The 103705-nt window shown below is 36.8% G+C and overlaps 1 pseudogene; it reads left to right on the plus strand.

Annotated features, from left to right (window-relative positions):
- The first annotated feature begins 15947 nt into the window (after window positions 1-15947).
- On the plus strand, window positions 15948-99603 carry LOC110670542 (bifunctional riboflavin biosynthesis protein RIBA 1, chloroplastic-like; annotated as a pseudogene).
- Window positions 99604-103705: the final 4102 nt, after the last annotated feature.

The raw sequence follows: 103705 nt of genomic DNA on the forward strand, positions 1-103705 counted from the left end.
AATGTAATATTTTATCCACCAAGTTATCAATATGAGAATAATTAAAATAATTTAATAAATTAGCACATGCATCCACATATTTACACTTCATAGTTGATAGCATAATTCTAAATTCCCAATTTTAAAAAGATGTAAATACAAATAATATAAATATTTATGAATAATATATAGAAATAGATCATATTTATGATAATAACAATATAACAAAAGTTGCTAAAAAATAATATAAAAAATTACAATAAATGCATGATAGTTGTAGTAGCATAAATAATAGTTATTTCGATACATAAAAACTTTTTTTTTTTAAATCTAGAAACAGTACTAAAATAATTAAACAAATAACCATGATGAATTTTAAAATTTCAAATTTCAAACATATAAAATTGTAGAATTGTGAACTAGAAAAATCATATTATTTTCAAATTCGATTTCACTTATTTAAAACACAATTTATCTTGATTTTCATTTTTCATACGTTTTAACTTATTTTAGTGATTGTAATTCGTAAGTCAACTCATGATTTCAACAATCATGATTGTAATTATAAGTCAAATTTTAATAACTTCACTATATAGATAAGAAAAAAAAGGAAGAGAAAAGAAAATTATTGCAAGACAAAAACATCAAACCATAAGCACATAAAAATTAAAACATACTACACTTCTAAAATTTAGCACTCTAGAGTGAAATTTAGTACTCTAAAAATTATTGCAAGATCTTGAAAGATCAAAAGAACATATATCTAAGCTAACAAAGCTTTCAACATTTAATCATTTCTAGATAAAGACAAATCAATAAAGGCCCCAACAAGCCATCCAATTGATTAACATCTGATTAATCAGAAACATTCTTTCCAAGTGTTAATGTAAATCCAATGACATTATTTAATGTAACTCTTGTATTTGAAGTCGAATTCGAAGGTCCTTCTGCATTTCGCTTCCTTAGCGTCTGTATTATAGGATTTCTACAAATTCTTGCTCACTCCAATAACATTATGTTCATATTCTTATCATGATGGGTAAATTCTAGGGTTAATGCCTTCAAAAACAAGATAATTGACTCGGTGCGCAAATCAAGACTAGATCCGATACCTGCATTTTCAATATTTTACAACGACTTTTAGTTGTAGTTAGATTCTTTATTTTCTTAAATAGGTTTTATTTATATTTTATACTTTATTTAGGATTTTAAATTTTGTTCCTAATTAGTTTAGAAATTTTAAATTGTTTCCTACTTAGATTAAGATTTAAAACTCTATAAATAACCATTTTATTCTTATTGTGTACATGTTTTTTATATTTATTTAATAAAGTTTTATTTTTCGTAAAACTATGTTTGTTTTATTTTATCCTTAAATTCTGGATTGAATCTTGTGTTTCTTAAATTTTTAGATTAGATCTTATTTTATTTTCAAGGGTTTGATTTTGTGTTGATAATTTTTCGCACTATAGTTTGCGTCACTAATACTTTTGCTTTTCATTCTCTTATCCATAGTATGCATAATAAAATCTACTTGAAAAGCAAATATTCTTGCTTGAAGATGAAAAAAAGATTAAAAAAAATTTAAATGACAAAATTTTCAGCTCATTATTGAGGAAATATCATTCAAATGGCAACCATATATAAATATTTAAATGAATAGATGCAAAAGATACAGATCGAAGATGAAAATGGCAACCATATTTCATATCCTATTGCTTTTCTTACTTGGAGATGAAAGAAATAATAAGAATATACAAATATCATATATACTTTTTTCTTTACTCAAATAAATGGCAATTATATTTTTCTTCCACAGAGGATGAAGCTATTTTCTGTTGCTCAAGTGACAGCCATAAAGAGGATATTTAAAAAGAGTAAAAAGAAATTAATGAGAGCAATTGAAATTGAAATTTCAAATTGTTTACATTATTATGAAAATTATTTAAGGAGTAATATTGTAAAAGCACTTAATAGTTTACTGTAAATTTTTACATTGCTAAAGGATCAAGTTGAAATTTTTGCTAAGTTGACAACAAACAAGAAACGCACATAACATGCTTGATTTAATTACGATTTCTTTTTCCTTTCTTTATGACCTTATTAACAGAGGTAGAACATTCTTTGTATTGTTGCTCAGAAAAATTTTCACTTCTTTTCCAGTAAATTTTCTTGAAATGCAGTTGTATCATTAAAGCCAGTAAGACGTCTAGCTAGGCCCAACGTCAAAGGCCCACTACATATATATATATATATATATATATATATATATATATAGATAGACAGTTTCAAATTGGACTCAACGAGTTGTTTGACTCAGAAGCTATAGTTGGCTGTGAAAAATTGGTAACCAATGGTTAAAATTGATTATGATCGCTCAACTAAATACACAGTTAATTAAATTAGCCAAAAGCTAAAATCCCAATCTGGAGCCATTTACACCTCCAATTAATGCCCAAAAATAAAGTTGTTCAGTAGAGTTCATTTTGGATGAAAGACATTTATAGATGAGGCAGACCCAGCTAGCAGCTGTATAATACTAGTGGTGATGAAGAAACCCATATATGGGAACTATATGACTATATGTCATTGCAATTAGCTCATGTATGGTCATTTTCAATGAGTCTATTCTCTTTCTCAATGGTGCCTTAACTAAGCAAAATTTCCCAACCTGTGACCAGCAGGTGCAAGTGGGATTTGTAGCTGTAATATGGTCGCAATGTAATTCGATTCATTGTCGTAAGTCCGATACACAATATATGTTGTGAGACTCGCATGTAATATATATAACTTAGAATCCACCTTAATTTTCTTCTTAATTTTGACAACAAAACGTGTGAGTTGGGTCATGTAAGGCTCTCAAGTCTATGAACATAACCCCACTGAACAGGGAACTGATGAGTTGTGTGCATGTGGGATTTTTGTACTTCTCTCATAAAGTGTCAAAATTGAACTCCTATTGCATTCAAGATGAGAGAAACTTTGTCCTTCAACTATTACGTGAAGATGGTCCACAGGATATAAGCACAGTATAGCTTCATCACTCAATAAGCTCTCTCAATTCTCAAGCAAATTAAACACACGAACTTGTTGTGTTTTATAATTGAGAATCAAATAGTTATTTTCAGAAATTTTAAATAGAGAAGAAGCTTGTCAAATTTTGAATTCATTCATGTTCTTATTTGATCCATTTAACCCTAAAATAGATCATTGAGTAGAATTGAGGATGAATAATTGTAGAATTTTTTTTTTTAAAAAAATTTTATAACTCACTGAATGTCACATGTTTGATACACATCATAATATGTACTCTCTTTGTCTACTTGTATTTGTTTTTTTAATAATTATTTTATTCATAATTATTTATTGTTTGGAGAAAATAAAAAAGTATTAATTATTTTTTTTTTAATTATATCCTTATTTCTACTAAACACAATAATTAATATTTGTATAACTTCCTAAAACTCATTTTAACACCTCCCATCTTTTTCTCTTAATTAGGTGAAATAAAGGTTAATCTAGTTAAATTAAAGAGTATTTTATTTTAATTTAGATGATTTAATTATTTCCTTCATCACTTTGTAAAAACAATAAACGATTGATAGAAGTATAAAAAAGTATTATATAAGAAAATCTGTTAAATTAGATATACAAAACTTTCTGATTATGTATAATAGCCAATGAAGAAGAGATATCCAATTAAGCATGTTAATTGAGAATTTTTATTTAGTAAAGTTGTTGTATATATAACGATTTTATTGTACCTGTTAATAATGTCAGAATTCACCATAATTAACGATTATAATGAAATCGATATATATATATATATATATATATATATCAGTTTTATTATAATATATATATTAATTTTATTATATAATTTTTTATTAAAAATTTTTATTTAATAAAATTAATTTTATTTTAATTATTAATTATGGTGATACCCACCATAATTAACTGTTTGCATAATTTTTCGTTAATCGAAGGAAACTTAAAGTAAAGCTTTCAAAGACAGGGAGGAAACAAAGGTGTGCACTAGATATGAAAGTAAACAGAGGGCAGTCAATTTCGACATTCGGCTAAAGTTTAAGCATGTCGGGAATCAAACTTTTAATGGGCCAATCAATACTATGATTTTTCAACTTTTTTCCTCGAGGCAGCCAGCTGTGGTAGGGCCCCACTACTCCAAACGAGGTCACAATTGCCGTCTGATGCCATGCAATTAAGTACGTTAATTGTATTTATTATGATTGGTGGTGATTGGTGAATACAATGACTCCCATAAAAAGACTCCCATCACCACTAATAATGAGGCAATGACCGACCCAATGAAAGGAAAATTATATAATACAATGGTTATTTCATCTAGAATAGTTTAATATAGAAAACAATAGAAGATATCATAGAAGGAGACCAATTAGGAAGGAGCAGGATAGGAGGAGGATCAGGGTTGGTACTTGGAATGTTGGATCACTTACAGGAAAATTGATGGAGCTTGTGGATACCTTGGAAAGGAGAAGGGTGAATATTGCTTGCATTCAGGAGACTAAATGGGTAGGAGAAAAAAGTAAGGAAGTGGGTAATTCAGGGTACAAACTGTAGTTTACCGGAAAGGAGAGAAATAAGAACGGAGTGGGTATAATCATAGACAGAACATTGAAAGACGCAGTAGTAGCTGTGAAAAGAGTAGGAGATAGAATTATACTAGTAAAGCTAGTACTAGAAGGAGAAACAATAAATATAGTTAGTGTTTATGCCCCACAAATAGGACTAGACAGTGAGAGTAAACAAAGGTTTTGGGAAGATATGGATGATTTAATGCAAAGCATACCGAATGAAGAGAATGTTTTCATTGGTGGAGATTTGAATGGACATGTAGGAAGTGATAGGCAAGGTTATGAGAATGTTCATGGAGGTTTTGGTTTTGGCAGTCGAAATGAGGAGGGAAAAAGCATCCTGGATTTTGCTATGGCATACGACCTAATACTAGCAAATACCTACTTTATAAAAAGAGAGTCACATTTAGTGACTTTCAAAAGTGGGCAACATAGAAGCCAAATTGACTTCCTCTTAACCATGAAGACAAATAGAGCTCTATGCAAGGATTGCAAGGTCATTCCAGGAGAGGCTTTAACAAGTCAACATAGGTTGGTGGTCTTGGATGTCAAGTTTAGAAACAATTCAAGTAAGGTTAGAAGAAATAGTGTAGCTCAAACAAAGTGGTGGGAGTTCAAAGGAGTAAAGCAAGTGAAGTTCAAAAATGAGCTTCTCGAGTCCGAAGTATGGAAGCTAGATATGGAGGCCAATGATATGTGGATACAGATGGCATCAAAGATTAGAGAAGTAGCTAGAAAAGTACTTGGAGAGTCTAAAGGGCATGGACCACCCTCAAAAGAGAGATGGTGGTGGAATGAGGAAGTACAAAAGGCAGTGAAGAGAAAAAGGGAATGGTATAAGAAATTACCTAAATGTGATAATAATGAGGCATATGAACAGTACAAGATAGCAAAGAAAGAGGCAAAAAGCGATTAGCCAAGCAAGAGCATGTGCCTTTGAAAAGTTATATGAGAAACTTGGAACTAAAGAAGGGAGAAAGATATTTATAGATTAGCAAGGAGTAGAAAGGAAATGTCAAGATCTCAATCAAGTTAGGTGCATTAAGGATAAAGAAGGAAAAGTGTTGGTAAAAGATGAGGACATTAAAGAAAGATGGAGAAATTATTTTAATGATCTCTTTAATAATAGTCAAAATGGTAATAGCGTGAATATAGATTATAGAACAATAGAAAAGAATGTAAATTATACTAGAAGGATTCGATCTTTAAAAGTAAAGGAAGCACTTAAGAGAATGAAAGTGGGTAAAGCCTGTGGACCCGATGAAATACCAATTGAAGTGTGGAAGTATTTGGGAGATATGGGAGTGGCATGGTTAACTAAATTATTTAATAAGATTCTAAACTCAAAGAAAATGCCTGATGAATGGAGGAAGAGTATTTTAGTACCTATTTTTAAAAATAACGGAGACATACAGAGTTGCTCAAACTATAGGGGAATTAAACTCATGAGCCATACTATGAAGTTGTGGGAGAGAGTTGTGGAGCATCGACTACGTCATGATACTTCTATCTCTCTCAATCAATTTGGTTTCATGCCCGGTCGTTCAACAATGGAAGCGATCTTTCTCATTAGAAGCTTGATAGAGAAATATAGAGATGTGAAGAAAGATCTACACATGGTTTTTATCGATTTGGAGAAGGCTTATGATAGTGTTCCAAGAGAGGTCTTATGGAATGTGTTAGAATAAAAGAAGGTATCTATTAGGTACATACAAGTATTGAAAGATATGTATGAAGGAGCAACTACTATTGTGCGCACAGTGGGAGGGGACACAAGTGATTTTCCGATCTCAATTGGATTACACCAAGGATCAGCCATAAGCCCTTACCTTTTTACATTAGTTTTAGATGAACTGACGAAACATATACAAGAGAGTATTCCTTGGTGCATGATGTTTGCGGATGATATTGTTCTGATAGATGAGACACGAGAAGGAGTCAATAGGAAGCTAGAACTTTGGAGAAGTACTCTAAAGTCAAAGGGTTTTAAGTTAAGTAGAACGAAGACAGAATACATGCATTGCAAGTTCAGTGAAGGCCAAACTGGTGATAGGGAAGGAGTTAGTTTGAATGGAGTGGTACTGTCCCAAAGTAATCACTTTAAATATCTAGGCTCAATCCTTCAAGTAGATGGGTGATGTGAGGAGGATGTTAGTCATAGAATTAAAGCCGAATGGTTGAAGTGGAGACGTGCCACGGGAGTTTTATGTGATCGTAAGATTCCCAATAAGTTGAAAGGAAAATTTTACCGTCTGACCATACGAGGCTATGTTATACGTTAGTGAGTGTTGGGCACTGAAAGAGTCGTATGCATCTAAGATAAGAGTTGCAGAGATGAGAATGTTAAGGTGGATGAGTGGCCATACTAGACTAGATAAAGTCCGTAATGAGAGTATTAGAGAAAAGGTAGGAGTGGTGCCAATTGAAGATAAGTTGAGAGAAGGGAGATTGAGGTGGTTTGGTCATGTGAAGCGTAGACATACGGAGGCTCCAGTTAGACAAGTAGAGCACATTAGGTTAGAGGATAGAAAGAAAAAAAGGGGTAGACCTAAATTAACTTGGAGGAGAGTAGTACAACATGACTTAGAAGCATTAAACATTTCTGAGGATTTAACCCAAAATCGTTCAGAGTGAAAAAAGCGAATCCATATAGCCGACCCCAAATTTTTGGGATAAAGGTTTAGTTGAGTTGAGTTGAGTTTAGTAACTTTATTTATATATATTTATTATTTTCTATTGCTATGCAATTTTATATAATTTGTTGACATGGTATAACCACTTCACTGTATAATTTCTTCACAATGAATGGCTGTCAACACTAAAATTTTATTTTTTGATATGAGTATATTTTTAGTAGACTCCCATGTCTTGTCTTTTGAAAAGAAGATTTTTAATAAAAAAAATTAAAATATTAATATTTATTTACTTAATTAAATAAAAAAATAATGACCTCATATTTTATAAATTTCAAAGTTATATTTTTTATTGACTGAATTAAAATAAAAAAAAATTAATAGCTTATATTTTTTAGAAATCTTTAATAATAAAAAATAAATTTAAAAAAAAATTCAAATTGCAAGTTAAACACATTAAAAGATATTTAAGTTTAAATGTTAAGCCTGTCTTTGATATCTTAAATTTAAATGCAAGATAATTACGTCCATCGCTGCTCCCTTGTATTTAAGTGCTACTAGTAGGTATGTAGCTAGCTAATCTTGAAATGTTGAAGGAGAGTAAATGAGTTTTGTGGAGTTGATAAGAATTAAGAACATGCATGAAGGTTTTTGTAGGATGGTTTACTTTGATATGGTAATCCAATATATTAGGGACAAAGAGACAATTTATTTTGCAGTTACAGAACCCATTGAATAATTAATTCAACAATGGCAAAGCAAAGGACTTGATAGCCAAAACTCAAATCTAATTAACCAGATTGATTGACAAATGGGATCTACTCATCAAATGTGCTTTGCTGAGAAAGAGTCTTGTTTAAGTTTATTTCCTGAATTGAGAAGAGATGGAAACTCAAAGCATGAAGAAAAAGAAGAAGAAGTTTTCAAACACATGATGAAGTATTTTTCTTCATTACTTCTTCTCTTATTTACTTTATTAGAGAGATGGAAAGAGATGTGTCTTTTCGTAATGGAATAGATGGGTCCTAGCAGAGGGCCTAAATATGAACAAGCGTGTGCATAGAATCTTGCATTGGGTGCACTACAAAATCAAAGAGAAGAATTGAAAGAAAACAAAATTAAACAGGGAAAAGAAAAGATTTTGGTTAGGTGAGATGGGTTTTGAGGGGGGTAGACCCTTCGTGGTAGGCAGCCTTTCCTTTCTATTTTGTGAGTGCTGTCTAAAGTCTGTTTTTTAAAAAAGTTAGGGAAAGTAGAGAATCTTGCCAAAGACCTTCTTTTCTTCACCTCTCTTTAATCACATCAAACTCCATTTGTTTAGCTAAAAATAATTTCTATAAAAAATATATATATATTTTTAAAAATATTTTTTATAAAAATATTTTCATTAATTTAATTATAATATTAAATTAATTATATGTGTTTATATATGTATAATTATTTTACATTTTAATAAGATTAAAAATCTAAAAAATAGAAAATAACTTCTTTTGAAGTTTTTTTTAAATAATTTAATTTTCTCTTTAATCACAAAAATATTTTCTATTAATTTTTTTTAAATATAAATATATTTTTTTAAAAATTATTTTTCGTAAAATAAATAAGCTTTTAATCTATTGTTATTCTCAATTTTAATGATGTAAGCTTATTTTATGTACAAAAAATTGAGCTTTTTTTTATAATTAATTTTGATTGATACTCAAATTTAGATCTCACAATCTTAAAAATGATTTCAATATCACTAAATTATAAAAATTGAGCTTTAGGCTCTGTTTTTTTTCAGAAAATATTTTTACAAGAGAAAATCATTTTCCTAACTTTGATTGTACATGTATAATATAAATTTATATTATTATTTTAATATTGTAACTAAATAGTCTAAAATATTTTTATAAAAATATTATTTAAAAAATAAATTTTATAAAAAATAATTTATATATATAAATTAACTTTAAAAAACAATCAGAACCGTAATATCACTATACTTCCCAAAATTATTCACACAACCTTATATTTTTTTTGTTTCCATTTTGTTTCTTCTAATTAACTGTCTGCTAGCATGTCCATAGATATGTTTTTTTCCATCAATTTCTTCAATCGAAATAGCTCTCCAATATTCATTATTGGCATCAGTCTGAAAAATCATTTTTCCTGTATGAGGAATCTTTAAAGGAAATAAATTCTAAGTTATCTGTTTGAGTGTTTTGGATTATAATCCCAATTAGTCTTATTTGACAATGCTGCTTCTAATTATGAAGTATCCTCTTGTAAAGGATTGAAGGATAATCTTTGTGAATTCTTTATGCTTTCTCAACTTCTTTTTTTGGTTTAGTATATTTTATAAATTTTTACTTAATAAAAAATCTACATTCTTATTCATTTCAAATGCATATACATTCGATTGATATTTAATTATTTTTTATTTAATTAATTTATATTTATATTTCGTGAAATTTAAGTTCATTTAAAAAATTAATTTGAGAATTTAATTTAAAAATAAAAAATAGATATCTATATTTTAAGAAAAATTTTTATTTAGTCCCTCTATTTGAAAGATAAACACACAAAATGGTGTAAAATTAGCAATAAATGGTGCAAAATTAGTAATTTTAATTTTTTCATTTGTAATGTTTTGTGCAACATACAAACTTTTTATTCTATTGCAAAACACATATTTTGATTACAATAAATTGTAACTTAATTGCTAACAATCGTAATTGTCATTAGAAACTAAAATCTTAAAATAAACAAGTTAAAATTTAAGGATTTTACCCTAAATGAGCATAATCAAATTTTAACACCTAATCTGGGTAGAGTAGACCATTAAATGTTGATCCTCTAGTTTGTCTATACAAATAACTTGATCAAAATTTCTTTGAATGAACCAAAACACCTTTCTTGTGCTCCCTCTAGATTTGGCCAACCTTGCACAAAGTAAAGTTTAGATTTTTTCTAGGTTTTAGCTTTATGAAAGTGCATAGAAACTATTTCTATATTTTTAACTCAGGAATTGTAACTTCTAATTTCTCTTAAATTAAGCATAAAAAATAAGAAGATGGAAAAATTTTACTTGAGAGAGAGAGAAAGAGTATTTGGCCAAGAGGAAGAAGAAGAAGAATAATATTTCTCTTTTCTAACTCTTAAATATTTTAATTTCCCTAATTATAATTAATTGTACAAGTGTCCACATCTAATTCTATAAGTAAATGTGTTTTTTAATTCTTAGTAGGCCACTTGTTAAGTTAAGTTAATTAGGAAATTAACATTTTAATTAATTAGTATTATGAAAAATACTAATTAACTATTACTTTCTCTCTCTTTTGACTCAAGTCACATTAATCAAATTAATTTTTTACCTTATGAATAATTAATCAAGTTTATATTTAAACAATTTAAATATTAACTTGAATACTTCCATTGATGAATTTAGTTTCAAGTCATTCTAGGGATCTTGCAATCTAATTGCAAACCAAAAAAATATTAATTTGATTAATTAATCAACCATTTAATTAATTAATCAAATTAATTTTGGTTTGATCATGTTGTTCTTTTGTGTGTGACTACCTAGGATCATTATTAATTGGTAATGAGAATAATATTGACTCTTTAATATTATTAGAATTATTCCATACTTAAAATGAAATTCTCTTTTCATTTTTAGTTCTCATAAATCATGGTTGACATCTAGCATAGTGTACCATGACTACCCAAATAGTTATGAATAAATCTTAACTTATGAACCTTGATCATACATACCATGTACTAAAATCTCTCCATTACAAAATCCCAATTCTAGTTAGAGTCATGGTTTATGTTAAACCCTTATTGTTTAGAATCATATGTCCTCATTTTAATTCTAATTCTTGATTAATAAGAATTTCCAGTCAGAAATACTTTTCTGACTAAATCTATCTGCCCTGGTCAGAAACTTAATCTATCAAAAAAAATTTAAATTGAGATAGGATTTTATTCCTATTTACTTAGAGTAACAGATCCAATATTGCCTAAACACCTATCTCCATATGTAACTAGTTGGAGCTAACACTTGCCCGTATACTCATACTTAGTACAAGCATGAAAGCAGTATCAAACTCAAACCACTTATATACAAAAAAACTATGTTATCTTAGGTTAAGGGATTATATGCACTACTATGATCTAGATGATTATATATTAACAAGAGTAAACGCCATGTACGTATCATCTTACATCCTTGGTTTGACCTACTTATTTTATAAGTGCCCATTTTGTTTATTATATGGCATGAGACTCACCATTCTATATTATTAATATCTCATACTGATCGACAAGAACAAACAAAATGGCAGTCTATATGGATAAATCTTATCCTCTGAAGTATCCAAAACTGTAAACCGTAATTTATAATACTTGTACCAGAACGTTCTGTCACTCATATTCTTAACACTTTAAGAATGAAATATCTAACAAGTTACTAATGGATATATTTTCAATTAAATTTAAACCATTTAAAGTTTAAAGAAAATGATATATGCCATTAAAGGGAATAAATATTTACAAGATACAAATTTCAAGATATCTCTAAGGCATACTTCTAATACTATTTTAATAAAACTAATTATTTGATCCTTTATTTTAAAAATATATTAATTCATCTTTATATTTTTGTTTCATTTACTCTTTAGTCTCTCCGTCTAATTTAAATCAATTATTCTATAAGTCATTGTATTTAAAGAAGAGAGAAATTATCTTTCTAAGGATTAAATAGTATTTTTTTTTTTAATTAGGAGGTGTATTCCAGCTGTTAGTCAACCAGACTAATCACCTCCCTAAGCCATCGCAATAGCCTAAAAATTACAAGAGCCAGATAGCGAGCTGTAATGTCACACCTTACCCCTCTGTAAGGCATAACATGATCCCGTAGAATACATAATGAACCACCAAACTTCACCTACCGATAACTCATTAAGTACCCTACAAGGGATTTTAAAATAAATTTCTTACTTTTATAAGTGGTGAGCATTTCTAAATAGATATTAAAATCATTTATTCAAAGTTTTAAAACTAGAAAAATTTTAGTTTCATTTTATTTTTCCGCAAATTTTATTGAAATTTCGGCAGAGTGCCGTTTGTATTTTGAGAAAACAGTTCTTCAAATTCTTGTAAAAAGCACTTTCAATAATTTGTCTCAACAACTTCTTCAATTTCACAACCATCCCAATCAATTTCAACATCATTTATCAATTTTCAAAATTCAACAATCATCCATTTCATTCAAATTAATATAAAATACTTCCATTCATATTTCGTTAAAGATAAAACAATTTATATACATCATTACAAAAATTTACATTAAGAAAAATTCAAACCAAAATTTATTACAAGTTTTATACAACTGCTCATAACCAATTTTACATGTCCATACAGTTACATATATCAAAATAGTTTTTACAATCAGGGTATAAAATATACCCGATATAACTTCAAGGTAGGTCACTCCACAATCCTCAGCAGCTCACTCTGCTGCTCCCCTAATCTCTATATCTGCGACAACAATAACAGCTATCGCTGAGTACTAGTACTCAGTGGTACACAACATACTAAAAATAATCTTTATGCGGAATTTAAATCATATTTATTCAAAAATTAAACTGAACATGCGATATCAATACAAAACATGATTTACAAAATTTTAGTTCAAACAATTTTATTTCAAAAGTCTCAAACCATTTACATAAAAACACATAGTTATATCATGCCATTCGAAACGAATATAATCTCAATAACCAGAGGCTAAGGAGAAGTCACAATACAAGGCCAGCTAGCTCAAATATATGGAACCCATTCTTTTTCTTCTTCTACTGGCACACGCCTCAACACTTCACCCAGAGAAGGAATCAAAATTCGAAACTGATTTCTCCCACTAGTCATGCTAGTGAGGTATTCAAATATATGGTCATGACACTGTGGTTTCAAAACTTATCTTAACAATTTACTAAACATTTATTGCCATTTCAAACATACACAAATAAACTTGCAACAATTCAAAGCAAAAGCATAATACACAATTCATGTACTTTGTAAATGAATTTTAAAGCATATTGATGTTGTGCACAAACCTTAAGCGAGTCGCCTCTTGGCCTTGACTCGATCCATCGGGTTCTTTCTTGGTATTCTTTTCTACTGAAACACACAGTTTTATAGTGTTTCAGTATCATAACTCATGATAAATCCAAAAATAAATTCAAATTCACTTATACCTAGCTTTAATATGCTAAACTTGACGTTATTTAAAATTTGTGTTTCGGGGTTACTATTCACTACACTATTCAAGTCAATTTGTTGACTTTCTAAGGCTTAATAGGTATGGGAATTCCAACTATACTCACATACCATATTTTGGTCACCAATTTTGTTGGTTTTAGTTGTTTTCTCAAATTTTAAGTCTTTTAGGCAAATTTGCAAATTTTCAGTTTTGGTGACTTATATTGCACTGTTCTATTGGTCATGTTACTGTTAGAATTTGGCTAAGTTTTCTTCATAGACATTGTTCTTTAATGTCTTAACTTTATTCTCCTTTTTGAATCACTCAAATTGGAGTTTTTTAGCTCAAGTTATAGCTATTTGAATCATGGCTACCGGATTAGACTTACCCAGATTTTCTAGGCACCAAATTGGTTCTAGCAGTTTTAGGTCACCAACTTTGGGTGGCTAAATGACTTGGTTAAAGGCATAATTTGGGTTTGTATTCTTCATAAAAGTTTTAGGTCTATGTCTCAGCTTTCTACTGGTAAAAGTTCAGGTCATTTAGACCTACCTAGCCCAAGTTATGGCCACATTGTTCATTTGGTCATTTTTATACAGGTCAGATTGCCTAATTTGGATTTGGTCAATTTGTTCACTAGGTTTTAGTAACTTTTTGGGCATGATTCCTAAATGAAAAATGTGTCATTTTGTGTCTAGTTTCATTCCCAATTGGCCTCACACCAATTAAGCTTGTAAATTTTCAGTTTTGGTCCCTGAAAGGGACTTTAGTCATGCTGCCTGCATACTGCCCCCATTCAATCCGAATCTCCACTCACTTCCAACACTTCCAACATACACCAATTGGTCACAAATGACCAATTCTCACCTCAAACAAACTCAAACACACCATTTAACACATTTTCACATTTTTCCTCCTAAAACCATAGGTGCCAAACCCTAATTACCCTAATTGTTACATTTTACTAAATCTAAGCATACCAACATCATTCCTCAACTCCATTAAGCTTCCATACATATTGAATTCAATCAAAACACAAGCATATCCATAGCAAACCCTACATGGCCAAATTTACTTCTAGTCCTTCAACAATTATTTTCATTTCATTTTAAGCATAATTCTAAGTTAGTTAAGCTACAAACACAATAATTAAACAAAAAAAATGTCAAGTTTACTTGCTAACCTTATGCAGAATTTCTTTCCCTTGCAATTCCTTCCTTTCTTTTTTCTTTCTTCTTCAAGCTTCTCTTCTAGTTGAGATAGCAAGTTTTCTTTAGGTTTAGTGTTAAACTTATGGGGCAAAACTAAGTTTTTCAAGCTCAACAATGAGCTTCAATGGAGTTTAGTGAGGGAGAGGGTGAGAGAGATGGCAGACGGCTTGGGAGAAGATGAAGTCCCTTTTTTTTTTTTTTTTCTTTTCTTTTGTGTTTTTAGTCTTATGGAAGACCATAAAATTAAATTAATTAAATTTATTAATTATACATTTATTGCATCATGCATGATGTCATCATCTTTCACTTTTACTTTTTTTTTTCTATTTATTTTTCCATTAGTTCTTTAATTTAATTCCCGATTCTAAAATTTTCTTTTCTCCGATTTTATTTGACAGTTAGGTCAAGAGTCAGTTCTCGGGGTTAATTAACCAAACTATCCCTCGCCGGTTCGATCCAGTTTACAAATAATTCAATATTTCTTCCGGATCTCTGACCTAATTATTTGACCGGCTTAACATTTCTTTTTCATGATTTTCTATTTTCCACTGTGTTCGCAATAGTCCTAAAGACCGTAGCGTCATATTTTACAGTTCGAAATTTGAGTTTAAATTGACTTTGCATTCCTTCCCGAGAAGGTCACCCATCGCTGTGACTCTAGGCTCATTTAACCTCTTATGTTCTATTTTTCTTATTTATACTTAACTAATTGACAATTACTAATTATTTGTGTTCATGACTTATCTTAAGTGTGGTTCTAATCCCCTAAATTATCCGGACCGACACCGATCACCGAAATAGTGAAATATACAAGGCTATACAAATAGGAGTGTTACATGTAAGATTCTGGATTAAATGGTACACTTACAGCTTTCAGGCTCGAACCTGAGATCTCTCCTAAGTGTTCCTCATCATTAACCACGAGGCCAATAAATTATTGGTTAAGAATTAAATAGTTCAAAGTTAGAAAATAGGATAATTGTATAATTGTATTTTTCAAATTATAGAGATTGAATGAAATTCAAGGTAGAGCTTAAAATGATTAGAGAGACTAAAAAGTAAATAAAATAAAAATATAAAAATCAATTAATCTATTTTTTAAAATAGAACTATAAAAAGATTAAATAATTAATTTTACTGAAATAAATGAATTTAATAGTAATTTTTTCAATTTTTTTAGCTCTTAAATTTTAATCATAAAGTTAAATAAATAAAAAAAAAAATTTATTTAATCTTTAAAATTTAGAAGTTGAGATTTAGATTTAGATTCAGGGACGTTGATAGACTTAGAGCCTCACTGATGTCTGGAGAAGGTGATCTTCTGTCTTGTTCCGAAAACAATAAAGTTTCAGCACAAGATACCTTATTAGGCAAAGGATTGAACCAACAATCTGGCATTGAGTTACAACCTGATGCAATACGTTTTGGAACACTTTGTGCTGAAATAACTCCCACTACAACTGCTTTCTTTCCTAATGATGATGAGTATGAACTGGATTGTCCTATTGATGGATTTGCTTCCATACCAGAGGCCATTGAAGATATTCATCAAGGCAAGGTTTGTCGTCTTGTTGCATATATAATTGTGGAATCCAGCAAGTATGTTTAGGAACTACATTCTCTTGAAGAATTATACATTACTGATTGGGGATAATGTTGCAGTTAGTAATTGTTGTTGACGGTGAAGATAGAGAAAATGAGGGAGACCTAACAATGGCAGCATCAAAGGTGACACCGGAAGCTATGGCATTTATTGTCAAGCATGGAACTGGAGTAGTATGTGTGAGCATGGAAGGAGAAGACTTGGAGAGATTGGAACTTCCTCTATTGGTAACACAGAAGGAGAATGAGGAAAAACTTTGCATGGCATTCACTGTATCTGTGGTATATACCTATAACTTTGTTCTTGTGAAGTTCAAAAACTATTGTTTTTATGTTCGCTAAATGGGCAAGAACATCTGTGAAAGAATTGAAACCTTTTCACTTGTTATATGGAAAAAGGTATATTTTTGTATCTCTTCAGTAGACACTTATTTAAAGTTTGACATATGCATTGCAGCTAACAAGTGCATCTGTTTCATAATTAACATGTTTAGGCATTTAACTTCCGTATATTCCTTTTCCACTTTGTTTTCTTTGTAAATATATAACAGTTCATAGCTGTCTTTTTCAACATCTATGGTGCATAGTTCAAATGCAATATTAGAAATATAGCCATAAATCTGGTAGCTTACATTTCTCCTTAAAGAAAAGTAGTTGAAGGTTTCTATGCCCAAGGAATTTGTGCAAACTACTGTTGCAGGCTTTTTGATAGGTTTTGTGGAGTAATCTCAACCATGTTTTTGGTGGCTCCTATTAGAATAACCAAATCATTGCAGTGGATTTGACGATCCGTGCATATTTCATGCCAATATGGATAATTAATCTTTGAGCATTTGAGAAAGGTTTTGGATGTTCCATTCCAAAATAATTTAGATTTCTTCTCAAGGGGATATAGGGAGAGCAACAAACAATTTGGTTAGTATTGATAGATACATAAATCAAAAGTTAGAATTATGAAAGAATTTCCTGGATTCCTATGTTTTTAGGTTAAGCAAAACTAAAATGATAACTTTTAGCAATATGAGGATTAGAAGAAGTGTTGTTAGATTGAATGGAACAGAAATATTTCAGTTGTCATCATAGTTGGGACATGTGTTCCATCATATTGAAAGGAGAAGATTTTGTTGATACGGTATGGGCATAAAGGATCCATGAAACTCACCACAACCAGTTTGAGAAGGCACTTGATGGAGTTGAGGAATAGAATTCTAGTGGTCATTAAAGTTAATATGAAATATCTTTTAGTTAATTGGAATATTTTTCAATGACGATCAATTGTAAGTCTTCAATTATCCTTTATTCAGGAGAGGAAACACTAGAATACTCTTTTAAGTTATTGGGTAGTTTTGAAATTACTTATCTTTTTTACTTTTCTGTCTTTTTTGATTTGAGGTAATTTACATCCTTTCAATCATTGCTGGTGCCTATGTCAGTTAAGGACCAACTCAAATGTTCACTTATGGTTGCATATGAAAATAGCCCTTAACTCTTTCCATCTCCTATGCAAATCTTCCAGCCCTTCTCTATAATAGACAAGACTTTACCAGCTAATATTAAACTAAAAGCCATTAAGTGAAACGATCTTTTCTTATGTCTAGAAATTGCTTACTTTCTTTAGCTAATATCGACTTCATGTCCAACAAGCATTCTGTTTATATAGGATGCAAAACATGGCACAACCACTGGTGTCTCAGCTCGTGACAGGGCAACAACAGTGTTGCTTTTGCCTCTAGAGATTCAAAACCTGAAGATTTCAATCGTCCAGGTCATATTTTCCCACTTAACTACAGGAAAGGAGGGGTTTTAAAAAGAGCTGGACATACAAAAGCTTCTGTCGATCTTGCAATGCTAGCTGGATTAGAGCCTGTTGCCATTTTATGTGAGATTGTAGATGTTGATGGTTCTATGGCAAGATTACCAAGGCTTCAGCAATTTGCGCAAGCAGAAAAAAAATAATTTCTATAGCAGATCTAATCAGGTAAACTAATTAACGTTCATGCTTCACTGCTTCTGTTATCAGATTCAGGGACTTATTGTCACTTCTTATCATATTTACTCGATTGTTGAGATAAATATTCTTAGCTGTTGTAATTAGGAAAAGTTACTACAAGCATCTGAAAAGTGGGTAACTAGCGTTTATGGTATATCTGCACTGCATATCATGCATAAAGAGAAGAAGAAAATGTACATTCTTGTGAATTAGTATATCTGCTGAAGGAACCGTCTTCTACAACTGCTATAATTTTATCATACTTTTAAATATGCTTCAGTTGGGCTAATAATTTGTATCACATTTTTAGTTACTTCTTGGATAAAGAGAACTTAATCAGAGTATACTCATCAGATTTTGTTTATTGGAATTGATATTAGGGTAATTGCTAATTTAATCTTTATATTCCTGTTATTTTGAGTTAATGAAAGTGATACTTGTCTCTATAATGTTTGTATAATTGACAAATATAGGGGAAAAAGAGATAGACTGGTGGAGCTGGCTGCTGCTTCTCCAATACCAACAATGTGGGGACCTTTCAAAGCCTACTGTTACAGGTCATTGCTGGATGGGATAAGAGCATATAGCAATGGCTAAAGTAAGCTAGCAATAGGGCTAAATTCTTTTTGCCACCGCCTTTCTCTAATTCTATGCCTTTTACATTTGCGAACAATTTGTTATAAGAAAAGGATTCAATTTAGGAGTTGGGATGATTAAACCTTCACACATGGTTTTAAATGAAAGCTGTTACGTTTTGTAATGGTCGTTGTTTATAGGTTTTTTGGCCCTCCTGTTACTTTGGCACCTGTTATTTAAAGACATAAAAAATTTTATTCCTATAACGGTCATTACGTCCGTTACTTAACGATAACGGCCATTATTTACTGTTGAGCAATGGTAACGGTCCATTACATTGTTTATTGTTTTAGACTAGATGGGAGGAACAACTATTGCTCATTTTTTTAGTCTGGAGTGTTTTTTACTGTTGTCTCTCACTCTCTCAAATTTCTATATAAACTTTTCTATCTTTCTACAAATCTTTCGCTCCTCTCTTGAGCTAGGATCATTAACAACCTTTCTAGTTCTACACATTTATTTCTTGCATAAAGTGAGTTATTTAATTTTGTTTTTGCTTATTTGTTAAAAGAAATTATGTTTGATGCTAGGTTATTTGTTAAATTTATGGTATGAAGTATTAGTTTGCTTGATCTACATATTTATAAGCTTTGCTCTTTACCATCTACTTCGTTATTTAAACTTTAAATTGATCAATACTAATGATGTCTAAGAACGATGGATTTAATGCCATTATTTGATGTATTTATGCTTATTATTTAGTTGTATATCTTAGTTTTACTCGTGTCTTTAAATCTATGTTAATTTCATGCAAATTTACAAAAAAATTTGTGTAGCAATTAGCCTTTATTGTTACATTACAAGTTGTTAGAAGCCTATTTCTATTACCCACGACTATGACAGCGAATGCGATTTAAATCCATGCCTTCACATGTCTAAAGAAAAGAAAGTGAAATTTTCAATAATTCTTTTCAAGAAATTGCTTTCAGAGAGAATAGAGAATAAGAAAAAGAAGAGATATGTGGAATAATTGGCTTGATGATTTCTCTCAAGCTATGACTATATATATATACACTTATAGAGTCCTTATGAGGGAAGGAATACACAGTTTCAGTAATCAAGGGATTCCTTGATTATAGGGATTTACATCAATCTATACATTCCTATTCTAACACTCCCCCTCAAGCTGGATCTTACATATTGCATGCTCCTAGCTTGATACAAATATACTCAATTTGGAGATGTGAATAAAGATTTATACATGGTTTTTATCGATTTGGAGAAGGCTTATGATAGTGTTTTAAGAGATATCTTATGGAGAGTGTTAGAACAAAAGAGGGTATCTATTAGGTACATACAAGTGTTGAAAGATATGTATGAAGGAGCAACTACTATTATGCGCACAGTGGGAGGGGACACAAGAGATTTTCCTATCTTAGTTGGATTACACTAAGGTTCAGCTGTAAGCCCTTACCTTTTTACATTAGTTTTAGATGAATTGACGAAACATATACAAGAGAGTATCTCTTGGTGCTTGATGTTTGTGGATGATATAGTTCTGATAGATGAGACACGAAAATGAGTCAATAGAAATCTAGAGCTTTAGAGAAGCACTCTAGAGTCAAAGGGCTTTAAGTTAAATAGAACGAAGACAAAATACATGCATTACAAGTTTTGTGAAGCCCGAACTAGTGACAGGGAAGGAGTTAGTTTGGATGGAGTAGTACTGCCCCAAAGTAATCACTTTAAATATCTCGGCTTAATCCTTCAAGTAGATGGAGGATGTGAGGAGGATGTTAGTCATAGGATTAAAGCTGGATGGTTGAAGTGGAGACGTGCTACAGGAGTTTTATGTGATCGCAGAATTAAAGAAAAATTTTACCGTACAGCCATACGACCGGCCATGTTATATGGTAGTGAGTGTTGGGCGCTGAAGGAGTCGTATGTGTCTAAGATAAGAGTCGCGGAGATGAGAATGTTAAGGTGGATGAGTGGCCATACTAGACTAGATAAAGTCCGTAATGAGAGTATTAAAGAAAAGGTAGGAGTTGTGTCAATTGAGGATAAGTTGAGAGAAGGGAGATTGAGGTGGTTTGGTCATGTGAAGTGTAGACATACAGAGGCTCCAGTTAGACAAGTAGAGCACATTAGGTTAGAGGATAGAAAGAAAAGTAGGGATAGACTTGAACTGACTTGGATGAGAGTAGTACAACATGAGTTAGAAGCATTACACATTTTCGAGAATTTAACCCAAAATCGTTTAGAGTGGAGAAAGAGAATCTATATAGTCGACCCCAAATTTTTGGGATAAAGGCTTAGTTGAGTTGAGTTGAGTTGAGCTTGCTAACTGATAATTTGAACTGAAAAAACTAATAGCAATACATCTATATTCGAACTTTTGTTTAATAAAATGACAATATATGTGTTTCATCCTCTCATGAAATATAAGATTAGAAGCAATATGTAATGCTGCTTGATTGTCACAAATCAACTTTATTTGTTTATCATCTCCACATTTTAACGCTTAAAGAAGCTGCTTTAACTATATAAGCTCACATGTAGCCAAAGTTATAGCTCAATACTTTGCTTTTGCACTTGACCTAGCCATCACGTCTTGCTTCTTACTTTTTTAGGATATTAGATTCCTTCGATTAGAATGCAATATCTTGAAGTTGACCTTCTGTTTGAAGGGGATTTGCCCAGTCTGCATCAGAATACCCTACAATCTGTATATGTCCCCTGTCCTCATATAACAGATCCTAACTCGAGGCTCCTTTAATATACCTGAAAAATTCAAACTATTGCACTCCAGTGACCATCACAAGGATTTTGTAGGAACTGCCTAATATCACTTACTACGAAAGAGATTTCTGGTTGTATGATTATGAGGTAATTTAACTTACTAACAACTCTTCGCAACTAACCAGGATCTTTCAGAGGCTCCCTTTGTCTAGGAACAAGCTTAGCATATGGGTCCATGGGAGTATCAACAGGTTTGCAATTTAACATGCTAGTTTCTTTCAATATATCCGATGCATGTTTCCTTTGTGAAATAAAAATATCATTGCTAGATTGAGCAACCTCAATGCCTAGGAAATATTTCAACTTCCTCAAATCTTTGATTTGGAAATGACCTGTCAGATGTTGTTTAAGTTAGGCAATGCCTTCATGATCATTACCTTTTATGACAATATTATCAATATAAACTATCAAATAAATATACCTGTTGTTGAAATTAGAGGATTGAAAAATTTTGTGTATATTTTATACCAATCAATTGATTTATAATGATTTTAATTTATACACAAAGGCTAGAACCTAAATAGGAAAACAATAAAAGCTAATAAATACAAATATCCCTAATTTATAATCTAATTTATAGCTAATGCACTAATTAAGGGATTCTAACACTCCCCCTCAAGTTGGTTCATGTATGTTGCATATGCCCAACTTGCAAACTAGGGTATGAAACACTTTGAAACTTAATCCTTTAGTGAATACATTAACTAATTGGTCTTTCGAACCTACAAAAGAGACACTTAATGAACTATCCACAATTTTTTCTTTTATGAAGTGTCTGTCAATCTCTATATGTTTGGTTCGAGCATACTGAACTGAATTATGAATATATTGATGACAGCTTTGTTATCACAAAACAAGGACAAACCACTAGCTTCCAGCAGCTTAATTCCTCCATCAACTTCCATAACCACAATAACTCACAGATACCTTGAGCCATTGCTCTGAATTCAGCCTCTGCACTGGATCTAGTTGTCACATTTTGCTTCTTGCTTCTCTAGGTGACAAAATTACCACCAACAAACGTATAGTAACCTGATGTTGATCTTTTATCATCAAGAGATCCAACCCAATTTGCATCTGTAAATGCCTTAATCTGAAGATGACCATGCTTTGAGAAAAGAAGTCCTTTTCCAAGTACAAATTTTAAGTATCGCAAGATGCTATGTGGAACAGAACACAAGATAGACATAGAAAACAATAGAAGATATCATAAAAGGAGACCAATTAGGAAGGAGCAGGATAGGAGGAGGATCAGGGTTGATACTTGAAATGTTGGATCACTTACAGGAAATTAAATGGAGCTTGTGGATACCTTGGAAAGGAGAAAAGTGAATATTGCTTGCATTTAGGAGACTAAATAGGTAGGAGAGAAAAGTAAGGAAATGGGTAATTCAGGGTACAAACTGTGATTTACCGGAAAGGAGAGAAACAAGAACGGAGTGGGCATAATCATAGATAGGACATTGAATGATGCAGTAATAGCTGTGAAAAGAGTAGGAGATAAAATTATACTAGTAAAGCTAGTACTAGAAGGAGAAACAATAAATATAGTTAGTGCTTATGCCCCACAAATAGGACTAGACAGTGAGAGTAAACAAAGGTTTTGGGAAGATGTGGATGATTTAATGCAAAGCATACCAAATGAAGAGAATGTTTTTATTGGTGGAGATTTGAATGGACATGTCGGAAGTGATAGACAAGGTTATGAGAATGTTCATGGAGGTTTTGGTTTTGGCAGTCGAAATGAGGAGGGAAAAAGCATCCTGGATTTTGCTATGGCATACGACCTAATACTAGTAAATACCTACTTTATAAAAAGAGAGTCACATTTAGTGACTTTCAAAAGTGGGCAACATAGAAGCCAAATCGACTTCCTCTTAACCAGGAAGACAAATAGAGCTATATGCAAGGATTGCAAGGTCATTCCAGGAGAGGCTTTAACAAGTCAACATCGGTTGGTGATCTTGGATGTCAAGTTTAGGAACAATTCAAGTGAGATAAGAAGAAATAGTGTAGCTCGAACAAAGTGGTGGGATTTCAAAGGAGTAAAGCAAGTGAAGTTCAAAAATGAGTGTAACACCCCTATTTGTATAGCCTGGTATATTTCACTGTTCTGGTGACCGGTGTTGGTCCGGACAATTAAGGAGATTAGAACCATACTTAAGACAACTAGAGAAACCATAAACACAAATAATTAGTAATGTTCAATTAGTTAAGTATAAATAAGAAAAACAGAACATAAGAAGTTAAACGAGCCGAGAGTCACAGCGATGGGTGACTTCCTCGGGAACGACTGCGAAGTCGTTTTAAACTCAAATTTCGAACCGTAAAATGTGACACTGCAGTCCTTAGGACCCTTATGAAAACAGTGGAAAAGAGAAAATCACGAAAAAGAACTGTTAAGTCAGTCAAATAATTAGGTCAGGGAGCCGAAAGAAATATGAAATTATTTCCAAACCGGGATGAACCGGCGAGGGGCAATTTGGTCAATTAACCTCGAGAGCTGACTCCTGACCTAACTGTCAAATAAAATCGGAGAAAAGAAAATTTCGGAATCGAGAATTAAATTAAAGAACTAATAGAAAAATAGGAAAAAAAAAAGAGAGGAAAATGAAAAAGTAAAAAGGTGATGACATCATGCATGACTTCATGCATGATGTCATAAACAAATTAATTAAATTGTTTATTAAATTGGATTTTTGGTCTTCTAAAAGGGATAAAGATAAAAGAAAATAAAAAGAAAAAAAAATTAGAATTGTCTTCTTCCTTCTCATCTTGCCGCCCCACCTTCTCCCTCTCATCTCCATGAAAATCCTCCATTAAAGCTTGCACTCAAGCTTTAATTCTTCCACTCAATCTTCATAACTCCCCTAAAAACCCTACTAGAGCTTGTTATTGCAACTTAGGAAGAAGAGTATAAGAAGAAAGAAGGGCTAAAGCTAGAGATTTGAAGCTTTAAGTTAAGGTTAGTATGTTAACTTCTTATTTTTCCATTTAAATGCATAATTAGTGCTTGAAATGAGCTTAGAATTAATGAAATGAAATAAAAATATGGGGGAAGGACCATTGCTGAAATTTCGGCCTGGTTGATGGGAGTATGATTTTGTATGGTTTGATGTGTTTAAAGGGAATTAAAGGTGTTAGTAAACTTACATGAGTATGGTAGTAAGATGGAAATGCATAAATGTGATTAAATGCATGAGATGGATGACTTAGGGTTTGAATGTTAGGGTTTGTGAACCAAAATTTGAAGAAATGAGTAAATGGCATGTTTGACCTATTGTGAAGTGAAAAATGGTCAATTATGACCAAATGAGTTGTGTTTGAATTGTTTAAAGTGAAGCCAAATTCGGAGGTTAAATGCAGCATGACCAAGTCAACTTTGAAGGACCAAAACGGAAATTTTATAAGTCCAATTGATATGGCACCAATTGGAGATGAAAATAGACATAAAATGACACAATTTTCATTAAGGAACTATGCCCAAAAACTAACTAAAATGTGGTATGTGGGTGAAGTTAGAGTTCCCATACCTATTAAGCCTTAAAAAGTCAATAATTTGACTTGAATAGTGTAGTGAATAGTAACCCGAAACACAAAAACTTCGAGAACGTCGAAATTAGTACATTAAAGCTAGGTAAAAAATGAAGTGAAATTTATTTTTGGATTTATGCTAAGTTATGATACTGAAACACTGTGAAACTGTGTGTTTCAGCTGAAAAAGACTTGGAAATTCGAAGAGACTGAGTCAAGGCTTCAAGGAGACTCAAGTCAGGTTTGTGCACAATAATAATTGTTTAAATATTTTAATCTCAAAAATTTGACTTCTTTGATTAATTATGTACTGTGTTGCCATTTTATAATCGTAAATGTGACTTTAGAAATTGATCAAATTTCTCATAAATTGTTGTATAAATTGTTTTGAATTGATTTTATGTTCACACTTAGCATGATAGTACCACATTATTCCTCCTCCATTTATGGGGTTGAGATTGTTTATTTTCCTCCCTCTCTGGCTTGCCAGTTGAGGTTGTAGATCGGATGAGTACTCATTAGCTAGCTAGCTAGCCACCTCCCTCATTGATTTCGATTAATGGGGTTGAGATTGCTTTGTCGTGGTGTACAACGCGGCATTGATTGGAAATTTTGTGTCATGGCTTAAGTTGTGTATGACTTTGGCAACACTGTATTTATGAAATTATTTGACTAAACTGTGTTTAATCGATTATTTGACAAAATGGTGGTATTATGAACTTTGATAATTGTGAAATGTGATTGACAAATATTTAAATTGTGTTTGGCAATGAATGATTTATTTATTGTATTTTAAATTTTTATTGTGCACCACTGAGTATTTTTATACTCAACGATAGCTTATTTTGCTGTCGCAGATAAGAGCAAGGAGAAAGCAGCAGAGTGAGCTGCTGTTAAATCGAGGACTACTCTGACCATTTTGTACGGGTATTATTTTATACCCTTGTAGATAATCGTGATGTAAATATAAAAATGTTGTATGTATCAATGTAGTTGAGCAGTTGTAAATAAATTGTAATAATATTATTTTGGATTTTCTTCTGTAAATTTAATATTTGTACATATGAATTTTCTGCTTTATGCTTTTGTCGACACCATATTTTGGCCGATCCCCAGAATCAATAAACCTTGAAACCGATCCCCAGAATTAATAAACTTTGAAACCGATCCCCAGCACTAAATTTTCCTTTGCCAGCCAACTACATTTCCGACCTCTCTTTGCCATATTACCGATCTCTCTTCACAGAGAATCGAATAAATGCTAAGCCCTCGTATCATCTAAAGTCTTGCCAAGTCGCTCACCGATCTCTCAAGCAAATTGTTAAATTTCCTGACCGGCTGATTACATTCCCGATCTCCCCTGCCAAACAAAATTGAATCAATACTAGATCTTTATGTCACTGGTCTTATTGCCGATCTCTCATTTTAAGTTTAGGAATAATTAAGATTCCAATCCGATGTAATGATGATCTTGATTTTAAGTGGGTTCACCAAATTTCCAAGTCCCGATTAACGTTGATTCCCTATCGATCTCATGCTCATTATGTTTTCCGATCTCTCACACTTAGGTTAATAATCTCTTTCAGTTACTTCGATGTACTCAGACAATCAAGTATTAAGTAATTTAGAGATTTTTCGATCACAATCATTCATTGAACAAAAGAGGCATTCCATTTCATTTCAAAAAATTGTACAAGTCATTCAGCTGGAGGATCACCCCCAGTCTGATCTACATTTTGTCCGTTTTCTCCCTCACCCTCCTCCTCACTATCCTCACCCTCGCCTCAGGAGCAGTCGGCCATCCAAGAGAAGTCCTCCTGCAGGTAACGCTCGAGCTCGGCTAAGAGATCCTTGTGAGCATTCACGTAAGCACTGGCTATTCCTGTCACCATCTCTTCATCTTTTGCCTTAAGCTCCTCGGTAAGATGAGCGACCTGAGCAGCTTCGTTGGCCTGGAGCGCCTGGGCTTCTCCAAGAGCATGATCCCTCTCAGCCAGAACATGAGTCTGTTCGGCCAGCTTATCCTCATAGTACTTCATCCTCCCCTCAATTTGAGATATGTAATCTTGAGCGGATGAGAGTTGGGATCAGAGGGATGCCACTTCTTGACTCTTCCTTTCGACTTCTCGACTCTTCTTCTCGACCTCCTTACCCAGGCGGTAAGCCTTTTCCCGAACTATGTGCTGGTTCACCAGGCACTCTACATTCAGACTCATGGAGCGGGTTAGGATGTCGTCAAGATTGTCCGGAGACAGTCTGTCCCGATCCTCCCGAAGGCAGATGGAAGACCCCAAGACTTTGGCAAAATCGGGGTTCTCCCGAACAGTCCGGTTGTTCTCTAGAGAAGTGATCAGCACTTGGGCGCCACGAGAAGAGGGCCTCGCAGGAGGTCGAGAACGACCCCCTTCTGTGCTTGGAGCAACTGGAGGAGGTGGAGCCGGCTCTTCCCGTTGAGGAGGAGATCGGACAGCTTCTGTGATCGGCGGTCCCGAAGGTCGGGGCGGGCCTCCTTGCGTCTCCCCAGGTTCATGGCCGGGTGTTTGAAGTAGTGCCGAACGCTTCATCTCCTTTATTTTCCGGGAAATCTCTCTTTCTTTCTTCCGCTTCCTGGAACCCTCACCACCCGCCATACCTGCACAAAAAAGAGGTCAGTGAGATCGCTAAGGTCCAAAGATCTGAGAAATAGAAAATACCGATGCCAAGATCAGAGAGCTGAAGCCCGCGACTTTCGCCCGTGATCAACTCCATCGTCCAATGATGCAGCTCGGCAGTCACCGCATCTAAACAGGAGTACTTTTGAGTGGCAGCTTGATTCTTCAGTTCCATCACTATTAGGTTTTCCTCCTTATTTAGGGTAATACGCTTCGGAATCAAGGGCCCCTGGTGCCACCAGCTACGGGGGAAGTCCTCAAAGCAGGTCGGATTTTTGCTCCTCAGAATGAAGAAGCGGTTCTTCCAATTCTTAAGGGAGGAGGGCAGATCGGTGAAGAGCCCACAATGAGGCTTCGCCTGAAAGAACCAGTGCTCATTGTCCTTTCAGCGAGTCAGCCTGTGCAGTTCGGCGAACACCTTAGCCATAGGTCTGATTCCCTTAGCTCGGCACAGGCCTCGGAAGGCTACCAAGATCCGCCATGAGTTAGGATGAATTTGGGCAATGCACACTTGGTGAAATTTTAGGACCTCCTTGAAGAAGTCGTCCAGAGGGAACCGAAGACCTGCCTTTAACTGTTCCTCGTATACCATAACCATGTCATTCTCTTCAAAGGAGTGATCGGCTCGGTGATCGCCGTGACACCGGATAAGTTCATATGAATCGGGCTCAATGTTGTACTCCTGGCTAAATGATTGCAGATCGGATTCTTGCAAAATCGATGGCAGCTCGTCCATAGGAAGATTCTCCCTCCCTGAAGTAGGTGCATGCCTTGATGGTGCGATCCGCCCCCGAGCTGGAACGGAGACCCTAGGAAGTTCTGGTTGTGCGCTCGGCCCGACCACCTCTTCTTCTTCAGACGACCACGAGAACTGAATGGAAGGTGGGCTTGCCGCTCTCTGACTTTCGGTGCCGTTCATTTTAAGGAAAACAAAGAACTTAAAGCTAAAAGAAGGATTAAAACCCTTACCGGAGCTTGAGCGGAGTCGGAAGAGCTTGAAAAATCGGGAGAGTTTTGGAATTGCTCGCGAGAGACAGAAAATGGCATAAGTGAGAAACTGGCTAACCCCTACCCCTATTTATACTCGTCCGAGCATTTAATGCTCACGATGTCCCAGGCAATGCATCGGGATTCGCCAGCTGTTCTGACACGTCTCTCAAACACTCCAAATTCCATAAAGAGAACGGCTAATTAGAGATCGACATATTTAGATAAATGTTTCGAATTGCAGATCAGTTAAGGGTTGTTCAGTTAGGAACCAGATCGGATAAACACATCAGAGATCGGAAAATAATCAATGCAATAATAATAAGATGATAATTGACTTTTATTTCCAAAAGATCGGATTACATCATTTGGGCGATCTCTAGGGATCGGAATAATAGAGATCGGAAGATGGGAGATCAGCATGAGAGATCGGAATAAGAGCGTGGGAGGGATCGGAAGGCAAAAAGAATAAGACAAATCCCAAATAACCGTCGTCAGAATCAGAGCCGAGGTAGTTAAAGCGTGGCAGACGAGATCTCCACCGCACGCCTAAGAATCGCCTTAATCGCCGACAGTGCTGGTATGTCATGTGATCTGTACATCTCAATCTCCACCGTTGATCTCACTTGTAAGGACAAACCCGGAACCCTTGGATCAAGAGAGAAGACGACAAGACCAGCGTCTTTCGCTCTTAGCCCTCAGATCGTTCCGGACAAGAAGATTTGGGACCGTCAGATTGAAAGAAGAAAAGGACAAATATTCTGAAGAGTGATCTCAGCCATTCATTTTGATTCTCTTTAATTCCTGAACATCCGATCATGTCCTTCAAAATCTTGACCCTCCATCTCCTCAAAATAAATCCACGACCCTTCATGGGGAGCACGATTCCTATAAATACTGCATGAAAAACTGCTCAAGGGGCGGGCAAAAAAGAGGTAGTTATTATAGCGGAAGTACTCTGAAACTTCTTTCAGTTTGTTACTCTGATACTTAGAAGTGTTGATTAGAAAGACTTTTGAAACTAGTTTTCTGAAGTGTTTTCTTGAAAAGGATTCTGAATACTGGAACTCTACATTTTCAGTTTGTTCATTATCTGGTCACACTCTCACTTTCAGCCCTTTATCATCTCTGTTTTCATTCCCATTGTCCAAGCTCAACTTCATTCCACTCGGTTTTTATCTTAATCTGATTGCATTTTAGCTAAGCACCCTTGATTCACGAACATAACATCCCTCGGGCTAATCATCCATTGTCTTATCACTATTTGTCACCCGTAGTTATTTCAATAGATTTGGCTCCTTACGGTAAGAGCTCATATTCTTTATTTTATTAAGTGTTTACGTTTACTTTTCGTACTTTCTTTGTTCTTCTTACGTATGCGATTTTCTCCAAGTTCATTTTGTGCAAAAGAACCCCAAAGAATGTTACTCTCAAGTTATCTCTTTAGTGATTAGTCCATCATTTTATTAATCTTCATCATTTCTGAATGCAAGTTTTCTAGCTCCTAGTAGCGTGTAAGTGGTTGGGTAAAACGTAGGTAACTGCAACTTAAGGGTCTCTTTTAAAAGAGAGAGCCTGAATAACACGTCAGGAAAATAGCCAAACTATTAGGCTGACGTAAACGGCAATTCGGCAAGATGCCATAAAGTGGAATAAAACCAAAGTAAACGAAACAAAATAGATCGGACATTAATAGGTATTGGTAAGATGACTACATGGAAGGTCGGTAAATCAAGTCTAGTATCCCCCGTTTAGTCACAAGGTATCAAGAAGCCTTATCCCCAGCATCTTTGAATGCCAGAATCCTTAGCTTTAGGCTCTTATGACATGTAGCTGAAATTAAAATTCGGGAGATTGGAAAAGTCCCTTTCAGGCTCCTGTTAATCTAAAAGAGATCGGAGGAGAGTTCTTATCCGGTCTCAACTCAAAATTTTAATAAACATTAAATAGAGATCGGAGGAGAGTTCTTATCCGGTCTCAACTCAAAATTTTAATAAATATTAAATAGAGATCGGAGGAGAGTTCTTATCCGGTCTCAACTCAAAATTTTAATAAACATTAAATAGAGATCGGAGGAGAGTTCTTATCCGGTCTCAACTCAAAATTTTAATAAACATTAAATAGAGATCGGAGGAGAGTTCTTATCCGGTCTCAACTCAAAATTTTTAATGATTTAAAAGAGATCGGAGGAGAGTTCTTATCCGGTCTCAACTCAGAATTTTAACAAATATTAAAGAGTTCGGAGAAGAGTTCTTATCCGATTCTTAAATTAAATTTTAATAAAATATTCCTTTCAAATAAAATTAACATACAACAGTAACTCACTAAGGTTGTCTCATTTACTTATGTATCTGGGTGATCCAAATTTAGTGAAAAATCAAATGTTCCTTTAGTCAAAAGGATTAACATGTCCATTCAAGCCCTCCTAACTAATGCAAAATTAAATCTGCTTACCCTTATTAAGGGACGAGGTGGGGTGCCTAACACCTTCCCCACCCGTTTACGGACCCCGAACCTAGAATCTCTGTCTTGAAGTGGTTTCATTTCAATCTATTTTCACAAATGGTTTTCTTTAGTTTCCCTCAAAACTAAGGTGGCGACTCCTCACTCTTTCCCACTTCGGTGAGGGTTCGTTCAGGCGATCGCAAAATCCCTTGCGACAGCTTGGCGACTCCGCTGGGGACATTCATTTGACTTAACCCCGGTCTAGAGGTCCAAAAGAAGATTTAATTTTCCAATAGTTAGGTAGGCTCACCCGGCGATAGTTTACGTGTTAATTTTTGTTTATTCCTACTAACTGTTCCGCTTGTTTTGCTTGTTTTGCTTGTTTTATCCTCTTACAGTGCTCTTCGTTTCGAAAAAAAAGGGAAAAAGGAAAAAATGGGAAGAATAAAATCCCCCTAAATTGGGAAGAGGTAAAGGTGTCCCTTCACACACTGAACACTCACACGATGTCCTCACACACTTCGGTCCTATACCCGGGCTTTCTTACCCTATTAGGAAAGTAGGAGGGGGTCATGTAGCGGTACCCGTGGGTTTTACCCCGTTAGTATCTGTGAAGGTTTCTGCTCAGATTGAAACTCGTTCTATCCACTGTGATACTCATGGAATTTTCCCGATAACATCATGGTTATAGAACGAGGCTCTCTTTATTCTGATAGGGGCAATTTGGGAACCTGTGGCTTTTAGAAAATTAGACCTTGAGCTAAACTATCACAATAGCTGAAAGCCGTAGTAAGCTACCTTATAAGATAGAACTATCCAATTAGGTAGCACTCATCCGGTATTAGGAGTCTCCCTATGCTAGGACAAAAGGGGCATACTTACTCTTACCCTATGCTGCTTTAATTTCCTTTTGCTCATTTTTGTGAGGGTAATCTTGAATTCTACTGAAACACCTACACATTTTCCTACTTTGATAAATGTGTATGTGTCACCCTGCCAACAGTATGATTCAAAATTACCCAAATTTATCTTGCTAACGAGTTTTTCCGCAGGCATCATCAAACCAAGAGTCTGTGAAAAGGATAAGGCATCATTTTTATCATGGCATCCTTGAGTCAGTCGGCAGAAGAAGTCCAGAATGCTAAACTTTGGTCCGAATCAACTCATACTCCAGTACCCTCGCAAAATAATGTTTCCAAGGCACATGCTAGCTTACTACCCTCATGGGATCTGAATAAAATTGAGGTCAGAATGAACAGCCTCGAGGGTCTGTCTAATGGTTGGAGGTCGCTTCCCGATCAGGTCAAGGCACGATTTGAAAAGAAATACGGAAAAATTGCCACCCTAATGCGAGTCAATGTCCAAATCCCGGCATTAAAGGCCATGCTGTCAGTTTGGAATCCTAAGTACGGGGTATTCTCTTTCAATGACATTGATACAGTTCCCACTATGGAAGAATATCAGGCATTACTAGAGATTCCTTACTCAACACAGAATCGGATCTACCTACACCTTGAGCATAGGCAGACCTGGAAACGATTAACACATTTGTTGGGTATTCCTTCGGAGGAGGCAAAGTCAAAAGAAACGGTCAAAGGGAACACGCATGGATGGTATTGGACCTACCTCGAGAAGCGGTTAGATCAATACCTCCAAGAGAAACAGTGGGATCAAGCTTCAGTAGCACTCGCATTGGGAATCTATGGCCTGATTTTGTTCCCGGGACCATTAGGAATCATAACCTGCAGCACGGTGGAAGTTTTCTGGGCGGTAGAAAGGCAGGAGGTCAATCCGATACCGGCTATTCTTGCGGAGACCTTATTAACCCTTACCTACTGCAGACAACAGGGTAAAGGGTCCATCAAGTGTTGTTCTCAATTGTTATATCTCTGGATTATCAGTCACATGTGCCCTGTGGAGACAAAGGGATTGACTTGGTACCTTGACCAGCCTCCCATCGAGAAGATGACTCGGTTAATAATCAGTCCGAAGAATGAACAGCAGTGGCGAGAACAGATTTTGAGTATCAATAGCCATGATTATTGTTGGAGGAAGCTGTGGCCATCAGGCCAATCTGTTTTGATCAACATGGGAGGTAATCAGTCGGTGTCCCTAATCGGAGTAACCGGATACACAAGTTACACTCCGGCATTGGTAATGAGGCAGTTTGGCTCGACACAGACCAGAATCGACATTGAAGAATACCACCACGGTCATTTCTACCATGAGCTCAAGGAAGAGGAAGGGTTGAAAATGGCTCGCAGATCTTGGGAAAACATCTCTCTGATGGAAAGGTCGCCTAAAGGTCCAAGTGCCACATGCGATTATCTTGAATGGAGGGCTGGCAGGGACCGAGAACACTCAACTGTAGAATTCGAAGACAGCGACCCTCGCCGGAACGTCCTATTAGAAGAAGCTGATAGTCATTTGATAAACTCACTACAAAAGGCAAACACCGAAAACTCGCAACTGCAAGAACAAATAAAACAGTTGGAGGACAAACAGCAGATTCTCAAGAGGAAAGTAAGAAGGCTCAGGGAAGAGGCAAGGGCCGAAAAAATGAGTTTTGAAGAGCAAGAGATACGGTGGGAAAAGGAAAAAAACTCTCTCCACGCTGTAATGAAAGAAGTAGAAGCACAGAATAGTAAGCTTCAGGAAAAGATGAAATACCAAGAGATACTCGTTGAAGAGTATAAATAGGAAAACAAAAAGAAGAAGCTCGAATTAAAAGAACAGACACTACTCATCAACGATATCTTGAAGGAATGTGCTAAGGAAAGGAAGGAGAAAGAAAGACAAGCTGCTCTCTATCAAGAGCTGAAAGAGAATGTTGACCAGCTGGAGAGAACGATAGCACAGGGAAAGCAAGAACTCCTACCTGAATCCGAGTATGCTCTAAAAGCATTCAACCCTGCCAAACAAGAAGAAAGGTTATATGAGTATCTCAGAAAATGTCATCTCATTATAAAAAACCTCCCAGAGCCTAGGTCGATGTAAAGAATACGGTGTACAAATTATTCAGTTAATGAAATGATTTTTGGACCATTGTTTAGCAAATTTGTGAATGAATAATATGACTCCCGTAGGAACTCCCTCGCTAGGGTTATATGAAAAATTGAATGCGCTATATGGACAGGTATCATAAACGCGCCTTCAATCCAGTCATTCACAGTCAGACTATCGAACGACGCCATGATAAAGTTGATGCAATTATCCTTTCACAGATTTCATTCTGGCTCCCAAATGCCACTGTATCCTTCGTCCAGACCAGGACTTTTAGTTTCTTTACAAAATTCAAAATTCATTAAAAATCCTTTTTTTGACTCCCTACAGGAAATCAACATTGCTTCAAATAAGGCAAGTCTGACCAAACACACGGTTCAACCCAAGCGAGTGTACTTAACAAGATCTCGAACAAAAAAGATAATGGAAGATCAGGAACAAGTACAGAACCTACAAGGGCAAGTATCTGAACTTAAAGACCAGGTCTCAGAACTTATGAGACTAATGAGGGAAATGTCCCAGAATAAGCGACTGGACCTTAACCTACCATTACCTCCCCACCTCCTACAACGGTTGATTCTCACTACACTTCAACCTCTTTCACTTTCCGACCATCAATCCGGATCCGATTCTGCATCACAACCTTCCCACTAAATAATGAACCTCCTTTCTCTTATTATCCAGCCATCCCGAACGCCGAACCATCCCTTTCGGTCCCGAACCCTCCAATTCATTCTGCCCCTCATTTCCCAGTTGGGGGAGTACCTCACACAACAGGAGGAGAAAGTAAGATGAGAGAAAATGAGAAGCTGTCCGCTCTGGAAGAGAGATTGAGAGCTATAGAGGGCCTGAATATGTATGGCTCAGTTGACGTGGCATCACTAAGATTAGTACCGAATGTGGTGGTGCCGCCCAAATTCAAAGTCCCCGATTTCGACAAGTATACTGGGAATTCGGACCCTCGAATTCATTTGGCCACCTATATTGCCAAGATGTCCTCTATGACAGATGATGACAGATCGTAATCCACTTCTTTCACGAGAGCCTCTGGAAGCACACGAGGTGGTGCGTTGATTAGACAGAAGCAGACTGCGCTCATGGAAGGATTTAGCCAAGTCCTTTTTGAAGCAGTATAAATTTAACTGTGATGTGGCCCCCACAAGGAGGGATCTTCAAAATGCAGTGCGAAAGACTGAAAGTTTCAAGGAGTATGCCCAGAGATGGAGAGAAAAGGCGAAGTACATCCCGGTGACCAATAATGAGCTATGCTCTCTATTTATCGAGACTTTGAAGGCTCCTACTTCAACTTGATGATTGGAAACACTTCCAACTTCTCTCGACATCATCCAAAGTGTGAGAGAATTGAGGCCAACTTAAGAATGGGACGATTGCAGGAGTCACCGAGAACCCCAGAAAGAAGCGCCAATTTTGGCAAGAAAATGGAGAGTGATGTGCATTCCATCACTCGACAGAATAATTACTCCCCATTTCCCCAAAATAATTACCGGCCATATCCTTCCTCTCATGGTCAAACCATCGCAAACATTCCGCCTCCTCTCCCAAATTATCCACACCCGCGCCCATAATATCCCCCGCCTGCAAATTACCAACCAAGACCACCTCCTCCTCCTGTTCAACCAAGACCACCACAAAACAACCCAAGACCTCCAAGGAACCCTGATCCACCTCTTCCCCTCCCTCTCAATGAAATATACCGATACCTTGTCGGTATAAACCAAATTGTACCAGTCCCCTTGGGCCGATCCGGTAGCCATATCCCGGTGGTATGATGCCACTTGCCCATTGTGAGTACCATGGAGGGCACAAGGGCATTCAATCGATAAGCTGCGGGCACTCGGAGGAGAGTGCACGCTTTAATCCGAAATGGGTGGTTGAAGATCGAGGGAAATGGTTCCCTCCCCAATGTTACCTCAAATCCATTGCCCAACCATAATGCGGGTAATGGAGTAAATATGATAGAGCCAGATGGAGAGAGGTTGGCACCAGAGGTAGACGAGCTCATCCCTCACTTTGAGGGGATTTTTGCCATGGCAGTAAGAGAAGGCTACCTTTGCCCCCGAATATCAGGGTCGGGAAAAGATACGGGATGTCCTTACCATGGAGGCGGTGACCATGAGTGCGAGATTGTGAGGGATTCAAACAACAGGTCCAGAACTTGTTATCCCTCAAAGTTCTGAGATGCCAGACAAAGTCAAAGACGGAAGGGGGAGTGAACACCACTAGATTCAGCCAAACTGCTTCTACCTCCAAACCCAGAATCACCTTCTCACCCCCAGTAGCCTCACCGCCGGTAACGGTTATCCGAACTCCGCACCAGCTCCCTGTCACCAATACTCACGCTGTCCCCTGGAACTATAATTTCCAAGTTTTCACTCAGGGAGCTTCAAGCAGTACATCCGCTCCTAATCTTGCCTCACCTTCGGCACCACCAAAACCATGTTTTGCTCCTCACGAGCATTTCAGAATGACTTATGCTGGACCTACCAGCAACATTACTCCCCAAACCAGTCCTCAGCCCGTTATCGCCACAAAGCCCCCTCCACCTGAGCAAGAAGTCAAGTTTATAACTCGAAGTGGGAGGTGTTACGGGAACGAAGAAAGAGAAAAGAGGAAAGGGAAAGTAAAAATGGGAGAGTCATCAAGAAATACAGAAGAGGAGGTTGAGAAAGCAGGGGAAGTAGACCCTGCTGAACATAAAGAAGAGGAAGAACTGCTGCTCCAAATAATGAAACAGAGTGAGTATGATGTAGTGGAGCAGTTGAGGAAGACACCTGCCCAAATTTCACTGTTATCACTGATCCTGAGCTTAGAAGTCCACCGACAAGCCTTGCAGAGAATCCTGGATCAGGCCTTTGTAAACCCCGACATCACACCGGGACAGTTTGAGAAGATAGTAGAACAAATCCAGGCATCCAGCTTTGTAGCCTTTACTGAAGAGGAGATAGACCCTGCAGGCTTAGGGCACAATAAAGCTCTGCATGTAACTGTGAAATGTAAGGGTTGTATAGTGGCCAAGGTCCTCATTGATAATGGATCAGCCCTCAATGTACTGCCTAGCGCTACCTTAGCCAGGCTGCCGATCGACTAATCGTATATACGTCAGAGTGCTATGGTGGTAAGAGCCTTTGACGGTACCAGGAGAGAAGTGCTGGGAGACATTGACTTGCCAATCCAAGTCGGTGCATGTACTTTCAACGTCACGTTTCAGGTGATGAACATTGAGCCGGCTTACACTATGTTGTTGGGGAGGCCTTGGATCCATTCTGCGAATGCCGTTCCTTCAACTTTGCACCAAAAGATCAAATATATTATGGACGGCAAAATCATCATGGTGAGAGGAGAAGAAGCCATATTAGTCACCAAGCCGCAATCACTCCCTTATGTGGAAGCGGCCGAGGAGTCGTTGGAAAGTTCTTTCCAGGCCCTTGAGTTACAAGACACCGGAAATGATAAGGCTATGGCTATGGTGGCCAAAGTGATGTCAAAGAATGGATATCAGGAGGGCAAAGGCTTGGGCACAGCATTGCAAGGAATCATTGAGCCGATACCGGCTATCCAGAAGATAGGCCGTTGCGGATTGGGTTATGAGGAAGATGCTCTCATGGATGGGCGATTCTGGATGAGAGACAGACTTCGAAATCAGAGATTCGACCAGAAAATCAGGAGAATGAAAGTAGTCCCGAGAATTACGGATGTATTCACTAAACCGGTCATTGACAATCCGGAAGATGTGGAAGAATCACCTGATGACCCATCCATCGATGTCATTTACCTGGGTTCCTTCTACGAAGCTCTGGTCTCGCCAAGGATGGCGAGGCAAGAACTGGACAACTGGACAGCAGAGGACATCCCTGTACTCAATTTCGAGTAAAGTACCTTTGGTTATCTACACTTGATCATTTTGTCCATGGTGACAAGTGTAATACTGTAAATGGACCTTTTTCTTATGGCATGAACGTTAATGAATTAATAGCGCATTTTAAATCCAATTCTTTCCAATTCTTTCCTTTTGAATTTCATCCTTATAATATGTTCCATTTTTATTCATTCAGGACCATTCATCAATTAACACCTAATAATCCAATAGACTTAGAAATTCCTCTGGTTAATTTTGAAATCCCTATAACTGCCATTACTTTAAGTGATTCTGAGGAGGACCTTACAGAAGAAAGCAATGAAAAGGATGAACCCTCCCTAGTGCCTTGTGGAGACGAAACGCACACCATAAATTTAGGCACAGAAGAAGTAAAAAGGGAACTTAAGGTAGTGGAGAGTGAAGAATTGGGATATATGATCAGTCTGCTTAAAGAATTCCTCGACGTATTTTCCTGGAGCTATGATGATATGGTGGGTTTGGACCCTCAGATAGTGACACATAAAATTCCCCTAATTCCGGGGACAATTAGGTAGCAGAAGTTAAGAAGAATGAACCCCGACACACTGCTCAAAGTTCGGGATGAAGTCAAGAAACAGTATGACGCTGGGTTCCTGGAAGTGGTCAAATACCCCCAATGGGTGGCTAATGTCGTCCCGGTAATGAAGAAGGACGGGAGAGTCAGGGTGTGCGTCGACTTCAGGGATCTTAATAAAGCAAGTCTAAAAGATCCCTCTCCCGCACATTGATGTGTTAATAGACAATGCTGCGGGATTGGGCAGGTGCTCATGCATTGATGGGGCATCTGGGTACAATCAGATCCCGATGGATGAGGAAGACAAGGATAAGACTGCTTTCATCACTCAATGGGGAGTGTTTTGCTATCGGGTCATGCCTTTGGGTTGAAGAATCTTTGGTGCTACCTACCAGCGCGCAATGGTCACATTATTCCACGATATGATGCATAAAGAGGTGGAAGTGTATGTGGATGATATGATCATTAAATCCAGAGGAAAAGAAAGCCACGTACAGGTGATGAGGAGGGTATTCGAGAAACTCAGGAAATACCAGTTGAAACTGAACCCTGCCAAATGCATATTCGGAGCTAGATCGGGAAAGTTGTTGGGATTCATGGTAAGCGAGAGGGGAATAGAGGTTGATCCAGACAAGGTTCGAGCTATTCAAGAAATGCCATCCCCAAAAACAGAAAGAGAGGTGCGCAGTTTCCTGGGAAAGTTGAACTACATTTTGAGATTTATTTCTAATCTCACTGCCAAAGCTGAGCCTATTTTCAGACTACTCCGGAAGAACAACACCACCCAATGGGATTCAGTTTGTCAAGAGGCTTTTGAGAAAATCAAGCAATACTTGACCAGCCCACCAGTATTGGTTCCACCCGTGGCAGGGAGGCCTCTTATCCTGTATATGGCAGTCCAACAGAACTCGATGGGGTGCGTTTTGGGACAACATGATGATACCGGCCGAAAGGAGAGGGCTATTTATTACTTGAGCAAGAAGTTCAATGATTGTGAGTCAAGATACTCTTTCTTAGAAAAGACTTGCTGCGCATTAGCCTAGACAGCGAATCGCCTCAAGCACTACATGCTAAATCACAAGACATGGCTCATCTCCAGGATGGATCCTATCAAATATGTATTCGAAAGCCCATTCGTGCCAGGTAGGATAGCCAAGTGGCAGGTCATACTCTCCCAATACGACATAGTCTACATGACCCGGAAAGCGGTGAAAGGTAGCGTGATTGTTGACCTCCTAGCAGAAAATCCTATTCACGATTATGAAGCTCTGGATTTTGAGTTCCCTGATGAGCATATTAATGAAGTAGATTGCGAAGAAGAGGGGCCAACCGATGTATGGGAAATGTATTTTGACGGAGCTGTCAATTTGTCCGGTAATGGAATTGGAGCTGTATTGATATCCCCAGATGGAAAGCACTTCCCGATAGCCATTAAGTTGAGATTTGACTGCACCAATAACGTCGCAGAATATGAAGCTTGTGTGAGGGGTCTACAGGCTGCAATCAAAATGAAAATCAGGAAGTTGGAGGTATATGGAGACTCAGCCCTGATTATATACCAAGTCAAGGGAGAATGGCAAACCAAGGATCCCAAGCTAATCCCATATCAGAGGTACTTACTGGAGCTGATTAAGAAATTCGAAGAGATCTCTTTCACTCACCTTAGTAGAGACAAGAATCAATTTGCTGATACTTTAGCTACTCTAGCCGTTATGGCTCAAAACGAAGAAGGGCAGATGGCTCAGATATTGAAGATTAAGGCAAGGAATGAGCCAGCTTATTGCTTCATGATTGAAGAAGAACCAGACGGTAAACCTTGGTATCATGACATCCTAGTCTACTGTAGAACTGCAGAATTCCTCGAGGCAAACCGAAACGAAAAGAGGATGCTTCGGAGATTAGCACTGGGATACTTTCCCAGTGGTGAAACCCTATACAAGAGAGGGTCCAACGGCAAACTGTTGAGATGTGCGGATGCAAAAGAGGCGAAGAAAATCCTTTTTGAGACGCATGAGGAAAACTGTGCAACCCATGCCAATGGGCACATGATGGCTAAACAAATCATGCGACGGGGATATTTTTGGACTACAATGGAAAAGGATTGCATCGAGTATTTCTTAAAATGCCATAAGTGTCAAATCTATGCAGATCCGATAAATGTGCCGCCTCACAAATTGTTCAACCTCGCCTCGCCATGGCCTTTCGCAATGTGGGGCATCGATGTGATTGGTCCCATCAACCCTAAGGCTTCCAATGGGCACAGATTTATCCTAGTAGCAATCGACTATTTTTCTAAGTGGGTCGAAGCCACGTCATACGCCCATATCACGCAGAACACGTTTCTCAAATTCCTTAGAAACAATATCATCTGCCGGCATGGTCTCCCCAATAAAATCGTCACTGACAACGCCACGAATCTCAATGGTCCAAAGATTCAAAAATTGTGTGATCAATACAAAATCCGACATCTCAATTCCTCCCCATACCGTCCCCAGATGAATGGAGCGGTGGAAGCCGCAAATAAAAATCTAAAGAGGATAATCCGGAAAATGACGGTCACATATAGGGATTGGCATGATATGCTTCCCTACGCTCTTCACGCATACCAGACTTCTGTAAGAACCTCGACCGAGGCAACTCCGTACTCACTGGTTTACGAGATGGAAGCAGTATTACCTTTAGAAGTTGAAATTCCTTCCCTAAGGATCCTGAAGGAATCAGGGATTGATGAGTCAGAATGGATCCGATCGAGGTTGGAGCAGTTAAACTTGCTGGATGAGAGAAGATTAACAGCGGCATGTCATGGGCAGTTATACCAGAGGAGAATGGCTAAGGCATTTGACAAAAGCGTTCGCCCACGCGAATTCCACCCCGGAGACCTAGTTCTGAAGAAAGTACTGCCGAATCAAAATGATCCCCGGGGCAAATGGTCACCAACCTACGAGGGACCCTAAGTGGTTAAGAAGGCATTTTCTGGAGGAGCCTTGATCTTGACCCACATGGACGGTGAAGAGTTTCCAAGGCCTGTGAACGCTGACACCGTCAGGAGATACTATGCCTAAAAAAAAAAAAAAAAAAAAAAAAAAAAAGAGTAGGAGTGAAAACCCGAAAGGGCGCTCCTAGCAAAATGTGGGAAAGAAGATGAAAACCCGAAAGGGCGCCTTCTGCAAAATGAGTGAAGGATGAAAACCCGAAAGGGCGTCCTGAAAGAGCGCGTGAAAAAAAAAAAAAAAAATCTAGGGGTGAAAACCCGAAAGGGCATCCCGAGAACAAAAAGGAGAAATAAGGAATGGGGGGCATGAAATCAAGATGAAGAGGAAACTGTCACGGCATGAGGCTTCAGAGAACTTGAAATAATGGTAGTTAAGGGATTTCGAAAATCAGCCACAGGGAATATGTGAGAGCTATCCTTGTACCCTTCTTCTTTGAAACTTCTTCTTTGTTTTTATTAAATCGTAATAAAGTCATACTTCATTCCCTATGCTTCTATCTTTCCCTTATATTTATTCTTTAACATTATCCTTCTGCAATCTCGTTATTTAATGCGCTATTAGTCAGTTAAAATTTTTGCCATAAGATTAGGATCTAACAATTGATAACCTCACGTACTTTACTATGAGATTTGCAGGGAATGACCAGGAAAAGGGTATATAAAAGGAAATAGGGATGAAAACCCGAAAGGGCATCCTGAAAGAGCGAGCCTAAAAAAAAAAAAAAAAAAAAAAAAAAAAACTAGAGGTAAAAACCCGGAAGGGCGCTTCTAGTCAAATAGACGAAAGGGAAGTGAAAATCCACAAGGGCACTTTTCGGGAGAAAGTCAGAAGAACAGAAATGGGGCATTTGAAGAAATGAGGCAATAGGTCAAGTATTGCGACTTGTCCTCCATTCATCGTCGGCCTTCGGGATTCTGTTAAGTACACTTCATTGGGGAAGAACTTCTTGTGTCGAGATTAGGCTTGCTTTGTAAGTGCAATTTAAATTTCCTGTTATCAACCTCTGGTTCCTTGATCTAAGTTGGTTTTAATTTCCAGCAATTTAAATTTCCTGTTATCAACCTCTGGTTTCTTGATCTAAGTTGATTTTAATTTTCTGCAATTTACATTTCCTGCTATCAACCTCTGGTTCCTTGATCTAAGTTGATTTTAATTTCCAGCAATTTAAATTTCCTGTTATCAACCTCTGGTTCCTTGATCTAAGTTGATTTTAATTTCCTGCAATTTACATTTCCTGCTATCAACCTCTGATTCCTTGATCTAAGTTGATTTTAATTTCCAGCAATTTAAATTTCCTGTTATCAACCTCTGGTTCCTTGATCTAAGTTGATTTTAATTCCCCGCAATTTAAATTTCTTGCTATCAACCTCTGGTTCCTTGATCTAAGTTGATTTTAATTTCCAGCAATTTAAATTTCCTGCTATCAACCTCTGGTTCCTTGATCTAAGTTGATTTTAATTTCCTGCAGTTTAAATTTCCTGCTATCAACCTCTGGTTCCTTGATCTAAGTTGATCTTAATTTCCTGCAATTTACATTTCCTGCTATCAACCTCTGGTTCCTTGATCTAAGTTGATTTTAATTTCCCGCAATTTAAATTTCCTGCTATCAACCTCTGGTTCCTTGATCTAAGTTGATTTTAATTTCCAGCAATTTAAATTTCCTGCTATCAACCTCTGGTTCCTTGATCTAAGTTGATTTTAATTTCCTGCAGTTTAAATTTCCTGCTATTAACCTCTGGTTCCTTGATCTAAGTTGATTTTAATTTCATGCATTTACATTTTCAGTTATCAACCTCTGGTTCCTTGATCTAAGTTGATTTTAATTTCCAGCAATTTAAATTTCCTGTTATCAACCTCTGGTTCCTTGATCTAAGTTGATTTTAATTTCCCGCAATTTAAATTTCCTGCTATCAACCTCTGGTTCCTTGATCTAAGTTGATTTTAATTTCCAGCAATTTAAATTTCCTGCTATCAACCTCTGGTTCCTTGATCTAAGTTGATTTTAATTTCATGCATTTACATTTTCAGTTATCAACCTCTGGTTCCTTGATCTAAGTTGATTTTAATTTCCTGCAATTTACATTTCCTGCTATCAACCTCTGGTTCCTTGATCTAAGTTGATTTTAATTTCCTGTTATCAACCTCTGGTTCCTTGATCTAAGTTGATTTTAATTTCCTGCAGTTTAAATTTCCTGCTATCAACCTCTGGTTCCTTGATCTAAGTTGATTTTAATTTCCTGCAATTTACATTTCCTGCTATCAACCTCTGATTCCTTGATCTAAGTTGATTTTAATTTCCCGCAATTTAAATTTCCTTCTATCAACCTCTGGTTCCTTGATCTAAGTTGATTTTAATTTCCTGCAATTTACATTTCCTGCTATCAACCTCTGGTTCCTTGATCTAAGTTGATTTTAATTTCCTGCAGTTTAAATTTCCTGCTATCAACCTCTGGTTCCTTGATCTAAGTTGATTTTAATTTCCAGCAATTTAAATTTTCTGCTATCAACCTCTGGTTCCTTGATCTAAGTTGATTTTAATTTCCAGCAATTTAAATTTCCTGTTATCAACCTCTGGTTCCTTGATCTAAGTTGATTTTAATTTCCTGCAATTTACATTTCCTGCTATCAACCTCTGGTTCCTTGATCTAAGTTGATTTTAATTTCCAGCAATTTAAATTTCCTGTTATCAACCTCTGGTTCCTTGATCTAAGTTGATTTTAATTTCCTGCAATTTACATTTCCTGCTATCAACCTCTGGTTCCTTGATCTAAGTTGATTTTAATTTCCAGCAATTTAAATTTCCTGTTATCAACCTCTGGTTCCTTGATCTAAGTTGATTTTACTTTCTTGCAATTTACATTTCAGTTATCAACCTCTGGTTCCTTGATCTAAGTTGATTTTAATTTCTTGCAATTTACATTTCCTGTTATCAACCTCTGGTCCGTTGATCCAAGTTGATTTTAATTTAACTTCTGATACTGATCCCTAGGTCACTGATTTAGGTATGCTTTAGTTTTGGACACCTAATCGTCCAAAATACGGGTCTAAATCTTTACATAATTCCTACACGGGAAATTTTTCCCTTAATAGAAATTATGTAAAGAGGGGCAGCTATCGACACCATATTTTGGCCGATCCCCAGAATCAATAAACCTTGAAACCGATCCCCAGAATTAATAAACTTTGAAACCGATCCCCAGCACTAAATTTTCCTTTGCCAGCCAACTACATTTCCGACCTCTCTTTGCCATATTACCGATCTCTCTTCACAGAGAATTGAATCAATGCTAAGCCCTCGTATCATCTAAAGTCTTGCCAAGTCGCTCACCGATCTCTCAAGCAAATTGTTAAATTTCCTGACCGGCCGGTTACATTCCCGATCTCCCCTGCCAAACAAAATTGAATCAATACTAGATCTTTATGTCACTGGTCTTATTGCCGATCTCTCATTTTAAGTTTAGGAATAATTAAGATTCCAATCCGATGTAATGATGATCTTGATTTTAAGTGGGTTCACCAAATTTCCAAGTCCCGATTAACGTTGATTCCCTATCGATCTCATGCTCATTATGTTTTCCGATCTCTCACACTTAGGTTAATAATCTCTTTCAGTTACTTCGATGTACTCCGACAATCAAGTATTAAGTAATTTAGAGATTTTCTGATCACAATCATTCATTGAACAAAAGAGGCATTCCATTTCATTTCAAAAAATTGTACAAGTCATTCAGCTGGAGGATCACCCCCAGTCTGATCTACATTTTGTCCGTCTTCCCCCTCACCCTCCTCTTCACTATCCTCACCCTCGCCTCCGGGAGCCAGGTCGGCCATCCAAGAGAAGTCCTCCTCTGGGTAACGCTTCTGGAGCTCGGCTAAGAGATCCTTGTGAGCATTCACGTAAGCACTGGCTATTCCTGTCACCATCTCTTCATCTTTTGCCTTAAGCTCCTCGGTAAGATGAGCGACCTGAGCAGCTTCGTTGGCCCGGAGCGCCTGGGCTTCTCCAAGAGCATGATCCCTCTCAGCCAGAACATGAGTCTGTTCGGCCAGCTTATCCTCATAGTACTTCATCCTCCCCTCAATTTGAGATATGTAATCTTGAGCGGATGAGAGTTGGGATCGGAGGGATGCCACTTCTTGACTCTTCCTTTCGACTTCTCGACTCTTCTTCTCGACCTCCTTACCCAGGCGGTAAGCCTTTTCCCGAACTATGTGCTGGTTCACCAGGCACTCTACATTCAGACTCATGGAGCGGGTTAGGATGTCGTCAAGATTGTCCGGAGACAGTTTGTCCCGATCCTCCCGAAGGCAGATGGAAGACCCCAAGACTTTGGCAAAATCGGGGTTCTCCCGAACAGTCCGGTTGTTCTCTAGAGAAGTGATCAGCACTTGGGCGCCACGAGAAGAGGGCCTCGCAGGAGGTCGAGAACGACCCCCTTCTGTGCTTGGAGCAACTGGAGGAGGTGGAGCCGGCTCTTCCCATTGAGGAGGAGATCGGACAGCTTCTGTGATCGGCGGTCCCGAAGGTCGGGGCGGGCCTCCTTGCGTCTCCCCAGGTTCATGGCCGGGTGTTTGAAGTAGTGCCGAACGCTTCATCTCCTTTATTTTCCGGGAAATCTCTCTTTCTTTCTTCCGCTTCTTGGAACCCTCACCACCCGCCATACCTGCACAAAAAAGAGGTCAGTGAGATCGCTAAGGTCCAAAGATCTGAGAAATAGAAAATACCGATGCCAAGATCAGAGAGCTGAAGCCCACGACTTTCGCCCGTGATCAACTCCATCATCCAATGATGCAGCTCGGCAGTCACCGCATCTAAACAGGAGTACTTTTGAGTGTCAGCTTGATTCTTCAGCTCCATCACTATTAGGTTTTCCTCCTTATTCAGGGTAATACGCTTCGGAATCAAGGGCCCCTGGTGCCACCAGCTACGGGGGAAGTCCTCAAAGCAGGTCGGATTTTTGCTCCTCAGAATGAAGAAGCGGTTCTTCCAATTCTTAAGGGAGGAGGGCAGATCGGTGAAGAGCCCACAATGAGGCTTTCGAAAGAGCCGATGCTCGTCGTCCTTTGGCGAGTCGGCTGTCTGATTCGGCGAACACCTTAGCCGTAGGTCTGATTCCCTTAGCTCGGCACAGGCCTCGGAAGGCTACCAAGATCCGCCATGAGTTAGGATGAATTTGGGCAATGCACACTTGGTGAAATTTTAGGACCTCCTTGAAGAAGTCGTCGGAGGGAACCAAGACACGCTTTAACTGTTCCTCGTATACCATAACCATGTCATTCTCTTCAAAGGAGTGATCGGCTCGGTGATCGCCGTGACACCGGATAAGTTCATATGAATCGGGCTCAATGTTGTACTCCTGGCTAAACGATTGCAGATCGGATTCTTGCAAAATCGATGGCAGCTCGTCCATAGGAAGATTCTCCCTCCCTGAAGTAGGTGCATGCCTTGATGGTGCGATCCGCCCCCGAGCTGGAACGGAGACCCTAGGAGGTTCTGGTTGTGCGCTCGGCCCGACCACCTCTTCTTCTTCAGACGACCACGAGAACTGAATGGAAGGTGGGCTTGCCGCTCTCTGACTTTCGGTGCCGCTCATTTTTAAGGAAAACAAAGAACTTAAAGCTAAAAGAAGGATTAAAACCCTTACCGGAGCTTGAACGGAGTCGGAAGAGCTTGAAAAATCGGGAGAGTTTTGGAATTGCTCGCGAGAGACAGAAAATGGCATAAGTGAGAAACTGGCTAACCCCTACCCCTATTTATACTCGTCCGAGCATTTAATGCTCACGATGTCCCAGGCAATGCATCGGGATTCGCCAGCTGTTCTGACACGTCTCTCAAACACTCCAAATTCCATAAAGAGAACGGCTAATTAGAGATCGACATATTTAGATAAATGTTTCGAATTGCAGATCAGTTAAGGGTTGTTCAGTTAGGAACCAGATCGGATAAACACATCAGAGATCGGAAAATAATCAATGCAATAATAATAAGATGATAATTGACTTTTATTTCCAAAAGATCGGATTACATCATTTGGGCGATCTCTAGGGATCGGAATAATAGAGATCGGAAGATGGGAGATCAGCATGAGAGATCGGAATAAGAGTGTGGGAGGGATCGGAAGGCAAAAAGAATAAGACAAATCCCAAATAACCGTCGTCAGAATCAGAGCCGAGGTAGTTAAAGCGTTGCAGACGAGATCTCCACCGCACGCCTAAGAATCGCCCGCAATCTTGACAGTGCGAGGTATGTCATGTGATCCTGTACATCCCAATCTCCACCGTTGATCTCACTTGTAAGGACAAACCCGGAACCCTTGGATCAAGAGAGAAGACGACAAGACCAGCGTCTTTCGCTCTTAGCCCTCAGATCGTTCCGGACAAGAAGATTTGGGACCGTCAGATTGAAAGAAGAAAAGGACAAATATTCTGAAGAGTGATCTCAGCCATTCATTTTGATTCTCTTTAATTCCTGAACATCCGATCATGTCCTTCGAAATCTTGACCCTCCATCTCCCTCAAAATAAATCCTGACCCTTCATGGGGAGCACCCGATTCCTATAAATACCTGCATGAAAAACTGTTCAAGGGACGGGCAAAAAAAGAGAGGTAGTTATTATAGCGGAAGAACTCTGAAACTTCATTCAGTTTGTTACTCTGCTACTTAGAAGTGTTGATTAGAAAGACTTTTGAAACTAGTTTTCTGAAGTGTTTTCTTGAAAAGGATTCTGAATACTGGAACTCTACATTTTCAGTTTGTTCATTATCTGGTCACACTCTCACTTTCAGCCCTTTGTCATCTCTGTTTTCATTTCCATTGTCCAAGCTCAACTTCATTCCACTTGGTTTTTATCTTAATCTGATTGCATTTTAGCTAAGCACCCTTCAGTTCACAACGAACATCAGCCCTCATGCTAATCAGTCCGCTGTCTTATCACTATTTGTCACCCCGTAGTTATTTCAATAGATTTGGCTCATACGGTAAGAGCTCATATTGCTGTTTTATTAAGTGTTTACGTTTACTTTTCGCACTTTCTTTGTTCTTCTTACGTATGCGATTTTCTCCAAGTTCATTTTGTGCAAAAGAACCCCAAAGAATGTTACTCTCGAGTTATCTCTTTAGTGATTAGTCCATCATTTTATTAATCTTCGTCATTTCTGAATGCAAGTTTTCTAGCTCCTAGTAGCGTGTAAGTGGTTGGGTAAAACGTAGGTAACTGCAACTTAAGGGTCTCTTTTAAAAGAGAGAGCCTGAATAACACGTCAGGAAAATAGCCAAACTATTAGGCTGACGTAAACGGCAATTCGGCAAGATGCCATAAAGTGGAATAAAACCAAAGTAAACGAAACAGAATAGATCGGACATTAATAGGTATTGGTAAGATGACTACATGGAAGGTCGGTAAATCAAGTCTAGTATCCCCCGTTTAGTCACAAGGTATCAAGAAGCCTTATCCCCAGCATCTTTGAATGCCAGAATCCTTAGCTTTAGGCTCTTATGACATGTAGCTGAAATTAAAATTCGGGAGATTGGAAAAGTCCCTTTCAGGCTCCTGTTAATCTAAAAGAGATCGGAGGAGAGTTCCTATCCGGTCTCAACTCAAAATTTTAATAAACATTAAATAGAGATCGGAGGAGAGTTCTTATCCGGTCTCAACTCAAAATTTTAATAAATATTAAATAGAGATCGGAGGAGAGTTCTTATCCGGTCTCAACTCAAAATTTTAATAAACATTAAATAGAGATCGGAGGAGAGTTCTTATCCGGTCTCAACTCAAAATTTTAATAAACATTAAATAGAGATCGGAGGAGAGTTCTTATCCGGTCTCAACTCAAAATTTTAATAAACATTAAATAGAGATCGGAGGAGAGTTCTTATCCGGTCTCAACTCAAAATTTTTAATGATTTAAAAGAGATCGAAGGAGAGTTCTTATCCGGCCTCAACTCAGAATTTTAACAAATATTAAAGAGTTCGGAGAAGAGTTCTTATCCGATTCTTAAATTAAATTTTAATAAAATATTCCTTTCAAATAAAATTAACATACAACAGTAACTCACTAAGGTTGTCTCATTTACTTATGTATCTGGGTGATCCAAATTTAGTGAAAAATCAAATGTTCCTTTAGTCAAAAGGATTAACATGTCCATTCAAGCCCTCCTAACTAATGCAAAATTAAATCTGCTTACCCTTATTAAGGGACGAGGTGGGGTGCCTAACACCTTCCCCACCCGTTTACGGACCCCGAACCTAGAATCTCTGTCTTGAAGTGGTTTCATTTCAATCTATTTTCACAAATGGTTTTCTTTAGTTTCCCTCAAAACTAAGGTGGTGACTCCTCACTCTTTCCCACTTCGGTGAGGGTTCGTTCAGGCGACCGCAAAACCCCTTGCGACAGCTTTGTGAATGGAGATATTAAATATTTTGAGATGAGAAATCTTGATCTGTATTGTGAAATTATTTTGAAGTGTATTGAATTGAGATGATTGAGTTATTGAAGGTTGGGAGTTGTGAAATATTTTTGGAAGTGTTTTTTTTAGGTATTTGAAGAACTGTTTTCTCTAATTACAAACGGAACTCTGTCAAAATTTTTATAAAACTTGCGGCAAAATTTAAAATGGACAAAATTTTTACTAGTAATTAAACCTTGAATAAATGGTTTTTAATTTCTACCAAAATGCTCACCATTTCCAAAATGTAAGAAAATTTTTTTAAAATCCCTTGTAGGGTACTTAATGAGTTATCGGTAGGTAAAGTTCGGTAGTTCATTAAGTATTCTACGGGATCATGTTAGGCCTTACAGAGGGGTAAGGTGTGACAATGAGCTTCTCGAGTTCGAAGTATGGAAGCTGGATATGGAGGCCAATGATATGTGGATACAGATGGCATCAAAGATTAGAGAAGTGGTGGAGAGTCTAAAGGACATGGACCACCCTCAAAAGAGACATGGTGGTGGAATGAGGAAGTACAAAAGGCAGTGAAAAGAAAAAAGGGAATGGTATAAGAAATTACCTAAATGTGATAATAATGAGGCATATGAACAGTATAAGATAGCAAAGAAAGAGGCAAAAAAGGCAGTTAGTCAAGCAAGAGCACAGGCCTTTGAAAAGTTATATGAGAAACTTGGAACTAAAGAAGGGGAGAAAGATATTTATAGATTAGCAAAGAGGAGAGAAAGGAAATGTCTAGATCTGAATCAAGTTAGGTGCATTAAGGATAAAGAAGGAAAAGTGTTGGTGAAAGATGAGGACATTAAAGAAAGATGGAGAAATTATTTTAATGATCTCTTTAATAATAGTCAAAATGATAATAACGTGAATATAGACTATAGAACAATAGAAAAGAATGTGAATTATACTAGAAGGATTAGATCTTTAGAAATAAAGGAAGCACTTAAGAGAATGAAAGTGAGTAAAGCCTGTGGACCTGATGAAATACCAATTGAAGTGTGGAAGTGTTTGGGAGATATGGGAGTGGCATGGTTAACTAAATTATTTAATAAGATTCTAAACTCAAAGAAAATGCCTGATGAATGGAGGAGGAGTATTTTAGTACCTATTTTTAAAAATAAAGGAGACATACAGAGTTGCCCAAACTATAAGGGAATTAAACTCATGAGCCATACTATGAAGTTGTGGAGCATCGGCTAGATCATGATACTTCTATCTCTCTCAATCAATTTGGTTTCATGCCCGATCGTTCAACTATGGAAGCGATCTTTCTTATTAGAAGCTTGATGGAGAAATATAGAGATGTGAAGAAAGATCTACACATGATTTTTATTGATTTGGAGAAGGATTATGATAGTATTCCAAGAGATGTCTTATGGAATGTGTTAGAACAAAAGAGGGTATCTATTAGGTACATACAAGTATTGAAAGATATGTATGAAGGAGTAACTACTATTGTGCGCACAGTGGGAAGGGACACGAGAGATTTTCTGATCTCAATTGGATTACATCAAGGATCAGCCATAAGCCCTTACCTTTTTACATTAGTTTTAGATGAATTGACGAAACATATACAAGAGAGTATTCCTTGGTGCATATTGTTTGTGGATGATATTTTTCTGATAGATGAGACACGAGAAGGAGTCAATAGAAAGCTAGAACTTTTGAGAAGTACTGTAACACCCTCTCTGTAGCAATTCCGTACATTCTAATGTTCCAGTTATCAGTGTCGGTCTGGACAGCTAGAACGTCTGGAAAAATATTTAAACTAAAGTGAGGAACCATAATTAACTCAAATATTAATAAGAAAAATTTAGGAAAAATTTTAGAAATAAAATACAACCAAGTTAAATGAGCCGGTGCCCAAGCGATGGGTAACCTAGTAGGAAGTTGCGGTTCTCGCAACTAGGAGCCCTAGACCTGGGGGAAAATTCATAAAATAATTTTTGGGACTCCAGAAAAGAGTCATTGAGGTTTCTATGGTATTAGAATGCCAAGAAAAGGTTTAGAAAAACTTTTCAATCGGTACAGACAATTTTAGTCTGTTAAGCCAAACGGAGGGCATTTTGGTCATTTCGTCTTCAGAGATGATTTTTGGCCAACTTGTCCAGTTAATTAAATAATTATTATGACATAAAATGTGAATAAATATTGCTAAAAATTAAATTAGAAATGAGTAGAAAAGAAAAGAAATTTAAAATAAAAATTAGACCTATGACATAAGCCATGATGTCATAAAGTTTAAATTAAAATTTACAATAAATTAAAGTGCCAACCAATGGGAGCTTGACAAACATTTTAAGAGGATTAAAACTTAATAAATAAGGATAAAAAAATAAAAAGAAACCAGATTGTTCTTCCCAAATTCGGGCAGCCATCTTCTCCCTCCACCATTTAAGAGCTTCTCTCTTTCTCTCATGCCAAACCTTACCTTTTCACCATAAAATCCTAAACTTTCTTCACTAAACCTCTTCCTCACACCTTAAACCATCTCTAGGCAGCAATTAGAAGAAGAAATTAAGGAGATTTATAAGCTCAAGTTATCTCCCAAAAGAGGTTAGTGCCAATTCCTTCTAGAAATTTTATGTATATCATATGTGGAGTAGGAATTAAGTGTGAAAATTAAGTGAAATTAAACAAAAGTTACATGATGAATTTTTACCATTTTTGGCAGCCATGAACTTATGAGAGTTTTGATGATTTTTTTTGTAGATTAAAAGAGTATATAAGCTGTCATTTGATATGAAATTAACACTTAGCACCTTATATTGTAAGTTAATGGAAGAATAGAGGAATTGAGAATTTAGGGTTTTGATCAAATTAAGGTTTTAATCCTATAATGGTGTAGGAACATTTTAATGGTCAATTAGTGACCATTTGGTTATTGGTAAACAAGAAATGAAGTGTGTTTAGAGATGGGATTTAGGTTTAGTGTGGCTGCCCTAGGTGACCTACAGAATTGGACATGAGTCCAGCAGGTTTGGGCAGCCATAACTTGAACTGTAGAGGTTCAATTGGTGCAAGGCTAATTGGACTTGAAACTAGACACATAATGGCACAACTTTGGTGAAGAAACCATGCCCATAAAACCAAACCAAGTGGACCAAAAGCTTGCCCCAATCCCGGTGACCTGCAGTCTGTTTCTGCAGAATGACCAAATGAACAGTGATTATTCATTTGGCCATAACTCAGTGTAGAATAGTCCAATTGACCTAAAATTTTACCAGCAAAGATAAGGTATGAAAACTGAAAATTCTGCTCAATTAACTTTAAGCTTAGAAATGGTATTGGCAACCAATACCAATAAATTTTGAATATAAAATGTGGTATGTTGGGAGTATTAAAACTAATGTACCTATTGTCTATGCAAAAGTCAACATTTTGGTTGACCAATGAAGTAAATAGTAATACCAAAACTTGAAATTTAAAAATTGTAAAACTCAAAAGTGTAAAATGCCCTAGTATACCTAACAAGATTGGTTTGGATAGCTTGGCATACCAATAGGGTTCAGTTAGCAGTACTGCACATGGCATTATGCCATTCTGTGATTTCATGGCTTTTAACCATTCTGACATTATGTTGATACTTGGCCTTTTGCCTAATGTTATTCTGACTTATTAGGTTACATTTGCCTGCACACCGGGAGACACATATGTGACCGATGGTGTGACGGCCCGAGGTACTTGATACCTAGTGCCAATTTACCCGTTTATCCAGTCCAGTCGTCCAGTATAGGTTACTTGGGCAACCAAAAATGAAAGTGGATAAATTTAATGAAATAATGAATATAACCAGTATAAAATAAGTACGACTACAAATACTCATCGAAAATTTATTTGCAATGAGACATCAATACATTTACTGCATATTTATTTTCTGTTATTTCTTTTTATTTTATTATTAGCACCACTAAGCATTATTGCTTAGCGCGTTGCTTTTGCCACGCGTAGGTTCTGGAGATACTGACCGAGAGCCCAGTAGACCACAGACTGGGTGAGACCTCCTGCAGCTCTGCATAGTGTCCGTGTCACCTCACCATCTTCAGTGCATTGGTAGGACACTAGGTTTCATTTTGGTATTTTGTAACTAACTTTTATTTTCTCTTGTGTAGTTGAGACTTATGTAATGTATTTTGATGTTAATGTAAATAGTAGAAATTGTGTTTATGAATGGAAAATTGAGTATTTATTTATTGCTTATATATGAATACCATGAGAAATGAATGATTGAGAAATGGGAATGTTGTTGAAAAATATTGAGATTTTGATGATTATTGGAGTTTGAGAATGATTGGAAATGATTATTGGAAGTGTTTTTCACAGGTTCCGAAGAACTGTTTTCTCCATTTTTAGCCGGTACTCTGCCGAATTTTCTATAAAATTTTCGGAATCTTAAATAAATTATAATTTAAATAAATGACTTAAATGAATTATATTTCACAAATTATTTTCAAAACTATGATACAAATAAATTAAGGAAAAATAAAAATGATTGAGATAAAATAGAGTATTCCGGTACACTGTGTGACATATCTTACTCGGATATACTGTAGATGGGTAAGGGGTGTCACAAGTACTCTAGAGTCAAAGAGTTTTAAGTTAAGTAGAACGAAGACAGAATACATGCATTGCAAGTTTAGTGAAGGCCAAACTGGTGATAAAGAAGGAGTTAGTTTGAATGGAGTGGTACTGTCCCAAAGTAATCACTTTAAATATATAGGCTCAGTCCTTTAAGTGGATGGGGGATGTGAGGAGGATGTTAGTCATAGGATTAAAGCCGGATGGTTGAAGTGGAGACGTGCCATGGGAGTTTTATGTGATCGTAAAATTCCCAATAAGTTGAAAGGAAAATTTACCTTACAGCCATACGACCGGCTATGTTAAATGGTAGTGAGTGTTGGGCACTGAAGAGTCATATGCGTCTAAGATAAGAGTTGCAAAGATGAGAATGTTAAGGTAGATGAGTAGCCATACTAGACTAGATAAAGTCCGTAATGAGAGTATTAGAGAAAAGGTAAGAGTGGTGTCAATCGAAGATAAGTTGAGAGAAGGGAGATTGAGATGGTTTGGTCATGTGAAGCGTAGACATACGGAGGCTCCAGTTAGACAAGTAGAGCACATTAGGTTAGAGGATAGAAAGAAAAAAAAGGAGTAGACCTAAATTGACTTGGAGGAGAGTAGTACAACATGACTTAGGAGCATTACACATTTCTAAGGATATAACCCAAAATCGTTTAGAGTGGAGAAAGCGAATCCATATAGCCAACCCCAAATCTTTGGGATAAAGGCTTAGTTGAGTTGAGTTGAGTTGTATTGTTAATTTAATGGTAATTAGTTTACTTTTTACTTATTATTCTTATTAATTTGATTAGTTTTGCTTTTTATCTTATTAATTAGACATTAGTTCTTATTAGTTGTTTATTTTATATAGTAATTATTAATTTATTGTTAATTTGATCATTTTACTTTTTGTTCTTATTAATTAATTGTTTAATTAATGTGCGTATTGTTAATTTGTTTGTAATTAGTTTACTTTTTAATTGTTATTCTTGTTAATTTAACTAGTTTTGCTTTTTGTCTTGTTAATTAGTTGTTTATTTTATATAAGAATTATTAATTTATTGTTAATTTGGTTATTTTACTTTTTCTTTTTATTAATTAATGGTTTAATTTATAAAGGTATTGTTAATTTGTTGGTAATTAATTTACTTTTTACTTGTTATTCTTGTTAATTAGTTGTTAGTTTGATTAGTTTTACTTTCTTTTCTTGTTAATTAGACATTAGTTGTTAATTAGTTATTTATTTTCTATGGGTATAATTTAATTACTTTACTTTTTATTCTTGTTAATTAATTGTTTAATTTGTTTTTTTTTTCTTAGATTATAGATGGGTAGTAAAGGTAATACAATTGGATCTTCTACTAGCAGTAGAAGGACGAACCCAGGATGAGCACATATAATTCAAGTTAGTGAAAATAATATCAATGGCTTTCGATGCATATACTGTATGAAAGTTTATAAAGGGGGAGTTAATAGAATCAAGCAACACCTTGTTGGAGGCTACAAAAATGCAATTCACTGTCCAAAATGTTCAGAAGATGTAAGAAATCAAATGCAGGAATTCATTGCTAAAAAAAGAGAGCAGAAATCAGTTATGAATGTGGAAAGACTACCTGAATTTAATGATGTTGAAGTACTGGGGTTTGATGAAAATGAGGAAGAGTAAGAGTTGATGTAAGAAATTGGTAGTGAAAAACGAAAGCAAATAATTAATGTTAGTGACACTGGTACTAGTGCTTCAAAAAAATCAAAAGTTTTACCAACTCAAAGTAGTAGAGGGCCTATTGACTGTTATTTTTCCCCTAGACCAGTTATTATGGGAAAAAATGTGAGACAAACTACTATTGATGAAAATAGTTTAGCTAAAAAGGAGTTAAGGGAGTGTGCTTATGTTGCCATAGGACGATGGATGTATGATGTAGGAATGGCTTTTAATGCTGTGAATTATGATAGCTTCGGGGAAATGATTCAAGCAATTGAAAATTATGGGAGGGAAATGAAACCTCCAAGTTTTCATGAGGCTAGAGTTCAGTTACTTAATAAGGAAGTGCAAACCATAAATGATCTTCTTGAGTCTCATAAAGAAAAATGGGAAAATTATGGATGTTCATTGATGTGTGATGGATGGACGGATAGAAAAAAGAGAATATTGATTAATTTCTTGGTTAATAGTCCAAAGGGAAGCGTATTTATTAAATCAATTGATGCAAGTAATGAATCAAAGACAGCGACATTGTTGGCTTGTTTGATTGAGAAAGAATTGATGGAAATTTATCCTGAAAAAGTGGTTCAAGTGGTATAGATAATGCATCAAATAATGTTGCAGCAGGTGTCGATACCATATTTTGGCCGATCCCCGAAATCAATAAACTTTAAAATCGATCCCCAGCACTGAGTCTCCCTTTGCCAGCCAATCACATTTCCGATCTCTCCTCAAAAGGAATCGAATCAATACTAAGTCCCCATATCATTTAAAGCCTCACCGATCTCTCAAACCAATTGTCAAGTCTCCTGACCAGTCAATTACATTTCCGATCTCTCTTGTCAAACGAAATTGAACCAACATTAGGCCTTCATGCCACTAGTCTTATTACCGATCTCCCTTTTAAAAGTTTGGGGATAATCGTCTGATAAAGTTAAGGTTCCAATTCGGTTTAATGATGATTCCGATCTTAAGTGTTCAAATCAAGTTCCCAATTTTAATCAAGTCCCGTTTAGCATTTGTTCTCAGCCGATCTCATGTTTACAGTGTTTTTCAACCTCTTACACTTGGATTAATAATCACTTTTAGTTATTGTAATATGTTCAGATAATCAAGTGCTTATGCAATTTAGATACTTTCCGATCCCATCCATTCATTGAACAAAAAGGGAATTTCATTTCATTTCAAATCGAAATATATACAAATCTTCGGCTGGAGGTGATCCTCCAGCCTGTTCTACATTTTGTTCGCCCCCTCTATCACCCTCGGCCTCCTCCTCGCTATCCTCTTCGTCTTGGGGAGCTAGGTCCACCATCCAGGAGAAGTCCTCCTTGGGATAACGCTTCCTGAGCTCGGCCAAGAGATCCCCATGAGCGTTCACATAAGCACCGGCCTCCCTTGTCACTGCCTCTTCTTCTTTTGCTTTGAGCTCCTCAGTGAGGCGAGCAACTTCAACAGCTCGAAGCGCCCGAACCTCTTCAAGAACATGAGTCTGCTTGGCCAGCTTATCCTCGTAGAATTTCATCCGCCCCTCAATTTCAGATATGTAGTTTTGAGCAGACGAAAGTTGAGATCGGAGGGAAGCAACTTCCTGACCCACCTTCTCGACCTCCTGCCTCAAGCGGTGAGCCTTCTCCCGGACAATGTGTTGGTTCACCAAACTCTCCACGCTCAGGCTCATGGTTTGGGTCAGGATATCATCGAGGTTGTTCGGGGTTAGCCTATCCCGATCCTCCCGAAGGCAGATGGAGGACCCCAAGACCTTAGCAAAGCCTGGATTCTCTCAAACCGTGCGGTTCTTCTCCAGCGAGTGGATCAGGATTTGAGCGCCGCGGGAAAGGGTCCTCACAGGTGGTTGGGAAAGACCCCCTTCCACGCTTGAAGCAACCAGAGGAGGTGGTGGCAGCTCTTCTTGACGAGGAGGAGACCGGACCACTTCTATGTCAGGGATCCGCAGTCCCGAGGTTGAGACGAGCCTCCTTGCATTTCCCCGGGATCATGCCTGGGCGTCTGAAAGGCCTCGGCCCGCTTCATCTCTCGCACTTTCAGGGAGACCTCTCTTTTCTGCTTTCGGCTCTCCTTGGAAGCCTCGCCGCTCGCCATACCTGCACAAAGAAAAGGTCAGTGAGATCGCTAAGGCCCAAAGATCAGAGATATAGAAAGTACCGAGGCCGAGGTCAGAGAGCTGAAGCCCGCGTTCTTTGCCAGTAATCAACTCCATTGTCCAATGATGCAGTTCAGCCGTCACTGCATCTAAATAAGAGAACTTCTGTCGGGCTGCCCGATCTTTCAGTTCCATCACCATTAGGCCTTCTTCCCTATTAAGGGTGATGCGCTTCTGAATTAACGGGCCCTGATGCAGCCAGCTGCTTGGGAAACCCCCAAAGCCGTTCGGAATTTTGCTCCTCAGAATAAAGAAGCGATTCTTCCAATTCTTCAGGGAGGAGGGCAGATCGGTAAAAAGCCCACAATGTGGCTTCGCCTGGAAGAACCAATACTCATTGTCCTTTCGACGAGTTAGCCTATGTAGTTCGGCGAACACCTTAGCTGTAGGACTGAGTCCTTTAGCTCGGCAAAGGCCTCTGAAGGCTACTAGGATCCGCCATGAGTTCGGGTGAACTTGGGCTATGCACACTTGGTGAAATTTTAGAACTTCCTTGAAGAAGTCGTCGAGAGGGAACTGCAGCCCGGCTTTTAATTGCTCTTCGTATACCATGATCGTATCATTCTCTTCGAAGAAGTGATTGGCTCGAAGATCGCCGTGACACTTAATGAGTTCGTATGAATTGGGCTGAATGTTATACTCTTGGCTGAACGATTGCAGGTCGGTTTCTTGAAGAATTGATGGCAGCTCGTCCATGGGGAGGTTTTCTCTCCCTGAAGAATGTGTTTGCCTCGAGGGTGCTGCTTGACTGCGGGCTGGAATAGAGGTCCTAGGAGGTTCAGATCGCCCGCTTGTTTCGACTACTTCTACCTCATCTGACGACCACGAGATCTGAACGGAAGGGGGGCTTGCCACTCTCTGACCCTCGGCACCGCTCATTTTCAAAGAAAAGAGAAAATTTAAACTGAAAGAAAGATCAAAATCCTTACCGGAGTGTGATCGGTGTCGGAAGAACTTGAAAAAATGAGAGGATTTTGGAATCACTCGTGAGAGGCTGAAAATGACATAAGGGGACAACTGGCGGACTCATCCCCTATTTATACTAGTCTGAGCATTTAATGCTCATGGTGTCCCAAGCGGCTCATCGGTTAGCGAGATTCGCTAGCTTTTTCTGACACATCTTACGAATATTCCAGAAATTCCATAATAAGGATAGATCGGCTAGTTAGAGATCGGTGAATTAAGGTGGATGTTTGGAAGTGCGGATCGGTTAAGGGTTGTTCAGTTAGGAACCAGATCGGATAAACACATCAGAGATCGGAAAATAATCAATGCAACAATAATAAATGATAGTTGTCAAAATAAAATTTTATTTTCGAAAAGTCGGATTACATCATTTGGGCAATCTCTAAAGATCGGATTACATTAAAAGTCGGATTACATCATTTAGGTGATCTCTAGAGATCGGATTACATTAAAGGTCTGATTACATCATTGGGGCGATCTTTAGAGATCGGTGGAACATCCTATCTAATAAAGGCCCATGTCAAAGCCTAGTCTCGTGGCTGAATCAAAAGATTTGTCCGGCCATAGACAGCGGATAGACGTACAGCTCAGATGGGGTGATTATGACTCTCATGAGGATGGAGAGTCATCTCCACTGTCATCGACCAGAACCGAGCTGTAGTCGGGATGCCCAATGTGGTGAGGAGCCAAATGAACTTCAAGGGGCAGTCACCGATGTTAAGAGGAATATTAGCAGTCTTCTCACCCGAAATCAGTTCGTCGATTATATCGATTGAACGATTCGAGATCGACACGATCGAGGTCCTCGATCCAGGTCGGCAAATTAGTTCGGTTCTCTCACTGTCATCAAATGAGGTTATCATAATTCTCCGATCACTGGGATCGTAAATTTTCAGTTGAGGAATAAAGAGGACAATCGGAAAAAGATCAAAAGCAACTATCATGGCCGGGATTATTGCCAGAGCGGTTAGAATAGGAAATGTGAGAAGGAAAGAGGAGAAAATCAAATGCGGAGGGGTTTCCTGTTGAAGGTATATATATAGGGAAAGTCTGAGCATTTATTGCGAGCAGAAAACGAAGCGGATGCCTCAGAAATTGAAGGAATAAATGCTTTGACTGAATTGGACCGGATAAAGGAGAAGACCGGAGTAGGAGAGGTCGGAAGAGGGGAGCCCGGCATGAGAGATCGGAAAAAGATCGTGTTACAAAGATCGGAAGGGAGGGGAGGTCAAAAAACAAAGAGAATAAGACAACTTCCGCTAACTTTCGTCATAATAAGAGCCGAGGTAGTTAAAGCGTTGCAGACGAAATCTCCACCGCACACCTCAGAATCGCCCACATTACTGACAGGTGCCAAAGTATGTCATGACAGTGCTGTACATCCCAATCTCCATCGTTGATCCTACTTATAAGGACAAGTCCAGAGCCCTTGGATCAAAGAACAAGACGACAAGACCAGCGCTCTTTATTCTCAGCCTTCGGATCACCCTTGACAAGAAAATTTTGGGCCGTCAGATTAGAAGAGAGAAAGGACAATTATTCTGAAAAGGATCTCAGTTGTTCATTTTGATTCTCTTTGATTCTTAAACATCAGATCATGTCCTTTAAGATCCAAACCGTCCATCTCCTTTAAGGGGAATCCTAACCCTTCATTGGGAGCACACGTTCCCTATAAATACCTGCATGAAAACTGTTGATAGGGAGGACGAAAAAAAGGGTGGTGATTATAGTGGAAAGGCTCTGAAAATTGATTCAGTCTTGCTACTCTGCTATTTTTAAGCTAGAAAGACTTTAGAAACCATTTTTCTAAAGTATTTTCTTTGAAGAAGTGTTGGGCACTGGAACTCTTGATTTTCAGTTTGTTCATTGCTCTGCGATACCCTTTCTTAAGTTTCAGTTCTGTTTTCACCACCTTTATATCCACTTTTATTTTCTGAAACTCAATCTCATTCATTATCATTCCGGTTTGATTACATGCTAACTAGGCATTCGTCATTTCAAGGCAAGCATTAGTCTCCAGACCATTAGCTCGAAACTCTGCAACATTCGTGACTCCATAGTTAGTTCAATAGGTTCAACTTCCTGCAGGTGAGTGTCTAAACCATTGCCTCATCCAGTGTTTGCTTTTATTTTCTTTTTATGCTCGTAATTTTCGTTAAAGTTTGTTTTATGTTAGAAGGTCCCACGTGGGTGGTTATTCTCGAGTTTATCTTTGATATCAGTTCATGTTATTTATTTGTTCTTGGTCTTTTATTATTATCTCCTAATGTAGGTGTTCTGTTTACGGGTAACGTACAGGTAGTTTAATAAAACGTTGGTAAAAGTGTTTTAACATAAGAGTTTTTTTTTAAATAAACGTTCGGATAATAAATCAGAGAGTTATGAAGGTGAACCACTAGACTAGCTCGAGAATATGACTGGGTAAAGGTGGGGGAGGTCAGAGTAAAATTGAGTTTCGGAATAGCAAATGAAATAGAGCAAATGTTGCCTGCCGAAAGGTATTGGTAAGGCGATCACATAGGAGGTCGATAAAATTCAGTCTGGTATCCCCTGTCTAGTCACGAGGTACCAATGAGTTAAAAGAAGCCTTATTCAGGTCCCCAGCATCTTTGAATGCCAGAACCCTTAGTCTTAGACTCTTATGATGTGTAGATGTAATCAGATTTCAAGAGGTCGAAAAAGTCCTTATCCGACTCCCATTCAAGTAAAAGAAATCGGAGGAGAGTTCTTATTCGATTCTCAGCCAAAATTTTAATAAATATTTAAAAGAGATTGGAGGAGAGTTCTTATCCGATTCTCAACCAAAATTTTAATAAATACTTAAAAGAGATCGGAGGAGAGTTCTTATTCGATTCTCAATCCAAAAACTTTAATAAGTATCTAAAAGAGATCAAAGGAGAGTCCTTATCTGATTCTCAATAAAAAATTCTCATAAATATCTAAAAGAGATCAGAGGAGAGTTCTTATCCGATCTCCAATCGAAATTTTAATCTAAAAGAGATCGGAGGAGAGTTCTTATCCAATTCTCAAATCGAATTTTAACAAATATACAAAATAACCCCTTAAACAAAACTGACATGTAACAGCAACTCACTAAGGGTCGTCTCATTTATTTATGTATCTGGGCAACCCGAATTAGTGAAAAAACAAATATTCCCTTTTACCAAAAGGATTAACATCTCCGTTCGAACCTCCTAACTATCGATTTTAATTTATAAAGAGCTTAAAGTTAAATCTGCTCACCCTCATTGAAGGACGAGGTGGGGTGCCTAACACCTTCCCCACCCGTTTACGGACCCCGAACCTAGAATCTCTGTTTTTGAAGTGGTTTCATTTTAATTTTCACAAATGGTTTTCTTTAATTTCCCTCAAAATTAAAGTGGCGACTCCTCACTCTTTCCCACTTCGGTGAGTGCTCGTCCAGGCGATCGCAAAACCCCTTCCGACAGTAGGTAAAATTTTTATTTAATTTTTTTTATTACTGAAAAAAATATCATTTTATTTTTATTATTAACAAAATGAATTTTACTTCTTATTTATGACAGGAAGAATATTGAAGCAAATTTTCCTTATCTATATCGGACTCCATGTGCAGCCCATTGTATAGATTTGATATTGAAGGATATTTTTAAGATTCGTGTTTTCAAAGAAACATTCCGCAAAGCTATTGAGCTTACTGGTTTCATATGTAGCTCTTCAAGAGTTCTAAATATGGTGCGGAAGTTTACTAATGGAGTAGAATTGCTAAGGCCATGAAAAATTAGATTTGCTACTGCTTTTATTGCACTGGTAAGGATTCATCTTCAGAAGGCCAACGTTAGAAAAATGTTTACTTCAAAAAGCTTAACAACTAGTAAATAGGCTAAAAAGATGAAAGGCAAAAAGTGTGAAAATACAGTTTTGAGTCCTACCTTCTGGAATCATATTGTTTATGCTCTTAAGGTTTCTGGTCCTCTTGTTTATGTGCTTCGACTGGTTGATAATGAAAAAAAATCAGCCATGTGATATATTTATGAAGCCATGGATAGGGCTAAAGAAGTAATTGCCAACTCACCCAACGGTAATGAAGAGAAATTCAAGAGCATTTTTTAGATTATTTATGTGAGATGGTCACTTCAATTGCATCGTCCTTTGCATGTTGCTAGATACTTTCTGAATCCTGAATTTTTTTATTCAAATAGAATGAGAATTGAGTTTGATGAAGAGGTCAATACAGGATTGCTTTCATGCATTCATAAAATGGAAAAAAATTTAACAAAAGTTTTTTTATTCTTAATGAAATTGAGAGATACAAGGCAGCTACGGGGACCTTTGGTTTTCCTTTTTTTTTTGAGAGGAAGAACAACTAAATCTCCAGGTTATTAATGTAAATTCTTTTTAGTTTTTCTTTTTGCTCATTTATTAATTTATATTATGAATTTAACAATCATTGGTTCTATATTTTAATAGCTACTTGGTGGAAAACATATGATTTTTCAACTCCAAACCTACAAAAGTTTGTTGCAAAGGTTCTGAGTCTTATATGTAGTGCAAGTGATTGTGAGAGAAATTGGAATGTATTTGAGCATGTAAGTAAAATATACATATACATATATATATATATATATATATATATATATTCTTATTATGAAGCTGTCATTAATTTTACAGTAACAAATAAGTTAAACTTCAAACTCAAAAAGTTCAAAATAAAATAACAAATATGTATATATATTCTTACTTTGTTATTTTATTTTGAACTTTTTGAGTTTGAAGTTTAACTTATTTGTTACTGTAAAATTAATGATAGCTTCATAATAAGAAAAGAAATCAGCTATTTCAATAATGCTTGGATAATTTGGTATATGTGAAGTACAATAGAGCGTTGCTACACCGACCCACTTTTGGGAATATCACAACACCTGTTGATTTGGCAAATATTGATGAAAGTAATGAGTGGTTGCTTGGTGAATTAGAAAAAGGTGATGGGGATGATGATAATGATTCTCTTGTTTCATGGATGATGTGTTGACCTGGGGTGATGTTGGTAGAGCAGTTGGAGTTTCTGAATTTCGTTATGAATCGAGATCGGCTACAAGATCAATACCAGTTGAAATTCCATCATTTTGAAAGCCTCATCCAATGAGAGGTGCATCCTCTTTGCAAGTTGATGATGATGAAGAGGAGGAAGAATTTATTATAGCTATCGTTGAAAATGAAGATGATTTTGGAAATTTTGATGATAAGTAGTTTTAGTTATAAGTTTTTTATGTATTTCTTGCATTTTGTTTATTATGACTTATAACTTAGTTCTATTTATTAAAGTCTGAACTTCTGTAAACTTCTGTAATTTATAATTTCTATTCTATCACTTATGACTTATTTCTAATTTTCTATTAATTATGTATAATTTTATAGTATTATTTTTATCTTATACATAAGATGAAAATCCAAGTATGAACTATTTCTTTTTCTAACATCTCTTATTATTATTTGTGTTGTTACTTATGCTATATATTTTAATTTTACAGTCTCACATTGTCACTTGTATCTTATACTTAAGCTCAAAATATAGGTATGCACTATTTTCAATTTCTCTTATATTACATATAGATATAGTGCAAATAATTTTTTTTTCTTTTTAATATGCTTTTTTACTTATCAACTATTTAAAAGTATGAATTTTTATGTTATAAGTACATACATACATATATATATATATATATATATATATATATATATATATATATATATATATATATATATATATATATATATATATATATATATATATATATATATATATATATATAATTTAGGCAATTAAGGTTATGACGCCTTGCTTCAAAAAGGCCCTTGTCTTGCCTCTCGCCTCTCGCTTAAGGCCATAGGGTACTCTGCAGTCTTAGTGTCGCCTTTCACCTTGATAACACTGGTAGCAGAAAGAATAGCACCCCCCAGTAAGGTTCAGGAATAGTCATGGTAAACGTAAGAGACTTAACAACCTAAAGTATCTATTTTTCCTCTCAGACACCCTATTTTGTGAACTAGTGTTCACACAACTAGTCTGATATAAAATTCCATGTGACTTCAAATACTCCTGAAAGACTCCATTCATGTATTCTGTACCATTATTAGTTCTAAGTATTTTAACATAAGCATCGAACTGGGTACTAATCATTTTGTGGAACTGCTGAAAATGAGATAAAATTTCATTTTTCCCTTTCATCAAATATACCCAAGTTAACCTACTGCAATAATCAATAAAGGTCACGAACCATTTATAACTTGATAAACACAGTTTGAGTAGGCCCCCACACATCAGAATGGATAGTTATAAAAAGAATTGAAGCCTTATTATTTAAGATTGTCTAGTATGGTTAGCAAACTCACAGACATCGCATACTAACAATTCAGTTTTGTATTGCTTATATAAAAAAGGATAAAGTTTCTTTAAAACAATAAATGAAGGATGTCACACCTTACCCCTCCGTAAGGCATAACATGATCCCGTAGAATACTTAATGAACCACCGAACTTCACCTACCGATAACTCATTAAGTACCCTACAAGGGATTTTAAAACGATTTTCTTACATTTTGGAAGTGGTGAGCATTTTAGTGAGAATTAAAAACCATTTATTCAAAGTTTAAATACTAGTAAAAATTTTTGTCCATTTTAATTTTGCCGCAAATTTTATAAAAATTTTGATAGAATTCCCTCTGTATTTTGAGAAACCAGTTCTTCAAAGACCTGTAAAAAGCACTTCCAAAAGTTTTCCACAACTCCCAATCTCCAATAAAACTCAAATCAACCCAATTCAAATCACTTCAAAGCAATTTCCACAATTTAATCAAATTTGGTCATCACAAAATTTTTAATACTTCATTAACAAGGCATAAAGCAGAAAATTCATATTTACAAATATTAAATTTACAGAAGCAAACCCAAAATAATATTATTACAATTTATTTACAACTGCTCAATTTACATTGATACTTATGACATTACAGTATTTACATCAAAATAACCATAAGGGTATAAAACAATACCCGTACAAAAGGGATCAAGAAGTTCTTGTCAATCCATGACTCACTCTCCGCTTTCTCCTTGCTCTTATCTGCGACAGTGAATTAAACTATCGCTGAGTATAAACATACTCAGTGGTGCACAATAAAAATTTAAAATGCGATACATAAATCATTTATTGATGAAACATAATTTGAATACTTCACAATCACATTTCACAAATATCAAAGCTCATAACAACTCATTTTGTCAAATAATATATTAAACACAGTTTAGTCAAAAAATTTCATAAACACAGTGTTGCCAAAATCATACACAACTTAAGCCATGACACAAAATTTCCGATCAATGCCGCGTTGTACACCACGACAAAGCAATCTACAACCCCATTAATCGAAATCAATGAGGGAGGTGGCTAGCTAGCTAATGAGTACTCATCAGATCTACAACCTCAACTGACAAGCCAGAGAGGGAGGAAAATAAACAATCTCAACCCCATAAATGGAGGAGGAAATGTGATACTGTCATGCTAAGTGTGAACATAAAATCCATTTCAAACATTTCATTCAAATATTGCATACAAAAATCAAATTAATTTCCAAAGTTACAATTTGATCACAAGGTGGCAACACAAAAGTTCATAAATTCATACTGCATGCTAAATCAATTTTTTAAAGGTAAAATGCTTAAATAGGATTTATTGTGCACAAACCTGACTAGAGTCGCCTCTAGGCCTTGACTCAGTCTCTCCGAGCTTCGAAGTCTTTTTCAGCTGAAACACACAATTTCATAGTGTTTCAGTACCATAACTTAACATAAGTCCAAAAATAAATTTAACTTCACTTTAACTAACTTTATTGCGTTAAATTCGACGTTCTCGAAATTTTTGTGTTTCGGGTTACTATTCACTACACTATTCAAGTCAAATTGTTGACTTTTTAAGGATTAATAGGTATGGGAATTCCAACTTCACCCACATACCACATTTTAGTCGCCAAACTTGTTGGTTTTGGTCATTTTTTTAAAGCGTAGGTCATTTTGGCAAAATTTCCAATTTTCGGTTTTGGTGCTCCGAAGTTGCACTGTTCCATTGGTCGATCTACTGTTGGAATTTGACAAAACTTCCTTCATAGAAAATGTTCCTTATTGTCTTAAGTGTATTCACATTTTTGGATCACCTCAATCGAAGTTTTGTAGCTCAAGTTATGGCCAAAATACTATTACTGTTCACGTGCACTGTTCATGCTGATATCGGATCACCTCAATCGGAGTTTTGTAGCTCAAGTTATGGCCAAAATACTATTACTGTTCACGTGCACTGTTCATGCTGATATCTTGGGTTCTGGCAAATTTTGATCCAACTTTGGTCAGTAATTTGATCAAGTTAAGTTCATAATTTGGTCTAACTTTCTTCAGATGAAATGTTCTACTATGTCTTAGGTTTCCATCGGTTTAAGAATCGCCTAAATCCGAGTTTCCTAAAAAGAGTTATAGCCATCCAAACATTACTGCTCAACTGAAAATCTGCAGAGTTGCAGGTTTGGTAACTCAACTTTGCTCAATAATTTGAATGGGTTAATGGCATAATTTGGGGTGATGTTCTTCATGAAAGTTTTAGGTCTATATGCCCTCTAACCCCTGGCCAAATTTCAGGTCAATTTGACCTGTCTAACTCGAGTTATGACCACTGTTCATTTGGTCAGTTTAGTGCAGTGGCAGCCTGCTATCATTTCACTTTGGTCAATTGTTTCACCAAGTTTTGGTCAGTTTTTTGCCATGCTTCCTTAATGAAAATTGTGCTATTTTATGTCTATTTTCATCTCCAATTGGTGGCATATCAATTGGGCTTGTAAAATTTGAGTTTTGATCCTTCAAAGTGGGTTTGGTCATGCTGCCAGCAGCATGACCATTGGACCTACGAATTTAGTTTAGTTTTCTATCATTCCCACACAAGTTATTTGGTCATAATTGACCATTATTTCACTTCAAAATAGGTCCAACATGCCATTTATGCATTTCTCCAAAATTTGCCTCAAAACCCTAGGTCTTCAAACCCTAATTACACTAAAATGTTGCATTTAGCTAAATTCAAAACTTTAAACTATAATCAATCAACTAATTAAGACTTTTAAACTCCTTCTATCTCATTTAATTCATGCAATTCATACTCCCTTCAACTAGGTCAAAATTTCAGTTTAGTCCTTCTCCCATGTTTGTTTCATTTAAATCAAGTTCTAAACTCACTTTCAACCATCACATATGCATTTGAATGGATAAATAAAGAGTTTGATATGCTAACCTCACTTAAAGCTTCAAATCACTATCTTTAACTCCTCTTTCTTCTTGAAATCCTTCTTTTCAAGTTGTAATAACAAGCTTTAGTGAAGTTTTTTGGGGATTTATGTTGATTGGGTGGAGCAAATTAAGCTTAAATGTAAGCTTAATGAAGGATTTTTCATGGGAGCTAAGAGAAAGAAAATGGGGAGGCAAGATTGGAAGGAAGAAGACCTTTTTGTTTCTTTTTTTTTTTTTCTTTTCCTTTATACGTTTTTTGCTTATGGAAGACCACTAAATTCAAATTAATTAATTCAATTTATTAATTTAGTTATGACATCATGCATGATGTCATAACTTTTGACTTTTTTCATTTTCATCTCTTTTTTTTTTTTCTATTAGTTCTTTAATTTAATTCTCGATTCCGAAATTTTCTTTTCTCCGATTTTATTTGACAGTTAGGTCAGGAGTCAGCTCTCGGGGTCAATTGACCAAATCGCCCCTCAGTTCATCCAGGTTTGCAAATATTCCAATTTTTCTTCTGACTCCCTGACCTAATTATTTGTCTGTCTTAACAGTTCTTTTTCGTGATTTTCTCTTTTCCACTGTGTTCATAAGGGTCCTAAGGACCACTGCGTCTCTTTTACGGTTGAAATTTGAGTTTAAAATGACTTCAGATCATTCGAGGAGGTCACTCATCGCTGTGACTCTCGACTCGTTTAACCTCTTATGTTCTGTTTTTCTTATTTATAGTTAACTAATTAAACATTACTAATTATTTGTGTTTATGGCTTCTCAAATTGTCTTAAGTGTGGCCCTAATCCCATTAATTGTTCAGACCGACACCGGTCACCGAAACAGTGAAATATACCAGGCTATACCAATAGGGTTGTTACAATTCTCCCCCCCTTAAATAAATTTCGTCTCGAAATTTTTTACACAGTATCAATCTACGAGCAGTGTTGTGGGTGTTGTCTCCTCATGTCCTCCTCTCGTTCCCAAGTAGCCTCTTGGCCCGAATGATGGTTCCACAGCACTTTTACCAACGGTATCTGCTTATTCCGTAGCTGCTTTACCTCATAAGCCAGAATCTTTATGGGTTCTTCTTCATATGTGAGGTCTGGGTTCACTTCAATTTCCTCTACTGGTAGTACATGAGATGGGTCTGATCGATACCTCCTCAACATGGATACATGGAAAACATTATGTATCTTTTCCAACTCTGGAGGTAGTGCCAACCGATATGCCAAAGGACCCACTCTTTCCAGAACCTCGTATGGCCCAATGTAGCGAGGACTCAGTTTCCCCTTTCTGCCGAATCTCATAATTCTCTTCCAAGGAGAAACTTTGAGGAAAACTTTCTCACCCACTGCATACTCAATATCCCTTCTCTTCATATCAATGTAGGACTTCTGATGGTCTGATGCAGTCTTAAGTCGATCTCGAATCACCCTGATTTTCTCTTCAGTTTGTTGAACAATTTCGAGTCCAATCATTTTTCTTTCACCCACGTCATCCCAACACAACGGGGTTCTACATTTTCTGCCATACAAAGCTTCATATGGAGGCATCCCAATACTTGATTGGTAGCTGTTGTTGTAAGCAAACTCAATCAAAGGCAAGTGTGTATCCCAACTACCCTCAAACTCAATCACACAAGCCCGTAGCATGTCCTCCAAGATCTGAATTACCCTCTCAGACTGGCCATGCATGCGTGGGTGGCATCTGATCTTGAAATTCAATCTAGTTCCTAGGGCTCTCTGAAGACTACCCCAGAATCTAAAAGTGAACCTAGGATCTCTGTCTGACACGATGGATACTGGCACTCCATGCAGTCTCATAATCTCATCAATGTATAACCTGGCCAATCTGTCCAAACTGTAGTCCATCCGGACTGGCAGAAAATGAGCAGACTTAGTCAGTCTGTCGACAATGACCCATATTGCATCATGACTCTTCTGTGTCCGCGGAAGTCCCATTACAAAATCCATTGTTATTCTTTCCCATTTTCATTCCGGCACTGGTAGTGGATGTAACAACCCAGTGGGTACTTGATGCTCTGCCTTTACTTGCTGACAAGTTAGGCATTTGGACACAAACTCTGCCACATCTCTCTTCATACCCATCCACCAGTAATGCTCCTTTAGCCCCCTATACATTTTTGTACCACCAGGGTGCATGGCAAAAAGAGACTCATGTGCTTCCTTCAAAATGATCTGCCTCAAATCAACATCATTAGGAACACACATTCTGCCCTGGTGTAGCAGTAAACCATCATCTCTGATTGAGAACTCTGGTTTCTTGCCCTGCCGGACTTCTTCCAACGACCGATACCTTTCATCATTACGAGCGACCATTACGATCCGATCAATCAACATCGGCTGTACATGCCATGCAACCGCTTTGCCCATCATCATTAATCTCTAAGCGGCATGTAATAACCTCAACTCATGTACCAAAGATAAAGGAGTAACGTAGACTTGCCATAGTCTTGCGACTTAGGCGTCGACCACAACATTAGCTTTCACTGGTGATAGTCTATCGGACAATCATAGTCTTTTATCAACTCTAACCATCTCCTCTATCTCAAATTCAACTCTTTCCGGGTGCCCAAATACTTCAAACTCTTATGATCTGTGTAGATGTAACATTTCTCCCCATACAAACAATGTCTCCAGATCTTAAGAGCAAACACAATTGCTGCAAGCTCCAAATCATGTGTTGGATAATTCCTCTCATGCGGTTTCAGCTGGCGTGATGCATAGGCAATGACATTTCGATCTTGCATCAACACACAACCTAACCCATTGTGAGAAGCATCAGAATCAGTATATTCTTTACCCGGTGTGGGTAAAGTCGATCTGAGCCTCACAAACATCTCTTCAATTCATCAAAACTTTCTTGGCATTTGTCCGTCCACCGAAATTTTACATCCTTTCTAAGTAGCTTGGTCAATGGAGATGCCAACATGGAGAATCCTTCACAAATCGACGGTAGTATCCATTAACTTGAGCTGAATCTCTGTGACATTTCGGGTGGCCTCCAATTAAGGACTTCAATTTTACTTGGATCTACCTTGATGCCCTCTTACGATACTACATGCCCCAAAAAGATATTTCCTTCACCAAAATTCACACTTCGACAATTTGGCATATAGTTGTTTCTCCCTCAAAGTTTGCGATAATCTGCAGATGTCTATCATGCTTTTCGCATTCCTCGAATAGACTAATATATCATCTATGAATACCACAACAAATGGTCGAGGTATGGTGCAAGATAGTGTTCATCGGATCTATAAAAGCGTAGGAGCATTAGTTAACCCGAATGGCATAACCAAAAACTCATAATGGCCATAGCGGGTTCTAAAGCGATTTAGAAATACTCGCTCTTGTACTTTCGGTGATAATAACCTGATCTTAGGTCAATTTTGGAGAACACAGCTGCACCCCTCAACTGATCAAACAAGTCATCAATGAGGGGCAATGGATATCTATACTTTATTGTCAACATATTCAAATGCCGATAATCAATACACAAACTGAGAGTGCTATCTTTCTTCTTTACAAAAAACACTGGAACTCCCAAGGTGACACACTAGGGCGGATAAAGCCCTTGTCAGCGATTCTTGCAATCGCACTTTCAACTCTTTCAATTGCGGGTGCCATTACGTATGGTGTTATGGAGATTGGGTTCACACCAGGCATAACATCAATTTCAAACTGCACTTCTCTTTCTGGAGGTAATCTTGGCAATTCTTCAGGAAATACATCCGGAAAGTCACATACAGTAGGAATGTCCTCCAATGTTGGACTCCCCACTTGGGTGTCTATCACATGTGCCAAGTACGCCTCACACCCTTTTCTAATCATTTTCTGGCCAATGCAAATGATGTTTGAAGGCAATAAGCTCTCTCCCCATGTATTACTACATCACCATACCGAGGAGACCAAAAGTGTATCTTGATCTCTGATCCAATCATGGCGTGAGGCCGGGCTAACCAATCCATGCCCAAGATAATGTCATAATCTCTGAAGGGCATTTTAATTAAATCAGACAGAAAAGTGTGTCCTTGGATCACCAAAGGACAATCTCTATATAGCCTATTTACCCTGACCTCCTGGCCTAATGGACTAGTTACTAGCACATCATAGTCCATTAGTACACACTGAATAGCAGTAGGACACATCACACTAGCACTAACATACGAATGTGTGGAGCCAGGATCAAATAACACATACACATCTTGGTCAAGGATGGAGAAAATACCGGCTACAACATCGATGTTTGACCTCTTCCCTCGACGCATGGTATACACTCGATCGTGCGCCACTAGTCACCGGGTGGTTAACGGTGCTCGACTTCCGTGGGTGTTACGGGACCCCTACCTCGCCTCTACCTCTAGCGGTGGTGTGACCCTCTGGGTGCAGAGACTTGGGCTGATCCTTCAGATGTAGTGAAAGATCTAGACCGGCGCGGACTAGTGCAATCCTTAACGAAATGTCCGCTTCCTCCACAGTTAAAACATGCACCAGTAGCCTTGAAACAAACCCCACCATGAGTTCTACCACACGTTTCACACTGCCGAACCAATAGAGCTCCTCGGGGTGCCCGCTGGGTCTGCTGACTAGACCGGGGTGGTCTTTGGTCAGAAAATCTGCCTCTGCCTCTACGGGAGCTAGATCCCCCAAACTGTTTCCTCTTCCCAGAACCACTTCCAGATGCTTGTTCAATAGTCTTTTCAGTTTTCTCTTTCTCTTGTGAACCCTTCTTCACTGCCCCTTCGGATTCTATCCTTTCTAATTCCAAGGCTTGTGAGATCAATTCAGCAAAATTCTGATGTCTGAAACCCACAACTTGCATTCTCAGACTCTGCCTTAGCCCGGACTCAAACCTCTTGCATCTGTCTCTGGGGGTGGAGACTAAGCTTCCAGCATAGTGGCTTAGCCTCGAGAAATCTCTCTCATATTCTGCTACAGTTTGGTTCCCTTGTTTCAAACTAAAAAATTCTTGCAACTTCATATCCACATATGCATCGGGAACCCATTTCTGCCTGAATTCCCTCAGGAAGTCTGTCCATGTCAGCACAGGTGGCTCGACCAGGCTGTGGGGGATGGTCTTCCACCATTCAAATGCATCCCCTTACAACAAGGAAACAGAATACTCAAACTTCAGCTCTTCCGTACATTGCAACTTTCTGAAAACTCGTTCCATTCTTTTCAACCACTGTTCTGCCTCCAGTGGATCCACAGTGCCTTTAAACTCGGTGGCCCCAAATTTCATCAATTTTTCATACTGCCTAGCTGAGGGCTGTGGTTGGGCTACAGGTATTGGCATCTGAGCTTGGGGTGGCACATTACCCGCCATTTCTTTGAAAGAAGGCGACCATCTCATGCATAAATTGAGCAGAAAGCTGCGGTCTTTGGGCGAGGAGTGGAGTGGTGACCCACTCACATGCAGTCTTTGGGCTTCCCCTTGAACCTCAGCCTCAACAGATTGTTCTTCGGAATGATCTCCTCCTTCCATTCCGTTTTCTCAAATTTTCTACTTCCTGTGATCAAACACAAGGAGGTTGACCTCCATTAGTGCATATTCATGATGTAAATATGTCATATGTATCAATTAAAGACACTTGAGCAGTTGTACTTATCAATAAAATATTCATACACGTAGTCCAAAATTTATTGAAAAACCATGCTCTGATACCACTAAAACATGTCACACCTTACCCCTCCGTAAGGCATAACATTATCCCGTAGAATACTTAATGAACCACCGAACTTCACCTACCGATAACTCATTAAGTACCCTACAAGGGATTTTAAAACGATTTTCTTACATTTTGGAAGTGGTGAGCATTTTAGTGAGAATTAAAAACCATTTATTCAAAGTTTAAATACTAGTAAAAATTTTTTTCCATTTTAATTTTGCCGCAAATTTTATAAAAATTTTGATAGAATTCCCTCTGTATTTTGAGAAACCAGTTCTTCAAAGACCTGTAAAAAGCACTTCCAAAAGTTTTCCACAACTCCCAATCTCCAATAAAACTCAAATCAACCCAATTCAAATCACTTCAAAGCAATTTCCACAATTTAATCAAATTTGGTCATCACAAAATTTTTAATACTTCATTAACAAGGCATAAAGCAGAAAATTCATATTTACAAATATTAAATTTCTGAATAAACCCAAAATAATATTATTACAATTTATTTACAACTGCTCAATTTACATTGATACTTATGACATTACAGTATTTACATCAAAATAACCATAAGGGTATAAAACAATACCCGTACAAAAGGGATCAAGAAGTTCTTGTCAATCCCGCAGCTCACTCTGCTGCTTTCTCCTTGCTCTTATCTGCGACAGTGAATTAAACTATCGCTGAGTATAAACATACTCAGTGGTGCACAATAAAAATTTAAAATGCGATACATAAATCATTTATTGATGAAACATAATTTGAATACTTCACAATCACATTTCACAAATATCAAAGCTCATAACAACTCATTTTGTCAAATAATATATTAAACACAGTTTAGTCAAAAAATTTCATAAACACAGTGTTGCCAAAATCATACACAACTTAAGCCATGACACAAAATTTCCGATCAATGCCGCGTTGTACACCACGACAAAGCAATCTACAACCCCATTAATCGAAATCAATGAGGGAGGTGGCTAGCTAGCTAATGAGTACTCATCAGATCTACAACCTCAACTGACAAGCCAGAGAGGGAGGAAAATAAACAATCTCAACCCCATAAATGGAGGAGGAAATGTGATACTGTCATGCTAAGTGTGAACATAAAATCCATTTCAAACATTTCATTCAAATATTGCATACAAAAATCAAATTAATTTCCAAAGTTACAATTTGATCACAAGGTGGCAACACAAAAGTTCATAAATTCATACTGCATGCTAAATCAATTTTTTAAAGGTAAAATGCTTAAATAGGATTTATTGTGCACAAACCTGACTAGAGTCGCCTCTAGGCCTTGACTCAGTCTCTCCGAGCTTCGAAGTCTTTTTCAGCTGAAACACACAATTTCATAGTGTTTCAGTACCATAACTTAACATAAGTCCAAAAATAAATTTAACTTCACTTTAACTAACTTTATTGCGTTAAATTCGACGTTCTCGAAATTTTTGTGTTTCGGGTTACTATTCACTACACTATTCAAGTCAAATTGTTGACTTTTTAAGGATTAATAGGTATGGGAATTCCAACTTCACCCACATACCACATTTTAGTCGCCAAACTTGTTGGTTTTGGTCATTTTTTTAAAGCGTAGGTCATTTTGGCAAAATTTCCAATTTTCGGTTTTGGTGCCGAAGTTGCACTGTTCCATTGGTCGATCTACTGTTGGAATTTGACAAAACTTCCTTCATAGAAAATGTTCCTTATTGTCTTAAGTGTATTCACATTTTTGGATCACCTCAATCGAAGTTTTGTAGCTCAAGTTATGGCCAAAATACTATTACATCGCTCACGCAGCTTCGTTCATGCTGATATCGGATCACCTCAATCGGAGTTTTGTAGCTCAAGTTATGGCCAAAATACTATTACTGTTCACGTGCACTGTTCATGTTGATATCTTGGGTTCTGGCAAATTTTGATCCAACTTTGGTCAGTAATTTGATCAAGTTAAGTTCATAATTTGGTCTAACTTTCTTCAGATGAAATGTTCTACTATGTCTTAGGTTTCCATCGGTTTAAGAATCGCCTAAATCCGAGTTTCCTAAAAAGAGTTATAGCCATCCAAACATTCTCGCTCAATCAAAATCTGCAGAGTTGCAAGTTTGGTAACTCAACTTTGCTCAATAATTTGAATGGGTTAATGGCATAATTTGGGGTGATGTTCTTCATGAAAGTTTTAGGTCTATATGCCCTCTAACCCCTGGCCAAATTTCAGGTCAATTTGACCTGTCTAACTCGAGTTATGACCACTGTTCATTTGGTCAGTTTAGTGCAGTGGCAGCTTGCTATCATTTCACTTTGGTCAATTGTTTCACCAAGTTTTGGTCAGTTTTTTGCCATGCTTCCTTAATGAAAATTGTGCTATTTTATGTCTATTTTCATCTCCAATTGGTGGCATATCAATTGGGCTTGTAAAATTTGAGTTTTGATCCTTCAGTGGTTTGGTCATGCCGCAAAGAAGATGACCATTGGACCTACGAATTTAGTTTAGTTTTCTATCATTCCCACACAAGTTATTTGGTCATAATTGACCATTATTTCACTTCAAAATAGGTCCAACATGCCATTTATGCATTTCTCCAAAATTTGCCTCAAAACCCTAGGTCTTCAAACCCTAATTACACTAAAATGTTGCATTTAGCTAAATTCAAAACTTTAAACTATAATCAATCAACTAATTAAGACTTTTAAACTCCTTCTATCTCATTTAATTCATGCAATTCATACTCCCTTCAACTAGGTCAAAATTTCAGTTTAGTCCTTCTCCCATGTTTGTTTCATTTAAATCAAGTTCTAAACTCACTTTCAACCATCACATATGCATTTGAATGGATAAATAAAGAGTTTGATATGCTAACCTCACTTAAAGCTTCAAATCACTATCTTTAACTCCTCTTTCTTCTTGAAATCCTTCTTCTCAAGTTGTAATAACAAGCTTTAGTGAAGTTTTTTGGGGATTTATGTTGATTGGGTGGAGCAAATTAAGCTTAAATGTAAGCTTAATGAAGGATTTTTCATGGGAGCTAAGAGGAAGAAAATGGGGAGGCAAGATTGGAAGGAAGAAGACCTTTTTGTTTCTTTTTTTTTTTTTCTTTTCCTTTATACGTTTTTTTGCTTATGGAAGACCACTAAATTCAAATTAATTAATTCAATTTATTAATTTAGTTATGACATCATGCATGATGTCATAACTTTTGACTTTTTTCATTTTCATCTCTTTTTTTTTTCTATTAGTTCTTTAATTTAATTCTCGATTCCGAAATTTTCTTTTCTCCGATTTTATTTGTGATTAGGTCAGAGTCACTCTGGTCAATTGACCAAATCGCCCCTCGCCGGTTCATCCCGGTTTGCAAATAATCCAATATTTCTTCTGACTCCCTGACCTAATTATTTGACTGGCTTAACAGTTCTTTTTCGTGATTTTCTCTTTTCCACTGTGTTCATAAGGGTCCTAAGGACCACTGCGTCACTTTTTACGGTTCGAAATTTGAGTTTAAAATGACTTCGCAGTCATTCCCGAGGAGGTCACTCATCGCTGTGACTCTCGACTCGTTTAACCTCTTATGTTCTGTTTTTCTTATTTATAGTTAACTAATTAAACATTACTAATTATTTGTGTTTATGGCTTCTCAAATTGTCTTAAGTGTGGCCCTAATCCCATTAATTGTTCGGACCGACACCGGTCACCGAAACAGTGAAATATACCAGGCTATACCAATAGGGTTGTTACAATTCTCCCCCCCTTAAATAAATTTCGTCTCGAAATTTTTTACCTGGTATCAATCTCTGAACAGCTGTGGGTGTTGTCTCCTCATGTCCTCCTCTCGTTCCCAAGTAGCCTCTTAGCCCGAATGATGGTTCCACAGCACTTTTACCAACGGTATCTGCTTATTCCGTAGCTGCTTTACCTCATAAGCCAGAATCTTTATGGGTTCTTCTTCATATGTGAGGTCTGGGTTCACTTCAATTTCCTCTACTGGTAGTACATGAGATGGGTCTGATCGATACCTCCTCAACATGGATACATGGAAGACATTATGTATCTTTTCCAACTCTGGAGGTAGTGCCAACCGATATGCCAAAGGACCCACTCTTTCCAGAACCTCGTATGGCCCAATGTAGCGAGGACTCGCTTCCTTTCTCGAATCTCATAATTCTCTTCCAAGGAGAAACTTTGAGGAAAACTTTCTCACCCACTGCATACTCAATATCCCTTCTCTTCATATCAATGTAGGACTTCTGATGGTCTGATGCAGTCTTAAGTCGATCTCGAATCACCCTGATTTTCTCTTCAGTTTGTTGAACAATTTCGAGTCCAATCATTTTTCTTTCACCCACGTCATCCCAACACAACGGGGTTCTACATTTTCTGCCATACAAAGCTTCATATGGAGGCATCCCAATACTTGATTGGTAGCTGTTGTTGTAAGCAAACTCAATCAAAGGCAAGTGTGTATCCCAACTACCCTCAAACTCAATCACACAAGCCCGTAGCATGTCCTCCAAGATCCGACTACCCTCTCGATCGCCATCCGTCTGTGGGTGGCATGCGATCTTGAAATTCAATCTAGTTCCTAGGGCTCTCTCAAGACTACCCAGAATCTAAAAGTGAACCTAGGATCTGCTCGACACGATGGATACCGCACTCCATGCGCCTCATAATCTCATCAATGTATAACCCGCCAATCTGTCCAAATCGTAGTCCATCCGATCGCGTAAAATGAGCAGATTTAGTCGGCCGACAATGACCCATATTGCATCATGACTCTTACGTGTCCGCGAAGTCCCATTACAAAATCCATTGTTATTCTTTCCCATTTTCATTCAAGACCGGTAGTGGATGTAACAACCAGTGGGTACTTGATGCTCTGCTTTACTTGCCGACAAGTTAGGCATTTGGACACAAACTCGCCACATCTCTCTTCATACCCATCCACCAAGAATGCTCCTTTAGCCCCTATACATTTTTGTACCACCAGTGGTGCATGGCAAAAGAGACTCATGTGCTTCCTTCAAAATGATCTCGCTCAAATCAACATCATTAGGAACACACATTACGCCTCAGTGTAGCAAAGAAACCATCATCTCTCGATTGAGAACTCGTTTCTTGCCTGCCGGACTTCTTCCAACACTTCGATACCTTTCATCATTCTCGAGCACCATTCGACCGATCAATCAACACTGGCTGTACATGCCATGCAACTGCTGCCTGCCCATCATCATTAATCTCTAAACTGGCATGTAATAACCTCAACTCATGTACCAAAGATAAAGGAGTAACCCGTAGACTTGCCATAGTCTTGCGACTTAGGGCGTCAGCCACAACATTAGCTTTCCTCGGGCCGATAGTCTATCGGACAATCATAGTCTTTATCAACTCTAACCATCTCCTCTATCTCAAATTCAACTCTTCGGTGCCCAAATACTTCAAACTCTTATGATCTGTGTAGATGTAACATTTCTCCCCATACAAACAATGTCTCCAGATCTTAAGAGCAAACACAATTGCTGCAAGCTCCAAATCATGTGTTGGATAATTCCTCTCATGCGGTTTCAGCTGGCGTGATGCATAGGCAATGACATTTCGATCTTGCATCAACACACAACCTAACCCATTATGAGAAGCATCGTCAGAATCAGTATATTCTTTACCCGGTGGGTAAAGTCGGATCGAGCCTCACAAACATCTCTTCAATTCATCAAAACTTTGCTGGCATTTGTCCGCCCACCAAATTTTACATCCTTTCTAAGTAGCTTGGTCAATGGAGATGCCAACATGGAGAATCCTTCACAAATCGACGTAGTATCCAGCTAACCCTAAAATCGCGAATCCGTGACATTTCTGGGTGGCCTCCAATTAAGGACAGCTTCAATTTTACTTGGATCTACCTTGATGCCCTCTTCTGATACTACATGCCCCAAAAAAGATATTTCCTTCAGCCAAAATTCACACTTCGACAATTTGGCATATAGTTGTTTCTCCCTCAAAGTTTGCAGTACAATCTGCAGATGTCTATCATGCTTTTCTGCATTCCTCGAATAGACTAATATATCATCTATGAATACCACAACAAACTGGTCGAGGTATGGTCTGAAGATAGTGTTCATCAGATCTATAAAAGCAGCCGGAGCATTAGTTAACCCGAATGGCATAACCAAAAACTCATAATGGCCATAGCGGGTTCTAAAGGCAGTTTTAAAAATACTCTGCTCTTGTACTTTCAGCTGATAATAACCTGATCTTAGGTCAATTTTGGAGAACACAGCTGCACCCCTCAACTGATCAAACAAGTCATCAATGCGGGGCAATGGATATCTATTCTTTATTGTCACCTTATTCAACTGCCGATAATCAATACACAAACGGAGAGTGCCATCTTTCTTCTTTACAAACAACACCGCACTCCCAAGGTGACACACTAGGCGGATAAAGCCCTTGTCAAGCGCTTCTGCAATCGCACTTTCAACTCTTTCAATCTGCAGGTGCCATTCTGTATGGTGTTATGGAGATTGGGTCCACACCAGGCATAACATCAATTTCAAACTGCACTTCTCTTTCTGGAGGTAATCTTGGCAATTCTTCAGGAAATACATCCGGAAAGTCACATACAGTAGGAATGTCCTCCAATGTTGGACTCCCCACTTGGGTGTCTATCACATGTGCCAAGTACGCCTCACACCCTTTTCTAATCATTTTCCTGGCCAGTGCAGCTGAAATGATGTTTGAAGGCAATAACTGTCTCTCCCCATGTATTACTACATCGCCATACCGAGGAGACCAAAAGTGACTGCTTTCGCCATACCAATCATGGCGTGATGCCTGGCTAACCAATCCATGCCCAAGATAATGTCATAATCTCTGAAGGGCATTTTAATTAAATCAGACAGAAAAGTGTGTCCTTGGATCACCAAAGGACAATCTCTATATAGCCTATTTACCCTGACCTCCTGGCCTAATGGACTAGTTACTAGCACATCATAGTCCATTAGTACACAATGAATAGCAGTAGGACACATCACACTAGCACTAACATACGAATGTGTGGAGCCAGGATCAAATAACACATACACATCTTGGTCAAGGATGGAGAAAATACCAGCTACAACATCTGATGTTTCAGCCTCTTCCCTCTGACGCATGGTATACACTCTGACTGGTGCGCCACTAGTCACTGGCTGGTTAACAGTGCTCTGACTTCCAGGGGTGTTACCAGGACCCCTACCTCTGCCTCTACCTCTAGCAGCTGACTGTGACCCTCTGGGTGCAGAGACTTGGGCTGATCCTTCAGATGTAGTGAAAGATCTAGACCGGCGCGGACTAGTGCAATCCTTAACGAAATGTCCGCTTCCTCCACAGTTAAAACATGCACCAGTAGCCTTGAAACAAACCCCACCATGAGTTCTACCACACGTTTCACACTGCCGAACCAATAGAGCTCCTCGGGGTGCCCGCTGGGTCTGCTGACTAGACCGGGGTGGTCTTTGGTCAGAAAATCTGCCTCTGCCTCTACGGGAGCTAGATCCCCCAAACTGTTTCCTCTTCCCAGAACCACTTCCAGATGCTTGTTCAATAGTCTTTTCAGTTTTCTCTTTCTCTTGTGAACCCTTCTTCACTGCCCCTTCGGATTCTATCCTTTCTAATTCCAAGGCTTGTGAGATCAATTCAAAGAAAATTCGATGTCCAAACCCACAACTTGCATTCTCGGACTCGCCTTAGCCCGACTCAAACCTCTTGCATCGTCTGCTGGGTGGAGACTAAGCTTCCAAAGATAGTGGCTTAGCCTCGAGAAATCTCTCTCATATTCTCGCTACGCTTTGGTTCCTTGTTTCAAACTAAAAATTCTTGCAACTTCATATCCACATATGCATCGGAACCCATTTCGCTGAATTCCCTCAGGAAGTCTGTCCATGTCAGCACAGGTGGCTCGACCAGGCTGTGGGGGATGGTCTTCCACCATTCAAATGCATCCCCTTACAACAAGGAAACAGAATACTCAAACTTCAGCTCTTCCGTACATTGCAACTTTCTGAAAACTCGTTCCATTCTTTTCAACCACGCTCGCTCCGTGGATCCACAGTGCCTTTAAACTCGGTGGCCCCAAATTTCATCAATTTTTCATACTGCCTAGCTGAGGGCTGTGGTTGGGCTACAGGTATTGGCATCTGAGCTTGGGGTGGCACATTACCCGCCATTTGCTGAAAGAAGGCAGCCATCTACTGCATAAATTGAGCAGGAAATCATGGCCGAGCAGAGCCGGAGTGGTCGACCCACTCACATTCGAGGCCGGGGCTTCCCCTTGAACCTCAGCCTCAACAGATTGTTCTTCGGAATGATCTCCTCCTTCCATTCCGTTTTCTCAAATTTTCTACTTCCTGTGATCAAACACAAGGAGGTTGACCTCCATTAGTGCATATTCATGATGTAAATATGTCATATGTATCAATTAAAGACACTTGAGCAGTTGTACTTATCAATAAAATATTCATACACGTAGTCCAAAATTTATTGAAAAACCATGCTCTGATACCACTAAAACATGTCACACCTTACCCCTCCGTAAGGCATAACATTATCCCGTAGAATACTTAATGAACCACCGAACTTCACCTACCGATAACTCATTAAGTACCCTACAAGGGATTTTAAAACGATTTTCTTACATTTTGGAAGTGGTGAGCATTTTAGTGAGAATTAAAAACCATTTATTCAAAGTTTAAATACTAGTAAAAATTTTTGTCCATTTTAATTTTGCCGCAAATTTTATAAAAATTTTGATAGAATTCCCTCTGTATTTTGAGAAACCAGTTCTTCAAAGACCTGTAAAAAGCACTTCCAAAAGTTTTCCACAACTCCCAATCTCCAATAAAACTCAAATCAACCCAATTCAAATCACTTCAAAGCAATTTCCACAATTTAATCAAATTTGGTCATCACAAAATTTTTAATACTTCATTAACAAGGCATAAAGCAGAAAATTCATATTTACAAATATTAAATTTACGTATAAACCCAAAATAATATTATTACAATTTATTTACAATCGCTCAATTTACATTGATACTTATGACATTACTGATTTACATCAAAATAACCATAAGGGTATAAAACAATACCCGCATAAAAGGGATCAAGAAGTTCTTGTCAATCCCGCACTCACTCTCCGCTTTCTCCTTGCTCTTATCTCATGATGCTGAATTAAACTATCGCCGAGTATAAACATACCGATGGTGCACAATAAAAATTTAAAATGCGATACATAAATCATTTATTGATGAAACATAATTTGAATACTTCACAATCACATTTCACAAATATCAAAGCTCATAACAACTCATTTTGTCAAATAATATATTAAACACAGCTTTAGTCAAAAATTTCATAAACAGTGTTGCCAAAATCATACACAACTTAAGCCATGACACAAAATTTCCGATCAATGCGCGTTGTACACCACGACAAAGCAATCTACAACCCCATTAATCGAAATCAATGAGGGAGGTGGCTAGCTAGCTAATGAGTACTCATCGGATCTACAACCTCAACCGACAAGCCGAGAGGGAGGAAAATAAACAATCTCAACCCCATAAATGGAGGAGGAAATGTGATATCACATGCTAAGTGTGAACATAAAATCCATTTCAAACATTTCATTCAAATATTGCATACAAAAATCAAATTAATTTCCAAAGTTACAATTTGATCACAAGGTGGCAACACAAAAGTTCATAAATTCATACTGCATGCTAAATCAATTTTTTAAAGGTAAAATGCTTAAATAGGATTTATTGTGCACAAACCTGACTAGAGTCGCCTCTAGGCCTTGACTCGATCTCCGAGCCAAGTCTTTTTCATTGAAACACACAATTTCATAGTGTTTCAGTACCATAACTTAACATAAGTCCAAAAATAAATTTAACTTCACTTTAACTAACTTTATTGCGTTAAATTCGACGTTCTCGAAATTTTTGTGTTTCGGGTTACTATTCACTACACTATTCAAGTCAAATTGTTGACTTTTTAAGGATTAATAGGTATGGGAATTCCAACTTCACCCACATACCACATTTTAGTCACCAAACTTGTTGGTTTTGGTCATTTTTTTAAAGCGTAGGTCATTTTGGCAAAATTGCCAATTTTCGGTTTTGGTGCTCCGAAGTTGCACTGTTCCATTAGTCGATCTACTGTTGGAATTTGACAAAACTTCCTTCATAGAAAATGTTCCTTATTGTCTTAAGTGTATTCTCATTTTTGGATCACCTCAATCGGAGTTTTGTAGCTCAAGTTATGGCCAAAATACTATTACTGTTCACGTGCACTGTTCATGCTGATATCGGATCACCTCAATCGGAGTTTTGTAGCTCAAGTTATGGCCAAAATACTATTATCGCTCACGCAATCGCTCATGCTGATATCTTGGGTTCTGGCAGATTTTGATCCAACTTTGGTCAGTAATTTGATCAAGTTAAGTTCATAATTTGGTCTAACTTTCTTCAGATTAAATGTTCTACTATGTCTTAGGTTTCCATCGGTTTAAGAATCGCCTAAATCCGAGTTTCCTAAAAAGAGTTATAGCCATCCAAACATTACTGCTCAACTGAAAATCTGCAGAGTTGCAGGTTTGGTAACTCAACTTTGCTCAATAATTTGAATGGGTTAATGGCATAATTTGGGGTGATGTTCTTCATGAAAGTTTTAGGTCTATATGCCCTCTAACCCCTGGCCAAATTTCAGGTCAATTTGACCTGTCTAACTCGAGTTATGACCACTGTTCATTTCGTCAGTTTAGTGCAGTGGCAGCCTGCTATCATTTCACTTTGGTCAATTGTTTCACCAAGTTTTGGTCAGTTTTTGGCCATGGTTCCTTAATGAAAATTGTGCTATTTTATGTCTATTTTCATCTCCAATTGGTGGCATATCAATTGGGCTTGTAAAATTTGAGTTTTGATCCTTCAAAGTGGGTTTGGTCATGCTGCCAGCAGCATGACCATTGGACCTACGAATTTAGTTTAGTTTTCTATCATTCCCACACAAGTTATTTGGTCATAATTGACCATTATTTCACTTCACAATAGGTCCAACATGCCATTTATGCATTTCTCCAAAATTTGCCTCAAAACCCTAGGTCTTCAAACCCTAATTACACTAAAATGTTGCATTTAGCTAAATTCAAAACTTTAAACTATAATCAATCAACTAATTAAGACTTTTAAACTCCTTCTATCTCATTTAATTCATGCAATTCATACTCCCTTCAACTAGGTCAAAATTTCAGTTTAGTCCTTCTCCCATGTTTGTTTCATTTAAATCAAGTTCTAAACTCACTTTCAACCATCACATATGCATTTGAATGGATAAATAAAGAGTTTGATATGCTAACCTCACTTAAAGCTTCAAATCACTATCTTTAACTCCTCTTTCTTCTTGAAATCCTTCTTTTCAAGTTGTAATAACAAGCTTTAGTGAAGTTTTTTGGGGATTTATGTTGATTGGGTGGAGCAAATTAAGCTTAAATGTAAGCTTAATGAAGGATTTTTCATGGGAGCTAAGAGAAAGAAAATGGGGAGGCAAGATTGGAAGGAAGAAGACCTTTTTGTTTCTTTTTTTTTTTTCTTTTCCTTTATACATTTTTTGCTTATGGAAGACCACTAAATTCAAATTAATTAATTCAATTTATTAATTTAGTTATGACATCATGCATGATGTCATAACTTTTGACTTTTTTCATTTTCATCTCTTTTTCTTTTTTTTTTTTATTTTTCTATTAGTTCTTTAATTTAATTCTCGATTCCGAAATTTTCTTTTCTCCGATTTTATTTGTGATTAGGTCGAGTCACTCTGGTCAATTGACCAAATCGCCCCTCGCCGGTTCATCCCGGTTTGCAAATAATCCAATATTTCTTCCGACTCCCTGACCTAATTATTTGACTGGCTTAACAGTTCTTTTTCGTGATTTTCCCTTTTCCACTGTGTTCATAAGGGTCCTAAGGACCGCTGCGTCACTTTTTACGATTCGAAATTTGAGTTTAAAATGACTTGTGATGCTTCAGGAGGTCACTCATCATGTGACTCTCCTGCTTTAACCTCTTATGTTCTGTTTTTCTTATTTATAGTTAACTAATTAAACATTACTAATTATTTGTGTTTATGGCTTCTCAAATTTTCTTAAGTGTGGCCCTAATCCCATTAATTGTTCGGACCGACACCGGTCACCGGAACAGTGAAATATACCAGGCTATACCAATAGGGGTGTTACAAAGGATATCCCAGTCTCCTATGTCATTGAATAATTTCTTCCTCAACACCCATAGATTGTCTCAACATGGCCTGGCTAACATGATCATTCAGTAGATATAGCCCATCTTGCAGTCTACCACTGCCAATCGTTCTCCGTATCGTCAATTCTTGACATACACAATGAGTAGCGAAAAATTCAATTTTGTAATTAAGAGTTTTTGTGATAGAACTGACAAACAGAAAGTTAATAGGAAAGCTAGGTACATGTAAAACAGAACTGAGACTTATATTAGGAGTATATTTAACAGAACCTGTTTCACAAACACTAAATAAGGATCCATCCGCAGTGCGGAGTTTTTCTTTGCCTAAACAAGGATAATAAGATATGAATTTATTCGAAAAGCAGTTATATGCTTGTTTGTTTCAGAATTTATAACCCAAAAATAATTATTAAGATTGGCTAGAAAAGCATTACATGAGTTGATGAAGTTATAAGAGGCAACTGTAGTGAATTGCGATTCAAGCTGTGATAGCAAACGCTTTAAAGTCTGTACCTCTTCATTGGAAAATATCCCAGTAGTAGCAGTATCATCAAAAAAGATCCACAACCTCGGATACATTAGCTTGTGGTCTAGCAGAGCCGATCCTTTTTCCTCCACGCCCGTTGGTTAGACGACCATGCAGTTTTCAATAGTATTCCTTAGTATGCTGGGTTTTTCCACAATAGTCACAATGCAACTGATTCTTATCTGATGGACCATGCGACTGTTCACGTGCGGAATTAGCAACTAGCCCCGCCTTATCAACAGACATAGAATGAATCATGACACTCTTTCTGCTCTCCTCCTGTTGAACATAAGAGTATATCTGTCTTAAGGTAGGTAAAGGATCCTTATTAAGTATTCGGACCTGAATCTGATCATATTCCACATTCAACCCAGCAAGAAAATTAGAGATCCGCTCTTTCTAAACCAACTTCTAGAACTTAATTACATTATCTGGACATGAGGCCTGAAAGTCCCGGTAGAAATCTAGTTCTTACCATAGACCACTCAACTCTGTATAATACTGAGCAACAGTTAGCTCACCCTGTTTCATACCATGAACTTTATTTCTAAGCTCATACACTTGTGCATCGTTACCAACTTGAGAATAGGTCTGAGAAACTGCATTCCAAATGGTAGCTGCACTATCCAACAGCAAATACCCACGAGCTATATGAGGTTGCATAAAATTTTTAAGCCATGACATAACAAGAGAGTTCTCTGACTCCCACTAACTGTAGGTAGAACTCGTAGTTTTCGGCTTTTTCTTATTTCCTGTAATATACCCTTGTAGCCCTTTAGCCTGAATGAACAAACATAATCTAGACCATGCTAAAAAATTAGTTCCATCCAACTTTACTTGACTAATCTGCAAAAAAGGATTATCACTGACAAAACTTGCATTTGTTTCCAAGATTCCCTTCTTCCCATCAGTCATTTTAGTAAAAAAAAATAAAAAATAGGTACTGTAAAAAATAGATACTGTGTTGACGAGAGACCCAAAAGTGAAAGTGTAAACCAAGTGAGAGGAATAGGTAGGTTAAAGGAGCAAAAGCCAGGAGAGAAGGTGGCAAGAAGAAGCAGCCGGAAAAACTAGCCAAAAAAAATGCTCACGGGCAGGTGCGTGGAAGATCTGGAGAAGCTTGTGATGGCGTGTGAGCTCACGTGCTAGGCCGGACAGTGACGATACTCCGACAGAAGACCGATCTCTGACTGGGCTCTTGACGGGTATGGGCGGTGCAGTCGCCTCCCTCCACAATATTGCCTAAACGCTTACCCATAAAAAATCCAAACCCTATGTCTGTGTTCTTAAGAATGAAATGCCAAAAGAGGTTGGTAAGGCTCTGATATCATATTGAAATAAGAAGATTGAAAATTTCTGTGTGTATTTCACACCAATCAATTGATTTACAATTATTCTAATTTATACACAAAGGCTAAAACTTAAATAGAAAAATAATAAAAGCTAATAAATACAAATATCCCTAATTTACAATCTAATTTATAGCTAATGCACTAATTCAGGGATTCTAACACCTGTTATGAGAAGAATGTCGATAAAAAACTGAAAAGTCTGACGCATCTCAAATTGTTGAACAATAGTGCTAAACTGACCATACCATGCTCTTGGGGATTGTTTAAGACCATAAAGAGACTGGCATAGTTGACACAACAATCCTAACTCTCCCTAAGCAATAAGCCTTGGTGGTTGCTCTATATATACTTTTTTAGCAAGTTTACCATGTAAGAAGGTATTTTTAATGTCCAACTAATAAAGAGGCCAATGACACATGACTGCCATAGAGATAAGAAGGCGAACAGAAGCAATCTTTGCCACAGGAGAAAAAGTGTCACATAGTCAAGGCCAAATATCGGAGTTTAGCCTTTGGTAACTTGCTGAGCTTTGACATGATCAATTTTAAAGGCTCAAGGCACATTAAGGTGCTAAGGGGTCCTAGAGCATAGGCACAAGGTGCTAGCGTGCCCCTGAACGAGGTAAGGCACAAAAAAAAAAAATCATAAAATTCAAATAAATGTGAATATTCCACCAAACTTCAAATAGCACAAAACTAAAAATAATAATAAGCATTCAAGTACTAATATTTTAAAACTTGAATAATATTTTAATTTCTCAAAATTAAAGTTAAGTAATTATAAAATAACTACTCTTTAATCTTCATCAAGAGTAACATTATAATCTTCTTCATCTTCTTCTACACCTTTATCCTCTTGATACTCATTTTCAAAATAAATATCTTCATCATCTTCCTCATCTTTAAGAACTAAAAGCGTATTATTTAGTTCTCAAGTTAGTGGATGATGTTTTTCCTTTTCTTTTGGCATAGATCTTGAAATAGATGTAGATGCAACATTTTTTTTTTGAAAAAGATAATAAGAGAGTAGTAGTGTTGAAAATAGAAATATGAGAGGTTTGCAATCCTTGGTATGGTGGTTTGATGATGTAAATTGAGGTATTTTCTCATATATTCAAAGATGTAAATACACACACACACACACACACACACACACACATATATATATATATATTAAAATTCTACTTCTACATGGATTAGGAATCCTTTTCTTGCGATAATATCTTATAGGAGTCAATCTCCTAATTGAAAAAGACTTCTATAACACTCTCTCTCAAGTTGGAGTATAGATGTTAATCATGCCCAACTTGTTACAAATGTAGTCAACTCGAGCTCAACTTAGAGCTTTTGTAAACAAATCTCCTAATTGCTCTCCAGTTTTGATGTGTTGTGTTGAGATAATCCCTTGTTGAAGCTTTTTCTGGACAAAATGATAATCAATTTCACTATGCTTGGTCTGTTCATGGAACACAGGTGTAATGGAAAGTCAATCACTATATTATTTCTCTGTATATTCTGTATTTTGTATTCCTATTTAGGATTTCTTCCTAATTAGTAGAACACAATTATAGGAATCAATTGTATATATATACCCATGTACAGATTAATTGAAATTAAGGGAGAATCATCTCTTTCAACATGGTATCAGAGCAGGTCATCAATCTAGGGTGACTATTTGTTCTCACTACGAGCTCAGGAGAGACCTTGGCCACCGACCGGCCATTTCGACCTCGATCAACATCGCCGGCGTAGCCTCAACTCCCTCATTCCACCACAGTGTGTTGTTGCCTGATCCAGTACACCATTAAAGGACTTCTGAGGTTTGGCTCTCAGATCCTATTTCAGTATTTGCTTGATTTGTGATTTTGGGTTATTTTGCTGCTATAAGCACTTTGGATTAGCGTTTCGATTAGTTTTCTTTGTCTCAACAAATGGCAGACAATAAGAATGTTATTTCTGATGTGATTCCGGTGATGACTAAGATCATGGAACACAAACTTAATGGTTCGAATTACCTGGAGTGGAGTAAGACTGTTAGGGTCTATTTGCGTAGCATTGATAAGGATGATCACCTTACTAAAGATCCACCCACTAATGATACACGAAAAACTTGGCTAAGGGAGGATGCTCGGTTGTTTTTGCAGCTTCGGAACTCGATTCATAGTGAGGTAATTAGTTTAATTAGTCACTGTGAATTTGTTAAGGAATTGATGGATTACTTAGATTTTATGTATTCTGGTAAAGGGAATATCTCCCGTATTTATGATGTTTGTAAGGCATTCTACCGTGCTGAGAAAGAGGATAAGTCTCTCACGGCTTATTTTATGGATTTTAAATGGGTATATGAGAAACTTAATGTATTGTTGCCTTTTAGTCCTGATGTGAAAGTTCAGCAGGCCCAACGGGAGCAATTGGCTGTTATGAGTTTTCTTGCAGGCCTTCCTTCAGAGTATGAGACTGCTAAATCTCAGATTCTCTCTAGTTCTGAGATTTCCTTTTTGCATGAAACGTTTACACGGGTCTTTCGTACAAAGAGTACTCAATCTTCACAGCCTGCCAGTAGTGCTCTTATTAGCCGTAATCCAAATGGACAACAGGGTAATAGAAGAGGAAGTAGAGGAGGAATTACACGCAACAGAAGTAATCAGCGTAATGGAGAGGCTAGTTCTAATCAGGACTCAAGAGGAGTCATTTGTTATTATTTCCATGAGCTTGGCTATACAAAATATAATTGTCCGCAACTTCAGAGGAAAAATCAGCGATCACAGATGGCAAATATGGCAGCAGAGAATTCTACAGTATCTTCCTCTGAGAAAACTATTTTGGTATTTGTAGAGGATTTTGCAGAATTTTCCCAGTATCAGACATCTCTAAAGCCTACCAGTTCCCCTGTCACTGCGGTCGCTGAGTCAGATAAATCCATTACATATCTTGTGTCTTCCTCATCCAAATGGATTATTGATTCTAATGCGACAGATCACATGACAGGTAATTCTAGTCTTCTATCTGCTTTTCAGTCTAATCTCACTTCCTCTATTGTTGCTTTTGCTGATGGTTTTACTTCTTGTGTCATGGGTTCTGAAACTGCGAACCCTACTTCGTCAATTTCTTTGTCATCTATTTTGTGTCTACCAAAATTCTCTTTTAATCTACTTTCTGTTAGTAAACTTACTCGTACCTTAAATTATTCTGTTTCCTTTTTTTCTGACCAGTGTTTCTTTCAGGATCTCATGACGAAGCAGATTATTGGTAGAGGACGCGAGTCAGGTGGTCTCTATATTCTGGAAAATCATGTACCGTGGTCACTTGTTTGCTCCAGTACCTTAACACCTCTTGAAGCTCATTGTAGATTGGGCCATCCTTCTTTGTTTACCATGAAGAAGCTGTGTCCTCAGTTTCAATCTTTATCAGTACTAGAATGTGAGTCGTGTCAGTTTGCAAAACATTATCATTTGCCTTCTATGTCTAGAGTCAATAAACACGCTTCATCCCCTTTTGAGTTAGTTCATTCTGATGCTTGGGGTCCTTGTTCTGTTACTTCTAAAACTGGATTTCGTTATTTTGTTACTTTTATTGATGATTACTCTCGTATTACCTGGTTATATTTAATGAAGAATCATTCTGAGTTGTTTTCTATCTTTTGTGCCTTTTGTAATGAAATCAAAACTCAATTTAATATTTCTGTGTGCATATTAAGAAGTGACAATGCCAAAGAATATTTTTCAGCATAATTTCAGTCTTATATGACACAAAATGACATTCTTCATCAGTCTTCCTCTGTTGATACCCCATCCCAAAATGGCATGGCCGAAAGAAAAAATCGGTATCTTTTTGAGGTAACTCGTGCTCTTCTTTTTCATATGAAAGTTCCTAAATACTTTTGGACGGATGTAATTTTTACGGTATGTTTTTTGATCAATCGTATGCCGTCTGCTCTTCTTAATGGGGATATTCCTTATACTGCTTTGTTTCCTACAAAATCTTTGTTCCCTGTTGAACCCCGTATTTTTTGTTGTACTTATTTTGTGCGTGATATTCGTTCACAGGTTACTAAATTGGATTCGAAGTCTCTCAAATGTGTCTTCCTTGGGTACTCTCGGCTCCAAAAAGGGTACCGCTGTTTCTCTCCTACTCTTAATCATTATCTTGTTTCTGCAGATGTTACATTTTTTGAGTCCACTCCATTCTTTCCTCAATCATCTGTGTATGAGAGTCAGGGGGAGGAGGATGATCTCTTAATATATACTGTCCAAGCAATGTCTAGTCCTCTCCCACAGCCTGTTCCTTCTGTCTCTAGACCTACTCGACCTCCGGTTGTTCATGTTTATTTCAGGAGATTAGAGATTCCTAACTCAGATCCTCCACCAGCTACTTCGTTGAGAGATCCTGTACCTCATACTGATCATGATTCTAACCTAGACTTACCCATTACTCTTCGTAAAGGTAAGCGTTCATGCATTTATCTTATCTCTTTTTTTGTTTCTTATAATCAATTGTCTTCTTGTTCTCAGTGTTTTGTTACTTTTTTAGACTCTGTTCCTATCCCTAATACTGTTGGTGAGGCACTGTCTCATCCTGGTTGGTGTGCTGCTATGAAAGAGGAAATTGAGGCTTTAGATGCTAATGGTACATGAAAACTGTTGCCTTTGCCCACTGGTAAGAAAGCTATTAGTTGCAAATGGGTATTTACAGTAAAGGTAAATCCTGATGGTTTTGTGGCAAGGTTAAAAGCATGCCTTGTGGTAAAAGGATATGCTCAGACATATTGGGTTGATTACTCTGACACTTTTTCTCCTGTAGCTAAACTTACTTCTGTTCGCTTTTTTATCTCTTTAGCAGCTACATATGATTGACCCCTGTACCAATTGGATATCAAGAATGCTTTCCTTCATGGTGATCTTCAGGAGGAGGTATATATGGAGCAACCACCTGGTTTGTTGCTCAGGGGGAGTTGAGTAAAGTTTGTAGGCTTTGAAAGTCTTTTTATGGCTTGAAACAAAGTCCTAGGGCCTGGTTTGGGAGATTCAGTGAAGCAGTACAGGAATTTGGCATGCAAAAAAGTAAGTGTGATCATTCAATATTTTATAGGCAATCTGAGGCTAGTCTAATTCTCCTGATAGTCTATATGGATGACATTATCATCACTGGGAGTGACTCTGCAGGTATTTCATCTCTTAAAACCTTCCTCCAAACTTAGTTTCAGACCAAAGACTTGGGATTGTTAAAGTATTTCTTGGGTATTGAAGTTATGAGAAGTAAGAAGGGTATTTTCTTGTCTCAAAGAAAATATGTCCTCGATCTATTGATAGAGATAGGAAAATTAGGTGCTAAGCTTTGCAGTGCACCAATGACTCCAAATTTACAATTGTTAGCAGGGGATAGTGAGTTGTTTGAAGATCCAGAGAGATACAGGAGATTGGTAGGAAAATTGAACTACTTTACAGTCACTCGTTCTGACATTGCTTATGCCGTTAGTGTGGTAAGTCAGTTTATGTTTTCCCCAACTGTTGCTCATTGGGAAGCCTTTAGAAAAATCTTGTATTATCTGAAGGGCGCTCCAAGAAGAGGTTTTTTTTATGGTAATCATGGGCATTTGAATGTTGAATGTTTTTCAGATGCCGACTGGGCTGGATCTAAGGTTGACAGGAGGTCAACTATTGGATATTGCATTTTTGTTGGAAGAAATTTGGTATCTTGGAGAAGCAAAAAGCAGAGTGTAGTTTCTCAATCTAGTGCTGAATCAGAATACAGAGCCATGGCACAATCAGTATGTGAGGTAATGTGGATACTTCAATTACTAGATGAGACAAGTTTTAAGACCTCCATGCCTGCGAAATTGTGGTGTGATAATCAAGCTGCTCTCTATATTGCTTCTAATCCGATGTTTCATGAGCGAACCACACATATTGAGATTGATTGTCACTTTATTCGTGAAAAGATTCAATAATAGATCATCTCAACAGGACACATTAAAACTGGAGAGCAGTTATGAGATATTTTCACAAAAGCTCTGAATGGAGCTAGGATTGACTACATTTGTAACAAGTTGGGCATGATTAACATCTATGCTCCAACTTGAGCGAGAGTGTTATGAAAAGTCAATCACTATATTATTTCTCTGTATATTCTGTATTCTATATTCCTATTTAGGATTTCTTCCTAATTAGTAGAACACAATTATAGGAATCAATTGTATATATATACCCATGTACAGATTAATTAAAACTAAGGAGAATCATCTCTTTCTACAGATGGCATGCGATTAATCAAAAAATATGCTATAGAAACTGCATCAGCCAAAAAATGTTTAGATACCTTCATTTGGAAAAGAAGTGCCTTAGCTACCTCAAGAAGTTGTCGATTTTTTCTTTCGACAATACCATTTTGAGATGATGTGTCAACACAGGGGGACTGGTGAAGAATACCATTTTGAGTCATATAAGTCTGAAAGTGCTCTGAGAAATATTCTTTAGCATTATCACTTCTTAACATACGTACAGAAGTATTAAACTTAGTTTTAATTTCAACACAAAAAGCATTGAAGATAGAAAATAACTCAGAACGATTCTTCATTAAATATAACCATGTAACATGAGAATAATCATCCATAAAACTAACAAAATATCTAAATCTAAGTTTAGAAGTAATAGAACAAGGACTCCAAATATCAGAATGAACTAGTTCAAAAGGGGACGAAGCCCGTTTATTGACTCTAAGTATAGAAGGTAAACTATGATGCTTAATAAACTGACATGACTCACATTCTAGTACAGACAAAGACTAAAACTGAGGACATAATTTCTTCAAGGTATATAAGGAAGGATGGCCCAATCTACAATGAACTTCAAGAGGAGTTAAGGTATTGGAGCAAGCAATGGATCGCGGTTCACATTTATCAAGGATGTAGAGACCACCTGACTCATGCCCTTTACTAATAATCTTCTTCGTCGTAAGATTCTGAAACAAACAATGGCCAGGAAAGAACGAAATAGAATAATTTAAGTTTCGAGTGAGTTTACTAACAAAGAGTAAATTAAAAGAGAAGTTAGGTAGACATAAGACGAATGATAAAGATATGGATGTTGTTGGATTCATAGTTCCAGAACCAATGACATATGAAGTAGATCCATAAGCTAAAGTGATTGTGGAAGGAGTAGTAAAAGACTGGAAATCAGATAAAAGATCAGAACTACCTATCATATGATCTATAGCACCAGAATCAATGACTCATTTGGACGAGGAGGACACAAGGCATGTAGTGGATTTACCTAATTTAGCGATAGCAGTGATTGACGAATTGGTAGGCTTTAGAGATGCCTGATACTAGGAGAATTGTGCAAATTCTTCTGCAGACACTGAGATAATTTTCTCAGAGGAGGAAGATATTGTAGAATTTTCTGTTACTATATTTACCACCTGGGATCGCTGATTTTTCCTCTGAAGTTTTAAATAGTTACATTTTGTATGTCCAGGCTCATGGCAATAATAACAAATGACTCCTCCCGAGTCCTGATTAGAGCTAGCCTCCACATTACGTTGATTGTTTCTGTTGTTAGTGACTCCTCTTCTGTATCCTCCTCTATTTCCCTTTTGTCCACTTATATTTCGACTAATAAGAGCACCATTAGTAGGTTGTGAAAAATGAGTGCTTTCTGTACGAAGGACACGTATAAAAGTATCATGAAGAGACGAAATGATATGAACTTAATAGTTTCATATTCTGACGGTAAACCAGCAAGAAAACTTATAACAACCATTTGCTCACGTTAAGCTTGTTGCACCTTTAAATCAGGACTGAATGGTAAAAGAACATTAAGCTCTTCATAAATACGTTTAAATTCCATAAAATATGCTGTAAGAGTCTTGTCTTATTTTTTAGGTCGATAAAATGCTTTGCAAACATCATATATGCGAGAAATATTGCCTTTACCAGAGTATAAAAATTTTAAATACTCCATCAATTCTTTAACATACTCACAGTGATTAATAAGGCTCATTACCTCACTGTGAATTGAATTCCGAAGCTGTAAGAATAAACGGGTGTCTTCCCTTAACCAAGTTTGCCTAGTATCATCATCCGGTGGATCTTTTGTGAGATGATCATTTTTATCAATGCTCCTCAAATAAATCTAAACAGTTTTGCTCCACTCTAAGTAATTTAAACCATTAAGTTTGTTTTCAGTGATTTTAGTCATCATTGGGACTATATCAGTAATTATAGACTTGGTCTCACCCTCAACCATTGCACTTGAACTGCCTACAGTATACAAATATTCCAAGCTGTCGAATGTTAACAGATCTAGTGACCCGAAAAAGAGGATCTTCAAGCACCACCAAGAACGAGGCCTCAAAACCAATCACAGCCTGCAAGAATGGAATCACCACGTTGGGGGGACGCCAAGGAAGGGGGTCCGGCCATCAGACGTTGCCGGAAAACACCATAAGCGAGGGCACATGCCGGCGCGTGGAACAAGAGCCAGAATAAAGAATTGGCATGTGGAAGCGACTCACTCCAAGTTCGGTTACTGAACTTTCAGGGGAGGTCGATCGACACTTGGGTTACATCCTGAGTGTGGTTGTGAGGTACCATGATAGCCCTAGGAATTTCTCTTAGTTTACAGTTAGTTGAAAAAAAAAAAAACAGGGGAACAAGAGGGGATTCTCAAGAAAAGGGCTCAGGATTTGGCTCTGATACCATGTAAATTGAGTTATTTTCTCATATATTCAAAGATGTTAATACACAGATCTATATATATATATATATATATATATATATATATATATATATATATATATATATATATATATATATATATAAATATCGGTGTGTGTGAATTTCTCCTAGGTTACAGTTAGTCGAAAAAAAAATAGGGGAACAAGAGGGGATTCTCAAGAAAAGGGCTCAGGATTTGGCTCTGATACTATGTAAATTGAGGTATTTTCCCATATATTCAAAGATGTTAATACATAGATATATATATATATATATATATATATATATATATATATATATATATCTCTGTGCGTGTGTGTGTGTTTTTAATACACAGATCTCTTTATCTCCTATTCTATATGGATTAAAATTCTACTTCTACATGGATTAGGAATCCTTTTCTTACGATAATATCCTATAAGAGTCAATCTCCTAATTGAAAAAGACTTCTATAACAGATGAGATTTTAACGACTAGTTATCATCAGCAATACTAATTTCGAAAACTTCTTAGTGCATCAATATCAAATTTTAGTAAAGCAAGAAAATTTTGATTTGAGTGGTTGTTTTTTTTTTTTTTCAATGGAAGTGCTTGCCAAAGGTGGAAATAAAGAAGGCGCCTTTCTAGAGCATTGTGCCTAGAACAAGGTGCACGCACATGCACATAACGATAGGGCCTGGTAAATATCACCTACCTTTCTTCTGTAGAGGTGCTAGGATTGGAGCTTGGTGAGTATTGAGCTCGAGGCATGCCTAAGACACGCCTTTAGTACCTCTGGCGACATCTAACTATAGTTTTGCCATGTAGTAAGGGAACTATCTCCCAAGTACCATTATCATGAACAACAATCATTCCTCAAACATAGTTTCCTGTCAACCAGTATTAGGTATTGGGATAGTGGATAAATTGGTAATAAAAGCAAGATACGAAGGTTACAAATGGTGATAACTTAAGGAATTATAAATGGGATGAGGATTGGAAAGGATAAGTACCTTTTTGAAGGGATGGGAAGGCTAGCATCATCTGTTAAGTGCTTGATTAGGGTAGTTGATGATGTTGGAGCAAGTCCACAAACTGCTCCCAATGACTCATTACTTGCATTTGTGCATTCTGAGTGCCTTAATGGTGACATATTTGGATCAGCGAGATGTGATTGGGAAAACCAGCTAACCCTCGCAATGAAGCAAATTGAGGCAGCTGGCAAGGGTGTCTTGTTATACCTCCGTGGACATGAAGGTAGAGGAATTGGTTTGGGCCACATGCTCCGTGCTTACAATCCACAGGATGATGGACGTGACACAGTTGAAGCCAATGAGGATCTGGGTGTACCTGTTTATTCTCGTGAATATGGCATTGGTGCACAGGTAATCTTCTTGATAGTCTATAAGATTTCATTAGTTCTATGGATTGCTTCTGCACTATCCAGTTCTAGTCTTGTAGTTGTATATCTCTTGTTTTTTCATCCATGTAGCATCATGAATCTCTGACTAAAGATACGGAATTTGAATCATTCTTTAGCTGATCTAAGTGGAGAATTCTCTGCTACTTTGATTTAGTGGATATTGATAATGCACAAAATTATGCAGCTTATTTGGACTAGACTGAATTATCAGTCATTTATAGTTTTTGATTTTCCATGTTAATTGTTATATAGAAGACAGTGGATTCCAGCCTGATAGGAACATTTTCTTGTATATGTTATGTTGATCTTTTGAATTTAGATTGCATATCTATCATGAAAGTTTGCAATTTTGTGTAAGATGGTTCTCTTTTAAGCAAGTTGTCTGCTTTGTTATGGAAGGTTATGCATATGTTCTTATGCATGCTGAATGCTATTAGATCTTCAAATTTGCAGTACTCTTTTCTAGTTTTAATTAAGGCAGCTAAATTCATGATCCAATATACTGCACATACTAAGAGATTTGGGCGTCCATACAATGAGGCTGATGACAAATAATCCTGCAAAATATGTTGGGCTCAAAGTTTATGGTCTGGAAATTGCTGGCAGAGTCCCATCGTTGACTCCATTAACTACGGAGAACATGAGATATTTGGAGACTAAATGTGAAAAAATGGGGGCACATTTATGGTTCAAATTCTAATGGCTTTGTAAATGGTATTAGCAGTGAAACTAATAGTTCAATCATTGGCACTCCAACTGATGAAGCATCCAAGATAATAGCTTCAAGCAGGTCTGGCGAAATGGTGTGTTGACCGGCTTGGAACTTGAACTAGGAAAAATTCGATTTTTTTTTCCTCGTAGAAATTTACTGTCAGAATTACGTTATTTGCTGATATTTGTATTATTTACATGTACACGTCACTAGGAGGGAACAGAAATTCCCAAATGCTTTTCTTTCCAGCAAGAAAGAGGAGGAGGATGTGTTTATTTTACATTCTTTCTCACAAGCTTGAAGCTTCTTTGGGAACCTCGAATGGTAGCACTAAGAATGAGTAGCTTATAGTAGTGAAAATGGTAGATATTGAATTTTGATGCCACTTCCAAGAACGATAATTGAAATTGAAACAAGTGATGTTTATTTATTTATTTTGTTAATAAAAGAGCAAGTTGAAATACAAAAAATCTTCTCATGATGCTACAGGAATTGTTGCAGAACTGAGAAGACCTTTGGAAGAGCTCATGAAATTAAGGACGGATCATGAACCATGCCAGCCTCATTCCCATTATCCTAACACCTTTGTTCCCCAGACAAGGTATCAATCTGATCATGTCAATACAGCGAGAAACTAAAACCCATATCATATTAGACAGACGTATCCTCTTGATATGATGAAGAAAGCAGTTAAAAATTTTGCCCACTTGCTTGTGTGAAGTTGAGGGTGGTTACCTGCTCGAGGACTGGACATTTGTTCTGTAGATTTTATGCTTGATGGAGCAATTTGAATCAGCAGTAGAAAACTTGTACAGTTTCCCAATATGATGTGCTCGTGAGGGCTGCAGGGCTCTCATATTGCGCACAGATTTGAGGTCTCTTCTGTCCAGTAAGAAGTTGAGGAACTCTTCAGGGCTTCTTTGGGGACATTTGTTGCAAAACCTGCAGGATTTGCCAAACTCCTTACTGCCCTTCGGAGTTGCTGGTCTGAGACTTCTCAACCATTTGTATGCGGAGCATGTTATGCAGAAACTTCTTGTTGGAGTACACACCGAAAAATAACAAGAAATTAAAGTGAATATATAATAAAAAGGAGCTAATACAAAATAGTTTAAACCATTTCCATAGAAGCAACTCTCAAGTTCAAACAAATTCCATCAGTCCTAGAGCATATCATCCATCTGTTTCATGTGTGCGCTGCTGTAAGGATTCCAAACTTAGATCAAATTGAATTTATTTTACTTTAAGATTAGTTTTTCTTTTAATAAGAATACAATCAAAATTATATTAAATCAGAGCAGAATAAAAAAATGAATTATATATATATATATATATATATAAATGAAAACTATATAATTAAAAAATATATAAAAAAATATGTTATATAATATTTTATGTATTAATAATTAATTTTAAAATTTAAATAACAATTCAAATTTAATTTATCATTATAGCATTTGTATAAAAATATTTTAAGAATTGAAATTTGAAGTGGATGAAACTGAATTAGAATCGAATTATTAATATTGAATTGAAATTAAAATATTAAAAAATTAAATTGAATCAAATTAGAATCCTAAACTTAGTTTAGTTTCAATTCTTCTTAAGAACTGAAATTAAATCCCATCTCCGTACCCATATTACCGTCACGGGGCATTGAACCTTTTGAAATTTTAAAAATTTTTAGAGTTAATGGTAGTAACTTTTAAAATTAATATTTTTTATTATTCCTAGTAAATTTTGATGGAACACTAAATCTCAAGTTTTTAAAAAGATTTTAGGAGTTTAATAATAATTTTATTAAAAGAAATCTCAAATTCTTTGTTATCCTATTAAATAAATAATACCAATAATAAATATAAAATCATTGTAAAAAAAAAAAAAAACCAAACTTCTTCTTTTCTATTAATTTTATTTTATTTTTCAATAAATTCATAATTATCGATTTATATTCTTAAAAAAAATCTGAATCCATTTAATTTTATGTATTTTAATTAATAATTTATATAAAATATATTTTTATTAACAAATTATATTTTAAAATTTAATAATTATATAAAATATTTAATTATTTAAAACATAATATATATATATATACTATTATAGAAATATATTTTAAATTTAATTGATTATTTATATATACAAGTTTAGATAACGGATACCAATATATTTATTATTTCTCAAATCTAAACTCATCACAAATTTGATTATATAATATCCAAATCTATCCTAAGAGAAGTCGGTAAGATTAGTTATCCCTAGATACTCGATCCATTGCCATTCCTAATTCTCTTATTGTTTTTTTCATCAATTTAAAATTTTATTGATTTTTTGGAATCTCTCTTACTAAAATTTATATGTACTCATATTAAAATTTTTTTTTTTGATAATATTAAAAGTTAGAATAATATCATTTCCTTTATTTAATCTATAATTTTAATTAAATTTGCTTCATAATTATTTAAAAAAAAATAGATTTGAAATAAATTAGACAAACTTTTTAATTTTAAGCCGTCAACCTATTTTAATTTCAGTAATTCATAATATTAAACATTTACTGTGTTTTTGAATTAAACCCAATTCTATTTAATTTCTAACAAGTTAATTTTATTTTTAAACTGTTTACTTTTTTAACTATATTTATTAAATATTTTCGTTTTTATAATTATGAAACGATTTTAATAGTCAATCATTATAAAATTATTATGATCTATTAATCAACCTGCTCAATTAATGCCTAAATAAAAATTTAACAAATAACATATTTTAATTACACTTTGCTAAAATAAATTTCTGTCTATTACTGTACATCCTAATATGTAATATATCTAGCACATTGGCGGAACTAGGGGGGTTGGCAGGGCCATTGCCCCTCTTAACCCAAATATGACCTCATATTTTCCTTTAATGGTATGACCTCGTATCCACATACTGCCCCCTTGATGTAGCCCAACCAAACTAATTGTTCATATCAATTCAATAATCCATGAAGTTGCTAATTAAAGCCTCCTCCAGCCCATTATACCTTACAACTTAAAAGCTAAGTTAGTTTGTAAGAAAAGTAAAAGAGTATTGTTTTGTCAAAGAAGAACAATAGAGAATCCTTCCGGCTCTATAGTTCATAGTGCAAAGGTTTTTCATCATTCTCAAGTCTCATTTACCCTACTTTGATAGATTGAAGAATCAATTTCAAGCAGGCCTTCTAAGCTACATCAATTCTTTTTTACTAATTTATTATTCTCTTAACTTTCCCTCTTGTTTTTATATTTTATTTTATAATTGATAATTTCATTCATAGGATTTTATTGACCTTTGAAATTTAGCATAGATAGATGGAAAATTTGATGAAATTTTTTTTATTGATTATTAATTATTTATTCGTGTTTTATTTTTATAAGTGTATGTGTGTGGAATTGTAAACTTACAAAATTTTTAATGAAATTCTTTGTCCCTAACTTTTATTTTTTATTCTACCACTGCTCCATTGTGATTAGTCATTTTCGTCTTTCTAAAATATCCTAATTTAATTTGAATTCTATTTTTTTTTTGGGTTAATTGTCAAAAAAACTCTAAAATTTGATAATTTTTATAATTAAATTTTGAAGTTTACATAATTATCAATTAAACCCTTATATTTAATTAATGTCTCAAATTGATTAAACCGTAAAAAAATTATTAGTATACTTAATGAGAGTTTCATGTTAGTTGCCATATTATCACTTTAGAAACCACATTAGAAATCTCAATTTTTGCAATTAAACTATAAAGTCTGTATAATTATCAATTAAATCCTCGCATTTAATAGATATTTTAAATTAATCCGACCGTCAATAAACCATTAATATGTGATGCTTGGGAGGTAATTCTATGGTTTTTGTTTTAATTATTTTGGTTGAGAGTTATACTTTATAAGTTTGTTGATACTTGATATTAATGAATAATTAATTAAGGAAAATGATTATTATTTCTTCTAGTGGTTTGATCCACCTTACAATGGCCCAAAGAAGAAGCTATTTACACATTTGCTTCAGCAAATAAATGCTCCTAAAGAGAAAGCTACATAGTTGGAGAAAATTAACAACAAAATTATATACAACTCAATAAATAAAGTGATTAAAATAATAAATTAACTAATGATTTACAGAGTAGAGTTGAAGTGTTGATAAAAACAAAAAAGTATAACAGAATTTGACTCATAATTT

This window comes from Hevea brasiliensis, chromosome 10 (assembly GCF_030052815.1).
Source record: "Hevea brasiliensis isolate MT/VB/25A 57/8 chromosome 10, ASM3005281v1, whole genome shotgun sequence".
Taxonomy (NCBI): domain Eukaryota; kingdom Viridiplantae; phylum Streptophyta; class Magnoliopsida; order Malpighiales; family Euphorbiaceae; genus Hevea; species Hevea brasiliensis.